At 37.8% G+C, this 144,179-nt stretch overlaps 8 protein-coding genes and 1 long non-coding RNA gene across 22 annotated transcripts in view; 2 read left to right on the forward strand and 7 right to left on the reverse strand.

Moving 5' to 3' along the window:
- Positions 1 to 2,795: 2,795 nt before the first annotated feature.
- On the reverse strand, positions 2,796 to 8,889 carry si:ch211-152f22.4 (E3 SUMO-protein ligase ZBED1). Of its 3 annotated transcripts, XM_053639772.1 has the most exons (5): positions 8,674 to 8,889; positions 8,507 to 8,574; positions 7,377 to 7,472; positions 6,014 to 6,873; positions 2,796 to 5,113 (listed from the first exon to the last, which is right to left on the reverse strand). In XM_053639772.1, exons 4-5 carry the CDS (start codon positions 6,120 to 6,122, stop codon positions 3,720 to 3,722), a joined length of 1,503 nt encoding a protein of 500 aa, XP_053495747.1. In that variant the 5' UTR covers positions 6,123 to 6,873; positions 7,377 to 7,472; positions 8,507 to 8,574; positions 8,674 to 8,889; the 3' UTR covers positions 2,796 to 3,719. The 3 variants fall into 3 exon arrangements, with proteins under 3 accessions (XP_053495747.1, XP_053495746.1, XP_053495745.1); XM_053639771.1 differs by lacking the exon at positions 6,014 to 6,873; XM_053639770.1 differs by lacking the exons at positions 6,014 to 6,873; positions 8,507 to 8,574; positions 8,674 to 8,889 and having other exon boundaries at positions 7,377 to 7,628.
- Positions 8,890 to 23,558: 14,669 nt separating this feature from the next.
- Positions 23,559 to 33,335, reverse strand: LOC128616912 (SLAM family member 5-like). 5 transcript variants are annotated; one of them, XM_053639785.1, is made up of 5 exons: positions 33,053 to 33,335; positions 31,455 to 31,733; positions 30,964 to 31,206; positions 30,742 to 30,888; positions 23,559 to 23,646 (listed from the first exon to the last, which is right to left on the reverse strand). In XM_053639785.1, exons 1-5 carry the CDS (start codon positions 33,114 to 33,116, stop codon positions 23,594 to 23,596), a joined length of 786 nt encoding a protein of 261 aa, XP_053495760.1. In that variant the 5' UTR covers positions 33,117 to 33,335; the 3' UTR covers positions 23,559 to 23,593. The 5 variants fall into 5 exon arrangements, with proteins under 5 accessions (XP_053495760.1, XP_053495759.1, XP_053495761.1 ...); XM_053639784.1 differs by lacking the exon at positions 23,559 to 23,646 and adding an exon at positions 25,146 to 27,187; XM_053639786.1 differs by lacking the exon at positions 23,559 to 23,646 and adding an exon at positions 29,518 to 30,007.
- A 3,462-nt stretch (positions 33,336 to 36,797) lies between these two features.
- Positions 36,798 to 43,828, reverse strand: LOC128616909 (T-cell surface antigen CD2-like). Its single transcript, XM_053639775.1, has 6 exons — positions 42,854 to 43,828; positions 42,278 to 42,556; positions 41,775 to 42,014; positions 41,503 to 41,646; positions 37,250 to 37,551; positions 36,798 to 36,929 (listed from the first exon to the last, which is right to left on the reverse strand). The coding sequence occupies exons 1-5, from the start codon at positions 42,915 to 42,917 to the stop codon at positions 37,274 to 37,276; spliced, it is 1,005 nt and encodes a 334-aa protein (XP_053495750.1). The 5' UTR covers positions 42,918 to 43,828; the 3' UTR covers positions 36,798 to 36,929; positions 37,250 to 37,273.
- A 2,440-nt stretch (positions 43,829 to 46,268) lies between these two features.
- Positions 46,269 to 51,750, reverse strand: LOC128616911 (T-cell surface antigen CD2-like). The gene is made up of 6 exons (XM_053639782.1): positions 51,089 to 51,750; positions 50,511 to 50,789; positions 50,020 to 50,262; positions 49,756 to 49,893; positions 46,800 to 47,092; positions 46,269 to 46,543 (listed from the first exon to the last, which is right to left on the reverse strand). The coding sequence occupies exons 1-5, from the start codon at positions 51,150 to 51,152 to the stop codon at positions 46,824 to 46,826; spliced, it is 993 nt and encodes a 330-aa protein (XP_053495757.1). The 5' UTR covers positions 51,153 to 51,750; the 3' UTR covers positions 46,269 to 46,543; positions 46,800 to 46,823.
- A 1,097-nt stretch (positions 51,751 to 52,847) lies between these two features.
- Positions 52,848 to 57,422, reverse strand: LOC128616577 (SLAM family member 7-like). The gene is made up of 5 exons (XM_053639183.1): positions 57,359 to 57,422; positions 55,253 to 55,531; positions 54,762 to 55,004; positions 54,577 to 54,621; positions 52,848 to 53,253 (listed from the first exon to the last, which is right to left on the reverse strand). Exons 1-5 carry the CDS (start codon positions 57,420 to 57,422, stop codon positions 53,246 to 53,248), a joined length of 639 nt encoding a protein of 212 aa, XP_053495158.1. The 3' UTR covers positions 52,848 to 53,245.
- A 2,425-nt stretch (positions 57,423 to 59,847) lies between these two features.
- LOC128616916 (uncharacterized) lies at positions 59,848 to 64,099 on the reverse strand. The gene is made up of 3 exons (XR_008387497.1): positions 62,845 to 64,099; positions 61,760 to 61,897; positions 59,848 to 60,740 (listed from the first exon to the last, which is right to left on the reverse strand). It is a non-coding gene; the product is annotated as an uncharacterized LOC128616916 (long non-coding RNA).
- A 3,000-nt stretch (positions 64,100 to 67,099) lies between these two features.
- LOC128616914 (SLAM family member 5-like) lies at positions 67,100 to 73,657 on the reverse strand. Of its 2 annotated transcripts, XM_053639789.1 has the most exons (5): positions 73,531 to 73,657; positions 72,833 to 73,111; positions 72,342 to 72,584; positions 72,064 to 72,213; positions 67,100 to 70,161 (listed from the first exon to the last, which is right to left on the reverse strand). In XM_053639789.1, exons 1-5 carry the CDS (start codon positions 73,595 to 73,597, stop codon positions 70,109 to 70,111), a joined length of 792 nt encoding a protein of 263 aa, XP_053495764.1. In that variant the 5' UTR covers positions 73,598 to 73,657; the 3' UTR covers positions 67,100 to 70,108. The 2 variants fall into 2 exon arrangements, with proteins under 2 accessions (XP_053495764.1, XP_053495763.1); XM_053639788.1 differs by having other exon boundaries at positions 67,100 to 72,213.
- Positions 73,658 to 76,671: 3,014 nt separating this feature from the next.
- On the forward strand, positions 76,672 to 98,731 carry LOC128616910 (T-cell surface antigen CD2-like). Of its 6 annotated transcripts, none has more exons than XM_053639781.1 (7): positions 76,672 to 77,079; positions 84,290 to 84,403; positions 84,769 to 85,047; positions 85,298 to 85,540; positions 85,694 to 85,837; positions 94,180 to 94,475; positions 96,564 to 98,731. In XM_053639781.1, exons 2-6 carry the CDS (start codon positions 84,340 to 84,342, stop codon positions 94,449 to 94,451), a joined length of 1,002 nt encoding a protein of 333 aa, XP_053495756.1. In that variant the 5' UTR covers positions 76,672 to 77,079; positions 84,290 to 84,339; the 3' UTR covers positions 94,452 to 94,475; positions 96,564 to 98,731. The 6 variants fall into 6 exon arrangements, with proteins under 6 accessions (XP_053495756.1, XP_053495755.1, XP_053495753.1 ...); XM_053639780.1 differs by lacking the exon at positions 96,564 to 98,731 and adding an exon at positions 94,983 to 96,181; XM_053639778.1 differs by lacking the exon at positions 96,564 to 98,731 and having other exon boundaries at positions 76,673 to 76,871; positions 76,943 to 77,079; positions 94,180 to 96,181.
- Positions 98,732 to 137,836: 39,105 nt separating this feature from the next.
- tekt3 (tektin 3) overlaps positions 137,837 to 144,179 on the forward strand; it is an 8,703-nt gene continuing 2,360 nt past the window's right edge. The window contains exons 1-6 of one of the 2 annotated variants that reach the window (XM_053639774.1): positions 137,837 to 138,017; positions 138,410 to 139,000; positions 141,311 to 141,394; positions 141,628 to 141,698; positions 141,815 to 141,958; positions 143,109 to 143,331. In XM_053639774.1, coding sequence (XP_053495749.1) covers positions 138,431 to 139,000; positions 141,311 to 141,394; positions 141,628 to 141,698; positions 141,815 to 141,958; positions 143,109 to 143,331 — 1,092 coding nt within the window. In that variant the 5' untranslated portion in view covers positions 137,837 to 138,017; positions 138,410 to 138,430. Of the gene's footprint in view, positions 139,001 to 141,310; positions 141,395 to 141,627; positions 141,699 to 141,814; positions 141,959 to 143,108; positions 143,332 to 144,179 lie in introns of both variants that reach the window. The other variant, XM_053639773.1, reaches the window with a different exon arrangement.

Raw genomic sequence — 144,179 nt, forward strand, 5'->3', positions numbered from 1 at the left:
TAATCTCAATACTTGTAATATACCTGTATATGGACACACTTTAGATATTTGGTAATATATTGTTGCATAATATAGAGTAGTCACTGTGAGTAGACCAAAGCATTGTCACATATTTGACGTGGTTGTTTTGCCGTTAATGTGGTGAAAGTGTCACAGAGTGTGAGTTCTATATACATAATAATTTTTTAAAACTATTACAGTATTTGTATGAAGCCATGATATTGTATTTTTTTCATGCTGTATATTTCTGACTGTTTTTAATAAAAAATAAAATATCTGGTAAATAAATGTTGCATTCTGGAGTCAATTTAACGATGATTATTTTTTCACTTTTAATGTAATGGGTTTCAAACAAAGAACAAATTCATGGTTATTATTTTAAACATTATTCCGCCATTCTTTATTGTGAATGATGAGTGGCACAGATATCTCATTTCTATATGTAATCCTGTCACCATTCGCACTGCTGAATTTTGTGCCAAGGATCATTCCTGGATTAATCCTAATATACACACACTTGCATCATGCACTTCATTCCTGTGTCTGCATGCTACAGCTCGAGCAAGGGCCAGTTCCAACCTAAATTTGCATCCTTCAATAAAGTCAACAAAAAAAAAAGCCTCTCCTTTTTTTCTTTTTTTCTCCTTGTCAGTTATTATGCCGCACTGTTAACCCTTGCTGTATTGATATAAGTGGTTAATGCCATCTTACAGTACAAAACTACAATACGTGTTGTAACATGGGAAATTTATATGATGAATTGACAGCATTACAGTAGAGCATTGTAGCATAATGGACCAAAATAAGGGTGAAATAGGCTATTAATAAATTACAGGTCTTGCATGAAGAGATCTCTGTGTTAAATTATTTTAGCTAGCAATAACATTGTTTTCTCTCCAGACTAAATTAAGATATTTAATTATATACAGCTTTATAAAGATATATACATTAGTAATCCTTACTCAGGGGACACTGCTCACTGAAATGCATGGTTTGTTATAGCTGGCTAGCTCTTTAATTTAAGCTAGTTACACCCAAGGTGGTTTTGCTAACATCTTTCCAGAAAATACTTAGCATGTAAACAATGATTGTGAATTAGCAAGCAGAGGAACAACATGCTGTTATTTAGTCTTTCTTTAATGATTGAACTGCTGATGAAGGAGACTTACCCCTGGAAAACTTATTTTCTATTTTCTCTTATAACGTAAACTTATAACCTATTTTCTCACTAGTTATCGCTGTCCTTAGCAAGCTAGCTTTGTAATGCTAAAATAATGGTTTTTATAAATGTTAAATGATTTTGGAGCTCTGTTCAGAAATTTGCAATATATAAACATGAAATCTTTACATTTAAAGAAATGATAAAGCACATTACAGCACAAATGATGTTATGGTGAAAATTAAAAGCTGGAATACTTTAAATATACATATTTACACTAATATACTTGAAGGGTTAATTACAGTAATCAGTGCAGTAGGGTGAATCCTTCTGTCATTTGTTTCACCAATGAAATATCCTTTTACATGAATCATCCCTTGTGAAAAATGTACATTTCAGTTCCACAGCACTCACACTTCCCTGTTACCTAATGTACTGTAACATAATGGAAGTGGATGCAAGTGCAGGCATTTATTTAAACAAAAGACAAACAAAACTAAAGATAGCAAAGTAAGATTAATAAAATGAGCAAACCAACTCAGTGTTCTTAAACACACAATAGACAAAAGAAGCTTAGTAAAGAAACAACTTTCAGAACTTAAATAGGGACACTAATCAAGGGGAAACACAAAACAGGTGAGAATGATCTTGAGGGCATGTGACAGGTGATGTGCTGTAGGCTGTGAGGGCTGATTGATGGGAGTTGAAGTCCAAGGGTGATCTGATGCCTGAACATATTTGTCACATGTTCAACAGGATGATGCATCATCTGAATTTCAGATCAAATTCTTTTTTCAGTGATATTTGAAAGTACAACTCTGTCACACAAATTATAGATTCAAAGAAAGTTATTTTGGGCGCACAGTGGCTTAGTGGTTAGCACGTTTGCCTCACACCTCCAGGGTCAGGGATTCGATTCCCACCATGGCCCTGTGTGTGCGGAGTTTGCATGTTCTCCCCGTGCTGCGGGGGTTTCCTCCGGGTACTCCGGTTTCCTACCCCAGTCCAAAGACATGCATGGTAGGCTGACTGGCATGTCTAAAGTGTCCGTAGTGTATGAATGGGTGTATGAATGTGTATGTGATTGTGCCCTGCGATGGATTGGCACCCTCTCCAGGGTATACCCCACCTTGTGCCCGATGCTCCCTGGGATAGGCTCCAGGTTCCCCGCGACCCGGAAAAGGATAAGCGGTATAGAAGATGGATGGATGGATGGATGGAGAAAATTATTCTATAAAAACATTATTAATAATATAATCATTTTAAGTAAATCTTTGAATGTCCTTAATGTCCTCATGCCATTTATTATGGATGCTGGTTAGCCACATGTTAACATTGTCCAACATTAAAGAGCAAAGTGCAAATTGAAACTGTCAGCCAGAAAACCTAGTAAAAATGAGATTGTTGCCTGAGATTGGTTAACATTTTTAACAGGTTTTAAATTTAAATTTAAACACCTAAGAACACTAACCATGTCAGTGTGAGGAAATGAGGTGGTCAGGTTGATATTTGTGGTTATGTCTCCATCATGTGGAGGTTCCTTACAGTAACTGCAGGTCCAAGCATTAGTGATTACATTCCCCAACCACAAACAAAGACAAATATGACTTAAAACAAACCCTTGAGCTTCAGAATTTCTATTTATTTAGTTGGAGGAACACAAGATACAACAATAGAAGTGTTATATATTGGTACATTGGTACGTTTAAATATTAATTTTAAATAACAGTGTTGTCACTAGATTACTTTTTATAGACAAATAACAAACAAACAAACAAACAAAAATGTCTCAAACTTTCCTACTGAAATCTCTCAATAGAATAATGTTTTTAAATAGTAATAGCTGAATAAAAGCTGGATTTCGATACAGTAAATCTGTTTATATGTACGCTATATGTCCAAAGTTTGTGGACGCCTGACCATAATAAATATCACTATATGATATAATAATCCATATATTATTTTTTAAGCATGAAAATGTGTAATTGCATTATACAGTTACATTTATATCCCTCTACACAATTCAGTTTTTTACATATATAAAAAGGTCATTATTTATTTATCTTTTTTAATTTTTGTATTCACCTCTAAATATTTACATTAAGAGGGCATAGTGATGCAGCAGAAATATTTCTTGCATTACTTAAATTGTTTGTGTACATGGTCACTGTGATGGACTGATTGTCCCATCCAGAGTCCCATCCTGCCTTGACTGTTCCCAGGATAGACTCTGGATCCTTTGCAACCCTGACCAGGATAACCTAGTTACTGAAGATGAAGACTAACAGAGAACATTGGAGATGATTGAGCAGATGATAATGAGGCTCATGTTTAAGTGCTGCAAATGAATTTTACCTGAGGTGATGAGATGTGGATGATGCTGGTAAACAAAGTTAGAGCGCAGAAAGTTTGAACTTTACTTGTGGCCAAGATTCATGCAAAAGAGGAAGATTTTTGAGAAGGTCTGTAGTTTTCTGTACAATATATAGTGTAGTAGAAAAATGTCAAAATCTGATCATCTAAAGGATTCTTCCATGATGCCGCACAGTTAAGAAATCTTTTAAAATGTTAAATTTTGGTGATTGCCATTCAGAAACAGCATCATGTTGATATCTTTGACCTCCAAGCATTTCCTCCTGTTGAAAATGATCTGTGATTTGTCCTGATGCTTCATCTGCTCTATTGGAATAGCGGTGGAGATCACACTGAGGTATTTGTGTGCAACCATGGCCAAGACCGTAGACTTGTTTTTCGCTGCCCAGTACTGAAGAGGTCTCTGAGTTTCTGAGATGTCTCTTTCTCTAACATATTGCAGAAATGAATCTTCATAACCCATCTCGCCTAAACCTTTTCTATTGTAACTGCTACTTGTTGCTTCACTCCCCAGTTTGGACATTTCTTCTCTGATCTTATCTTTAACTTTTTCTGCTTGCTTAGTCTTCAGTACACTACTTTTGAATCTTGGGTCCAGTGCTGTGCTAACAGTGAACCACATATTTTGGTTGATGCTTCCAAAGTGATATTGACATTTCTCACTGAGCTTCAAGGCTACCTTGTTTTCTTGTTTTATTAGACTTTGTAGACTCGACTGAAGCTTTTCAAGCAGAGGTATGATGTTGGAAACTGAAACATATCCGCGTGTCCCAATCGCCTCTGTGACGTCTTTGACAACTGTGAGCGCCTTTTTCATATTCTCCAGCAGCTTCCTTTCATTTTCATTGAGCCAAAGATGATCTGCATGCATGTATTTGGAGTCTTTGGAAAATCTTGGCCACTGTTCACAGATCTTTTTCACCATGTCTAGTGTCGGAAGCCAGTCAACACAAGAAGACTGGACCAACTGGTAACCCCTTGAAGCTCCATTTTCCTGGTGGAAAAACTGAACAATTTGGCGGCACTTCCGCAGCAGATATCTCCAATCGGTGCTTTGTATGACTTCTCGAATGACTTTGTTGAGGGTGTGGCTGAAGCAAGGTATGTACCTCCAGGTTAAGTTGAGCTTAATCTTTTTCATTCCATCAACATTGACAACCACCACCTTAATTTTCTCCATGATCTCCCATTCTGTTGAAATTCTCTGAAGTTGCTGATGAACATTTTCTGCCGTGTGGTTGTCGAGAAGCTGAGCCGTGTCTAGCGTGTAGGATTTTAGCTCCCACTTATCAATGAAGTGACATGTTACTGTCAGATAGGACTCTTCTTTGCTTGAGATCCACAGTTCAGCAGAGAGCACGGGGTCTCTGGCATTGCTTACTGCATTCTTCACCTCCCTCTTTGTGATATCATACATATTCACTAGTTCTTGTCGGATCGCAGAGGCACTTAGTGCGGCATCAGTACTGGGATTTAGGGCTTTCATGAAATGGTGGAATCCAACTTCTTCAACAAGTCGTGGTGTTTGTAGATCCGTAACAATTATCTTCAGAATGTGTGTCTTCAAATTAAATTCTCCCCCTAAAGAAAATCCACAATGCTATATGTAACCAAATCAACTGCAGTCAAATGAGCTTTATGTGTCATTGAAAACACGCACCTAAAATTATTTGATTGACTAAAACACTGTAATGATTATAAAACTCTTATATTTGAGTTGATATAAATTTATTTTCAAGCAGGACTTTGAGCATTATGGTGGTGAATATTAAAGATTGTAATCCCACAGCCAGTGATAGTTGCAATTCACCATTTTCATGTTACATCTCTCCATATCTGAGATAAATCAAGTACTATTACATCATCTATTGTATTTTACACTAAAAGTGCAGAGCACTGCCAAAGAGATAACAACAAACTATTTATGGAATAAACAACAATATTCACAAGTAGCATTACTCACTGGCAAGAAAGATAAAATGGAGACTATGAGTCATATTTAATGTTCAGCTATATGAATGTCGTGAGGATTTAAAAAGGATTTAAAGCTGTGCACATCTGTATCCAGAACTCATTCTTATTAGTTTTATATATATATATATATATATATATATATATATATATATATATATATATATATATATATATATATATATATATATATAAATAAAACCCTAACACTAGGTGAAATCAGAATTGCAAATTACATGCAGATGATTAATCTATATGGAGAGCTCAGTTTAAGCAGCTGTGTAACCCATCTCTGAATATGACTATATATAAATATTAATGCAACCTTTGGACTTGCTCTAAATATCTCTCTGAATTCACTCTTAATATAACAATATATTGCTGGTCTTCAAGGATGATTATCTAGGAAAACTGAGATCTATTAAGCTCTCGACTAATATTCCAGTCATTGATTTGGTTGTTATAGAATATGTTGGATTGCTTACGGTAGACTTTTAATGCATGTAGTACCTGGCTCGCGTAGTTGGAGGCTATGTGCTCTTTTTCTCAAACCAGGCTGATGAAGTTCTTTACTTGAAGTTGCAATTTCTGTCCAAAAACCTTTACCACACACTCCCATACAATTTCTTCAAACAAATATGATTATAACAAAATACGGTATAATAGTTCATTAATGCAGCAATGCCTCACATAATGTAAAGCAAATAATAAACAGATTTTTAAAAATGTGCTGTTATTTAGAAGAGGAGACATTGATTTCTTATATATATTGTATTTATGGAAAGAGTCTCCAGTGTCAGTGGTTTGTTACAGTTGAGGGCAGAAGTGTTTTGTTCCTTGTTTATTTAATTGCCATTTTTTTGTCTGCTTCCCGGATCTGCAACTCTTGCACAATATACAGTAAATTCTTTCAGTAATGAAAGAATGATATGGTGTAGAGTGGACAAAGTGATTTTAATGATTTTAATGAATGTTCATGTAGAGGGTTGCATTAAGATGACCATTGTTTTTATTTATTCTGTTTATGATAAGAGTATATATGGTATAAGTCAGGGAAATTGGGACCCTATTTTGAAAAGTCATCTGAAATTAATATTTATTAAAATAACTGTACAAAGAGCATGTCATGTCCTCAGTGTCACTGCCCAGTGCTCTGTTCACTGTATGTCATATTTTGTCCCATTTGCTCTCCACTTTCTTTATATGGTCAGTGTTGCCTGTGCTCGGTTTCCTGTTGCCATGGTAGTTCATTGGTTGTACCTGCTGCTTGTTCCACCTTTGTCTGCTTACTCTTTGAGTTTCACTTGAATGTTTTCTGCAGTGCTGAACCAAATCTCATTCCATAGTATGCTTTGATTCCTGATTGTCCACTTTAAAGAAAACATTTTTTTTTTAATGGTCAACTGTTGAAGGAATAAACTGTGATACAATGACATATACTGCATTCTCGTCATCACCAAACCTTTTGTAAATAACACTGTGTATTTAAGTTTCTGTAATGATTTTAACACTTTGATTACGGTAACTCATAGAATAGCCTGCTATCTTTTAGACAAATCATTCCTCTTGCTTCCACAGGTTTTCTGTGTGTATTTTGGTATTAACATGACAAATAGGGGTGATTTTCAAAAGGTGTTTTCAGTATTTTTTTAAATTTTATTTTAACTTCTTTTACTGATTGGCGATTCAATAGTAATGAAAACGACCTATTTGTTAAAATAGAATGTAAAAACTGATTTGCTTTCAACTGTGTGAGGTTTACAACTGCGTTTCAACTACCCACTGATGCATTTAAAAAATAAAATAAAATAAAATAAAATAAAACAAAAGGTTTCAATAGGAACATACTTATCTGAATGAGCTGATGTGTTACCTGTGTGGCTGAGGGTCTGTTGTCTGGACCCACGTGTATGGGACAGATCTTGGTTCCTATAAGGATGATGCCGACCTCTTTGGAAACGTTTTGGTGCTGAAAAATAAACAATATGATAATATAAATCCATGAATAGTATTTGATTAGAGCTTGATATTTTGAAAGATGATAACATCCATCAATTTTACATAACACCCCCCCCCCCACCCCCACCAAGGCAACGACATTCAACAACAATCTTAACTATCAGCAATTTCTAATACCAAGCAAATAGTTTCTCTCATTGCAGTGTTAGTTCCCCAAACCTAGGTTGCTTCTTCAAACAGTAGGAAGACATTGTAGCAAAATGACCATGATTTATTTTTGTAAAGCAAAATGAACATGCTATACAAATTAAAAAATGAAATCGAATTTACAAATTTAAATCATTGTCATGTTAGGTACGCTACAATGTCTTCCTACTTCTCGAAGAATTAACATAAGTTTGGGGAACTAACAAGACTATTATAATAAATTATATACACACACAATATAATCCCCAGTTACAAGGGATGAGTCAAATAAAAACCTTTCTTGCAGTGTTTACTGCATATACGTGTCAGAAAAATGCATAATTTTTTTTGACATAATCTCCATTTTGTTTATTTAATTTATTTAGTGTTCTAATGCTTATCCAACAAATTTATGTCGTACTTTAGGGACTGCATTAGACCCATCCTAATAAAAATTTGTTACATGAAGTTTACCAATGCAGCGTGATAACTACATAATGCTAGTAAATAATAGTTAAATCATTAGGATGCTATTAGATTAGGGAAACAGGCAGATAACTCTTAACTTTCAGCATTTTATGATGACATTCTGCTTTTTACCTTTTTATGCTGTTTCTTCAAAACTCTAGGAAGACTTACTTAAAGTGGCCATGATCTACATTTGGGCAGCAACATTTTCAGAAATGCAATTTTTACTAGCATTATAATGGATTTTCTTATCATATAGAAATGTGTTATATAATGTTCATGGATTTATTCTGGAACTTGAGCAATATGGCATGCATGTTTGAATCACACTATTTTAGATCTGTGGCTCACAACTTTTAAAAAGAAATGAACGAGGACAACAAAACTCACCAGAATAACCTCTCTTCTTATCCATGTTCCAAACTTTTTTTTTTTTTACAGGCTTTGTAGTCTCTACCCTGCAAAAACAATATCTGTATTAGTATCTTTATTGTTTTTAGGGCAACATAATTCGAAATAACTTATTAATATAAATACAAATGTTGTGGTCTACTTACTGGTTATACTCCTCTGATACGTGTGTGGCTTGGTTAGAGAAGTTGTGGAGCTTTCTGTGGTTTCAGTTTTGTCAAAGTGAATAACAAATCTTCTCATTTGACTTGTATTTACATGCTGGAGGTATGACTCTTGATGCCTCCTCACATGACTCATAAGCGATACCACATAATTCCACTTATGATTATATTAATCACCCTAAAAAAAAGTATTCCCAAATGATGAGCTATATTTATAAGTAAGTGTGTGTGTGTGTGTGTGTGTGTGTGTGAGAGAGAGAGAGAGAATGAGAGAGAGAGAGAGAGAGAGAGAGAGAGAGAGAGAGAGAGAGAAATAAAGCATGTAGATTTCTATGCACAGACAACACCTAAGGTTTTTGTTAATTTGTGATGCACATATTCTTTTCTGCTGCTGCCTTATTGGAACAAATTCTAATTTTTAATTTCAGCACTGAAATTTTCCTAGCTAATTTTCATGTGAGGCTCACTGCAGAGAGTATGCAAAAGCACAGTTGTGATTGTTTACTAAAATCCTTAGTTTCATTTTTTCCCCACATGGGAACACAAAAGCATTGGATGGAAGATTCTGATTTTATACACTCTATGGCCAAAGGTGTGGTTATTATATGTGGTTCTTCCCCAAATTGTCGCCACAAAGTTGGAAGCACAGCTGTATAGAGTGTCTGTGTATGCTGTAGAATTACAATTTCCCTTCACTGGAACTACACCTAAACCTGTTTCAGCTTGACAATGCCCCTGTGCACTGGGATGTATAATGTCACTTTGAAGTTTGGTAGCGATTGACTGATGTGTTAAATGTACCGACATTTACAGTCAGTGATGCACACACATACAGAACACTCATTGACAGGACAAATCATGTTAAACATTTTACAAGACAAAACATCTCACTATGTTTGATTTAAAGTAGCAGTGCAATATATCAGTGTCATTTATGGCTAAGTGTAACACAGGCCATTTTAATATCAGTTTTGACACTAAAAAACCAGTCATTCATAAATATCCCACCAATGCTTCAATGTGAAAATTCCTTGGCAGTAAAATTACAAAATTTTGAATTGCCTTGAGGGCCTGAAGATCACAGTCATGCAGTACTGATTTTCACCCTTGTCCCTAGCGCACAGAGATTTCTCCAGATTCTCGGAATCTTTTGATGATATTATGTACTGTAGATGATGAGATATTCATAGTCTTCACAATTTAACGTTGAGGAACATTGAGGAACACACGCAGTTTTTCGGAGATTGGTGAACCTCTGCCCATCTTTACTTCTGAAGGACTCTGCCTGTCTAAGATACACTTTTTATACCCAATCATGCTACTGACCTGTTCCCAATTAACCTCCAGCTGTTTCTTTTTACTAACACTTACTTTTCCAGCCTTTTGTTGCCTTTTGAGACGTGTTGTGGCCATCAAATTCAAAATTACCTTATTTTTTCTTAAAATGGTACATTTCCTCAGTTTAAACATTTGATATGTTTTCTACATTCTATTGTCAATAACACATGGGTTTATGAGATTTGAAAATCATTGCATTCTGTTTTTATTTACAATCTTACAAAGCGTCCCAACTTTTTTGGAATTGGGGTTGTAACATGTGATGTGTTATTTTTAACATATCTGTTTTAAGAGTGTAGAATCCTTTTATTATTTTCAGGCTTTGTAGTCTCTACACTGGAAGAACAATGTCTGTATTAATACACCCGGTGTCTTTAGGACAACACAATCAATTAAAATGGTTTATTTTTAGAAATAAAAATGTTGTGGTCTACTTACTGGCTACTCCTCTGATATGTGTGTGTGTCTTGGTTAGATTACTTGTGCAGCTTTATGTGATTTTAGTTTTGTCGAAATGAATGACAAATCTTCTCATTTGACTTGTATTTACATGCAGGAGGTGTGACTCTTGATGCCTCCTCACATGACTCTTAAAAGCAATAGCATATAATTTCACTTATGATTATATTAATCACATTAAAAAAGCATTCCCATCTGATGAGCCACACTATTTAATATAAAAAAATGGCATAACCATGTCCTACTTAATATGAAAAAGGCACAATTAGTTTAATATAAGTATTTTCATATGTCTGTGTGTGTGTAAACATGTAGATTTATGTGCACAGACAACAACTAAGGTTTTTGTTCATTTTTGATGTGTTTTTTTTTTTTTTTTTTTTTTTTTTCAACCCCTGCCTTCTTGGAACAAATTCCTTATTGGAAAATTTTTGTTTTCAACAATGAATTTGTCCTAGCCTAAGGCATAGCTAATTTTCACGTGATGTTCAGAGCATGCAAAACACTACCCGTGGCATGCAAAAGCACAGTTGTGGTTGCTTATTGAAATCCTTAGATTCATTTCCCCCCACATTTATGAATACACAGACTGTTCTGTTTTATTCAGTGTTGTTTCAGAAGGATGCAACTCCTTCTTTGTGTAAGCATGAATTAATAAATAATAATAATAATAATAATAATAATAATAATAATAATAATAGGAAATAATGCAAATTTGATTTTGAGTGTTTTTTATAGCTGGCATTTATTGTTGTACAAAATAGTACTTTAAATTTAACAAGATAGAGATTTAGTGTTACACAGTTAAACAGAATAGTTATCAATTCATAAAAACCTTGTTTCACTTACTGGAGGTTTTACAAGAAAAAAAATCATTGCTTATATCGCACTAAAATGGATGACATTTTCACTGTTAAAAGTGACCTAGAAGAGGACAATTTCAAACATTAAACAGATTCATCATCAATATTGGACCATATTTACAGTGTAATTATGTAATTTCTTTCACATTTGTGGTGTTGTAGATCCCCAGTTATGTCTCAGGTCAAACTGACCCAGTGAAGACCCCTAATGGGAGCAAAAAGTGAGGGCTGACAAAGAGATAAATGATGACAGGTTATGAGATTATACATATATACATATATACATATATATATACATATATACATATATATATATATATATATATATATATATATATATATATATATATATATATGGGGTTCTTCCCCAAACTGTTTCCACAACACTGTAAACATACAATTGTGTAGAATGTCTTTGTATGTTGTAGCGTTACAATTTCCCTTCACTAGAACTAAGAGGCCCAAACCTGTTCCAGCATGACAATGCCCCTGTGCACAATGACATGCTTTGCCAAGGTTGTAGTGGAAGAATTTCACTGTCCTGTAGAGAGCCTTGACCTCAACCCCATTGAACACCAACAGAACGGAACTCACTGAATGAATCAGAGACTATTTCTCCATCCATGTTACATGAACAGACATCAGTCCAGTGAAGAGATGACAGTGCAGCTCATGGTTAAATGCCATGAATGACCTTTACCTCAAGTGATGAGAGTTCAGATAGTACAGGAAAGTTTGCAGTTTTCAGAACTTTACATAGTAGAAAGGTTTTTCTCACACCACCACAATTCATATTTTTTGGTGATTGCCATTCAGAAACAGCATCATGTTGATATCTTTGACCTCCAAGCATTTCCTCCTGTTGAAAATGATCTGTGATTTGTCCTGATGCTTCATCTGCTCTACTGGAATAGCGGTGGAGATCACACTGAGGTATTTGTGTGCAACCATGGCCAAGACCGTAGACTTGTTTTTCGCTGCCCAGTACTGAAGAGGTCTCTGAGTTTCTGAGATGTCTCTTTCTCTAACATATTGCAGAAATGAATCTTCATAACCCATCTCGCCTAAACCTTTTCTATTGTAACTGCTACTTGTTGCTCCACTCCCCAGTTTGGACATTTCTTCTCTGATCTTATCTTTAACTTTTTCTGCTTGCTTAGTCTTCAGTACACTACTTTTGAATCTTGGGTCCAGTGCTGTGCTAACAGTGAACCACATATTTTGGTTGATGCTTCCAAAGTGATATTGACATTTCTCACTGAGCTTCAAGGCTACCTTGTTTTCTTGTTTTATTAGACTTTGTAGACTCGACTGAAGCTTTTCAAGCAGAGGTATGATGTTGGAGACTGAAACATATCCGCGTGTCCCAATCGCCTCTGTGACATCTTTGACAACTGTGAGCGCCTTTTTCATATTCTCCAGCAGCTTCCTTTCATTTTCATTGAGCCAAAGATGATCTGCATGCATGTATTTGGAGGCTTCAGAAAATCTCGGCCACTGTTCACAGATCTTTTTCACCATGTCTAGTGTCGGAAGCCAGTCAACACAAGAAGACTGGTCCAACTGGTAACACCTTGAAGCTCCATTTTCCTGGTGGAAAAACTGAACAATTTGGCGGCACTTCCGCAGCAGATATCTCCAATCGGTGCTTTGTATGACTTCTCGAATGACTTTGTTGAGGGTGTGGCTGAAGCAAGGTATGTACATCCAGGTTAAGTTGAGCTTAATCTTTTTCATTCCATCAACATTGACAACCACCAGCTTAATTTTCTCCATGATCTCCCATTCTGTTGAAATTCTCTGAAGTTGCTGATGAACATTTTCTGCCGTGTGGTCGTCGAGAAGCTGAGCCGTGTCTAGTGTGTAGGATTTTAGCTCCCACTTATCAATGAAGTGACATGTTACTGTCAGATAGGACTCTTCTTTGCTTGAGATCCACAGTTCAGCAGAGAGCACAGGGTCTTTGGCATTTCTTACTGCATTCTTCACTTTCCTCTTTGTGATACCATACATATTCACTAGTTCTTGTCGGATCGCAGAGGCACTTAGTGCGGCATCAGTACTGGGATTTAGGGCTTTCATGAAATGGTGGAATCCGACTTCTTCAACAAGTCGTGGTGTTTGTAGATCCGTAACAATCATCTTCAGAATGTGTGTCTTCAAATTATATTTGTCTCCTAAAAAACAAAACAAAAAAAAAAGAATGCTATATGTAGGTAAAGTATTTGCAGTCAAATGAGCCTGATGTGTCTCTTAACACATGTACCTAAATATTTTACTAAATATCCATCATATACTGTGAGTATATACTTCAGTTAGACACTCTAGTAAATGTCTGGGTTACGCATGTAACCCTGTTCCCTGAGAAGGGAACGAGACATTGCATTTAGCGTAACACTATGGGAGCTCCTCTCGCGCATGACCGGCATCTGAAGCTTGTGTAAAATCATGCCTATTTATAGGCTTATAGGCCTGCCATAATCAGGTGACGTGGCAATTAAGCGTGTCGCATGATATAAATATGGCACCTGTGAACCGCGCCATCAGCCTCTATTATCTGAAGTGTAGACGCAATTCACAGGCCTGCCCTGGTATGACAAAGCTACGCAACATCTCATTCCCTTCTCAGGGAAAAGGGTTACATGCGTAACCCAGACGTTCCCTTTCAAAGGGAACTCCATGTTGCGTTTAGCATAACACTATGGGAACGAGAATACCCACTCTGTCATACCGAGGGTACGGCCTGTTCAAAAAGACCCAAGCCCGAGGGTCACTGCAAGACACTCGAGCCCGGGGTGGAATGAATATCCAGGCTGTAATAACGAATGAATGTGTGTGGTGTAGACCACCCTGCAGCAGCACACACATCCTGTAAGGATACCCCTTTGGACAAAGCTTTCGCAGAGGCAACTGCCCTAGTGGAGTGCCTCATAAGCAATAAAGATTGCTTCCACTATCCAATTAGAAATGCGCTGCTTTGACACAGCATCACCTCTACTGTCGCCGCCAAAGCAGACCAGCAGCTGCTCTGACTTACGCCACTGGCCGGAGCGGTGGACGTAAGTACAGAGAGCCCTTACTGGACACAGCAGGTGCATCCTCTCTTGTTCAGGTGTGGGGAATGGAGGAGAGTGGAAAGCCTGCAACACCACAGGGTGGGCAGCCGATGTAGGCACTTTAGGAATATAATCCGGCATAGGATACAGGAAGGCCTTGGCTAATCCAGGGGCAAAGTCAAGGCAGGAAGGGGCAACAGAGAGAGCTTGTAGATCTCCTACTCGCTTGAGAGATGTCGGGGCCAGCAGAAGAGCTACCTTTAGAGTCAGAAGCTTCTCAGAGGCTGACTCTAAGGGCTCAAATGGGGTCCCTGACAGACCTTCCAGGACCACAGAAAGGTCCCAGGAAGGTATGCACGGCCTGCAGATGGGCCTCAGCTGCCTGACACCACGCATGAACCTCAAAGTTAGAGGATGTTGCCCCACAGAGGCTCCATCAACAGGTCATGGCTGGCCGAAATGGCGGCCACATAAACCCTGATTGTAGAAGGAGCCCACCCTGCTGAGAAACGTTCTTGTAAGAACTCCAGGACTGTAGCTATTGCGCAGTTCACTGTGTCTACAGTGGATCCCTGCTGATGGGAATCTCACAAGGAGTGCCATCTAGCAGGGATATTGTCTCTGAACCATATTCGAGCCGGCCAATAAGGTGCTACTTGCAGCAGACATAGACTGTCTTGGCGAACTCTCGCTAGAACTTGTGGGAGCAGAATGATAGGGGGAAAAGCATACAGATGTGACCTCGGCCACACGTGCACCATGGTGTCCAGCCCAAATTGTGTAGGAGGGGTGAGGGCGAACCACAGTGGGCCATGTGTTGTCTCCTCGCAGGCGAACACATGCAGTCCCACTTGGCCAAACCTCACCATATGGACTCCAATTCCTGGGCCTCAGCCCCTGCCTCAACAGGATGTCTGCCCCCATATTCCCAGAATGTACATTGCACTCACTGACAAACTTTCCTTCTGCCCAGAGAAGAATTAGTTGCGCCTGCCTAAACAGGGAGCATGGACATAATCCTCCCTGGTGGTCAATATATGAGAACACCACTGTGTTGTCTGTAAACACATAGTGACCTCTCAATTGAGGAAGAAGGAATTTCAGTGCTAGAAATATGGCCCACATTTCTAGACAATTTATATGCTGCTCCAGATGAGGGTCGCTCCAGAGACCATGAGCTGGACAGCTGTCTAAGAACGTGCTCCTGCCCATGAGGGAGGTGTCTGTCATTACCTTCTTGCACTAAGGAGACAACCCTAGAGTGTGACCCAAGGCTAGGAACCGGGGACACTCAAATTCTCAGAGCACGTAGGCATCGCCGCGTGACACTAATTACTCTCAGAGGTTTCGTCCTTGGACGAAACCCCCAACGTCTCAGCCACCACTGAACAGTCTCCTGTGCAATAGGCCCATAAGCTCCAGAAGTCTCCCAAGATCCAGCTTTATCTTGCTCAGTGTTGGTAGGATTGACCCTACGCATGTTGGGGGTAGAAATGCCCTCATCATAGTAAAATCCTTATAACCCCTAGAAACGTTGTCCACTGCACTGGGGAAAGCATACTTTTCTGAGGTTCAACCTGAGCCCCAAGCTCTTCATGTGGGCGAGAACAACCTCTTGATGTTGAACCGCCAGTTCCCTGGATCGTGCTAGAATTAAACAGTCATCCAGGTAGTTTAGTACAGAGATGCCCTGGAGTCACAATGGAGCCAGAGTGACATGCATGCACTTTGTGAAGGTGTGAGGGGATAAGGCTAGCGATATTTCTATGTGGAAATATGCACCTTTTAGATCTATCATCACAATCCAGTCCTCAAACTGAACCTGTGGAATGATAAGTTTGGGTGTCAGCATCTTGAACCTGTATGTCCACAGAGTACAGTTCAGATGACGCAGATCTAAAATTGGCCGCATACTCCTCTATTTTTTGCGGACCAGGAAATAACGGCTGTAAAAGCCTCCCTCCCTCAGGGAATGGGGTACATGTTCTATGGTCCCTTTGTCCAAGAGGGATCTTACTTCCTGCGCCAGTGTCAGGCTCTGGTCTGTGCTGACTACTGTGGTAGGCACACCTCTGAACCGGGGGGGTCGAGCTCTAAACTGGACCCGATAACCCTTTTCTATGGTAGACAGAACCCATGGAGACACATTTGGCAGAAGTTGCCAGACAGTCATTTAGTGACATTAACTATTCCACATTCTATTGGAGGGAAAGCATCAGATTTTCATTGCCCTGTGACAGCTCGCTGACCAGAGAACACTGAAAACTTGGGACAGCCTTGGCTAGGGGAGGCCCTACAGTGGCACTGGGGGCTAACTGCCCTAACAACCTCACGTCCCCTGATACGTCCCTCTACGTCCCCTCAGGACCACTCTTCTTTCTCTGCTTGGCCTTTATGACCATTCTCAGATCAGGCCTAGTAGCAGGCCACGGCTGTGGCCACCCAGTTCCCCTTGCTGTCTGCAGGGGTTGGCAGGCTGCCATACTTGCCTTCTGTGTCTCCCTTGCACTAATGCTGGCCCGGGCTCCACTCGTGGATGCCTGGGTGAACTCGACACAACAGGGAAGGAACTGGCTGAACGCCGCCACATGTCGAGCTCACTCAGCAGGTCTGCTTGGTAGGCCTGCAACACTGTCATTGTCTGCATTGACCCACAAGCAAGACTACTACCGCATAGGCCTTGCCCACCGATGCCACGGTGGCCTTACACAGTGGCTTGGATGGCAAAGCCGGCCCCCTTAAATTATCTTCCGTCGATGGAGAGAGGTAGCTCGCAAGAGCCTCCTCCACCCTCAGCATAGCTAAATAGCCATGCCGTTCATTCCCCACAGTGGCTGAATAATCCAACATAATGGGGTTATAAATACGGTTTATGCAGGGTTTTCCCCCAGAAGCCTGATATTTTGTCATGCACTTTTGGAAGAAAGGAGAGTTTCTGCAGTGTGAGGGATTAACTTTTACTGGGGAAAAAAAAGATCATCCAGCCTTAGTAATTACTTTTCAAAAGCTTTTTATGTGCTGCTCTTAGTTTTTAGTACAACATTATTAGTACAGAATTATTACTATTATTTGTATGTGTGCGTTTTTCTTTTTTTCCCCCCTTTTGGCTTTCCATAGCGGAAGGAGGAGTTGCGACGCGAGCTCCAAAATCCAACAGAGAGCCGAACCCGGAAGACAGAGCAAGAGATAGAGCAGCGCTCGTCTCCAGCTCCTCTTCCAGATCCATAACAGATCCCCCGAACCTGAGACGGCTAGCTGCCTCGGCAGCGGCCGGCCCAAATCCGCGAGGCTCTGAAACCCAACTCGCTTCGGCTTCCGTGAAGAGCACGAGTCGAGCTGCTTAATGTAGGCGTTACCATGCGCAGCCTATAGAGACTGCCATCGCATACTACACTCCTGAACACTTCACCCAGAAAGTGTGCGCTATTCCTCGTGATGAAACGGGAGCAAGCCGTAACACACTTCCTGAATTCTCTCACTCACATTTTTCTCTCTCGCTCATTCCTTTTTCTTCTTCTCTCATTTTTTTATTAAAGGGATGGAAAAGTCCAGAGATTTTGAGTAAAGATAGAGAGGAAATGAGCTGTCTTTTTGTTTCTTTACACAAACAACTGACATGCAGTCTTTCGCTGAAGATAATAAAGCTGATCGCGCGGTTCACAGGTGCCATATTTATATCACGTGACTAGGTGTATAAACTAGGTGTATATAGTGTGTATAGAATTTTTAGTGTGACATCCATGTGTACACTGTGAACACACTCCCATCTCTTCAAATCTTCTCATTGATGTTAGCCATTTTTCACTTTATGGATTATATGTTACATCATATTTCAGTTGACAGTAGAGGGAAAACTTGTTTCCTTCTTCACTCCATTTTTTTTCAGTCTTCATAAAGTGAAGTGCATGTGTAAATGCTATTGAAAAACCTTGTCTTCTGACAACATCGAAGACATGAATTTCTGAATATACCCCAGTAAGTGTCTCCCTCATAAATATTTCCCCAGATTTCTGGAGATTTATTTCTCCCAGTAAATATTTATGACCTTTGGACTACAGTCAACAACTCTATGTCTATGTCTCTATGGCTAGCAAATACTCACCTATGTGAGTGGATGGCTGTTCTTTAATATCTGGTTTGTGTAGCTGGACATCATTTCCTATTCCTTTTGAACCAGGATGATGAAGTTCTCTGTTTGAACTTGCACTTTCTGCACAAAAAAACAATTCTCTTCTCAGTTCCACACAAGTACCACACACATTTTATTATAAAATACCTTAGATAATTTACTACATTAATTCATTAATTAATACTCTTAATACATTTAATTAAATGTTACATACACACACAATATATTATATTATTATTATACTATAATAATAATAATAATAATATAATATTATATTATACACATACATATATATATATATATATATATATATATATATATATATATATATATATATATGTATGTGTATATTATATATATATATATATATATATATATATATATATATATATATATATATATATATATATATACACACATACACACACACACACACACACACACACACACACACAGTATCTCACAAAAGTGAGTACACCCCTCACATTTTTGTAAATATTTGATTATATCTTTTCATGTGACAACACTGAAGAAATGACACTTTGCTACAATGTAAAGTAGTGAGTGTACAGCTTGTGTAACGGTGTAAATTTACTTTTCCAGCACTGCCTTAACCTTCTTGGGCATGGAGTTCACCAGAGCTTCACAGGTTGCCACTGGAGTCCTCTTCCACTCCTCCATGACGACATCACTGAGCTGGTGGATGTTAGAGACCTTGTCCTCCTCCACTTTCCGTTTGAGGATGCCCCACAGATGCTCAATAGGGTTTAGTCCATCACCTTCACCCTCCGCTTCTTTAGCAAGGCACTGGTCATCTTGGAGGTGTGTTTGTGGTCGTTATCATGCTGGAATACTGAGCACTGACAGGCTGACCCCCCACCCCTTCAACCTCTGCAGCAATGCTGGAAGCACTCATACGTCTATTTCCGAAAGACAACCTCTGGATATGATGCTGAGCACATGCACTCAACTTTGGTCGACCATGGCGAGGCCTGTTCTGATTGGAACCTGTCCTGTTAAACCGCTGTATGGTCTTGGCCACCGTGCTGCAGCTCAGTGTTAAGGTCTTGGCAATCTTCTTATAGACTAGGCCATCTTTATGTAGAGCAACAATTCTTTTTTTCAGATCCTCAGAGAGTTCTTTGCCATGAGGTGCCATGTTGAACTTCCAGTGACCAGTATGAGGGAGTGTGAGAGCGATGACACCAAATTTAACACACCTGCTCCCTATTCACACCTGAGACCTTGTAACACTAACAAGTCACGTGACACCGGGGAGGGAAAATGGCTAATTGGCCCAATTTGGACATTTTCACTTAGGAGTGTACTCACTTTTGTTGCCAGCAGTTTAGACATTAATGTCTGTGTGTTGAGTTATTTTGAGGGGACAGCAAATTTACACTGTTATACAAGCTGTACACTCACTACTTTACATTGTAGCAAAGTGTGATTTCTTCAGTGTTGTCACATGAAAAGATATAATCAAATATTTACAAAAATGTGAGTGGTGTACTCACTTTTGTGAGATACTGTGTGTATATATATATATATATATATATATATATATATATATATATATATATATATATATATATATGTTTCAACTGCTCACAGAGGAAAAAAAAAAGGTTATTTTCTGGAGGCGATGAGTTACCTGCTTCGGTCTTTTGTTTGTACACATGTTTAAAGGGCAGATGTTGGTTCAGGTAAGGATGATGACGCCTCCATTTTTGGGAAGGATTTGTCTGTATTGGTGCTGGAAAGTAAACAATACAATTATGTTAAAATACAACTATCATGGTATCTGCTTACAAGTTAAAATTTTGAACTTTTTTTCCCAAACAGGAGGATAACTCTTAACTTTCAGCAATTTATTATAAGATGGAAATAGTTCTCTCTTATTGTATTGTTAGTTCCCCAAACCTATTTTGATTCTTCAAAAAGTATGAAGACATTGTTGCATATGTAAAGTGACAATGCTTTATATTTTTTAAATGAACATGCTATACAAATGGAAATAATGGTCATGTTAAATCACATGTTTGGGGAACTAATAAGACAACAATTATAAATATAGCTGCAAGCAGTAATTACAGGGCCAAGCCCTACAGAGGCGAAGTAAGGAGATAAGCAAGTATGATTTTAGCATGGTCATGATATTATGTCAAAGCATTCACAATTTATAAGCAAAAATGTGCTTTTTTTCATATCATGTAAACACTAGGTGGTGCTGTTCCAAAATTGTGCAGGTTCCCTCATGTTACCATGCCCATGACATATACTAAGTTTGGTTTGAATATGCTAAAGCACTACGAAGATATAGCACCACGTCCGTTTTGACGTGCTCGCTTTCAAATTCATTTTTGTGTCATTCGAGAACAGCTTGGCCAATCAACTTGAGTTCCACAAGTTTTTGTCCCCATCGTCAGAAGATGATCTGTTTTAAAATTGGTAAAAATCGGATGGACGGTGTAGTAAGAGTACAAAAAAGTCTTTCTTTTTTTTTTTAATTCAATATGGCAGACAGCAAGTTTGGCTGACCATGGCCTAGTTGGTATAATTTGTCTTGGCCTGAGCCAAGGAATTGAGATAGACCAGTCTTATGACAAAGGGCAAAAATAATCAAAAGCAATTTTATATATTTATATATTATATATTTATATGTGTATATATATATATTTTTTAAAATTAAATTATCATTTTTGACCACAAGCTAGCGCTGTTCCAAAACAATGCTGCTACTGTCAAGTCATGATGTCAATGACAAGTACTAAGTTTGGCCTGAATAAGCTAATGCATTTCAGAGATATAGCCTCACATCTGTTTTGGCATGATCACCATAAAATTCGCCCACAAGTTATTTGAAAACAGTTTGGTCTATCAAAAATCTTTTGATAACTTTATACTGGAATGGTTTGAAGATGATCTCTTACAAATTTCGTCAAAATCGGACAAATGATCTAGGATGAGTTAAAAAAACTAGGTTTTTTGGGGAAAAAAAAATGGAAAGTTTTTTTTTTGTATGTATTGTGCCATATTTTGTGTGCAGGTCTGAACTCCCTCCCAGAGTTTCCAGCCTTCCCTCACCTGCCTTGCTCCCCCTCCCATGATGACATCACTGAATGGGAGTTAGGGAAGTACATTTGTATTTTTGTTATTTTTCTTTTAGGTAAACTAACTCTCTAACAAAGAATTCTTTATTTATTATTTTGGCCTTGGCCCACCCTGAAGATTCACCTGGTATTGGTTCTGTGTACAGTTATAGATACATTTACCTGTTTCACAATCTGCCACAACTTTTGTTGAAACCTGTTGGTGTTTCTTATTCCTGGCTTCCCTTATTTAGACATCATTTCCTTTTAATTGCGAGCTGGTTACTCTGTGTGGCCTAACCTAGACTGGGTCGTAACACCACTTGCATCCAGATTCCACTCTTTTCATGCAGTGTCTGATTTATGTTGAGACAGATCTGTGTGTCAGATTTCATAACTTTCCCGCAAGCAGTTCTATGGGTTGCCACAAAAGCGGAAGAAAAAGAAGAACTAGAGCGGAAGAAAGAACACTAACGGAAACAATAAGTACCTACGTACATTTGGTGCTTTCAACTAATATACTATAATATGCTGTATAATCTCCAGCTACAAAGGCTTAGTCAAATCAAATAATTTTTTGCATTGTTCACTTCATATTTTCAATACATTCATTCTTTCATTCAGTGTTCAAGTGCTTATCTGAAATTTATTTGGTACTTTTAGGGAGTGAATTTGACCCTAATAGAAATTTGTTACATGAAGTTTACCAAATCAACTTGATTACTACCTGTAAATTATGCATTTTTAAATTACACTGTTTTAGGTCATTTGTCGACAAAAAGAAAAGTATAAATACCACATACTCTACTCACCAAAATGAACTCTCTTCTTATTCATGTTCCACAAAAATTTGCCTTTTTGTTATTTCCAGGCTTTGTTGTCTTTACTCAAAAGCAAGGATCTGTATGAGTATTCCGTGTGTTGTTTTCTGTGACACAATTAGAAATGATCTGTTATATTTGTTATATGATCTGTGTGTTCACATGCTACTCTGTGTGTTCACTGGCTACTCCACCTACTTTCGTTTTTGTTGAAACGAATGACTAACAGTCTCATTGGGTGTATAATTGCTTGTTCCCTCCTCAAATTTCACATCAATGTAATACCATGCAGTATCATTTATAATTCTATTAATACATTCCAAAAAGCATACTGAATAGTTTAAAAAGCTATACATAAATAAATAAATAAATAAATAAATAAATAAATACCACAGTCTAACCTGCCAAAAACATGTGAATTGCCTGTATGTGAGTTACCTGCTTTTTGTTGTTGTTGTTGTTGTTGTTGTTTTTTTTTAGTTGCTTCCTTATTGGAACAAATTCCAGTGGTGACCTCATCCTGTAATATCACAGCCCGATTCACATATAAGGTACAGCACATGCAAAACACTACTCTTACACTTACACTTTCATTTTCCTCTTACTGTACACACGTACTTTCATTTTGTTCCCAACCTGGGTGTACATCCCAATATTAGGTATCTAAGCACCCATATGTAGTGAGTGTAACACCCAATAAAATGTATGTAATAGAGGCAAAGCTTAAAGAAATTAAGTGCAACCTTATAGCATTAGCTGACCCAGTTTTCTGTCATGGTTATTATTATTATTATTATTATTATTTTTTTTTTTTTAAATGAACAGAGTGGAAAGAGAATACCTTTGTAATTAATTACGTCAATTATTGACATAAGAAAGGATGTTTGTAAAGCAATTACGCAAGTAGTTTTTCCATTACATGACTCATTCATGCTTACATGTGAATCTTACTCACTCTTATTGGTTGAAATGATATTTTAATGGGTGTACATTATATTGATTTGATTTGTTTTTCAAATGATTTGTGTTAGTAATTATGGAAAAAAATGCCCACAGGGGGGTGCTGAAGATATTTTACTACGAGAGAAGATGTATATTTAATGGACTTATTTAGTTTCATGGCTGTCTCAGACATTCCCAGTTGTTAGATCCTGGTAGATTGTGGTGGATCCGGAGCCCATGAGGGGGGGATACTTTCTAGGAGGAAAGCCTATCATTCACAGGGCATCATGCACACACATTCACACACTCATTCACATTTGGGGGCAATTTACATAATTTTCAGCCTTGCATTTTATTTATTTTTTGGTACATTTGGTGGAGTGTGAACGCTATTTTCACCTGATGGTCTGGGGCTTGCTTCACTGAACTGTGCCGTGGAAAGCACAGGTGTGGTGTGGAAGGCACTATCTGATTTTAGATTACCGATTATAAACTGCAAACTAACTGGTGTTTTTTTTTCTTTGACTTCATTTTTATCCCATAGCCATTGAATCCTATTATAACAACAACTTCTCCCACACATTACCATGCCTTTTTATATTTTGCTAATCCCAGACTATTCTTAATAAGCATCCATTTGCTAATCATAGCAAACCTTCACTCTTGTGAACCTTTCATAGTGACCTCAGAGCTAAATTTGAGTAGTTTCATTAAAAACAGCTATGCTTTGTTTCATAGTAGCACTTCATATTAGTGCTTTTGACTAGCAACCCAAACTAAACAGATGAGACACATCGGTTTTGAACTTGAAGTGGGAAGAATAAACACATAATTCGGTCACATCATCATTAAACATTAAACATTCTGCCTTCACTGTCAACTTTTATTTTATTCTTTCAACAAGACATGTAGTCAGTTCACTAATCAGCCCAGGGTAAAAAAGGGTGAATTATTATTTTTTAAAACTATATAAATACACTACATGTCCAAACGTATGTCATGTCACACCTATATGAGTCTGTTGGTCATCCCATTCCAAAACCCTGGACATTAGTATGGAGTTGTAGGTATCGTTCTCCTGGCATCCACGAAACCCAGATTCATCCATCAGACTACCAGATAGTAAAGTGTGATTCATCTCTCCAGAAAACATGTTTCCACTGCTCCAGTAATTAGGAGGGGTGTCCACATAATTTTGGCCATATAGTGTACCTATGTAGCTATAGACCTTATTTATGGGGGCTTCAGAAGTTCAGAAGATCCTGATGTTGAATTGCTGAAAGCACCCATTAAAATAAACTAACTACCCTAGCCAATCAAAGATAGAAAATGGAAAGAAAAATAAATTTCTTTCTTCCATTCCTTTGCATTATCCCAAAACCAGTAGGAAAACAGAAGAAACATAAATGGCATCGACTGCATATTATTCACTATTTACAATATCTTATTTACAAAAATGTGTATTTGTGTGTGTTATGTACATGACAAATATATATATAACAAATCACAACTACTAAATTCAAAAGGCTATGATGCAATCGAGATTATAAACAGACAGAGACTCATATGTGGTTCTTCCCCAAACTGTTGCCACAAAGCCTGAAAGCATAATTGTCTAGAATGTATTTGTAATGTAATGTATGCTATTGCTTTAAGATTTCCCTCAACCCCAATGAACATTTTTTGGATGAACTGTAATACTGTCTGCATGCCAGACCTTCTTGCCAGACATGACCACTCCCCAAAAATTCCCACAACCATATTTCAAAATCTAGTTAAAAATGGTGGGGGGGGATCTCTGGAAATCTTAAATATTTATCCATAGCCTGATTAATTTGGAAGCCTCCCTTGGCCCAGGGCCAAGATCTACAGCTGTAGCCCAGGCTAACCCATGTCCAAGTCCGGCTAAGAGTATCACATATCACCTACACACAAGAAATGAGCAGATGATAAGAAAAAGCTAGCTACAGTAGCTGTCATTTACTGATTTTTTTTTCATCTCACACATACTGTAGGTTCAAGGATAAGCAAGGAAACCAAAACTTCTCAGAATCAGAAAGAAATGTTATTACATAGATAAACCTATGTAATAAAGAACACTGAAGAGTTGACCATAGTGCATGATCTTAAGAACCCCAAGGACGGGACATATTTGCCTTCTCTAATTGGCTAATTCTAATTTATCTTACTCACTCGAACTCTCTTTACCATAACTAGATTTCTCAGCAGATGAAGTTGAAATGTCTAGAATAATTTTTCTTCAACTGATCCCTTTCTGTTTGAAGTATATTTTAAGCGTATCTGAGGATTACAAATGATCAACAAGAAGGACCAAACTTTTTGGTGGCAGACGAATCCTCTTCCACTTATTCAGATGTAGATTTGCATAATATAGCACATATATATCCATTAATAGTTTTATATTTTAATAGGGTTACATCCATCCACTGCATCTAGACCAGTGGTTTTCAAAGTGGTGGCCGCCAGGGGGCGCCCAGCGGGCCTTAACAATTTGATGTGAAAAATAAATAAATACATGATTCTCACTCTCAGACAACCACACACACACACACACACACACACACACACACACACACACACACACACAAAATCAATTCCTAATATAATGTAATGTAAAGATGAAAGAGGTAATTATTAATAAAAATGGGGGATATATTCAGAAGTCTGTATTTTTAATGTGTTTTAAAGACATCTTGCAAATGGGGGGCCTTGGTCAAATGTTAATGCCATTTGGGGGGCCTTGCCCTGGAAACGTTTGGGAACCCCTGATCTAGACAACTTTCTCTAGCCTATACTAAATGTGCACATCTGTTGTTGCTTTGCCAGCTCTTCAAAATAAACTTATATGGTAATTATTTTTGCTTTTCTGCTGTTTCAATTCTGTAAACAAAGCACTGGATTATGCTGTAGTCATGACAACTGTGAACTCAAAATCTTCTACTTCCCACATTAGAAAGATCAAATGAACTCAACAAAAAATATATGCCCAAGATAAGAAAGAGAAGTGAAGGAGAAGTGCATGAAATCAGAGTTTACTTTGTGTCATTTTGTCCTGCTAGTCCTGCTATATCAGTTTATTTTACAATATTGCTGTTTATGTAAATGCATATCAGAAGATTTATTAGGCTATAAGTAAATATATAAATAAATATGTGTGTGTGTATATATATATATAAAACAGCAACAACTGGGATTAAAGTGTTGTTTGGTTAGTTCACTATTAATGGCACTGGAAAGAGCAGTTTGATCAAAAAAAAAAAAAATCTTGCAGAAATTAACATTTTAATCATATAGTAGACCCAGAATTAAGCAATTTCAAATATAAACAGAAACTCAAACTTGGACCTTAAATCACACAGTAAATTTTGTGTTTCTTAATTTCTCACTATCAGCACCATCATGCCAACAAAATGATGTCACGGAATTGCAACTAGGAAAAGTCAGAGCTCTCGAAAAACTGAGAACTGTTTCTGAGTAGGAATTATGAGTTTAAGAGCCGTTCAATCTGATCTTTCCTACTGATAATTTGCAAGTTGGAAACTTCTAAGTTCCTACTTGGCCATGAAGCATGGGCCACTTTCTTACGACGTTGCAGGTACATTTCACCCGACTGGTGTATTCTCTCCTGGCAGAATCACAACGGTCCTTCATGCCTTTTAATCTGTGCCTTTCTCCTTGGGTTGGGGTAATGGTGGAAGCGGCCCTCTTGTGAGTTGATTTGATTTTTGACAACATGGAGGTGGAGAGGTATGGAAGTTGATCAGACTGTACAACGCTTTACATGGAAAAGGGCACAAGATTTATTAATACAAAATATATTCATCCTTCATGAATTAATACAGTCATGGAACTGTTTAAAACAGATGTTTAAAATACACCTACAGTTGCATCAGTTTTTTTTTCTTCTATAAATTACACAATAATCATTACCAAATAATTTTGTTGTCTCATTATGTTAAAACGTTTTCAAGAGTCAAAGGTGTATTTGTCACATGTGCATTCATAACTGGTACAAAGGTGCAGTGAAATGAGATGTGGCAGCTCCTAAAACAAATGATATCCATTTGGACAAGGTAAGAGGGAATGCAAGACAACACACAAAAGCATGCAAAAATACACATATGAAAAGGAATGTATGTACCTATGTAAATATGTACATTTTGGGCAAAATACGAATACAAATGGTTTTACTCGTAAATCACTGATAGGATTATTTACACAACAAATTTGGTATTTATGAAAAACTCATAATTTCAGAAGAATGTTCATATCTTATTTGTGCTCCGGAGTGTGTGGAAATTGACACAAAAGAATACTAACTTATATAAACCTCAAATGATTAGCTTCAAATCATACTGCTCTGTACATTTGTCTTTGTTGCCTATAGGTTGGACTACTGTAATACCTTTCTAGCTGGATGTTCCAGTAGGTATATAAAAAAGCTCCAAGGTCTTGGAGTGAATATTTGGTATTTTATGATCCGCCATGTCTGCTTTGAGCAAAAGAAGCAGGTTGTTCATTAGTACCTAGAATAATGATGACAACAACAGGGACTGAAGCCCCCCCCATTTCAGGCTGAAAACATGATTGTTTAGTTAAGCCTTTTCTTAATAGAGTTTCTCGTATGTAAAGACGCAGATCTGGGTTTTGGTAAAATGGGTTGTTCGGATGCTGTGAATCACCCAAATAATGCTGGTGCTTGTACTGAAGATCATTTCATTTCTCATTACTGTCTGGTTTTATAGTTTACGCTTGTGGAAGTGTACAGTAATGATTCATAATAACTTTATCCAGTGTAGCCAAGACTTCTCATGGATTTTTACTAATGGATCTAAATCTACTGTACATCAGTATCTGGATTTCTGTAAAGCTGCTTTCTCAGAATGTCCTTTCTTAAAAGTGCTACATAAATAAAATTGAATTGAATGCGTCAATGCATCTGCATCAAAATACTAATCTGAGGAAAAAACTGTTTGACAATTGGTCTAAAGCTACAAAAACAAATAATTTTCAGAAGATTTGTGAGCTAATATTGTTGGAGGCGTTTAACAACAGCCTCCTATAGAGACTTGTGTATCTAAATGACGAGTTCTATTTACAAATCAAGTCTTGCTTCCAAAGAGTTTCAAAATCCCGGTGCTTCTTCTTGGCCAACTGAGAAATGTTCATGGTTTTGATTGTCACAAAACTGGACAGAAGCAGTCATTTTGACTTCAGTCTCCTCCCTTGTCTGATGATTTCCTAGCAACCTGCTATGATTCGGGATTTAAGTGTTTGTGTCTGTGTCCAGTGACTTGAAAGATAAACAGACATTTATGTTGGAAAGTGTGCTCAATTTCTCTGATGGGACATACAGGTATTGTGGTTCTGATGTTGCGTTCGAGGTATAGAATTGCACTGTTGTTTGGTCCGATTTCATTCTGTTTAGATGCACTCTGAAATATTTCCTGGAAATGTAAAAGTCAGCACCTGTCCTGTGGTGATTTTGTTTTATTAATCAATCCTGTTAATAACGTTTAAAAACTACATCGTCAGTCTTTGTTTCTGTTATAAATAATGTGGGTATGAGTCAGAAAATGTTTCATGGGTCCTAATGATCCACTCTATGTGACTGTGTGGAAAGACGTAATAAAACAACTGTGCTTTGTTGTGCTTGTTGTGCAACACTTTAGGAATGATGCCAGATGTTTTGTGGCCAATTTTTCAGGGTGTTTGTGCAGCTGATCTAAAGGCCCTATCTTCAGAGCCTTCTATATATGTCTCTGTGTTGTATTTCTGCCATGACATTGTGCAACATCTAGTTGAGGGTGTGTCTTGGAATCTTCTCTAGCTGTGTCCGAGGATGATTTATACCAGCGGTTCCAATTGGTGTTTCCTGCCTGTACTGTTACACATGCTTCAGATGCTTCACATGCTTTAGAAAGCTCTTCTAGGTCAGGGTCTTTTTATCACAAAGTGGACTCCACCAAACACTCAACACTCACATGAATAGAGTGGAGCACCATTGATCAGATTAGGACTCCTACTGTATTTTGTAAATCAGTGTTAGCACTTGATACTGATCACTGTTTCACTGGACATTTAGGCATAAACAAAACATATCGCCACACACTCTGGCATTTCTGTTGGCGTGGTTTGATGTGAGATGTAGTCCAACATTGTAAGTCATTTCATATATTCTAGGTAGCTGGAAAACCTAATTAGGTGTTACCTCCTGCTCTTTTACATCCCGTACCCACTGTGAGAAAGCCATTTAAATTTGTACTTGTGGATTGTCTTGGTCCTGTGCCTAAATAAAAATCTGGTACTCTGTATCTGTTGACAATTATGTGTGCCACTACCAGATATCCAGAGGCTATTCCACTCTGCAGTCTTTGTGTGAAGCTCATCTTCCAAGCATTATTAAATTTATGTTCTACTTTTGGGTTTCCAAAGGTTGCACAAACAGGCAAAGGTTCTTCATAGCAAGATCTTCACCCAAGTTATGCAGCAACTCCATCCATCCATCCATCTTCTATACCGCTTATCCTTTTCCGGGTCACGGGGAAACCTGGAGCCTATCCCAGGAAGCATCGGGTACAAGGCGGGGTACACCCTGGACAGGGTGCCAATCGTTATGCAGCAACTTTGCATTAAAAATAATGTATTGAGTGCCACCCTGAATCCCAAGGAGCAATAGAATGATTTAATCAAACTCAGAAATATATGTTCTGAAAGTATTGCATTGATTCAAGAAAAGACGGGGATGAAAACATTACAAGCTTTATTTGCTGTTCATTTAGCCAGGCTGAGTTGGTATATAAACATTCAATACGTGGGACCCCTCAGCGTATAGGTTTTTATAAGAGAAACGGATGTCAGTTTGCAAGAAACTTGTTGCTTGGTTATGTCAGTTCGAAGAGTTCACTCAACCTTTTTTTTTTTTAATTTCTAAGTTCTTCCTGTCCTCTGCTCATTCCAAATGAAAACCAACTATAACAATCCTGCAAGGTCTGCAGTTTTAGTTTTGCTTCCTCTTCCTGGTTCATTTTTGCAAGCTGGACTTTCAGGACCATGTCAAATTCTTTCAACAAAGCTAACTAGCTAACACTGATTCTGACAGGAAGCTGAAAAGAGCAGAGAAAACTAATTGTAAAGAGAAATCTGGTTGGATGTTTTAAGTCTTCTTTTAGAATGCATGACCAAAGACAATAGATGGAAACTGCATTTTAGGTTTTACTTTAAGACGGTGTAAAATGTTTAAAATGGAAAATGTGGAAAATATCATTTGAAAAAAAAAATTATTATTGGAAATAGTAATCATTTCACAAATGCAAAGAGTATACCTACCATGCTGCTGTTTCTCTTTGCGTTTACAGGCACAGCAGGCAACAGTCACCAGCGCAATCATCAATAACAGTATGAAACCTCCTCCACCAGCTAAGATTCCCACCATGAACCAAAACTCAAAGCAAAATAGTGTAGTGGGCTTCAAACCTGAGCAGAAAAAGATCAATATTTAAGATCTGTATAAAAACTGCTAAAAAAGAAAATGCATGAAAAATGACTTACATGCTGCTTCCACTGGATCACTTGTATTTTTATGAACTGGATTCTGGGCAGTACATGTATACTCTGATTTATCCGCCTCTGCATTTATTGAGAAGTTTAATACGTTCTTCTTGATTTCTTTCCCATTTTTGTGCCAGCTGTAAGATATAGTTGATCTTTGATCTTCGTTACCTTCAACATCACATCTCAAGTCAACTGTCTCATCCTGACATGTAATATTCACTCTTGGCTTTGGGACTTTTGCTGGTAAATATGGAAGGACAGCATCATGAGTATATTCATGCAGTATTCTGTATTATAAATTATTTCATATTTATATATTTTAAATACCAAATATTACGCATTATGTTAAAATTAAATAATATTGTATTGGAGATATGGTGTAAGATATCTAAATTTGTCATGAGAATAAGTGTAAATTTTCATCACATCCATTAAAAGAGAGAAATATATTTGCAGTAAAATAGCATTTATAATTCCAAATATCTTACCATAAACACAGATGATTTCTGAGTATGATTTTATGTTGGTGCCATTCACATCAAATACCTCAACACCGTATGTCCCAGAATTGCTCAGGTTCACATGTTGGAGCTCCAGGGAATCATTTATCACGATCCCTGGTCCCTCTTGTTTCCTATTCCTTTTGCGGACTACCACTTTATTGTCTTTTTTTATAATGAATCGATCATCATCCTTAAGCGACCTGTCAGTCAGTTTAAAGGTGAGACTGTCCCCTTCTAATATATTTTTCTGACATGTGCTACAGTCTGTAGAGAAAATTGTACAGCGATTTTAAAGCCATAATGCAATTCACTTAAAAATTTATGTGACAGTCAGTCAAACACAATGTAATATTTAATATATGACACGCAACACACAGATATTTAAAACCATTAATCCTTGTGCGTACTTATGGACATGTGTTAATGCAAACAGCATAAATTTAGCAAAAGGTGCGTATTTTTATTGGAATTTTTAATATTTCACCCTCATTTGCTTTCATAAATCTATTTTACACTAGGTACACAAAATTGTTTGAAACCCATTCAAACGACAATATTTATTCGCCGTGACATTTAAGCATAAAATCATGCACTCTGTGTTAATAGGCTTTTATTTTGCTGACAATTCTGAAATGTTTATTATATTCTCAGGTTTAGCCTCTGGGGAAAATACATGCTTTTCCTTTTTTCTGATTCTGCTGTATTATAGAGCACTGCAGAACAACTGAATAAATGATGCAGCTATAATTGTGTGTGTGTGTGTGTGTGTGTGTGTGTGTGTGTGTGTGTGTATGGATAATAGAGTTGTGGTATTTGTGCACTGAAAATTTTATGTGTGAACAGAAAGAAATTATATTGTGCTGGAAATCACGAATCCCACCCCATGTATATGAGTCAAAGAAGGTTACTGAGCTTTGAAGATTTTTGCATGATATAAATAAACCGGCATTTAAAGAGTTAATATTCTGAAAATGAATGAATGTTTGGTAATTATGATCAGAACTGATGCTCGTAAAAAAAAAATCAAAAAGTCAGTGAAAGTGGAAAAAATATTAATATATAGTATTTCTATGACAGTTTTTTTTTACATGGACATTTTTGTCCTTTATCGACCTGAGTGGTAGTTTCTTTAATTTATTTTGTTTTGTTTGTTTGTTTTTATCTGACACTGCATACAAAATATGACTGCATCAAAATGAATGTTGTTGACGTTATTAACGTTAGTGAAAGTGGAGAAACATTAATATATAATATTGTTATGACAGTTTTTGGACATGGACATTTTTGTGTAACTTTTTTAAATTGATGCACAATGATTAATACAGTTTGGAAACAATCATACTCTTAATCACAACCTCATGGCACACTAACATGAAAAAATCAAAAACAAAAACAAAAACAAAGCATTCACTGGTGCTAAAAACTCAATGTCACAATACAATAAGCACACAAGAGCCAGACTTCCCTATTGAAAACTCACCAGGCATATCTACAATTCAAATAAAGACTAACTGAAGATCAATCTCAAATCATAATAACCTAAAACACTAAAATGATTATTTAAATAGAAAATCATGACCTACCTGTTAAGGTAAATAGAGTCAGGAAACTGAGGAATAAGACTATAACACTGCCGTTGGTGTTCATCGTTCTTTCACAAAACTTCTAGTGACAGATTTAGAAAATGGCTTCAGTTTTCTGTTTCGAGTTAGAGGTGTGTTAGTTATAACTTAAACTTAGATATGCCCTAAACCTGGCAGAATGTCTCCACCTTTAGGTCGGCTCAGTTCCCAGTACGAGCGTATGATGTAGAAACAATGAGAAAATGGAAAAACACTTCTGAATCTGAATGCAAAGTCCACTGTCACTTTTGTGAGTGTAGTACATCAGTTCTCTTTCAATGAGGAAATATGTAATGCTAGCTGGAAAATGCCAGTTGTGAGAGATTTGAAATGATTACCACTCCTCAAAACACAATCAAGTCAAACTTGCATTAAAGTTATTGTTTTGAAATGGCCAAGTCGAATTCCTGAGTGTGATTCCATGTGAGTGTGATCAAGACAGCAAGACAGGTGGGAGACTAAGGACATGTTTTTTTTTTTTAATGAGGCCTTTATATTGGCTGACAGGAGTGAAACCCAATGTGGTCTTCTGCTGTTATAGATCATCTGCCTCAAGATTTGGTGTGTTGTCCATTCTAGGATGCTTTTCTGCTTACCATGGATGTAAACAGTTTTTTATTTATTTATTTATTTATTTTAACCCTTCTATGTAAACTCTAGATATTTTTGTACATGAACATCCCAGGAGATCAGCAGCTTATCAAATACTCAAACCAGCCAGTCTGGCACCATCAATAATGCTACAGATTACATTTTCCCCTATTCCGATGTATAATGTGATAATTTTCTGAAGCTCTTGTCTTGTACTGGCATGATATTATGCATTGCACGACTGCCACATGATTATTTGATTGGATAATCATCACCCTCAAATCATCACTGACTCTGGAAACTTCACACTGGGCTCTTCCTCCAGACTCTGGGACCTTGATTTCCAAATTAAATACAAAATTTACTTTCATCTGAAAAGAGGAATTTGGACCACTGAGCAACAGTCCAGTTCTTTTTAAAGGCTTAGGACACCTTTGCATGTGTTTTGAGTTAATTAGCTTATGAGAGCTCTTCTCAGGTTGACATTTCTGTATTATAAATTCTTCTAATATTGTGAAATACTGGATTTTTGATCTCCATGGGCTGTACCCAAAAAATTCACAGCTAAAAGTGGTCCTGTGGTTGGAAAATGATTGTTGATGAAGGCAAATCGATTGTCTGTACCTGTAAAAATAATAGGTGACTAATAGTCATTTTTTTTTCTAATAAAGGTGATCCTATGCATACTTAGGACAGGACAAAATATTCAACCGGCTCGTGGCCCGTTCTTTTGGCCAAGCAATCATGGCGATATTCACAGGTGGTGTGCGGCATGTCACAAATGTCAACTGGTGAATCTGCCAACCACCCCAAAAGCGCCATTGCACCCCCTTCCAATAATGGAGGTCCCCTCCATTTTTTTTGTGTTGTTTTGTGTAGGTAGTTTTACCTGGAAGCAGTGCCTCTCTGTAACATCTCAGCATGCAGCGTTGTGGAGGCACTCTTCCGTTTCATCCCCCGAGTTGGGATCCTGAAAGAGATCTTAACTGATCAGGACACATCTTTCATGAAACAAACATCACACAAGCTGTACGGATTGTTGGGCATTAAATCTATTCGCACCAGCATTTGCAATCCAATGCTTAAAAACATGATTTGTAAATTCATTCAAGACAATGTGTGGAATTGGGATAAGTGGCTTGAGCCCTTGTTATTCACAATGCAAGAGGTCCCGCAAGTCTCCACAGGGTTTTCCCCCTTTGAGTTACTGTATGGGTGGAAGCCTCCGGGCATCATTGATGCCATTCAGGAAACTGTGAGGAGGAGCCTTCTATTATTAAAAATGAAATTCAACATGTTCTTGGCCTGAGAGCGAAACTCCACACCTTAATTTACATAGCACAGGAGAATTTGCATCATGTGCAAGAATGTCAATTCTGGCTATAAAAAAGGTGTACTCAGCTATGGGAGTTTACACTGGGAGATTTTGCTACCCATGTAGAGCTGTAAATTACTCGCCAAGTGTCCCCTTTGAGGTTACACGTGATCTTGACTATGAGGTAAGGCGAATAGCAGGTTCACCACCTTAACCTCCTCAAACCATGGAGGGAGGGAGTTTCTGTGGCTTTGCCGATAATTGTTCCAGAGAGGGAGGAGCTAGGACCGGAGGTGAATCTAAAAACGGCAGCTTAATTCACCCCAGTCCCTTATGGAGACTACCTCTCTCTGTCCCAAATCACAGACGTTGCCAAGTTGGTGCAGAATTTTCCAGCGTGTTCTCACCTCTACCCAGTCGCACTAATCCCATAGTGCCCCACATAGAGACACCCTAGGGGTGGTGGTATGCAGCCACCCCTATCGTGTACCCAAGCATAAAAAACAGGAGATTCAGGACGAGCTCAAAGCCATGCCTGAATTGGTGGTAATCAAGGAGTCCCACAGTGACTGGTCCAGCCCGGTGGTTTTGGTTCCCAAAATGGATGATTCAGTCAGGTTTTGTCAACATGGTGTCTAAATTTGATGCATACCCAATTCCTTGTATTGACAAACTGCTTGATCGGTTGGGTGTGGCTCCTTTTTATTCAACGCCGGATTTGACAAAGGGAAGGCAAAGGCAGATCCCCTTGACTCCAATATCTTTGGAAAAAAATGGCCTTTTGCACTCCGTTTGGGTTACACCAATTCAGGACCCTTCCTATAGGGTTGTTCAGGGCCCCTGCGATGTTTCAGAGACTCATGGACAGAATCATCTCACTATCCCATTATTATCTACAGCAATGATTGGCAGTGATAGGGCCAACAGAGTCGGCGGCAGGCCGGACAGCTGGGGGTATATGGAAGCATGCTTGAGTGCCCGATTGTTAATGGAGGGTGGGGCCGGAGAAGGTGATTGGTAAGTAATGCACACCTGCGGGGAATTGTACTAATGAATGTGCTGTGTTGCACTGAGTGGAGGTCGAGCATAAAAAGTAGAGAGACGAGCGCCTTGAGAGAGAGAAAGCCAACCCGCACAGAGTTGTGTGTGTGTTTGTGTGTGTGTGCGTGTTTGATTTAAAACACTCAAAAACAAATGCAAAGTTGCCAATAAAGTACTTTTTGAGTTATTTCAAGCCTGCCTCCCACTTCCTCAATCCCCAGTATATGTGGGACATTTATATATAGCATCTTTTACACAGTGAAACAATAACATAAGAACATGAAAGAAGACTAAGATTGCATATTTTTTCATAGATAGAAATATAAGAATATGCTAAGTAAGATATCATTTAAGCTGACACAGTTGTAACATTTTTCAGTTTGACTTAAATTACTTTGAGTGCATGCATCCATTCATTCATCCATTATAACCGATAACTTATTCTTTCTTAGTTTTTTAATCCATGTCATCAGTCACTTTTACACAGCTAGCCAACTTTCTCTTCATCGTCTATGTGTGTGTCTCTCTCTCTTTCTTGTTCACTCTCATACTTCCTTTCCCTCTCTCACTCTCTTCTTTCATTTGTCAACATGTTTTATACTGTCCACTTAAAATGACTTGAAATGGTTTTGCTAATGTTGACTTCCAAACATTCTCCCAACTCAGTGCAGAGATAACTGTAATCAAATGCACAGATTTAAGTTTGTCAAAAGTTCAGTTTTTTACAAAATGCATTTTTCACAAATATCACCACCATGAAAACTGGACCAATCCTGCTGTTTTTATTTTCCAAAGTGACACAGATAAGTGATGCACTTGTACACAGATGTAATAAACTTACACAGATGAATGTGTACATTTAAAGAAATCTTCAGTTGTGCTGGACCTCCCCTACATGGAAATAAATAAATGAAAAAAGTTTATAGGATTAAAGTATAAAGGAAAATAGAAATGGAAATGAACAATACTGTTTTACACAATACAATGATGTGTTTTATTAGCTGCCGGTTTTTTTTTATTAATGTAATGGTGGGCATCTGATGGATACTTATGTTATACACATATTTTATGCACAGTGGCAGAAAGCTGCATTGCACTGCAGCAGCATGGGCCAGTTCTTAGCATGCTGCAGTGTGAAGAGAGCTCTAACTCTTAGTTGTTGTGCAACTAGTATATAACATACAGTATATAATTGGATATGATCATTTCACCTGACTGGTGTGCTCTCTTGTCCATCACAACGGTCCTTCACACTTTTTGACAGGTGCATTTCTCCTCGGTTTGGGTAACGGTGGAGGTTGTTCCTCTTCATCATCAATTGGAGGTGGTGGAGGCCGAGAGCGTTTCGGCTTCCTGGGTCTAGATTCGGTCTGACATGGAACTTGAGCTACCTCCTGGGGAGAAACTTTATCATAGGTTTCTAGAAGTGTCAGTTGTCTTTCTGTTTGCTTTGATTTTTGTTGATCAGAAGTTGGAGAGATGTCGACGTATTTCAGTCTGAACTCTTCTTCACCTGGGAAAGAACACAGGATTTATCATTACAAAACATATTTATCCATCATGAACTAATACAGTAAAGGAAATGTAGATGTGGCTGTTAAACATTGTGTTACCATCATGACTACAATCAAGCAGTTAAACATCTAAGTGCATAAAGAAGATTGGGCAACTTTCCAACAAACTGGACTCTTTCATCTCCAAGCATTTTGAATATCCACTGGTTTAAGTACAACATTAGAAGCACTCTCCTTGTACAGCTGGTGAATGACTTTTGTTCTGTTCCACTGGAAACTTTGTGTACCATTCTGACATATGTATCATACCATTATGATATATATCCTTAAAACCACCTGCCTAATATTGTGTAGGTCCCCTTTGTGCCACCAAAGCAGCTCTGACCCATCAAGGCATGGACTCCACAAGACCTCTGAACATGTGTTATGGTATTTGACACCAAGACCTTAGCAGCAGATCATTTAAGTCCAGTAAGTTGTGAGCTGGGGCTTCCATGGATCGGACTTGCTTGTCCAGCACACCCCACAGATGCTCGATTGGATTGAGATCTGGGGAATTTGAAGGCCAAGTCAACACCTTGAACTCTGTCATGTTCTTCAAATCATTCTTGTACAATTTTTGCAGTGTGGCAGGGCGCATGATGTAAATGAAAATGTGATTCATCAGACTAGGTCACCATCCATTGCTCCATGGTCCAGTTCTGATGCTCACATGCCCATTGTTGTCATTTTGGGCAATGGACAGGGGTCAGCATGGGCACTCTGACCGGTCTGTGGCTATGCAACCCCATACGCATCCAGCTGCGATGCACTGTGTGTTCTAAAACCTTTTTATTATAGCCAGCATTAAATTTTTCAGCAGTTGGTGCTACAGTAGCTCTTCTGTGGCATCAGACCAGATGGGCTAGCCTTCGCTCCCCATTCGCATCTGTGAGCCTTGAGCACCCATGACCCTGTTGCCAGTTCACCGGTTGTCCTTCCTTGAACCACTTTTGGTACTAACCACTGCATTCCAGGAACACCCCAAAAGATCTGCCATTTTAGAGATGCTCTGATCATTGTCTTGCCATCACAATTTGGCCCTTGTCAAAGTCACTCAGATCCTTATATAACCTATATCCTTTATATATATATATATATATATATATATATTATATATATATATATATATATATATATATATATATATATATATATATATATATATATATATATATATATGTATATGTATATGTGTGTGTGTGTGTGTGTAAAATATAAAATATACACTTGTTCTGCAGGCCCCACCTTCAGGGCCTTCTTGCATATTCTTCATTATTGTATGAAACTGCTCTCCAGGATTGTGAAAATGGTCTTTTTCGCTTCCTGTGTCAACACATAAGCCTTCTCTAGCAGTGCTAGGGGATCATTTATATCAGCAGTTTCTGTCAGTAATCCCAGACTGTGCAGTTTTACTCGCTGAAGATGTCAGACACATTTTTATGTTGCAAGAGCCATAACACCACGTGTATGTTGAGTGCTTGTTTAACAGTGAATGTGCCCAAGCCTGGGTTAAATGTTCTAGATCTTGGCCTGCACATCAGGGAGGAACTTGTAGCTGTGCAGCACAAAGACCCATTCTTAGCTAAATGTAGAGCTACTGCAGTGACTCAAGAGAAAGTTAGTAACACCGTTTGAGTGTGGAACACTATTTATCAGGTTATGATTCCTACTCCATATCGCAAATCAGTGTTAGCAGTTGCTCATGATCATGGTTTGGCTGGACATTTGGGCATAAAACATATCACCACACACTCCAATGTTTTCTTTGGTCTGGTTTGATGACAAATGTTTTCCAGCATTGTAGGTTGTGACATATTTTCCACCTAGCTAGAAAACCTAATCAGTTGGTATCCCCTGCTCCTTTACATCCCATAACTGCTTTGGGAGATCCATTTATATTTGTACTTATACTGTAGATTGTGCTGGTCCCTTGCCTAAATAAAAATCTGGTCATCAGTATGTGTCGACAATTAGGCAATTATGTATCTATTCCACTCTCCAGTCTTCATGCTAAGATCATCATCTAAGCATTAGAAAGTTCTTTACTACTTTTAGGTTGCCAAATGTTATACAAACAGACCAAGGTTCAAACTTTATTTCAAATATCTTCACCCAAGTACTGCAGCAATTCTGCATTAAGTGTAGCGTAACAAATGCATACTATCATCAATCCTAATGAGTTGGAAAAAAAAAAAAATTTCTTCAAACTCTGAAATCTATGCTCCAAAAGTATTGCATTGAGTTCGGAAATGAGGGAAAAAAACAAGTAACCACCTAAACCAAGGGAAAAGCCTCTAAAAAGTGAGGGCTTGACACAATTAAAAAAAAAAATAAAATAAGTTCTTACTAGTACAATTAACTTGGAAAATATTCAGACCCCTTCAGTGTTTGTACACTTTATTTTGTTACAGATTTTATTCAAAATGGATTAAATTGACTTTTTGCTATTAATCTACACACAATAACCCAGAATGTCAAAAGGGGAAACATGTTTTTAGACAAATTTATCCAAATTTCTACATCAAAAACTAAAATATCTAATTTAGATAAGTATTCAGACCCTTGGTCCCTTGGCATTCCAAACTGATCTTAGGTACATCCTGTGTGAAGGTTCTCCTTTTAGCACAACAGTCACCCGGAGTTGCTTCAGGACAAGTTTCTGAATGTACTTGAGTGGCCACGCCCAAGCCCAGACTTGAAACCCATGGGAAAAGGACTAGATGAATCTAAAGATAGAAGTTCACCAATGCTCCCAACTTAATCTGATTGAGCTTTAGAGGATCTGCCAGGAGGAATGTGAGAAACTGTCCAGATCTGGCAGAGATAGTGAAAGTTACAGTCAGTGGCTTTATTTAGAGAACTGGAACAAACGGGTCCAAAACAGTAGGCAGTCACAAAGTCAGGCAATGAACAAACAGAATGTCAAAGAGCAATGCAAAATCCAAAAACCATGAGCAATCTCAAATAAAGGCTTGGTATGGCAATTGTATACACTGAGCTGAATGAATACTTTGTGGTGAGTGCTAGTGATGAGTGCGCTTATATATAGGGTGTGGTGGTAAGTGAGTCCAGGTGCGTGTAATCAGAAGTCGGGTTACAGTCAACCTAACAATAAGTCTGGTGTGTGGGTGTTGCAGTCTGATTTTGCCGTTGACATTACAAGATCAAGGTATGTAATGCTTGTAGAGACTTGTTCAAGAAGAATTAAAGCTGCAATTGCTCTCAAAGCAGTTTCTACAAAGTACTAAATAATGGTTCTGAATACTTATCTAAATGAGAGATTTCAGATTTAGACGTTTAATAAATTAGCAAAAAATTCTAAAAACGTGATTTCCATTTATCATCATGGGTTATTGTGTGTCCATTTAAAATGAAATCTATAGCACACCCCTTCGCTCCACCCCATGTCAGCCTGTTTCTTTCTCTCAGAGAAAAAAAAAAATATGATGGACAATTGTAATAAAGCTATGATTAAATATTAGTAGTGCTTTTCCACGGAGGTGGAATATATTACACATGAACAGGTTTGAAGGATTCTGGCAGCAATATAAGCTCAGTATAAATTGATGTGAGTTCAATATGACTTTTATGGCTGTCAATATTGGTGTATGACAGAGGGAGAAGAGTGAAAAAACAAACAACAACAACAACAACAACAACAACAACAAAAAAAAAAAACCACCACCAACAAAAGAAAATTGTTGAATGTTGAAAAAGAAATCCGATTTGATAATATAAGGCTTACGTTAGAATGCATGATCCAAAGAGAATAGCTGGAAATAGTATTTCATGTTTTATTTTAGGAAGGTGTACAGTTTAATCTTATATCACTTTAAAAAATTTAAGGAAAAAAAATACAAAATTTTAGGAAATAATAATAATTTTCCAAAATCTTAGACTGAACTTACCTTGTTGTTGTTTCTCTCTGAATTTACAGGAACGACAGGCAACAGTCACCAGCATTATTATCAATAACAGTACGAGACCTCCTCCACCAGCTAAGATGCCCACCATGAACCAAAAGTCAAGGCCAAAGAGTGTACGCTTGAAACCTGGGCAAAATCCCAAATAATTATATTCCATCAATAAGATAGTATAGCATTCTCACAGGCCATAATACATTCAAAACGAGAGGTAAATATTTAAGTTAAAAAATAAAAGTGCATGAAAAATTACTTACATGCTGCTTCTACTGGATCACTTGTGCTTTTATGAACTGGATTCTGGGCAGTACATGTATACACTGATTTATCCTCCTCAACATTTATTGAGAAGTTTAATACGTTCTTGAATTCTTTCCCATTTTTGTGCCAGCTGTAAGATATAGCTGATCTTTGATCTTTGTCACTTTCAACATCACATCTGAAGTCAACTTTCTCATCCTGACATGTAATATTCACTCTTGGCTTTGGGACTTTTGCTGGTAAATATGGAAGGACAGCATCATGAGTATATTCATGCAGTATTCTGTATTAGAAATTATTTCGGATTTACATATTTACATATTTACATATTTAAATAGCAAATATTATGCATTATGTTAAAATTAAATAATATTGCATTGGAGATATGGTGTAAGATATCTAAATTTGTCATGAGAATAAGTGTAAATTTTCACCACATCCATTAAAAGAGAGAAATATATTTGCAGTAAAATATCATTTATAATTCCAAATATCTTACCATAAACACAGACGACTTCTGAGTATGATTTTACACTGATGCCATTCACATCAAATACGTCAACACCGTATATCCCAGAATCACTCAGTTTCACATGTTGGAGCTCCAGGGAATCATTTATCATGATCCCTGGTCCCTCTTGTTTCCTATTCCTTTTGGGGACTACCACTTTATTGTCTTTTTTTATAGTGAATCGATCATCATCCTTAAGCAGCCTGTCAGTCAGTTTAAAGGTGAGACTGTCCCCTTCTAATATATTTTTCTGACATGTGCTACAGTCTGTGAATAAAAAAATGTACAGAGATTTAAAGCCATAATGAAATTTACGTTTGATGTATATGTGACACAATATAATACTTAATACAAGACACACAAACACTATATTTCAGATGAATTCTTACTAGAAACCATTAGTACAGTTTGAAACAATAATCACAATCTTAATCACAACTTTATGGCAAACGTTCATGTAAAAAACATTCACTGATGTCAAATAACTGATAAAAACTGGTTTCACTACAAAGAAAAACCTCTGCATTCATATCTACAATTCAAATCAAGAAAATCTTGACCTACCTGTTAAAGTAAACAGAGTCAGGAAACAGAGGAATAAGACTATAACACTGTTTTTGGTGTTCATCTTTATTTCAAAGAATTTCAGAGACAAATGGAGAAAACAGTTTCAGTTTTCTGTTTTCAGTTGGAGGTGTGTTCATGCAGAATGTAGCACAGGGTGTATTTCTGTCACTAAACAAGGCAGAATGTCTCCACCTTTAGGCCGGCTCGTGTACGATGAGGAAACCCTAAGAAAAGGGGAAACACTTCTACATTTGAATGCAATAGCCACCGTCACTTTTGTGAGTGTAGTACATCACCTCTCTTTCCATTAGGAAATATGTAACGTTAGTTGGAAAGTACCAGTTGTGAGAGATTTGAAATGATTACCACTCCTCAAAACACCAACCAAGTCAAACTACCAGCACAGACAATTAATTTTTACTATAAAAATAGGGGTCTGTATAGATTTTGAGATTAGTTCATGTAGGTGCCATTTAAAGAAGCTAAGAGTGTATCTTTTGCTGTTTCAGTTATTTTGTCTCAACTATTTTAACTACCCTATTTAACTTCCTGGTGCTTGGGCTTCCCTTTTCTGCTTGCAGCTTCAATTCATTTCATCTGCATCCAGTATTTAATCTCTGTGTTTATATTTTCAGTCTTACAACCTCTTTATGAAAGTATTAAAAAACAACAAATGTAGTTGGGGTTATGCCTGGGCCAAAGCCATTATCACATGGATATGAGATAATTGTGTTTGGGCCTGTGGTAGTGTAGACAGGGCATGGCCTAACCTACTTGTAAGTTCAATAGCTATGGTTTTGGCCCCGGGACCAAAGTATATTTAAGTTTTTAGAATATTCTCTAAGAAATATTGCTGCTGACTGGCCCAAGTTCAATATTTATTTTAATAAGGTGTTTTGATTTGTTTAGCTGTATGTTGCTCATATTTAGTTTTTGTTTAATTGTTTAGTTTTTGTGAGTGGAGGCGGACTAACCAAACTCATGCAGCTACTGTAAAGTCATGTGGCTTTTTTCATATTAGAGATATAATTATCATAATGTCAAATAACAGAAAACATGATAGTGGTGCACAAAAAAGAAAGAAAAAAAAATTCATAGGTTTGGACCTCTGAAATTTAAGGACCTACTATTGTATTTTATTGTAGTGATTTTATTAAGACTAGCTTCATCATGGCTTTTGTTTGAAAATCCTCGCTGCTGTTTGTTAACAATTTATAGCAGTGTGTGTTGTTTGGCTGCGTTTCATGCCATTGTGTCTCTTTTACTGTGTTAAAATTCATTCTGGTCTGAATTTGTGGTCAATATTGCATGAACAGCACACAAAACTATTGTAAGACTATCTGATTTGAACGGGAACCACCTACACCCAGAGTTAGTAAAACATTTTCTTCACTTTGTCACTGTTTCTGCATTGTTGAAATCTTAGGGACTGTCACAGAAAATAAAAATGCTAAAAGTTTGACATAATCAACAGCATAATTTCAGCTGCTGCACAGGCGCTATGAAACGCAATCCACTCCAACCAGCTACTTCTCATATGGACAAACTGATTAGTTGCATTTCTCAATTAGAACCTCTCATTAGTACAGTAGCTCCAAACATACTACTGACAGCAGTCAGAAATTGGTAAGGAGAATTCAAGTGCGGATGATTTATAAAATGAGCTGTCATGGCATCCTCTGCGGGGAAGAGGGACATCCTTAGCTGAGCATTGAGGCAGAGCGACGTCCTTAGTGGGGCAGGGAGGGTGGGATCCTGTCCCAGCCTGGTCTCTAGACATTCCAGCATGGCGTTGGTCCATTACCTCATCTCATGCTGTTCTCAAATCAGGCAGTACCTATCCAGGAGCCCCTGCTGGCACTCAAAAAAAAAAAAAAAATCGGCTGCATCCGTTGGTCAGTCAAACTTTCTGTCAGTAATTGTTAATGGAGGCAGGTGCAAGTGGAGATAACTTCTTAAACAAAGCGCAAACAAAGCAATCCAAAGGATGAGCATAAGAACCATAAACATGGACTATAGATACAAGGCAAGAATCATACAAACTAGAAGCACACACGGAACAATGGCAAAAGTTTGACAAAGGGTGCTACACAATACAGGACTTATTATACCACAACATGATTCAGGTGCACTTGATCTCTTGTAGGGTGTGCTGATGGGTATTTTAAGTCTTTTTGGCGCTACCCGGACAACTTCAAAAGAAATACAACATAAAACAAAGGGAACTTGAGTTACAGTAACACACAATACATTATTATTGAAGCAAAAAAAAAAGTTATCCAACACCTATCACCCATGGGAAAAACGAATTGCCACTTTAAACTGAAAATCTTGTTGTGCCACCTTTAGAAGCAATGATTGCGACCAAACACATCCGATAACTGGTGATCAATCTTTCACAGCACTGTGGTTGACTTCTGGCTCACTCTTCTTTGCAGAATTGCTTTAGTTCAGCCACATTGGCAGGTTTTCGAGCATGAACTGCCCATTTAGGATCCTGCCACAACATCTCAATTGGTTCAAGTGAGGATTTTGACTAGGCCACTCCAAAACATTCATTTTCCTTTTTTTTTTTTGCTTTTTTTTTTTTTTTTTTAACCATTCAGAGGTAGATTTACTCCTATGCTTTGGATCATTGTCTTGCTGTATAATCCAGTTGCACTCACACCATCACACTGCTACCACCATGCTTGACTGTAGGTATGATGTTTTTTTGTGGAATTCTGTGTTACAGAATTTACGCCAGATGTAACAGAACCCCTGTCTTCCAAACAGTTCAACAATTCATAAAGTTCTCCCACCATTCAATTTAGAATTGTGCATCAGGTTGAAAGCTTTCAACTGATGATGTGACCCACTTCTTCTCTCCTCAGCTGTAGCATATACAGGTTATTAAATGTGCGAGTGTATCTGTTGCTATGTTCCCTGAAACCCACAGACCAGCAACAACGTCCACAGGTCACAACAAAGCTTTCTCACTGTCGTGAAAACAGAATATGCACAAACTCTGAAAACAATGCTAACACTGAGTGCAAAGTGAAATGTAATCAACTGCGCAGGTTTATTTATTTTTTTTATAAAAATGAGAAATCTACTTCTTGTTTCATTTTTTACTTCATAAAATGTTCGCACAAATATCATCACCATGGAAGAGCAGATGAATCCTGCTGTGACACGGAAGTGATGCACTTGTGCATAGATGTAATAAACTTACACATAGATGCATGTGTGCATTTTAGAGAAAACCAGCAATTGTGCTGGGTCTCCCCTACATAGTAATAAAGAAATGAAAAAATGTATAAGATTAAACTATAAAGGAAAATAGAAATGAACAATACTGTTTTATACACCACAATGCCATGTTTTATTAGCATTTTTTTTTTTTTTTTTACATTATTAATGTAATGATAGGCATATGCTGGATACTGATGTTATGAACATCCTTCGTGCACAGTGACAGAAAGCTGTTTCCGCTGCGGCGGTTTTTTTTCTTTATTAATAGAAGATGAAACCAGCTAGTGCTTGACCATAAAAACCAAAGTGTAACAGAGTCATTTAGAGACATAGGCAGCCAGTGCAAAGATGCTCAGAAAGGTGTGACTTGTTCTTTCTTTCTTGTATGTGTTAATACTCTGTTAATACTGCAGCATCTTGGACGCAATCTGCTTATCCTGGGTTTTGATAATTCTGTAAACAAAGCATTGTGTTAGTCTGGAAATGTAATTTGAAGCCTTTTGTGTGTCTGTTAACTGAACTGTGGTCTAGTGTGTTCTGCACAAATAATACAGCCTAAAAACAGCAAAGTTCTGAAACAGGTTTTGTTTAACTATGGATAAGATGACTAGTCAGCTAATTTTTTGAAGTAGTGGTCACCTATTAATCGTCATGCAACTAGTATATAAAATACAGGATATAATTGGATAAAATAATTTGATCATTTCACCTGACTGGTGTGCTCTCTCCTCCATCACAACGGTCCTTCACACTTTTTAACCGGTGCGTTTTTCCTCGGTTTGGGTAATGGTGGAAGTTGTTCCTCTTCATCATCTATTGGAGCTGGTGGAGGCCGAGTGCGCTTCTTCTTCATGCTTCCTGCTTGAGCTACTTCTTGGGCAGAAACCTTGTCATAGGTGTCTGGAAGCACCAGCTGATGTCTTGCCTTTTGTTTTGCTGTTTGCTCTTGCTGTTTTTGTTGACCAGGAGATGAAGAGATGTTGACGTAGTTCAGTCTGAGCTCTTTTTCATTTGGGAAATGATAAAGGATATATCATTACGAAACATATTTATCCTTCATGAAATAATACAATAATGGAAATGTAGATGTGGCTCTTTACTAAACATCTGCTTAAATTACCTCTTTATTTGCACCAGAATGCTTATTTCTATAAATTACTCAATAATCATTAACAAATCATCTTGCCGTATCATTATGTTTTTACTGTGCTCTTTCAACATTTGTCTTTGGGTCCCATTTATCGAGTTGGATATGGGATGCATTTAATAACTGTATGAGCTGTATGCATGGATAAATAACTGTGTGAGCATTTCCACAAGACATTTAGTAGTCATGTAAATCATATATTGGCAGAAAAAAACAGATTCCAAAGTCTACCTAATGTAAATCAAAACAGCTTCAAATCACACAATTACCATGGATTACTGTTCATCTATATATGGATTATGCTGTCTAAATTAACTCTCTCTCTCTCTCTCTCTCTCTCTCTCTCAGAAGTGCTCTGCTTGCACAGCTGACTTTTGTCCTAAATGTTTGTCCCAATTTTTTTATCTAGCCTGAATATGTCTGAATGCTTTTTTAACAGAATTTTTAAACATACCTTTTTATGCGTATGAATATAGTGCTGTGAAAAAGTATTTGATTTCTTCTGTTTTTGTGTGTCTCATCTAAAATGTTTCAGAACTGAAAACAAAATCTAAGATGAAACAAAGGCAACCTGAGTAAACACAACATAAAGATTTTAAATGATCATGTTATTTATTGAAGCAAAAAAGTTATCCAATACCCACTGGGCCTGGGTGAAAATGTATTTGTCCCCATAGTTACTAATTCCCCAAATCTATGAAACTGCATTCATAATGGGGTTCAGCTGGACTAGACGCAACCAGGCCTGATTACTGCAAACCCTGTTCAATCAAATCAACACTTAAATAGAACTTTTTCAACAGTATGAAGTTGGTTAAAAGGTCTTACCGTAAAAGGTCATACCGTAAGGTCTTAGTAACACACTATGCCAAAGTTGAAAGAAATTCCAGAAATGATGAGGAAGAAGGTGACTGAAATACATCAATCTGGGAAGTGTTACAAAACTATTTCCAAATCCCTGGGGCTCCAACGAACCACAGTGAGAGTAATTATATCCAAATGGAAAAACTCGGCACAGTAGTGAATCTTCCCAGAAGTGCCTGACTTTATAAAATTCCCCCAAGAGCACAGCAACGACTCATCCAGAAAGTCACAAAAGAGCCAAGGACAACATCAAATGACCTACAGGCCTCTCTTGCATCAATAAAGGTCACTGTTCATGACTCCCTATCAGAAAGACGCTGGGCAAAAATGGCATCCATGGAAGAGTGGCGAGGTGAAAACCACTGCTAACCCAGAACAACATTAAGGCTCGTCTGAATTCTGTCAAAACACACCTTGATGATCCTCAACCCTTTTGGGAGAATGTTCTGTGAACTGGTGAGTTGAAAGTGGAATTGGCATAAACCAAACACAGATTTCCACAAAAATAAAATCATACCTATGGTCAAGCATGGTGGTGGAAGTGTGATGGTGTGGGGATGCTTAGCTGCTTCAGGGTCTGGGCAACTTGCAATAATTGAGGGAAACATTAATTCTGCTCTCTACCAGAAAATCCTAAAGGAGAATGTCCGGTCTTCAGTCTGTAAGTTGAAACTCAACTGCACTGGATTATGCAGCAAGACAATGATCCAAAGCATAGGAGTAAATCCTAGTCCTAGAAATAAGTGAAAGACTGATCTCAAGTTATCGGAAGCGTTTGGTTGCAGTTATTGCTGCTAAAGGTGGCACAACCAGATTTTAAGTTTAAGGTGGCAATTCGTTTTTTTACATGGTGATGGGTGTTGGATAACTTTTTTTCACTTCAATAAATGAATAAAAAAAAATAATAATAAAAAACTGCATTGTGTGTTTACTCAGGTTGCCTTTCTTTTATGTTGTATTTCGTTTGAAGATCTAAAACTATTTAGTAGGAGATATACAGAATAAATGAGGAAATACTTTTCCACAGCACAGTACATACAAGTACAAAGTGAAAAGACCTTGCGTGTAAGTTTGAAATGGATATATGCACTGGAAGAACAAGATAAAGGATGCTTAGTCGTGTCTTGAACAGTATATAATCTTGTTTTGAAGGATCCATCTTCAGGACCTTCCTACATGTGCTTCTTTAATGTATGAAACTGCTCTCCAGGATCCTGAAATTGTGACAATGGTCTTTTTCTCTTCCTGAAATAACATGTAAGCCTTCTCTACCTGTGTCACAGAATGATTTATATCAGCAGTTTCTGTTAGGATTTCCTGCCTGTGCAGTTATACTTTCTCAAGATTGATGAAGTAGAAATAGCACATTTTTATGTCCTGAGAACCATACAACAGCATATAAGTTGAGTTCCTGTTTAACAAAACCACAACCACAAACAACAACAACAACAACAGTACAGTATGTAAAAACTAATTGGTAAAGAGAAATCTGATTTGATATTTCAAGGCTTGTTTTAGAATGTATGACTCAAAGAGAATAGCTGGAAATTGTATTTTAAGTTTTAATTTAGAAGGTGTATCACTTTAATAATTTGAAAAAAAAAATCATTATAGGAAATAATAATCATTTCACAAAATCTAAGACTGAGCTCACCTCGCTGTTGTTTCTCTCTGCGTTTACATTGACGACAGGCAACAGTCACTAGCACAATCGTCAATAACAGTACGAGACCTCCACCAGCAAAGATGCTGATCATGGTCCAACGGTCTAAACCAAAGAGCGTATCGGAACCTGAGCAAAATTCCAGTCATTATTTTTGGTTAATAAGATTTTATAGCATATTCACAGATGATGAGATAATCAAATTAAGAGATAAATATTTAATTTCCAAAATTAAAGTGCATGAAAATTACTTACATGCTACTTCTACTGGATCACTTGTATTTTTATGAACTGGATTCTGGGCAGTACATGTATAATTTAATATATCCTCCTCAACATTTATTGAGAAGTTAAATACATTCTTCTTGAATTCTTTCCCATTTTTGTGCCAGCTGTAAGATATAGCTGATCTTTGATCTTTGTCAACTTCAACATCACATCTCAAGTCAACTGTCTCATCCTGACATGTAATATTCACTCTTGGCTTTGGGACTTTTGCTGGTAAATATGGAAGGACAGCATCATGAGTATATTCATGCAGTATTCAGCATTATAAATTATTTCATATTTATATATTTTAAATACCAAATGTTAAGCATTATGTTAAAATGAAATAATATTGTATTGGAGATATGGTGTAAGATATCTAAATTTGTCATGAGAATAAGTGTAAATTTTTACCACATCCATTAAAAGAGATAAATATATTTGCAGTAAAATAGCATTTATAATTCCAAATATCTTACCATAAACACAGACGATTTCTGAGTATGATTTTATGTTGGTGCCATTCACATCAAATACCTCAACACTGTATGTCCCAGAATAATTCAATTTCACATGTTGGAATTCCAGGGAATCATTTTTGACGATCCCTGGTCCCTCTTGTTTCCTATTCCTTTTGGGGACTACCACTTTATTGTCTTTTTTTATAGTGAATCGATCATCATCCTTAAGCTGCCTGTCAGTCAGTTTAAAAGTGAGACTGTCCCCTTCTAATATATTTTTCTGACATGTGCTACAGTCTGTGAATAAAAATTGTACAGACATTTTAAAGTCATAATGAAATTAACTTAAAATTGACTGTCTGAGACAAAGTAATGTTTAACACGAAACATGCAAACACACACAGAATTCTGATGAATTCTTACTACAAACCATTAGTTCTTGAAACAATAATCACAATCTTAATTAAAAAAAAAAACAACAAAAAAAAAACATCCCTCAATGACACAACAGCAGGCGTATATAAGAGCCAGATTTCACAAACTCTGTAGTCATATCTATAATTATACCGAATACCAACTGGAAAATCTTGACCTACCTGTTAAGGTAAACAGAATCAGGAAACAGAGGAATAAGACTATAACACTGCCTTTAGTGTTCATCTTCCTTCTTAAAAATTTTAGCGACAAATGGAGAAACAGTTTTGAGTTTTGGTTGTAGGTGTGGTCATGCAAAAGGAAGGACAAGGTGCATTTGTGTTCTTAAAAGCAGATGTGCACAAAACAAACCACAACTAAACATGACAGAATGTCTCCACCCTTAAGTGGGCTTGGCTCAAAGTATGAGTGTATGTTGTGGAAACCATGAGAAAAGAGAGACACTTCTGCATCTGAATGCAAAAGGGGACAGTCACTTGGGTGTGTGCAGTACATCACCTCTCTTTCCATTTGGAGTAATGTAATGTTAGCTGAAAAGGGGAGCTTGAACATACAACATGAGAGGTTTGAAATTGTTCCTCAATTACTGCTCCTGAAAACACAACCATGTACTGTGGCTATCAAACTGGCAAAGTAACAACACAGACTTAACTTAATTTCTACAGTGAAATAAGGGTCTAAATGGATCTTTAAGATTAGTTCACAAAGGTGCCAACTAAAAATACGATAGTGGATCGTAGTTCCACCTTAAATGATTGCAGATGCAACATTCCTCCTCTAGACAGTACTCATCGATCTCTTTAAAACCGTGTTGTAATTTAAAACAGCACTGAAATGGACAGTTTTAGCACTTGCTCAAATGAACGTATTCTTTACCTGAGTATGTTTTATTTGTTGGTATGAAGTGGTAACAGATACTTGGTATAGATTGCACCTGTAGAGGGCGCTCCTTAAAACCATGTTCTGTTTTGTAAAACAGCAACTGCACCAATAAATGTATTTTATTATTGGTTTAATTCTTGTCAGTATGAATTGGGATGTTGGTCATATTTAGCTTTTGTTTAATTGTTCAGTTATTGGCAGTGGACGGGTGACAAACTCATGCAGCTATAGTCATGTGGCCTTTTTATATTTGCTATCTAATTATCATAATGTCGAATAACAGAAAATAAGATAGTGGAGCACAAATAAATAAATAAATAAATAAATAAAAAAAACTCCAGAGGTTGGACTTCTTAAATTTAAGGACCTACCTTTGCATTTTATTGTCGTGATTTTATTAAGATTAGCTTCATCATGGCTTTTCTTTGAAGATCCTCACTGCTGTTGAGTGTGCTGTCTGGTTGCGTAGAGGGGTTTCCTGCCATTGTTTTTTGTTACTGCATTAAAGTTAGTTTCATATTCAGACATTCTGGTATTTGTGGTCAGTAGTGCATGAACAGAATATCCAACTATAAGAAGACTACATGTTTTGATTGTGAACCACCTACACCCATTTAATCAAGTAAGAATCACCGGATTCAGAGTTAGTAAAACATTTTCTTCACTTTATCCTCTGTTTCTGTAGTGCTGAAACGTTGGGCACCGTTGCTAAAATGGAGAGTGTGAAACATTTGCATTAACAGCCTAATTGCAGTAGCGTGTTGTTGCACAGGAGCTATGAAATGCAAACCACTCCAAGCGGCTACTGATCACACGGACAAACTGATTAGCTGAATTTCTCAGTTAGAACTTCTCATTAGTACAGTACAGTACAGTAGCTCCAAAACTAGTTGTACAACATCAAGCACCTTCTACAACAACAAATAGTTGGGCATTTTAACCTTATATTTATAATGAACATTTATATGAATATTAATGAACATGTACTTATACTGATAAAAAAATGTTTAATCAGATACAATGTATGCATGAGAGAGGCTGGGTAGTTACTGTTATATACAGTAAATTGTCTGATAATCCGATGTCATTATGGTCATTTTTGCAAGGTTGACAATGTTACTCCAAACCAAGCTTGACAATATGATGCACCTTTTCTAGATGAAACTTACTCTTAGTTTGGACACTAAATCTTTTGGTGATTATTAAATCTTTCAGTATGTTGCTACAATATAAGACAACTACAGTGTACACTATCAGTAAGATCAGTCACTGAGATTAGCCACATGATTTTCTGATTGGAATAACTGCTGCATGCTGGGTTGCCGGAGCTTTAACGACTGCATTGCTGGTTCCTGGGTCTAGAGTCCACGTGCAGGTTGATTTGATTTTTATTGACCAGGAGGCGGAGAGGTGTGGAGGTTGCCCAGTCTGAACTTCTATTCATCTAGGAAGGGAAACAATTTATTATAAAACATATTTATCCTTTAAATATACAGTCACAGAAATGAAATGATCATTTCTTACTAGTACAAATAACCAGGAAAATACAGTGAGTTTGGAAATAAAGTTTGGATGAACAACTTTCCTAGAAATATATCTAATGCTAGCCAAATCCCACAAGGCTAATGATGCTCTATATTTTAACTAGCTAACACCGATAGATTAAAAACCTCATGTTTTGCTCAAGCAAAACAGGCCAGTGAAGGCACTTTTGAGTATTCTCATAAATCATTATGAGCCAAATTTCTTGTGCAAATGACTTGGCTTTCAAGCAATTCAAGTTCTTGGCAGAAGCACAGGTCAGGCTAAAATGCTATCACCTTCAGCCAGACTGCACATGAGACAGGAGATTCTAAGGCCTGTCCTGTAACAAGAAGAGCATGGGGGTCAGGCTCAAGGAGTAAAATATCATACATTCGCCTACTTAACTGCGAGAGACTTAATTTTAACAAATATTTACCAATCTTCACTAATGCACCTTTAAAACAGATATGCACCTTCAAAAGTTTTACTCTCAAAACAGCTTGATTAAAGCTGTTTGAAAATTAATCCACTCAAAAAAAAAAAAAATAGTACGGCCTGTTGAGTTACACAAAAGAAAAGCCTCCGCCCTATCATTAAGAGATCACGAGATCATATTCTGATGATGCTTCAGACTCTACTGTGGCCAGACATCCAAGAGTGCTAAACTGTCTTTGCTCTGAAAGGTGGGAGGGCGGGGCATGGTCTCGCTTTCTCGTCAATCACACACTAGCCAATCGTGGGTGTCCGTAGCACAAGCATGCGGAAGAGTGCTGATAGGTGCTTTCTTCCAAGTGTATTACGCTGCCCTGTGATGAATCATGAGCAGTGGTTTATAGAGATGCTGTTGGTTGGCTTCACGTGTTGAGGAGGAAGTACATGTTAACCTTCATCCTCCCCAGTTGGTACCTGCATTATGATAGGGAAGAGTGAGCTGGTGGGTGGGACCTGGCCAGGACTAAATTAGGGAGAAAATGTGGAAATCCCCCACCCCCCAAAATAAAAACCAACAACAACAAAAAAGATTTGTTGTGGGGCTTTTTTTTTTTTTTTTTTTTTTTTTTTAATAAACAAAAATATTGGAATTTGGTTTGATATTTTAAGGTTATTTTAAGTTTGGAAAATGTGTTTCATGTTTAAATTTAGAAAGGTGTATAATATTTAAAAATGTTATTTATAATTTTGCAAAAGAAATTACCATAATAATAATAATTTCAGAAAAACTAAGATTGAACTAAGAACTTACTTTGCTGCAGACAGAAACTGCTAACGAACTCATCGGGCTTAAAACCTGGGCAAAATTTCAATAATTAAATTCCATCAATAAGACTGTATAGCATATTTACAGTCCATAATAAAAACATATAAAGAGATAAATATAAGTTTCTTGTAGAACCTGCTTGAAATCAAAATGCTTTTACAATGACTTACATGCTGCTTCCACTGGATCACTTGTGCTTTTATGAACTGGATTCTGGGCAGTACATGTATACACTGATTTATCCGCCTCTGCATTTATTGAGAAGTTTAATACGTTCTTCTTGAATTCTTTCCCATTTTGGTGCCAGCTGTAAGATATAGCTGATCTTTGATCTTTGTCACTTTCAACATCACATCTGAAGTCAATCTTCTCATCTTGACATGTAATAGTCACTCTTGGCTTTGGGACTTTTGCTGGTAAATATGGAAGGACAGCATCACGAGTATATTCATGCAGTATTCTGTATTATAAATCATTTCAGATTTATATATTTTAAATACAAAATATTAAGCATTATGTTAAAATGAAATAATATTGCATTGGAGATATGGTGTAAGATATCTAAATTTGTCATGAGAATAAGTGTAAATTTTCATCACATCCATTAAAAGAGAGAAATATATTTGCAGTAAAATAGCATTTATAATTCCAAACATCTTACCATAAACACAGATGATTTCTGAGTATGATTTTATGTTGGTGGCATTCACATCAAATACCTCAACACTGTATGTCCCAGAATCACTCAGTTTCACATGTTGGAATTCCAGGGAATCATTTTTCACGATCCCTGGTCCCGCTTGTTTCCTATTCCTTTTGGGGACTACCACTTTATTGTCCTTTTTTATAGTGAATCGATCATCATCCTTAAGCAGCCTGTCAGTCAGTTTAAAGATGAGACTGTCCCCTTCTAATATAGTTTTCTGACATGTGCTACAGTCTGTGAATAAAAAATTTACAGAGATTTAAAGCAATAATGAAATTTACGTTTGATGTATATGTGACAAAATATAATAGTTAATACAAGACACACAAACACTATAATATTTCAGATGAATTCTTACTAGAAACCATTAGTACAGTTTGAAACAATAATCCCAATCTTAATCACAACTTCATGGCAAACTTACATGAAAAAACATTCACTGATGCCGAATTACTGACAAAAAATAAGGATACAGTAAATAGATACAGTGCCCTCCACTAATATTGGCACCCTTGGTAAATAGAAGGCTGTGAAAAATTGTCTTTATTGTTTAACCTTTTGATCTTTTGTTAACAAAATTCACAAAAATACTCTGCTGTCATGGATATCAAAAAATTGCAAATACAACAGGTTTATCCAAAAAATATCTTGGTTAAATATAGGTGTGCAACAATTATTGGCACCCTTTTAGTCAATACTTTGTGCTAGCTCCCTTTGCCAAGATAACAGCTCTGAGTCTTCTCCTATAATGCCTGATGAGGTTGGAGAATACATGGCAAGGGATCTGAGACTGTTCCTCGGATCTCTCCAGATCCTTCACATTTTGAGGTGCACGCTGGTGGACGCTCCTCTTCAGTTCACCCTACAGGTTTTCTATGGGGTTAAAGTCAGGGGACTGGGATGGTCATGGCAGGACCTTGATTTTGTGGTCAGTAAACCATTTTTGTGTTGATTTTGATGTATGTTTTGGATCACTGTCCTGCTGGAAGATCCAACCACGGCCCATTTTAAGTTTTCTGGCAGAGGCAGTCAGGTTTTTATTCACTATCTGTTTATGTTTGATAGAGTCCATGATGCCATGTATCCTAACAAAATGTCCAGGTCCTCTGGCAGAAAAACAGCCCGAAAACATTAAAGAGCCGCCACCATATTTAACCGTGGGCATGAGGTACTTTTCCATATGGCTACCTCTCTGTGTGAAACAAAACCACCTCTGGTGTTTATTACCAAAAAGCTCTATTTTGGTTTCATCTGATCATAGACCCCGATCCCATTTGAAGTTCCAGTAGTGTCTGGCAAACTGAAGATGCTCGAGATTGTTTTTGGATGAGAGTAGACGCTTTTTTCTTGAAACCCTTCCAAACAACTTCCGATTGTAGTTTTGGAGACTTTCTGACCCTGAGACACAACTAACTTCTGCAATTCTCCAGCTGTGATCCTTGGAGATTTTTTGGCCACTCGAACCATCCTCTTTACAGTGCATTGAGATGATATAGACTGGAACTTCTTAATTATTGCCCTGATGGTGGAAATGGGCATTTTCAATGCTTGTGCGATTTTCTTATAGCCACTTCCCATTTTGTGAAGCTCAACAACCTTTTGCCACACATCACAGCTATATTCCTTGGTCTTACCTAACGTTATGAATGACTAATCACCCAGGTGTATGAAAAAATGTCAAATATCCATGGGAATAAAATAACAGAAGCAGAGAGTGCTACACAGGTGTCTTTACATAGCCACTGATGCTGATTGGATAAACTGGAGGTAAACATCAAATTATGAAGACAAAATACTCCAAGGCACTCACATGATGAAGTAAAAAGCCTGTAATTGACTGGGCTAAATCATTAAAAACAATTAAAAGTGTAGATCTACGTGTTTCGCCTACACAGCCTTCTTCAGGATGAAGAAGGCTGAAGAAGGCTTTGTAGCCGAAACGCGTAGATCTGTATTCATATGTATGATTCAAATGAAGAAAAGTACATCATAAGGTCCAGTCTGATTTGGTGATTAGTTAAAACATTAAAATGATTGTTGAAATAGAAAATCTTGACCTACCTGTTAAGGTAAATAGAGTCAGGAAACACAGGAATAAGACTATAACACTGCCTTTGGTGTTCATCGTTCTTGTAAAGAATTTCGGAGACAAATGGAGAAAACAGTTTAAGTTTTCTGTTTTGAGTTGGGGGTGTGTTCTTGCAAAAGGCAGGACAGGATGCATTTTTTTTGTCACTAAACACAGCAGAATGTCTCCACCTTTAGGTCAGCTCGGCTTCCGGTCAGAGTGTATGACGTGGAAGCAGTGAGAAAATAGAAACACTTCTGAATGCAGAAGGGGAAGTTCACTTGTGTGTGCAATGCATCACCTCTCTTTCCATTAACCACAACACAGACACTTCATTTCTACAGTGAAATAGGGGTTTAAATGGATTTCTAAGATTAGATTATGAGGGTGGCAACTAAAGATACTAAAACATAGAGTCTGCCTTTTGCTTTTTCAGTTATTTTGTCTCGACTGCTTTACCTACACTACTTTACTTACCTGGTGTTTGGGCTTCATTTCTCCCTCTGCAGCTTCAGTTAATTTCATTCTTATTTGTATCTGTTCCACCTCATATGATAACAGATGTGACATTGCTCCTCAGATGGTACTCATAAATCTCTTTAAAACCGTGTTGTATTGTAAAACAGCATTGGAATGGTCACTTGCTCAAATAAATGTATTCTTTACTTGATTATATTTTGTTTGTTGGTACAAATTTTTTGAGGACAAGTGCCTTCTACAACAGCAACTAGTCGTGCATTTTAACCTCATATTTGTAATGAATACTAATGAACATTAATGAACGTTTATTGAAGAATCCTATTCAGATACTAGACATGTTCACAAGTTCCTGTAATAAAGCCCACAAGGTTTTACTTAAATCATTTAATTTTTATGCACAATCAAAAATCTATTACATCTAATAAATATGCAAATATCTTTTCATATATTTGAAATATGGTAAAAAAAAAAAAAAACAATGAATAAAATTTTCATTTGAAATTTTCAGACATTTTCATTTAAAAGATAAATGAGGTCTGTGGTTGTAGACTGATCGTTGATGAAGGCAAACACAGACTGTCTATACCTGTCTATATAACAGGTGTTAAGGCCTGTTCACACCGGGAAGTTTTTTTCAGCATGTTAAACTGTTCGTTTTTCTCCATTTTTTTTTTTGTGTTCGCACACACGCGTTAAACACGAGCGATGCGCTGAATGAAAGTGCAAATTCAGTCCCTGACAGTAGATGGCGCTTATTGAAAAGCAGAAATACCCTGGGACAAGATAGCACTGCACAACTTTCCGTTTCTGACACCCGCTTATCACTGAGGAGAAGAGAGCCAGTATTTGTGTTTGCCGTTCACACACTTTTTTTTTTTTTTTGTGAACAGAAAATGGATTTTTCAAGCAGCAGCAGTAGTAGTTTTTTTTTTTTTTTTTTTTTTTTAAATAAGTAATTATTTCAAAGTCACAGCAATAGCATTGACATACTTATGGGAAGTCCCAAATTATACATTTTTTTAAATAAATTTTTTTGGGAGGGGGTGGGTGGGTATAAGGCAACTATTGTTGTGGCCAAAAATGTTAATGTTCCTGCAAATTGATGAAGTGTTGAAGTGTTGAATATGAATAGTCTTTTTTGTGGTCAATATGATAATACAACAATGCAATAATGGGGCACTTAGCTATTTGATTAATACATATATGCAAATATATGCCAGGTGCAAAATAAATACAATGGACTATCAAGCAACAGATTATCGTTGAACAGAGATGGGAAACATTTGCAGGGAAGAGACAAAGAATAACTCCGAGACGTAAAAAAAAATTTGACGCCACGCATGGGTCTGAACACACCTGTTGACAGCCATTGATTTAGACATGGACCATTTAACACGCTGAAAAAAAACGTCCCGGTGTGAACAAGCCTTTAGGATGAGCTTACTGAGTATTTCAGACTGGGTTGAATAAACCGAACTTTATTTAAGCTTTATTTATAAAGTTAAGGCTCTGGGTTACTGATCAGAAGGTCGGGGGTTCAGGCCCCAGCACTGCTAAGCTGCCACTGTTGGGCCGTTGAGCAAGACCCTTAACCCTCTCTGCTCCAGGGGTGCTGTGTCATGGCTGACCCTGCGCTCTGACCCCAACTTCCTGACATGCTCGGGTATGCGAAGAAAGCAATTTCACTGTGCTGTAATGTATACGTGATCAATAAAGACTCATTATATATAGCACCTTTCACACAGTGCTTAAATCTGTAAAACTGTACAGGAACAATAAAATAACATCATATTATAAGATAATACTATAATATCATATAGTAAAAAACTATAAATAAGATATAACATATAAGATAAACAGTCACCAACATATTCACCAACCTTCCCACTTGTGAGTCAGGGTGTTAAAAAAAAAAAAAAATCAACCTGTGAACTGTAGCTTACACTAAATGTGCGTGTCTGTTGTTAAGTTGCCAGGTATTTAACACTCTCATCAATATAAACAACAATTTTATTTATTTATTTATTTATTTTTGCTTTTCAGCTGTTTCATTTTTTTTTTTTTTTTATTACAGCCATGCTCAATTCTGAAAGTAGCCCGGAAACACCACTCGTGACCTTTTAAATTTCACCAGCGTCTGCATTTTCAAATGAGCCTATTTCGGCAGGAAAACCACAGACCCAACAAAACTAAGATCAGGTTTGTCACAAAGTTACAAACAAACAGAATTACCTCTAAAAACAACACTAAGATTTAGCACAGAGAAAGCTCTAATCAACTGCACAGACTTCAGTTTTTCAACATGTAAGACAAAAATATTAGAAAAATATTTCAGTTCCATTTTTGCAACTTTACAAAATGGGGTTTTCACAAATATCCTCAGCACAGAAGAGTGGACGACTTGTGGTTTGTTTTTTTTTTTTTTTGACATACTGTAGAGAAGTGATGCACTTATAAATGGATGTTATGACGTTACACGTGCATGTGTGTATTTAGAGAAAATTAGAATTGTGCTGGCTCTCCCCTATGAAGGAACAAAGAAATAAACAAAATATACAGGATTATAAATATAGAGGAAAAATAAACAATACTTGGTTAAGGATTAATGGTAGGCATCTGCTGGATACTGATGTTATTTTACACATTATACACATCACAGGTGGATTGGCTAAGATAAATTTTCCAGAGATGTGTGTGTGTGTGTGTGTGAACTGGTAGTCCCATCCAGGATGTGTTACTGCCTCATGCCCAGTTTTCCCAGGACAGTGTATGAATCCACCGTGACACTGACAAGGATAAAGCTGTTCCTGAACACGAGTGATCAAGAGGTGTGGGTTGGAAGTTATTGAGTGAAGCTGTGTAAATTGTTCATTCTTAACGCCTCGTCATCTGTAACTGGGAAAAAGACAGAATTTATTATTAGAAAAGCACATTTATCATATTAATTAATACAGTTACAGACATGCAGATGTGGCTGTTAACCAACATCTGCCTAAATGACCTCTATATTTGTGCCTGACTGATTACTGCATTAAATTACCCAATAATCTTGAATTAAAACAAATGATCTCTTTGTGTCTCTACAGCAGAATGGCTTTACTGTTTACATTCAATATCTGTCACGGGACCTCATTCATCAAGCTGGATATGAACAGATTTATTCATAAAGCATTCTTAGGATTATTTTCACAACAAATTTGGTATTCATGAAAATCCCATTATTCAAAAAACAAATAAAAACATTTATTAGCTGTACGGGAATTAGTTAATGATGCGAAATAGCTAACACAGATAGTGAGAGGCACCTGAAAAACTCATGAAGGCTTTACATTACAAAGAAAAACAGGACAGCAAAGACACTCTTGACCATTCACCTAAATTAGCATAAGCAAATTTTTGTGTGTTTATGGTGTTATAATTTTGCTTTCAAGCAGTTAAATTTCCGAGTGGGCAAAAGCACCTGCGCTATGACAAGAAGAGATATGGGGGTGAGTAGGGGGAAAAAGTAAAAATATTGTTACTCCATCCTCTTAACTGCTAGAGACTTAGTCTTGATGAATTTTGAGCATTAATCCACTTATACAATAGTGCATGGGTTCATGGGGCACAACAGAAAAGTGTTTGTCCTGTCATCTGTCTATTGAGTTCAAGTCCCGATGGTGCCACTGTCAGTAACCCGGGGTCTCACTTTCTCTCCCCTGTTAATTGCACACTATACAAGCATAGGCATCTGGGAGTTGGAGCATGCAGAAATCATCAGACCCAACGAGACTAATTAGGAAGTGTGTTTCCTGTTTTAATTTAGCAATGCACATAATATTTTATTTCATTTTTTTTTAAAATTGCAAAACAATAATAATAATAAAAAAAAATAGGAATAATAATCATTTTACAAAATCTAAGACTGAACTTACCTTGCTGTTGTTGTTCTTTGCATTTACAGACACAGCAGAAAACAGTCATCAAACACTTTATGAGAGTCCATCCCCTAGCTAAGCTCGAGATCTTAGCATTATAGTCAGAATTTCCAATCAGCATAACAGCAGTGAAACCTGGGCAAAATTACAATCTTTATGTTTCATCAATAAGACTATATATGCATTCTCACAGACCATGATATAAATCAAATCAAGCAAGAAATATTTAAGCTGATTGTAGAGCCTGCTTAAAATCAAAGTGAATGAAAACTATTTATTAAATGCTGTCCACTGGATCACTTGTGCTTTTATGGACTGGATTCTGGGCAGTACATGTATACTCTGATTTGTCTGTCTCAACATTTATTTAGATGTAAGATATATCCGAACGTTGATCTTTGTCACCTTCAACATCACATCTCAAGTCATCTGTCTCATCCTGACATGTAATAGTCACTCTTGGCTTTGGGACTTTTGCTGGTAAATATGGACGCACAGCATCATGCGTATATTCATGCAGTATTCAGCATTATAAATTATTTCAGATTTATGCATTTTCAATAGTAAATATTAAAGTATTATGTTAAAATTAAATAATACTGCATTGGAGATATGGTGTAAGATATCTAAATTTGTCATGAGAATAAGTGTAAATTTTCACCACATCCATTAAAAGAAAGAAATATATTTTCAGTAAAGTAGCATTTATAATTCCAAATATCTTACCATAAAGACAGACAATTTCTGAGTATGATTTTATTTCATTGCCTTTCCTATTAAATACGTCAATGTCCTATTCCTTTTGCGGACTACCACTTTATCATCTTTACTTATCGTGAATCGATCATCTTAATCGACAATCTTAATCACAACTTCATGTCCAAGAAAATCCCAAACAGTTTTAATTAACTAATTGAAACAGAAAAACTCACTCAATATCACAAAAACAGTAAGTACATAAGAGTCTTCACATGAGAGGTTTCAATATTAAAAAAACAAACTGGAAAACAAAGACCAGTCGGATATGGTGATTAACTAAAACATTAAATTGAATGATTGAAACACAGAAATTCCTGACCTACCTATTATGGTAAATAGAGTCAGGAAACAGAGGAATAAGACTATAGCACTGCCTTTGGTGTTCATCTTTCTTCTAAAGAATTTCAGTGACAAATGGAGAAAACAGTTTTCTGTTTTGAGTTGGACGTGTGTTCATGTAAAAATGTAGCACGTGATGCATTTCTATCAAAACAGGGCAGGATGTCTCCACCTTTTGGTTGGCTCGGCTCCCAGTAAGAATACTGAATATAATGTGGAAAATAGAAGCACTTCTGCAGTTGAATTCAATAGATCGAATACCTTTATTGTCATTGCACAAGTGTATAATGAAATTAAACAAAAGTATTAAAAATATAAATAGTCAATAAAAAATAAATAAAAATAAGATTAAAAAAAAATCGTAGTATTATTGCACAACCTGTAACTTATAATGTATAGTCTCCCTGTTAATTAGAGCTCAGTTCTTTGATGGCGCTCGGATGAAAACTGTTCAGGAGTCTGGAGGTGTGCATCTTAAGAGACTGATAGTGCTTTCCAGAGGGTAGCAGAGTGAAGAGGTGGTTGCTGGGGTGAGAAGAGTCCTTTATTATGTTTCTGGCCCGACTTAAACATCTGGTTCTGTAAATGTCCTCAAGTGAAGGCAACTGTGAGCTTGTGATTTTCTGTGCTGAGCTTTTTTCTCGGCAGTGCAACCAACATACCTCACCAGGATGCCGTAGGTTAGTATGTTTTCGACAGAGTAGTGGTAAAAGTTCACAAGCAGCTGCTCGGACAGATTGGTTTTCCTCAGTGTCCTCAAGAAGTACAGCCACTGCTGTGCCTTCTTCATTAGATTTGTGTTTACAGTCCATGTGAGGTCTTGGGAGATACGTATGTTGAGAATTTTAAAAGGTGGTCACCCTCTCCACCATTTCTCCCCTGACGTACAGAGGGAAAGGTTCATTCTTCCGTTTTCTGAAATTAATAACGAGCTCCTTTATCTTGGAGGTGTTAAGTTGTTATTGGTACACCGTCCAGAAAGCTCAGCAACCTCCTCCCTGTAGGTGGACTCATCCCCATTTAATATTCGCCCCACCACAGTGATGTCGTCTGAAAACGTACTTAATTATTGTGTTTGTGCTATGGGTTGGTGTGCAGTCGTAAGAGAAGAGTGAGTAAAAGAGAGGACTCAGCACGCAAACTTGTGGAGCTCCAGTGCTGAGTGTGGATGAGTAATGGTCCCCAGTCTGACAGTCTGTGTTTGGTTTGTTAAAAAATCCTTAATCTGTATGTATATGTGATCACTGACACCCAGGTTGAGCAGTTTGGTTTCCATTCTGCTGGGATGACTGTATTAAATGCAGAACTAAAGTCCACAAACAGTATCCTCACAGATGTTCCCGGGTGCTCCAGATGAGTCATCGCAGTGTAGAGAGGTGTGTTGATGGCATCATCTGTTGACCTATTGGCTCCATATGCAAACTGATGTTGATCCAGAGTGGGAGAAAGTGTCAATTTTATTTGTCTCAGAACTAGCCTCTCAAAACACTTCATCACAGTGGAGGTGAGAGCCACAGGTCTGTAAACATTAAGGCTGCTGATAGGCATTTTCTTTGGGACAGGCACGATAGTGGCCGACTTGAGGCAATTGTAGACAGTGCACATTGACAGTAAGAGATTAAAGATGTTGCGAAACACCTCCGCCAGCTCATCCACACAATCTCTGAGTTCCCTCCCAGGAATACCAGCCAAGTCTTTATGGTTCTCACAGATGGCTTTGTTTTCCTGATGAGAGGTTTATATGCAGGTGTAAGAAAAATGGATACATGGTCGGACTGACCCAGGTGGGAAAGAGTAGTGATTTTGTATCCATACCTTATTTTGTTGTAAACATGATCCAAACATTCCGCCCTCTCGTAGGGCATGTAACATGTTGGTAAAATTTAGGGAGGACAGTTTTCAGGTTGGCTTGATTAAAATCTCCAGCTAAAATCCACCGCCCAAGTGGAATGAGCTCTTATGCCCAGAGGCGTAGTGAGACCGCGTGCCTCATAAGCAATAGAGATTGATTCCACTATCCAATTAGAGATGTGCTGCTTTGACACAGCATCATCTCTACTGTCGCCGCCAAAGCAGACCAGCAGCTGCTCCGACTTACGCCACTGGCCGGAGCGTTGGACGTAAGTACAAAGAGCCCTTACTGGACACAGCAGGTGCATCCTCTCTTGTTCCGGTGTGAGGAATGGAGGTCAGAAAGCCTGCAACACCACAAGGTGGGCAGCCGATGTAGGCACTTTAGGAATATAATCCGGCCTAGGATACAGGAAGGCCTTGGCTAATCCAGGGGCAAAGGCAGGAAGGGGCAACAGAGCACTTGTAAATATCCTACTCGCTTGAGAGATGCCAGGGCCAGAAGAAGAGCTACCTTTAGAGTCAGAGGCTTCTCAGAGTCTGACTCTAAGGGCTCAAATGGGGTCCCTGACAGACCTTCCAGGACCACAGAAAGGTCCCAGGAAGGTATGTGAGGACTGCAAATGGGACTCAGCCGCCTGACACCACGCATGAACCTCGAAGTTAGAGGATGTTGCACCACAGAAGCTCTATCAACAGGGGTGTAGCTGGCTGAAATGGCGGCCACGTAAACCCTGATCGTAGAAGGAGCCAACCCCACTGAGAAACGTCCTTGTAAGAACTCCAGGACTGTAGCTATTGCACAGTTCACTGGGTCTACAGTGGATCATTGTGGATGGGAATCTCCTGAGGAGTGCCATCTAGCAGGAATATTATCTCTGAGAACCATATTCGAACTGGCCAATAAGGTGCTACTAGCAGCAGAAATAGACTGTCTTGGCAAACTCTCGCTAGAACTTGTAGGAGCAAAGCGATCAGGGGAAAAGTGTACAAATGTGACCTCGGCCACATGTGCACTAGCCCTAATTGTGCGGGAGGAGTGAGGGCGAACCACAGCGGGCCATGAATTGTGGCCATGGCGACTGTGGCCACCCAGTTCCCCTGGCTGTCTGCGGGGGTTGGCCGGCTGCCATACTCGATTCTGTTTCTCCCTTGCAATAATGCTGGCCCGGACTCCACTCGATGCCCCGGTGAACACGAGACAACAGGGAAGGAACTGGCTGAATGCCGCCATATGTCGAGCTTAGCAGGTCTGCTTGGTAGGCCTGCAACACTGTCATTGTCTGTAGTGACCCACAAGCAAGACTGCTACTGCATAGGCCTTGCCCACCAATGCCACGGTGGCCTTACAGGGTGGCTTGGATGGCAAAACCAGTCCTCCTAAATTACCTCTTATTGATGGAGAGAGGTAGCTCGCAAGCATAGCTAAGGGTGTAAGTACACCCTTGGCCTCAGAAGCTAGTATTGCCCCCTTCAGCAGAAATAACTTATTGTAGGCGTTTTGCATAATTGTCACCAGGCTTGATGGAATTTTTGACTACTCGTCCATGCAATATTCTTTCAGTTGCAAGATATTTGAGGGTTTTCTTGCATGTACTGGCCTTTTCAAATCCTCCCACAACATTTCAATGGGATTCAAATCCGGGCTTTGACTAGGTCATTCCATAACCCTCCATTTCTTCTTTTTGAGCCATTCTTTGGTGGATTTACTAGTGCGCTAAGGATCATTATACTGTTTTAAGATCAACTTTCAGTTCAACTTTAACTTTCAGACAAATGGCCTCACATTATTTTCAAGCACTCTTTGATATGATGCAGAATTCATAGTTCAGTCAGTGGATGCAAACTGTCCAGTCTCTGAGGCAGCGAAGCAACTCCAAACCGTAACATTTCCACCACAGTTGGTATGAGGTGCTTCTCCTGAAAAGCTGTCTTTGGTCTGCATCAAACACATCTGTGGCCAAACAACTCAATTTTTGATTTGTCTGTTCAGAGCACATTATTCCAAAAGACCTGGTCTTTGCCTATATGCTCATTGGCATCATCTTTTTAAATCCCTTACCAGACTCATAGGCATCCACAACCTTTTTCTGAAGGCCTTAAAGAATTCTTTAGATCTTGGCATGATGACAGCACACACCTCAATAACAAATGGAACACCGGACACTAGATATGAGAGGGGTATAAATAAAACCGGTCCCACCTGCACTCCCTAAGCAGGTTTTAATTACTGGCACCCAATCTTCAACACCTAATTTTAGAGATTTGAAGGTGTGATAAATATAGGGGTGTACTGACATTTTCCATGTGACTCATCTGTTTAGTTTTTTTTTTTTTTTGTTAATGTAAATTGTGAAAATTACTACAAAATGTCAATTTTATGTCATTTGATAGTGTATCAACTTTATTAATAGGCACTGTTTCAAAGAGGATCAAAGGTTTGCTTGTCCAAATATGTAAAAAAAAAAAAAAAAAAAAAAAAAAAGCCAACCATTTCCATGGGGTGTACTTATTTTTCACATGACTGTAAATACTATACTGAGATGAGTGTATGCTGTGCTGCTTGAACTTTTACACATCAATGATGGTTAAGTGGTCTGTGCTTAAAGGAAAAAAATACCCAGCTAAAAGTGATCCTGTGGTTGGAAAAGGATCTTTGCTGAAGGCAAAAACAAACTGTCTGTACCTGTCTAAACACATGTCAGGTTGAACTTGCTGAGTATTTCAGACTAGGTTGAATAAACCGAACTTTATTTAAACTTTATTTATATATAGCATATTTCACACAGTGCTTAAAACTTTAAAACTGTAAAGGAACATAAAATAATGTAAGAGCGGTTAAGGAGAACTTGCGAAGGTCCAATCTCTAAACGGGTTTGAATAATGCAGGCATACACACTTAGAAATAAAGCTTTTACTAACTTTATTGTCAGAGCTACATTTCCTCATTGAGTCACTGACATGAACTTTTTGGCACTCTCCTCTTGCGCATGTCCCCCGACCCCAACATGAACTCAGGGCATCACTCACACAAGCGCCACAGCACTACTTCTCATACTCAACACAATTCTATTGAAATATAAATGACTCATAACATAAATTAGCCTAATCGCACATAAACATTTAAAATAAAATAAATATAATATAAATCAGAGAAATAATTAATATAAAACAGAGAAATAAATCTCACAATAACATAAGATTGTAACAAGGTGCACGGTGGCTTAGTGGTTAGCACGTTCACCTCATGTTGACAGGGTTGGGGGTTGGGTATAAAACACCTTTCACACAGTGCTTAAAACTGTAAAGAAACATACAAGAACTTTTTAAGATTATAACACAAGATAAACCAAGCTGCACACATTCACCAACCTTCCAATTTACAGTAGAATTTTGAGTCAAGATTCATCAACCACTGTCAACTATTAACCAAACGTACTTTCATTCCTGTCCATCTCTCAGAGAGCTGTAGCTTATACTAAATGTGTGTCTTTAAGTTGCCAGATAATACCCACATCAATATAACACATAGTTGAAGTCAGAAGTTTACATACATCTTAGCCAAATACAGTTAAACTCAGTTTTTGCACAATTCCTGACATTTAATCATAGAAAACTTCCGCTGTCTTAGGTCAATTAGGATCACTAATTTATTTTAAGAATGTAAAATGTCAGAAGAATAGTTTGATGAAATGATTTGTTTCAGATTTTATTTCTTTCATAACATTCCCAGTGGATTTACTGTCTTTAAATTGGTTCACTTGGGTAAAATATTTCGACACAAGGTTCACTCAATAATTTGCTGGAATTTTGTCCCATTCCTGCAGGCAGAACTGAGTCAGGTTTGTAAGCCTCCTTGCTCACACGATTTTTCAGCTCTGCCCACAAATTTTCTGTCAGATTGAGGTCAAGGCTTTGTGTTGGCCACTCCAATACCTTGACCCTGTTGTCCTTAAGCCATTTTGCCACAACTATGGAGGTATGCTTGGGGTGATTGTCTGTTTGGAAGACCCATTTGTGACCAAGCTTTAACTTCCTGGCTGATGCCTTGAGATGTTGCTCCTCATGATTCCATCTGTTTTTTGAAGTGCACCAGTCCCTCCTGAAGCAATGCACCCCCACAACATGTTGCTTCACGGTGTTCTTCAGTTTGCAGGCCTCACCTTTTTCCTAGAAACATACCGATGGTCATTAAGGCCAAACAGTTACACATTTGTGTGATTAGACCAGAGGATATTTCTCCAAAAAGTAAAATCTTTGCCCCCATGTGCACATGCAAACTCGATAGGAATTTGTTTTACTGTGGACATAGATACTTGTCTAACTGTTTCATCCAGCATCTTCAGAAGGTCCTTTGATGTTGTTCTGGGATTGATTTGTACTTTTCTCACCAAAATATGTTCATCACTAGGAGACAGAATGCATCTCCTTCCAGAGCAGTATGATGGCTGCATGGTCCCATGATATTTATACTTGCATACACATGAATTTGGTATCTTTAGGCATTTGGAAATTGCTCCCAAGGATAAACCAGATTTTTTTTTATGAGGTCTGGGCTGATTTCTTTTGACTTTCCCATGATTTCAAGCAAAGAGGCACTGAGTTTGAAGGTAGCCCTTAAAATACAATCTATCAGAAGCTAATTGGCTATTTGCCTAAAGGTTTGGCATCATTTTGGGGAATTTTCCAGGCTGTTAAAAGGAACAGTTAACTTAGTGTATGTAAACCCATTCTGACCCCCTGGAATTGTGATATAGTCAAAGTAAAAGTGAAACAATCTGTAAACAATTGTTGTAAAAATTCCTTATGTCATGCACACACATGTCATGTCCTAAATGCCAAAACTTTAATTTGCTAGTATGAAATCTGTGGATTGGTTATAAAGAAAAAGAGTTTTAATGACTACAACCTAAGTGTATGTAAACTTCTGACTTCAACACATGACAATTATTTTTGCTTTTCAGCTGTTTAATGTTTTTTTTTTTAACAACAGCTGTGATCAATTCTGAAAGTAGCCCAAAAAATGCAACCGTGACCTTATACATTTCACCTGCGACTGGAAAACCACAGACCTACACGGATATAATGACATTACATGTGTATTTAGAGAAAATTAGAATTGTGCTGGCTCTACCCTACAAAGTAATAAAGAAATGAACAAAATATACAGGATTATAAATATAAAGTAAAAAAAAAAAAAAAATACTGTTAAATTTCTTATATTATCTGCTTTTTAAAAAAATGATTAATGGTAGGCATCTGCTGGATATTGATGTTATTTTAAACATGTTCCTACATCATGCCCAGTTTTCCCAGGACAGTGTATGGATCCACTGTGACACTGACAAGGATAAAGCTGTTACTGAACACGAGTGATCAAGAGGTGTGGGTTGGAAGTTATTGAGTGACGCTGTGTAGATTGTTCATTCTTAAATCCTCTTCATCTGTAACTGGGAAAAGGACAGCATTTATTAATAGAAAAGTGCATTTATTCTATTAAATAAGACAGTCTGCTTAATTCATCTGCTTAAATTACCTCTATATTTACGTCTGACTATTTATTTTAATAAATGACACAATAAACTTGAATTAAATCAAATCATTTGTTCGGTTATTTATCAGAAGAAATTTGGTATTCATGAAATTCCCATTGTTCAAAAAAAAAAACAACAAAATGTTAGCTGCACAGGAATTAGATAATGATGCTAACTAGCTAACAGTGATCGTGACAGGCACCTAAAAATCTCATGAGAGCTCATTACAAAGAAAAACAGGACAGCAAAGACACTCTTGACCATTCTCCTAAATCAGCATGAGCCAAACTTCTTATGCTTATGGTGTTATAATTTTGCTTTCAAGCAGTTACATTTTTGAGTGGGCAAAAGCATCTGCCTCTATGACAAGAAAAGAAATGGGGGTGAGGCTCAAGGAGTGAAAATATTCTTCCTCCATCCTCTTAAACGCTAGAGACTTAATTTTGACAAATTTTCAGCATTAATCCACTTCTACAATAGTACATGAGCTCATGCGTTCATGGGCTGTACAACAGAAAAGTGTTTGTCTTATCATCCGGATATTAAGTCCTAGTGGTACCAACATCGGACTTCAGTGGGAAGTCCACCCACCCAGCTATGGGTGGGAGTGGTGTCACTTTTTCTCCACTGTTAATCTCACACTATACAATCATGGGCATTTGGGAGTTCAAGCATGCAGAAGTCAGATAGCATTTTTCTCTAAATGTGTTACACTGCTCTGTGATGAAGCATGAACAGTATTAGGCTGGATTCACATGTCTCGGAAGAAACATACATTTCATTTACATTTATTCATTTAGCAGACGCTTTTATCCAAAGCGACTTACAAATGAGAAAATACAAGCAGACAAGAAACAATACATGACATAAAAAGACTAGTTAGGTGTGTTACCTGTTTAAGTTGTATAATGATTCCTAATTATATTTCATAAACATTGTTTCAACATTTTACAAAAAAAAATAAAAAAAAATAATAACAATTATTATATAACTAATCAATAACTAATTAATATATAACATAATTAGGTATAATAAGTTGTGGTCACAGTTAGACATGTTTAACACTGACTGTAAACTCTATATGCATTATATTCAAACTCAAGCCAACCCATATACACCAACCAGTCATTGTACAGTCAAAGTCTGAGATCAGATTTTTTCTCCATTCTGATGTGAACATTATCTCAATCTCATGGCCTGTATCTGCATTATTAGGCACATGATTGTCTAAGTAGATAATTGCATGAATGAGCAAGTGTATGTGTTCCTACTAAATTGGACAGTAAGTATATATCTAAATAACAAAGTAGGTCAATGCTCTTATTAAATCAAAAGCCAACACTATCATTGAAAGAGATGTCATGACAATCCTTGCTAATTCTAACTCTATCTGATGTCCACTGGCCACCCTAGTAACTTTGGGTACATTGATGTGAATGGTGTATGGCTTAAAGAGGGTTGTTGAATTTCACCTATGTAACCACTAGTGACCTAATTTTGACAAATTGTGGTGAAGCTTGTCTAATGCACCTTTGAAACAGGATGTTGGGATGAGACACAGATAACAATTTTACCATCAAAACAGCTGTTTGGAGCTTTACAAGAGTCAAGCTACCATAGTATTGTATGTGAAAACTAATTGCAAAGAGAAATCTGATTTGATGTTTTAAAGCTTGCTTTAGAATGCATGACTCAAAGAGAATAGCTGGAAATTATGTTTTCATAAGGTGTACAATCATTATTAATTTAAATATTTTCCAATTTAAAAATCATTAAAGGAAATAATTATCATTTCACAAAATCTAAGACTTAACTTACCTTGCTGTTGTTCCTCTTTGAGTCTACAGGCACAACAGGCAACAGTCACCACTACAATTATCAGCACAAATAACAATGCGAGACCTCCTGCACCTGCTATGATGCGGACCATGGGCCACTCGACAAGGTCAAAGACTGTACGCTTGGAACCTGGGCAAAATTCCAAATAATTATATTCCATCAATAAGCTTGTATAGCATTCTCACAGGCCATAACACAAACAAATCAAGCGAAAAATATTTAAGTTTCAAAACTAAAAGTGCATGAAAATTACTTACATGCTGCTTCTACTGAATCACTTGTATTTTTATGAACTGGATTCTGGGCAGTACATGTATAATTTGATATATCCTCCTCAACATTTATTGAGAAGTTAAATACATTCTTCTTGAATTCTTTCCCATTTTTGTGCCAGCTGTAAGATATAGCTGATCTTTGATCTTCGTCACCTTCAACATCACATCTCAAGTCAATTGTCTCATTCTGACATGTAATATTCACTCTTGGCTTTGGGACTTTTGCTGGTAAATATGGAAGGACAGCATCACGAGTATATTCATGCAGTATTCTGTATTATAAATCATTTCAGATTTATATATTTTAAATACAAAATATTAAGCATTATGTTAAAATGAAATAATATTGTATTGGAGATATGGTGTAAGATATCTAAATTTGTCATGAGAATAAGTGTAAATTTTCATCACATCCATTAAAAGAGAGAAATATATTTGCAGTAAAATAGCATTTATAATTCCAAACATCTTACCATAAACACAGACGATTTCTGAGTATGATTTTACGCTGATGCCATTCACATCAAATACCTCAACACTGTATGTCCCAGAATAATTCAGTTTCACATGTTGGAATTCCAGGGAATCATTTTTCACGATCCCTGGTCCCTCTTGTTTCCTATTCCTTTTGGGGACTACCACTTTATTGTCTTTTTTTATAGTGAATCGATCATCATCCTTAAGCAGCCTGTCAGTCAGTTTAAAGGTGAGACTGTCCCCTTCTAATATATTTTTCTGACATGTGCTACCGTCTGTGAATAAAAAATGTACAAAGATTTTAAAGCCATAATTAATTTTACGTGATGTATATGTGACAGTCAAACACAATATAATAGTTAATATATGAGTGTGTGTATATATATATATATATATATATATATATATATATATATATATATATATATATATATACACACACTATAATATTTCTGATGAATTCTTACTAGAAACCATTAGTACAGTTAGAAACTATAATCACAATCTTCAAAATAAAAAAACCCAAAACAAACAAACAAAAAATATAGTAAGAACATGAGAGCCAGATTTCACAACTAAAAAAAAAATCTGGATTCACATTTACAGTTCAAATCAAGACAAATTAGATCACAAGGACCAGTCTTATATAGTGATTAACTAAAACATTAAAATGAAACAGAAAATCTTGACCTACCTGTTAAGTCAGGAAACAGAGTCAGGAAACAGAGGAATAAGACTGTAACACTGCCTTTTGTGTTCATCTTTCTTCTAAAGAATTTCAGAGAGAAATGGAGAAAACAGTTTCAGTTTTCTGTTTTGAGTTGGAGGTGTGTTCATGCAGAATGTAGCACAGGGTGTATTTCTGTCACTAACCATAGGAGCATGTCTCCACCTTTAGGTCGGATCGGCTCCCACTGAGAGTGTACGATGTGAGAAACAGTGAGAAAATGGAAACGCTTCTGCGTCTGAATGCAAAATGGCACAGTCACTTACGTGTGTGTGCAGTACATCACCTCTCTTTATATTAGGAAATATGTAATGTTAGCTGAAATGGAAGTTTGAACATACAACATGTGAGAGGTGTGAAATGGTTAATCAGTTATCACTCCTAAAAAGACAATCACGCATGGTTGGAATCAAACTGGCAAAGTAACGACACAGACGATTGTGGCAAGCTTGGAGTTGGAGGTCTTTTCTTCATGGCTGCCAATAAGTGTCATTATCCATCTGCAGGTATGAGTAATTTCGCTTGTTCTTGCTATTTCACTGTCACTTTTAACAGAAATTACATTGTGGGTGCATTTTGTTTTGTATATTTTCAACAGTGTCAGTTTGACCAATCAGAAAAGAGATGTGGTGATGTCATCAATATCGTACACTCCCATTTCCTTTTTGAGCTCACAGGAGAAGTGGCATGTCTCTGTGAGCGACATTGTGGATTTTACGACCAAAAAACTGATTTTTATCAAGATTATTTTTTGTCTAGCGTTAATTGTATTGTATATACAATAGTTTGATTTACATAACCTATATAAACATTTTCTTATTTTAATTTGATGCTTTGCATTCATGGTAACTTCAAACCTTCAAAGGCTACTTTGGTGTGGATAGTTATAACAGATCATTAAAAATGTTACAACCACCCCCTTATGACCTTCCTGTGTGATGGACCACAAGGTAGTGTTGGGTGTGGTCATGGCTCTGGATGGTAGCCGGACGAGGATCTCCTCATCTTCCTGAAACACTTCTTCAAGCATACAAAGGTCACTAATGAGTAAGACGTCTTTCTTACTCCAAAGAAAATGGGTAAGTGCTCCTTTCTTTCCCACCCCACTCTTCTCATAAGCTACAGCCCCTTGATCGTATCGTCTATGGTCCATTTAAGAATATGATAAACACAGCCAGTGATGCATGGATGAGAATGAATCTTCCAAAAACAATGACAATATATGACATCCCAAGTCTGGTCAGGACCACATTCCCCAATGCTGCAACCTGAAGCAATGTACAAGCCGTTTTGAGATGTACAGGCATCTGACATTTCAATCCAGACATTTTCCAAGAGTGTATCAGACCGGCCTGAGCCATCTGCCTATCTGGCCTCCTGCCCAGCTGATCAGCCAGCCCAGCCCTCCATCTCAGCTAACTCAACAGCCCAACCCTCATCCCCAGCTAACCAGCCAGCCCAACCTTCCACCTCAGCTAACCAGCCAGCCTCAGTCTCCTTTCCAGTTGACCAGGCAGACCAAGCCTTTTCTTGGTCCATCAGGAGAAGTATCAGCAGGACCCCTCAACTGTGCCTCAGTGCTGGAAAGGGAGAGAAGCGAGCATGCAGATGGAGGCAGGACACAAATACGTGTACACACACACACATACACACACACACACACACAAACACTCACTCTCTCTCTACACACACTTTCTCTTGTGCTCTGTTTAATAGTCTGTTCTTTTGTTCCCTGTTCTCTTGTTTAAATGCAGATGCTGACAAGCTTGTGTTGTTAACATGTCGTGAAAATAAAGACAGTCAACTGTTGGGAAAATGTTTGTTTTTTGCGGTGCGTGTGTGAGATTTTGTGTTGAGAATGGCAGGTTGTGTGTTATTGTACCCATCACAGGACTGGGATATACTGCTACATCTTGATCCCAGGTTTTATATTATATAAACAGAACAGACTTTCAAGAAGAGGTAGGGATTTACAGTTCTCTATGTAGTCTGAGATTCAGGATTTTCCCTTCATTTCAATCAGATCTGAGGTAACTAGTAACTTGCTACTCTAGTAATCTTCTCATTGGATACTTTATTAATTATTATTATTAACATTATTACTTTTACTGTTACTTGAGTAAATATTTCTATAAGTAATTTTAGTTGTACTGGAGTAAAAGAAAAATGAGCTACTCTACCCACTTCTGCAAGTGATCAAGAGGATTCTGACACCTCTGATCATGAGAATTTCTGTATTGTTTACATGGAACACTTTGCAAACTCAAGGTCAAAAGAATTGTGTATGTTGTCAGTTCTGGGCAGGGGCATTGCTAGGATTGGAAGAGATAACGGGCTAAGCCCCCTGAGAAAGCCAACTTGGCCCCCCACCTCATCGACCCAGAGATTAATTTTCAAAACAGTAAAATTATTTTATGAATCGATTAGCGGATATCTCACCAGTACCTATGGATTCTGCATTTATTGCATTTTGAACACACTGCATAAACAAAAAAGACTAGTTGTCTTTACTGGTTATTACCCTCTCTCTTCTTCTTGTCTCCCTAATTTGTCTGCTCTCTTGTTGTTCCTCCCATGCATGATGCCTGTTCTCTTGTCTCGCCTTTCTACTGTATTTTTTTCTCTTCTTTCATGTAGCTTTATATGTTTTTTGTCTCTCTTTTCTGTTTTTTTTGTCTCAGTTTTGTTTCTCATTGTCTGCATTTATTTGTCTCTCATCTTCTTGTTTGTCAACAAACATATTCATTTGGATAAAGTCATCAATTAACATCAATTTACTCCAAGTAAGTTTTATTTGTTGCACACAAATATGGGTACACGAACAACCACTGAGTTACTGATGCTCAAACAAAAAGTGTTACTACCATCCCCGGTCTCCCCTATTTGTCTGGACTGGACTGGACGAGTCTTGTGCTTGCCCTCCGTACTGGTTTTGTGGTTAGATATTATGGTTTTCCAAAAAAGAGGACACCTTTTTTTTATTGAAAAAAGACACACTATTAGCATCATGTAAATATATATAAACATAATTGGTTTCACTCTGCCAATGGCTAATCGTTGAAAGGCAGGAATTCAGCCAATAGTTGCTGCAAGCCTTTTATAATCGACCAATCGGTGTGTGAGTAGGCGGGACTTACAGAGAGGGGTTAAAGCAATGCACGTATGTGCACACATGATGCAGTATTAGAGCATCAACACATCATAACGAAACTAAAGCCGAATCCCGAAAAAGAGGACATGTCAGGGGGAAAGATGACATATGGTCCCCTTATGTGCGTGTGTTTCTCTCTTGGACTCGTGCATTTCCGGTAGGTACAATGATTTATGCGTCTTTAGATGTCAGTGGAGTTTTGTGTAAATGGTATTGTGTTTGTTTTAGACGGACTGGACATGTATTGTCATCAGGATTAATGGGAAATGCGTTTATCCAGAGACACTGCTGCGTTTGAGCTTTGTTTTGAGTTGTTCTGTGGATTCCAGTCGTCTTTCCATATATTATAATCCTGTACGGACATGGTATGGTGTTATTGTCATATTTGTTAATTCCTCTTCTTCTTATTATTTATTTATTTATTTTATTTATTTTATTTTTTTAAGTTCTATTCTATTGTTTCTGTGTATTTTAGTTTATTATTATTATTATTATTATTATTATTATTATTATTATTATTATTATGCTCGTTGTTCTTATTATTATTTTATTATTATTATTATGCTTATTATTATACTTATTATTATAATAATTATTTTATTATTATTATTATGCTTATTATTATGCTTCTTCTTCTTCTTCTTCTTCTTCTTCTTCTTCTAATTTTCTTTTGGGAAATGATTATATGTATGGAAGTGACCTCGATGCAGTCTGTGTTGGTTATGTACTGTATGTTGCCCTTGATTCTGTTGGCATTGTGTAACATTTCAGAACACATTGCATAAGCTTGTTTTCCAGGAGCGGAGCGGCCAATAAGGCAGGGGCTGGATCCTTTGGTGGTGGTTTCCTATTCACGTGTACCGTGTTATGATTTCAGTATCCAGCTGGTGTGTGTGCACGTTTGAGTGGGGCTGATTCCTTATGTGCTTCTCATTTCTTATTTGTTCATCCTCCTTTCATTGCATCTTAGCGCCGCCTCTTCAGGATGTGAGGGAAGTATGCAAGGATGAGATGTGAGGAGAGTGAGAGAAATTGAAGCAAGTCAAAAGGTGCTTCTCATTTCTTATTTGTGCACCCTCGTTTCCTTTCCTTGCATCTTAGCTTTACCCGCTTAGGATGTGAGAGAAGGATGCAAGGATGAGATGTGAGCGTTATTTCAAAGCGAAGTCAATTAATGTTGACTGTGCTCAGCTGGATTACCGGACTGCGCTTCAGGGATCTGCCGTAATGCTTATTTTTTTGATGTGTAGTTATGTTGTCGGAGCTTGGGTAATAACAGCGTTCTTAATAAAGCAAAATGCACCGATAGTATGTGAAATGTCTGGGTTATTCAACAATGAATTAATAACCGATACATCAATGATCACATCTTTTGTGCAGCTTTGCATATCCAAACATCCAAGGATCAATTAATTACAATGCTCACTGTAAGCATATTATTATTTAATTATATTTCACACAAAATTCCATCACATCATCAAAGGACTTTTTGGTTGAGATTGTGGCACGTGTAAAGGAGGAGGGGAATTAATATGTGCGTCAGGTTTTTCAACAGGAAACACTTCCTTATAGGATACACCTGTGTATCCTCGCTCCTAGCTTCTCTGGAAGCTTCCTCACTCCTCGTTCCTCGCCTCCTCACGGTGCAATTAAAGTGATATGTCCTTCAAAATGGTTGAAGTCAATCGATTTCCGGGTCACGGGCTGGAGGACGGAGGAGCAAGGAAACGAGGAAGCATCCATTTGAGTATCGAGAAGAACCCAGACTGAATATCCGCTCTTTCTCAATTGTCGCTTCAAAGCGACACCAATTAATGATGACTGTGCTCAGCTGGATTACCTGGCAGTATGTGATGGGAAGGGCAGATTCCTTAACATCTTTGGTATCATGGACAGAACCTGGATATCCCATAGAGTCCTGAAGAACAGCAGGATCTACAGAGAGGCTCTGTATCCTCTACCAGGATACTTCACTGTGGCTGTTAGCTACCACTGCATCATCCATCCTGTGGCCATCATTACTCCTTACCAGGAGCCAGTCCAATCGAGGGTACACATCTGCTTCAACCACCACCATGCCAAGGACTTTGGTATGATGAAGGCACACTGGAGGTGCCTGCTGTTCAAGTCTCTTGAGGTAGACCACAACTTTGCCCCAACAGTCATCATGGCTTGTGACGTTCTCCACAATATCTGCCTGACAACAGGAGAAATCGTTGAAGCCACTGAAGCTGTTCATGACAATGCTTTGCCTCCACCCTGTCCAGTGAGAGGGAACCGAAGTAGGAATGCCTGGTGAGACAGACTTGCAGGCAAACTCTCAGCTCTGCAGGTTTATCCTGTGGAGTTACCCGACCATGATTATTTGTAATTTCATCCAGATATTTGTTTTTCCCCATAATGCGATTATGTTTAGAATACGGAGATTAAATGATCTTCTTCTCCATGCCTCTAGCTCCATGCTTTACACTATTTGCTGTACCCACATTTTCAACACATAAGTATGTGTAAATATGTTCATTCTGTTAGAATAATGTAGCCGAATTCATGTAGTCACATTTCAGTTTCAATGCAGACTTACGTTAAAATACGTGTTATACATGGATACATCTACATAGTGTTATAAGAACTGAAACGGTTCTAATTTTAAACTGTTGATCAGTGTAAAAATGTTTCTAGTGTGGCTTAAGATGGTAATCTGTTTCTAGGCACAATGTTGTAGGTTTTTACAATTGCTAAATATTTTGTTCTATAATATATTCCAAACTCTTCCCACAGTAGCACTGTGTGTAGTTTAAATAATGAATATTATTTTAAATGTTTTGACTGCATACATTACATGAATCCCGATCCAAAATAATTTCAAATTTAAGACTCAACAGCAGTAAAATCATGTATGTCGTGTATGTGACCGGATCTGTAAATGTTTGCTATACTGAGAACACTCAAATCAAACCCCTACATACTTCTGGGCATCCTTTTGGGAGTAGTTTAACCAGTTTGATAATAAATATAACATCTTATTAACTTCCTCCACTGTCCTGAATTGTACACATGTGACAAGTGTGTTTGGCATAAAAACATCTAATAAGGAATATCAAGTCACACCAAACAATTTCAGAGCAAAAAGGACGCTTCAGGATCATGTTTAAATCTTTTTAATCAGTTGTAAAAAGAGGTCATGGAACATGTTGCTGGTAGCAGTCATTAGTTCGTGCGTGGCACAAAATCGTTCCTCATCTTTCTCTGCCTCAGTCTCCAGAAAATCCAGCACCCTGCTGCTTCTTCTCCTCTTAGGAGGTGGGGGACAAGATGAAGAGGATGGCTCGTCCTCCTGCATGAGGCTGTTTGTGCCAGACAGACGAGCCCTCCCCCTCTTCCTCCACACTCGCCTGGCTAACAGCTGCAGGGCGTGATAAGCTCGTGTCTACGGCCACAGCTGCACATGTCGTGACTTCTGCGTCACACAGTCTATCAGGGTGGGAGGCTCAAAATCCCCCTAATAGCCTCATGCACGGCAGAAAACCATGGCCACGTGTCTGCTGTGTCCTCTCCACTGTCTGTCCCTGTTCCTGCAGGAGGACTGCAGAGCTCCTAAAATAAAAGAATAGATGATTAAGCCTCTTGAACAGCCAGAAACAGGTTTCAAACAGTAAAAGCACCTAAAATATGCACCAAATGAAATGAATACATGACTTAATTTTTATTTACCTTTCAGATTGTCCCATTTCTTAGCAATCTGACTTGGTGTCAGAATTCTCTTCAGATCCATCTTCTCAAGTAGATCACTGTACAATACAAAACAACTCATGACTTATATAGACACAAAAACACAAACCAAGACATATTAACGATATTAATATGCACGTGTAAATTCCCCTCCTCCTTTACATCTGCCATAATCTCAAACAAAAAGTCCTTTGATGATGTGATGGAATTTTGTGTGAAATATAATTAAATAATTATATGCTTACGATGAGTATTGTAATTAATTGATCCTTGCATGTTTGGATATGCAAAGCTTAACAAAACGTGCCAAACTATGTATTGGTTATTAATTCATTGTTGAATAACCCAGACATTTCACATAATATCAGTGCATTTTGCTTTAGTAAGAATGTTGTTCTTAACCAAGCTCCAACAACATAACGGTAGATCCCTGAAGCACAGTGAGGTCATCCAGCTGAGCACAGTCTTCATTAATTAATGTCGCTTTGAAGTGACGCTTGAGTGAGTGAGGATATTCCATTTAACTTGCTTCAATTCCTCTCTCCTCGTATCTCATCCTTGCATCCTTCCCTCACATCCTAAGGGGGTGGAGCTAAGATGCAAGGAAAGGAAACGAGGATGCACAAATAAGAAATGAGAATCACCCATAGTGCGACCGCCCGTGACTTGTTTTCATGGTTGGTGTCTTGGATAAATGAATTGTTATCTTGTTGGTTGTAAATGAATAAAAATGTATATTTTCCTACTGTATGTCTACGTCTACTGTCTTTCTCTAGTGAAACAAACCACTTTTGAAATGTTGGGATGCTATTCAGATTTAGAAAATATTCCCTGGGTAAATTTCCCAGCGTGGCGTAGTCGTTGTTTTCTATTTAGCACTTTCTCTTTGCCCGCAACACCACACAATGAATTTCTACAGTGAAATAGGGATTTACATGGATTTTTAAGATTAGTACATGAAAATATGTTAAGGTGTTTACATGGAACTGATTTGAGTTTTAATTCAGTTGTGTGAATAATTGTGAGAAAAACGACCACTAGAGGGCACTGGCGATATGACCAGAGAGGTTTATTTATAAAGTACTATCATGTGTTATTAGACACTGGCAGGAAATGTCTTTAAAACAAACAAACAAACAAAAAAACTCACACAAAGCGAATCAGCTCTGCAGAGCTATGTATGTCTATCAAAAATACACAAATAGGATATAAATATAGAAACTGAGTAAGTAAAATGCAAAATTCAGGGGGCAGCATACTCTGTGCAAGGAATACTGATCACATGATCATGTGTGTATGCATCTCTATGAAAATGTTAAAAATGGTAAATGGTATCTGACAGGAGTGGAATCCGATGTGGTCTTCTGCTGTTGTAGCCCATCCGCCTCAAGGGTTAGCATGTTGTGCATTCTGGCATGCTTTTCTGCTCACCACGGTTGTAACGAGTGGTTATTTGTGTTACTGTAGACTCCCTGTCAGCTCTGGTCATTCTGGCCATCCTCTCTCATCACCATGACAGTTTCCATCTGCAGAACTGCTGCTCACTGACTGTTTTTTGTTTTTCCATTTCATTTCATTTATTCTGTGTGAACCCTGGCACTGCTCCATGTGAAAATCACAAGAGATCAGCAGTTTCTGTAATACTCAAACCAGCCTGCATGGCACTGTAAGTCACTGAGATTACATTTTCCCTCCTGGGGATGTTTGCGGTGAACATTAACTGAAGCTGTATCTGCATGATTTTGTGCACCGTGCCACTGCCACCTAAATGATTGAGTGGATAATTGCAAGAATGAGCGGGTGTTCCTAATAAAGTGGATGGTAAGTGTATTACTGAAATACTGTAAATTGCACTGAGATGAGCGCATGCTGTGTTGCCTGATATTTTACATCGTAATGAGGGTTAGGTGGTCTGTGGTAGGAAACGACAGCAAATACAGATTGCCTGTACCCTTACAAATAAAGTGTTTCTAACAGTGCATTATTCTAATTAAAAGAGCGATGAGTTAAATCGAATGCATTATAATTTATTATTGATCATGCGTTGATGATGACCGATATATTGATGACTAACATCATGGATTTAACAGCAATCAAGCCAAATTTGAGAGGGGAATATTTGGGATGCCAACCCAAACTATTTGTCTGGTTACCCAGCTATAAAATGCCTGCATTTAGGACTAAAATAAGTCATGTGTGTAAGTTTCATGGATGTAATCACAAACTAGAGAGTACTTTAAGAGTGGTAGAAAACACTACCAATAAAACACTGACACTGAGATGGTTTAGCTCACTGAATATGTGAGAGTAGCTTGAATAAACCAATCCATATACATTATTATGTTCACTGCAGACAAAACAACATTGCTCACAATTGGATAGAAAACATGATGGTGAAAAGATACATTTCCGTTTTAAACTGATTCAGAACCATGATTGCTTTTGCAACCTTGTGTTGATGTAGTGATATAAGCGTGTGCTCCCAAGAGGGGGAGGCATTTCACCTAAGGGTGATGCAAAATACCTGATAAGCAACTAACATGGCTGAATGACAACAGTTAGCCATTACAAATCAGCATGAGCAAACTGTTTATATATACATGTGTATATATAATATACATATAACAAAGTGTAACTTTATTTACAACACATCCTCTACATGATTGGCATTTCTTTGTAAACATGATAATGAACTTGTATTAACACTTGTGGTGATATGCCACAGCTTCCTGAGCCAGCCATGAGAATGATTTCAATACTTTTTTTTTTTTTTGTTAGAGGCATGCTTAAACGTTATCTGGAAAAATATATATAAATTCCTCTATGCATGGAGACTTTTGGGACGCCCTGTATATTCATCATCTTTTTTGTTTTCCATCCATTGTATCAGCAATTTCTCCCATACGTTATCTTCCCTGCATCCCTGAATGGCTTTTTATGTTTAGCTAAATCCATGCTAACCTTAACAAGCATTCATTTGCATGCTCTTTTTAGCTGTGAGAGAACAGACTAGCACTCTGGGGGTCTGTTTGTTTTATTTGCCCCCAGAACTGAATTTGGGTAGGTTAATTCGAAGAGTTTCATAGTGGTGCTTCACATTAGCACTCTTGACTAGCGACACAGACTCTGAAGATGAGATCCGTTGATTTTGAACTTTAAGCAACGAGAAAAAATGTTCATACTTCTGTCCATGCATCTTTAACCATTTGGTGTTCATCTTCATCTTTTCTTTTTGATTATTATTATTTTTTTTTTTAACAAGCCATGTTGGCAATTTACTAGTCAGACCAGAAAGGTTAAATGAAATAAATAAAACATCTAGAAAGTCTGTATCATTCAACCTTTCTGATTATAATATATGGAATAATTTGCTGGGTCCCTTTAGACCCCTATTTCATTGTAGAAATGCATTGTCTTTGCTGTTGGTTTGTCAGTTTGGTAGCAACCACATGTGGTTGTGCTTTGAAGAGCAGTAATTGATTAATCATTTCAAACCTCTCACATCTGCTATTTTAAAGCCTTGATAACGTTACATATTTCCTAATGAAAAGTGCCAGGACGGTGCCATTTTGCATTCAGATGCGGAAGTATTTCTATTTTCTCGTTGTAAACTTTTATTGTAAGCTGAGTCCACCTTAATGGTTAAAAATAGAATCACTGTTGCAACACACTATCATTTTTTTTTTTTTTTTGCCTGATTGTTATATATAGTAAGGCAAGTTTGTTGGAGACATTCTGGAATGTTTTTTGCTTTTTTTTGTGTGTCAGCATTGTGCACATCTGCTTTTAGAACATAAAATGCAACTGTGCTGCTCTTTGCATTAACACACCTCCAATTCAACACAGGAAACTGAAACCATTTCCTCCATTTGTCAGTGGAACATTTTAGAAGAACAATGAACACCAAGGGCAGTGTTATAGTCTTATTCCTCTGTTTCCTGACTCTATTTACCTTAACAGGTAGGTCAAGGTTTTCTGATTAAAGAATCATTTTAATGTTTTAGTTAATCACCATACCTGATTAGTCTTTCTGCACCAGTTTGTTTTTAATTTGAATTAGATATGACTACAACATTTTCCGTATGCAAATTTGTATTGTGACGCAGAGAGATTTTTTTTTTAAATAGTTAGTTAGCATCATGTTTTTTTTCATGTTATTTTTAGGCTGTAATTAAGATTGTGATGATTGTTTCCAGACAGTACTAATTGTTTCTAGTTTCTAGAAGTCATAAGAAATATTTTTGTGTGTCTGTGTGGCATATATTAAACATTACATTGGGAATTTCATTATGGCTTTAAAATGTCTGTACAATTTTTATTCACAGACTGTAGCACATGTCAGAAAAATATATTAGAAGGGGACAGTCTCACCTTTAAACTGACTGACAGGCTGCTTAAGGATGATGATCGATTCACTATAAAAAAAGACAATAAAGTGGTAGTCCCCAAAAGGAATAGGAAACAAGAGGGACCAGGGATCGTCAAAAAGGATTCCCTGGAGTTCCAACATGTGAAACTGAGTGATTCTGGGACATACGGTGTTGAGGTATTTGATGTGAATGGCACCAACATAAAATCATACTCAGAAATCGTCTGTGTTTATGGTAAGATATTTGGAATTATAAATGCTATTTTACTGCAAATATATTTCTCTCTTTTAATGGATGTGATGAAAATTTACACTTATTCTCATGACAAATTTAGATATCTTACACCATATCTCCAAAACAATATTCTTTAATTTTAACATAATGCTTAATATTTTGTATTTAAAATATGAATAAATCTGAAATAATTCATAATGCTGAATACTGCATGAATATACTCATGATGCTGTCCTTCCATATTTACCAGCAAAAGTCCCAAAGCCAAGAGTGAATATTACATGTCAGGATGAGAAAGTTGACTTGAGATGTGATGTTGAAGTTGACAAAGATCAAAGATCAGCTATATCTTACAGCTGGCACAAAAATGGGAAAGAATTAAATAAGAATGTATTTAACTTCTCAATAAATGCAGAGAAGGATAACTCAAAGTATACATGTACTGTCCAGAATCCAGTTCATAAAAACACAAGTGATACAGTAGAAGCAGCATGTAAGTATTTTTGGTGCACTTTAATTTTGAAACTTAAATATTTATCTCTTGATTTGATTATATTATAATCTGTAAGTATGCTTTACAATCTTATTAATGTATAATTCTTATTTAATTATTTAATAAAAGATAATTATTTGGAACTTTGCCCAGGTTTCAAGCGTACACTCTTTGGCTTTGACTTTTGGTTCATGGTGGGCCTCTTAGCTGGTGGAGGAGGTCTTGTTCTGTTATTGATAATTGTGCTGGTGACCCTTGCCTGTCGTTCCTGTAGACGCAAAGATAAACAACAACGAGGTAAGTTCCGTCTTAGATTTTGTGAAATGATTATTATTTCCTATAATGATTTTTATTGGAACATGTTTCAAATGAAAGATTATACACCTTCCTAAATGAAAACATAAAACAAAATTTCCAGGTATTCTCTTTGGGTCATGCAGTCTAAAGCAAGCCTTAAAACATCAAATCAGGTGTCTCGTCCAAACATCCCATTTTAAAAGTGCATTAGACATGCTCCATCCAAATTTGTCAAAATTAGTTCTGTAGCAGTCAAACAGGTGAAAATCAACAACATTAGAACAATATTTCTACTCTTTGAAATCCCACCATTCTAAACACAAATACACAAAAGTCCACTCCCATTTACTAGAGTGGTCAGTAGGGTTAGCCTTAGCAAGGATTGTCATGACATCTCTTTCAACAATCGTGTAGGCTTTTTATTTAATTTGGACATTATCTTTACTTTGTTATTTAGATATATGCTCACTATACAATTTAGTAGGAAGACCTATACACCTGCTCATTCATGCAGCTATCCATTTAGACAATCATGTGGCAAATCATGCAGACACAAGCCAAGAGATTCAGTTATGTTCACATCAAACATCAGACTGGGGAAATATTTTAAGGTGACTTTGACTGTGCCATGGTTGTTGGTGTGAGTTGGTGTGAATATGCATATAAAGTTTACACAGAATGCATGAAACAGAAAAAACTTCCACTGAGAGGCAGTTCTTCAGGTGAAAACAGCTTGTTGATGATTGAGGTCAACAAACGTTGCCTTGTCTTTCTTTTCAAAATCACTCTTCTGCGGTTGTAGTCCATCCTCCTTAAGAGTTGCAGTGTTTTTTGTTCCGAGTTGCTTTTCTGCACAGCACCTTTTGAACCGTACATCCAAAATGTAAAAGCCAGGCACCCCTGGATTTTCACAACAAGTTCAATGCACCACATGGCATAAATGTTTGCCTAATTCGATTTTCTGCCATCTTGAATTTTTCAAAAACTTTGCTAGTCTTCCTACAAATTTTGTCCAATAATCACCAAATTTGGCATACCTCATCTTCAGAGCAAGCCTCAAATTAGCTGTAAATACGCCAAACTGTTTGTCCTTAATGGGCCATCGATTCTGACAGCGAAGCCGACAAATGGGAGTGAGGCTGTATCAAAGCAATAACTTTGTGCACTGACACAAAACTTGGTATTTATCTTCAGGACCATGACCTGAGCCTATGCAGAAAATTTCGTGACAGCAGCAACTACTGGTCAAAGGTTATAATAACATGCTAAAAATGCTTACTGTACATCTAACTGCCATTTTTGCTACTCCTCCTATACATTTTGACCAATTTTCACCAAATTTGGCGCACATCATCTTGAGAACTGTCCTGAAACAAAAACTTATCAAAATAAGTATGATATTCAAAACTGTTCGCCTGTAACGTGCCGGCAAATGCAAAAAAACAGGAAGTGAGGGTATATCTCAGTAATGCATCTATGTATCATCACGAAACTTGATCCGTATCTTCAGGACCATGTCCTTAATGCACTTCAGGAGTTTCGTGACTGTGCATCCTTGTGGTCAAGAACTGTAACAACTTACGTTTTTTCCTTATATCATTTGAAGAATTTGTGCTAAATTCACAGTTCATTTTCCCTATAATTCTCTGGGGTATGCTGAAGTGAACCCACACCAACATCTGAAATTCAAGTGTACTTCCTGTTGACCATCTTGGATTTTGTTTAAAATGAACTTTTTTTCACTACTCCCCTCTCAAATTTGGTCAAATTTGATATTTAAAACTGCTCCCTTGTTACAGACTGGCAAAGGCGTAAAACTACTATTCATTCTTACATCCCTTTGCCTATAGTTATAACTTATATAACACACTGTTGATGTACATCAATAACCACAGGCTGTGAACATATAATTGGACATTTCTAGGAAAAAGAATAGCTAATAGAAACTATAAATGGATGTTCTTTTAAGTTATAACATTTATTATATTTATTAGGTTTTAGTTATGAATGCATTCCTTTGTTTAATCACATTGCATTAGCAATCAGCTGCTATGATGAGAAAGAGGATTAACCATTTGGGATCATACTTGTTTTCTATTTCTGTTTGAAAGCTACTTCTCAGATAGTACAGTTGTGCTCGTAAATCTACATACCCCTTGCAGAATCTGCAAAATGTTAATCATTTAAGAATATAGGGGTCAAATATGCAGAAGATGCTGGAAAAGCAAAGAATGTGAAGGACCTTGAGAAATTTTCTGTAGAACAGTGGGTAGTTTAACTGCTCAGGACAAACAAGGAACTCATGAACAACTCTCACAAACAGTCGTTTGTAAGGTCCACTCACTAGTCCAACGACGGTATCCAATAATGTTGTAGAAGGATTCCTGCGTGTTTCTGTATTTTCGAATCGATGTGGATACATTTGGATTATTACATTTGTTATTCCACTTCTGTTTGAGTCTCTCTTAAATTAATTGTACTCCAATTGTAAAAACCTCAATGTTGTATTTATTTTCTAGTTCTTTATAGATCACGGGTTTGTAAATACCTTTCATCTTTTACATTTGATTAATTCTAGTTAATTCCATACTTTAGATTGTGCTCGTTCATTCAGATTCCATCGCTAGCCGCGTACACAGATCTCACGGTCACAAACTTGCCAGTCTTGGTCGTTAGACAGAGGTAGTACTAATTACCTAATACTTATGACTAATACTATTTAGATGGCCTCCCATACTCGCCCTTTTCTAAAAAGTACACACTGTACACACTTAATTAGAATAACATCATCTTTAGTCAGCGGTCATGACCACTACTATCTGAACAAGTTGACCGATTTTACTTCTCTATAATAGTAGCTTTGTATAATCATGCCATGGTTTACCATGTACACTTAACTAGAATAATATTACAATAATCAGAGGTTAAGGGTCACCCAATTTCGACTGGCAGATCAACACTATAATGTTCTAAACATAAATTCCCTTTTAGCCTCTACTGTCTAAGTACACTTAACTAATGCCAAGTTGTTGGCCTGGACTCTAAATTCTCAGTTGGCGTGCCCCAATGCTCCACCTAAACCTGGATTTTAGCCTGTACTAACCTGGTCGCACATTTGCTGTATCAAGGACTTAACGTAATCTACTAGAGACAATAATTTCAGAATAATTCAGAATATAATCAAGTGTAATTATTCATTTAACTAGGTAGGAACATATCCAAATCCAATACTACTACTAATAATAATAATAAGAAGAAATAATCATATTCAACATTGCTAATCAAGTTCAATCTTGCATACCTGGTAGAGTTTGCTTGGATTTCCTCATTTGTAAGTCTCTTTGGATAAAAGTGTCTGCTAAATGAATAAATGTAATGTAATGGTAGAGAAACTACACACAGCAACTGTGAGGGAGATCTGTCTACAGATGCCCTGAATCTTTGGACAGCTCTTCCCTAAATAGCCAGATACTCTGGAAGTCCACCAAATGGTGTTGTTTGTGATTAGAATTGGAATTTGGGCCCACTATTCAGGAGGCCAGTTGGCATTTGTGATTGCTTTGATGTCTGTGGAAGGATGTACCTTAATATAATAATATAATATAATATAATATAATAATACCTGCAATATTTTTATGTAGATCTTTTCAATTGTGATTTGAACTACTGCTGAGGGAATGAAACCATATTTTCCAGACGCTTTGAGACCTTTTGAATGGTAGTAAACATGTATAGTTAACTTCATGACAACATTAAACATTTTACATAATGCATATAGACCTTGGGTAAGTTTTAGGTGATCTCAACATAGAGAGAAAGAAGGGTGTGGAGAGAGAGGAAGAAGAAAACAGTGAATGTAGTGACGTGTGATCGTCCAGTTTTCACTCAGCATGATTTGCTATCTCAGATGGAGACGCTAATACTGTGGGTGAGAAATTGAGTGTTAATTCTCGTAGGAGTCCTTAGTTCTCAGAGAGCAGTTCTCTGCGGGTTCAGACATCTTGGCCCCAGCCTTACACTCTGGGGCTAAACTTTCAAGCTGGTTCATTTGTGTTAATTCAGATATTATTCTGCCTTATGGACTATATGTAAACATCTGTTATGTGAAATTGTTTATTTAGGGCAGTAATAAATAAATAAATAAATAAATAAATAAATACATAAATAAAAACTAAATGCAATTTTAATGATCGTTCTTGTTTGTTTTTTTTATTATGAACATTTTGCAGATTCTGTAAGGCGTATGTAAACTTATGAGCACAACTGTATCTCTAGATCAGAGAGGAAAAACGAAGTAGATCAGGATTGATAGGATATGCTTTAAGTTTCCCAGTTACTAAGATTGAATCATTTTCAGTGCAACTGTCATAATTCTATTTCATAGGAACATTATTAATATGGCAAGATTGGTTCATGATTGAGTGTGCCTTAAATGAATAAATAACTAATTCATAAATATCACTGTACAGATTGAAAAACAGTCATTTTATTTTGTATTCTTTCTGATCCTGTTTACGCCACTGACAACAACTTACATGTTTGTGAATCGCTTTTAGATGCGAGTGTGAGTTACATCAAACACAGTACACAGGCGATGATTTTATCCAGCATTTCAGCAGTCTTAGATGTGAACCCATTCTCATGTGCTACAGATCTGATATTCTAGACTGTGTAAAAATGTTGAGTAGATACTATAGGTCAACTCTAGTCTGTGGTCTTTTTTCCCAGTCTATAGTCTGTATTTTCTATAGTTTTTTTTTTTTTTTTTTTTTCTTTTCCACAGGCCAAATTAAATGATGAAGTGGGTTATATTTGGCATGCGGGCCTTGAATTATGGACACATGGTACAGTGCCCACCACTAATATTAGACACATGGTACAGTGCCCACCACTAATATTAGACACATGGTACAGTGCCCTCCACACTTGGTAAATATGAGAAAAGAAGGCTGTGAAAAATTGTCTTTATTGTTTAAACTTTTAATCTTTTGTTCAAAAAATGCACAAACATACGCTGCTCTCGTGGAAATCAAACGATTGCAAACACAACATAGGTTTATCCCCGAAAAACACCTTTGTTAAATATAGGTGTGCAACAATTATTTGCACCCCTATGCATTCATATGAGAAAAATATATTTGAAGTACAGGTGCATCTAAAAAAAAATCGAATATTGTGGAAAAAAAGTTTTTTTTTTTTTTTTTTTTTTTTTTTTAATCGCCATAATTTAATTCAAAAAGTAGAACTTTCATATATTCTAGATTCATTACACATAAAGTGAAATATTTCAAGCCTTTTTTTATTTTAATCTCGATGATTGTGGCTTACAGCTCATGGAAATAAAAAATCCAGTCTCTCAAAATATTAGAATAAAGTATTTATAATACAGAAATGTCGACCTGAGAAGAGCTCTAATCAGATAATTAACTCAAAGCACCTGCAAAGGTTTCCTGAGGCTTTAATCTCTCGGTCTGGTTCAGCACACACAACCACAATCACGGGGAAGATGAAAGTAAATGTTGCATTTCATTTGGAAATCAAGGTCCCAGAGTCTGGAGGAAGAGTGGAGAGGAACAGAATCCAAGTTGCTTGAAGTCCAGTGTGAAGTTTCCACAGTCAGTGATGATTTGGGTTGCCATGTCATCTGCTGGTGTTGGTCCACTGTGTTTTCTCAAGTCGAGAGTCGATGCAGCGTCTACCAGGAGATTTTAGAGAACTTCATGCTTCCATCTGCTGACAAGCTTTATGGAGATGCTGATTTACTTTTCCCACAGTGCCAAAACTATTAGTAACTGGTTTACAGACCATGGTATTACTGTGCTTTATTGGCCAGACAACTCACCTGACCTGAACCCCATAGAGAATCTATGAGAGACACCAGAGCCGACAATTCAGACGAGCTGAAGGCCGCTATCAAAGCAACCTGGGCTTCCAGAACACCTCAGCAGTGCCACAGGCTGATCGCCTCCATGCCACGCCGCATTGATGCAGTAATACATGCAAAAGGATTAAAACCACGACCAAGTATTGACTGCATAAATGAACATACTGTTCAGAAGGTCAACATTTCTGTATTATAAATTCTCTATTCAAATATTTCGAGATACTGGACTTTTTATTTCCATAAGCTGTAAGCCGTAATCATCAAGATTAAAACAAAAAAGCCTTTAAATATTTCACTTTATGTGTAATGAATCTAGAATATATGAAAGTTCCACTTTTTGAATTAAATTACGGGAAAAAATGAACTTTTCCATGATATTCAAATTTTTTGAGATGCCCCTGTATATTCCCATTGATATTTATCATTTAGCATTTTTTCACCTGGGTGACTGGGAACAGGAAATTGTTCAACCATGACTTAAAGTTTCACAGGGGTATAAATATGAGGTAACACAAGGCCAAATTCCCTTAGTCATTCATAACAATGGGTAAAAATAAGGAATATAGCTGTGATGTGCGGAAAAAGGTTGTTGAGCTTCACAAAATGGTTAGTGGCTAATGGTTAGAAAATCACACAAGCATTGAAAATGAACATTTCCACCATCAGCGCAATAATTAAGAAGTTCCAGTCAACTGGAAATGTTATGAATCAACCTGGAATTGGACGTGTGTCTATATCGTCTCAACACACTGTGAAAAGGATGGTTCGAGTGGCCAAAAAATCTCCAAGGATCACAGCTGGAGGACAATGATCCAAAACGTACATCAAAATCAACACACAAACGATTTACTGACCACAAAATCAAGGTTCTGCCATGGCCATCCCAGTCCCCTGACTTTAACCCCATAGAAAACCTGTGGGTGAATTGAAAAGGAGAGTCCATCAAGCATGGACCTCGATATTTGAAGGATCTGTAGAGATTCTGTACGGAGGAATGGCAATTTTCAACAAAAGATCAAAAGGTTAAACAATAAAGACAAATTTTCACAGCCTTCTGTGCTCATATTTACCAAGGGTGCCAATATTAGTGGATTACACTGTACATAAAATGACTGACAGGAGGCCAATGCAAACTCATAACTGTAACACAATTTTTAGCCACATAATACACTTGCAGAGGTTATGGCTTAAACATTCAAAGGTCATGGCATAATATTCATAATATTAGTTTTTTTTTTTTTATCAGGTTCAACTAAATTTTCAGGTTATTTGAACAAGTAAGAGATCAAATAAAATAATAATAAAAAAAACTATTGCACATATAACTTGTAACGTATGTCATAAAAATAAAGGTTACTGGCCTACTTTAAGCCAAGCCTTCTGAACTACTTTTTAGAAGCTCTTCCTTTAAAAAAAGAAGCTTGCTTTCTTTTTTCTTTTTTCTTTTTTTTAAATATCAACTCAGCAGGTGTTTAAAGTAGGTGAAGTGTGCCAAAACACTGTTTTTATTTTTGATGTGAAAAGTGTGCTAGATTTCTTTGAAATGAACCCTTTCATGCAAAAATAATAATAATAAAAAAAAACATCCAGATTTTTATTACTCAATACCTGCAAATTCATATGGACCCTTTTCAAAAAAAAAAAAAAAAAAAAAATCACTAAAATCAACTGAATTTAACAGCCATCAAAGTATATCAGAGAAGTAAAATAGAAAAAAAAATACAACTTAGAAGTACTTGCAACATTTCAGGTATAAAATATTATATTCAATATTTTTTAATAAAACAGTTTGATTTCCAAAAGTAAATACACATTTTAAACATGGCTCTTGACCTGTTTATGTAGAAATTTTAGATAGAAATGCCTGAGACATGCTGTATCTGACACAATCACCATATTGGACTGGGAGGAACACCCCTTAATGAAGTAATAAAAATTAGGATAATGCTGTATATAACATTGGGGTGGTTCATCTTATGGTATAGTTATATCATCTTATATATTTTACACGTGTGGACACTATAAGTGGAAGAGTTAGGTCATCTGGTCATTGTGATACCAGTGCTCTGATCATTATCATGAAAATAGCAAACCCAAGGTAGTTATGTAATCTTGTTCACACACACACACACACACACACACACACACACACACACACACACACACACACACACACACACACACACATCTATATATATATATATAAGACATACATGTATATATGACAAATGTTGAAATTGTACAGAAAACACTAACATAAAGATACAAGATCATTTATAAATTAGTATTGAGTAATTTATAGAAATAAACAGACTGATGCAAATATAAATGCATCATCAGATTTTAACTGCCATATCTGAATTTCCATGACTTAATTCATGAATGATCTATATGTTTTGTAATAATAATAATAATAATAATAATAATGATAATAATAAATCATATCTCCTTTTTCCAGATGAAGAAGAGTTCAGACTGAACTATGTCAACGCCTCTCAGTCTTCTGGTCAACAAAAATCAAAGCAGACAGCAAGAGGTCAGCCAGCACCTCCAGAACCCTATGATGATGTTTCTGCCCAGGACGTCCCGTGTCAGACCGAACCTAAACCCAGGAGCCAGCAACGCGGTCGACCTCCTCCACCTCCAATAGATGACGAGGAGGAAAACCCTCCACCATTACCCCAACCTAGGAAAAAGGCACAAGTCAAAAAGCGTGAAGCACCGTTGTGATAGAGGAGCGAGTACACCAGTCAGGTGAAATGATCGAATTATTTTCATATCTGTATGTATGAATATATATGAAGGAAATAAGAGTTATAATTAATATACAAACAATAATCATAACATTTCTGCACTTTTCTTGCACATGTTTGCTTCACATATATGCATACATACATGTACTTTATATAATATTCATCGTCATTAAACATTATACAATAAAGACAGTTGAGTCAGCTGTCATAGTTATACAGATGATACACAGATTTATATATGTATATATTTATATTAGAGACAGACACAAGCAGTGCCTTACAACCTGTTTATCTGGTAATATTAACTGAATGAAAAGAATTTTATAAAACTAAATGAAGAAGAAAAAAAACAAACAAACAAACAAAAAAAAAACCAACAGAAATCCAGAAGTAGGATAGGGAATTTGGCTCTAGTAGGAAAAGTTGTACATTTGGGTCTAAATTTGATAAAATTGACCCCAAAAAATATAACAAAATCAAATTTAAAAAATGTTTTATTTTATTTTAGAAACCACAGACTTTACCGCTCTCAGACTGCAGCATCCAGCAACTCATGGTGTTGTTTTTTTCACGTCTCGACTAAACCATTGCTTTGTTTATTGAGTGCCAAAAGCCACAACAGAGTATCAACACACAGAATAAGAAAGAGAGCAAGAACGAAACTTGCACCTCTTTTAGCATCATTGCAACGGAGATCTATTTCTTTTAAAATTGATTTTAACATTGTCTTACTGGCTTAAAAAGCTCTCAGTAGATTAACATATCCATTCATTTCTAGATAACTCTGTGCCAATTTGGATTTTAAGGTCACATGTTGGCTTGTTATGTATGCTATGCAACAAAGAGGTGTATAACTTACACGATCAATATCCAGCAGATGCATATTATTAATCATTTAAAAGTCCAGCTAATATCATTAGAGTTTTAATGGCATTGCTCATTATTTTCCCCTGCTATATTTATAACCATTTGTTAATTTCTTTCTATTATCTGTTTTTTACAGTTTGTTATGCTGTTTTTTTTGTTTTTTGTTTTTTTTTTATTTATGGATTATTAGTATTATTTTATTTGATAAACCCTCACATTTTACAGAGATCATATAATTTGCCTGGATTTACATATCTTACCTTTTACAACTCAACTGACCACTGATTCAGTCATTTATTCCATTATGGACAGTATGACTAATACGGAATTGACAGGTCGTACATAAATATTCTTACTTGGCCTTTACATGGCTCCCACACCACACGGTTTTAAGAGTACCAATGAATGGCAACTAGTCAGCTCTTATCATCTGCTCATTTCCTGTGTGGAGGAGCTATACAAAGCTGCAACAGGTCTTTTTTTTTTTTTCACAAGCATACACCATTTTGAATGCAAATACTATTTTGAGGTTTTTTTTTAGTAACAGTAGTGATTTGTCAGTAAAGCCATTTTAATTCCAATTTGTACACATTGTATTTGTGCATTCGTAGATTTTCTACTTATATTGAGTCTGTTTTGTTGTAATTTGTGCATATGTCGTCTATAATATATAACTTTGTTTCCCTGAATTCATTGTGAATTGGTTAAATGTGAGACTATGATCTACTGCGTTTGCCATCATGGCCCTAAAACTGGAAATTAGACAAGGTTGTTGGATAAGACATTGTGAAATCAATAGGCTTTATTATATAAATAAATTCATGAAACAAGTGGGACCCATATTGTGGCATGTCTGTAATTTAATTGAATTTAAATTGATTTCAATTTCAATTATTGTAATGTGTTGTGGGCTGGATGCCCTGCTGCCTTTCTTTTTACCAGAGGCAAAATTTGCAGCTTTTTTAGGGGTGCCTGTGTTCAGCACTGAATTTATTTGTGATGATGCTCCACAAAGTCCTGCTCACGACATTTATATCTCTGACTGATTTAGCTGCGATATATCTCTGGAAATGTTATCACCCATCCTGAGCACTTCGCTCATAGTCCTGAGTATCACTCATCTTCCTAGCTCACACGGTGGAAGATCACCCCCTAAACTCCATCTTAATATAATCCTTGATTAACTTTGTTAACTTATTTGTAATAATTCTCATATATACAGATGGGTGAGAAATTGAGAGAAAAAAACAACATAAAAAAGTGTCTTAGTACGGTGATGGGCCAGCAAGAAACACCACAACCACATCCATGCGCCTCTGTGAAGAGTCTACAAGTCACTGGAAATGTACTGCAGCAATAAACACCATTATTCTAAAATATACTCTGTCAGTTGGTGTTTTCATGATGGTGTCCAAAACATTGCTCCAAAACCTTTCATAAGGTGTTTAATGTGGTCAAAGTCTGGTGTCTGTGAAAGCCATAGCATATGATTTCACATGGTATCATTTTCAGATGAACTTTGTATTGAGTGGCAGTGATACTTGACTCTAAGGGTGCTAATAAACCCAAATCATACCACCAAACCCCCCCTCCACAGCATATGGTTGGTTTTTTCCATTAATGTGTCATCAATCTATAGTTAATTCATTACTGATTTATAAAGTATTTATTGTGCATTATCACAAATGTTTTTTATTTTTTTATTTAAAGATTGAATCTTTTTATGTGAAGATTTTGAGTCCAAAATGAAAAGTGTTATATATATTATATATAAATAGATAATAATAAGATTATTATTCATGTATTTCTTAATATTTAGATTACGAGGCTATGCTCTGATGGTTTGGTTGTATGGTAACGGTCGATGACCTTTCATAATTAGAAGACACGTTGTCATCCTTTCTAGATTTTATGGGCTCTTTATGGATTTTCATTTGATTTGAAACATGTAAGAAAAATCACATTTATCATTTCTGTCGTGGCTGTATCAGGTTCATTCAAAGCATCAGCAAACCATATTCAAATAGAGCATATGTATTTGAAGATACTTTTTGAAGACAAGGAACTTCCTGTGGCCACCCACACAGGATGTGTAACATACTAACAAGAAACAAGGGATGTGCTAAGCAGGTTTTTTTTCCATTACTTCAGCATGTCCTTGGTGTCTATATTGCTATACAGCTCCATCAGAAAGAAATCTGAATTGCTTCATATAAACAATAATACGTAGGATTAATTGTTATTTCTCAAATGTAAGCACTGGTCTATATCAGTTTTTTCTTGTCCGGCACTAAAGAGTATATGAGCTGGTATTGAAATATTAAAATTTGTGAAGGTCCAGTTATATAAAATCCCTTCCTTATAAAGATCTGGATACGAAACAAACATGAATGAATGATGACAACAGTTTACGTTACCTTAATGCCATTAATGATATAAAATTAGATTCATCAAACATATTTTGAGCTGTTTTATTTTGTGTATGAACAAACAAGCATTTCAAATTGTGTTTACAAAATTCTTCATTAAAATAACATGGAAAGAAATGTATGGTCAAAAGTATGTGGACATCTGATTATTAAACCCAATATGTGCTTGCCGAGCATCCCATTCCAAAACCATGGGCATTAAGATGGAATTAACGTAAACGTAAAGCGTAAACGTCTCCCGTGCCAGGAAAATGTGAGACTCCTTCCATCATTGACACGTTTACGTTGTAGCGTGGTACCTTACGTATTGGTCTAAATAACCGTCACCTATAATTTATAATTTGGACGTCACTCAGCGGAAAAAAAAAAAAAAAACAAAAAAACAGTAGGCTACTCAAAATTCTCATAAAGGAACATTATTATTTCCAGTTCATGCAATAAACGTAAGATAATACAGATCTATTTTTCTTATTCATAGCAAATGAAATAACCAAAATAAAAAGTTCCCATATGTGGGACTAATATGCGAAACATATTAATAAGGAAATAAGCCTCTATTCATAAAGGAAAAATTGCACACACACACACACACACGCACACACACACACACACACAAAAGGTAGTGAAAAAAAAAGTTAACCCCAAAATAATTCTTCACAAAAACAAAAACAGTTCACTTTAATAGCAGTACTTCAGTGGCGGTGATGTAGACATACTGATGTAGACATACCTTGGCAAAATATTCCCGAAGTGTTCGCCAGCCTCCTGAGTCAACATACACAAGGTTATAATCCACAGTAAGAGCATTCACATGGTCCCTGGCAAACGAACACCCTCAGTTCTGCCATTCTCACCTGGCACTCATTTCCACGTCCTGCTTCTTCTCACCTAGTCACCTGTTCTTTTTATTGCTTCTGAAAACCACACCCTTCCCTTCATCTTTTTTTCTTCTCTTCCGTTAAGCTAGAAAACTCAGCATAATTCTTCTGAATTCTTTTTTCATTAATTGAAACACCACAGAATGGAACGGACACTCCCCCCCCCCCCCCCCCCCCTTGAGAAGTCAGCCCTTGGTTGACATCCTCTTGAAAGCCAAGGAAATCATCGTTGTCCCAGGAGACTAGAAAGATTTCCAGAATTTTTTTTGTTTTTCTTTATTTTTCTTCCGCTGTAGGGTAGCAAGGTTTTAAATTGCACACAGGAATATTCCAAACATCTTCCCCGGTGCTTTCCAAAACAACTTGATAGTTCACAGGTCCCAGTTTTCCTACTACTCTGTAAGGATCCTTCCATTGTTTAGTCAGCTTGGCAGTAAAGTGATGTAGTGCACTTGACCAGGGAAAACTTCTTACCCAGGCTTGATCTTGAAATTTGAAAGAAACGTCCCTTCGGTTCTTGTTGTAATTCCTAAGTTGCTGAAGACTTGCTTTCCATATTGGCTTGAAACTGTTTCAGTCAGTGGATAGTCTCAAAGGGGAGAGTATCTGGAGACACCGGAATATCCACCTGAAGGAGTTTGTCCATAGGACTCCGAAATTTCCTTCCCAAATATTGCTCTGTAGGGGTCAGACCGGTGGTTTCCTGTACTGCAGAGTTCACCTCAAACCTGAATTCTGGAAGATACACATCCCATTTTTGGCGATTATCCTCCACATAAGACGCAGTCATACATTTTAAGGTACAATTAACGCATTCTTCAAAGTAAGTGAAGCTAGAATGTAAATACTGTAGTGAATTTGTTGATCAGTCACCTAGGTTTATACTTATCTTTCAGAAACATGTATTTCTCCATAGCCTCTTTATCTCCTAATGCTATTGCTTTAATCACGTTTTCAATCTCAGGGTCTTTGTGGTGTTCTTCCCAAATGAGATCGGCAGTGAACAGGAGGTCATCAATCTCTTTTTGTGAAGAAACTAGAGCACAGCCAGCAGTGGTTGGAAGGTAAGACCCACTGTAAGGCTGAGTGATCAGTGACCACAGTGAACCATTTTTGTTCGAAGTAATATTGCCATTTTTTCTAGGACCCACACCACAGCAAGGCACTCCTTTTCTGTTGTAAAAAGTTTACTTCAGCTTTATTTAGTGTTCGGCTGGCATAGGCTATTACCTTGTCAGAGTCTGGCCCCATTTTCTGTGCAAGAACAGCTCCAAGGCCAGTATCACTCACATCAGTGTAGACCATGAATGGAAAATTTTGGTTGGGATGGCCTAGAGCTGGAGGTGAAGTTAAACATGCTTTAAGCTGATCAAAAGCATGCTGGCACTTAAGAGACCAGAGGAAAGGACACCCCTTCTTCTTCAAATCATTCAAGTGTTCTGTGATCTTGGAGAATCCAGACAGAAAGCGGTGCTACCACCCAGACAGGCCGAGGAACCTTTGCACTTCCTTGAGGTTTTTAGGGACTGGATAGGGCTGTATGGACTGCACCTTTTTCTGGCTTTTTGAAGGTCCAAGAAATGTTGAGACACTGATGATGAATAGATGATAATATCATCCAAGTAAACCGGACAGCACTGACCACATAGACCCCCTAAGACCATCTCCATTAGCCTCTGGAATGTGGCTGGGGCATTTTTAAGCCCAAAAGGCATCACATTAAAATGATAGAGGCCTGCAGAGGCAGTAAAGGCAGTTTTGAGTTTGCTCTCTAAAGACATTGCTACTTCAAGTATCCACTGTTTAAATCAGTGGTAGAAAAAATTACAGACCCAGCAAGGGAGTCTAGAATCTCTGCAATGGAAGGGAGCGGATAGGCATCACTTTCTGTGACTGAGTAAGCTTCTGGTAATCCACACAGAATCTATGTCCACCATTTTTTTAGGAACTAGTACTAGAAGACTGGGTGGCTGTGGCTCAGGTAGTAGAGCAGGTCCGCTAATCGTAGGGTTGGCGGTTCGATTCCCGACCTACATGACTCCACATGCCGAAGTGTCCTTGGGCAAGACACTGAACCTCAAGTTGCTCCCGATGGCAAGTTTGCGCCTTGCGTGACAGCTCTGCTACCATTGGTGTGTGAATGTGTGTGTGAATGGGTGAATGAGACACAGTATAAAGCGCTTTGGATAAAAGCGCTATATAAGTGAAGACCATTTAGAAGACCAACCAGAACGTGATGGTTCGATGATACCAGAGGATTACATCTCTTCATGGTTTTCCTTGACAATGGTCTGCTTCTCTGAAGACTGTAGGGTTTTTGTTTAATGAGAATGGTAGCTGTGGAATATATGTGATGCTGTACTACATTGGTTCTACCAGGTTTATGTCTACACACATGAGGATTTGATTGAAGAATGTTCTTCAGTTGTTACTTTTCAGCCACATTCAGCTGAGCAGATGATACCGCCTGATCAGTGTATCTTCCATATTCAATCGAATCACTTCCGAAGAACACATAGGTGGGGGCGTGGAGCTAAAGAGCCCAAGCTGATGTTTCTGTTCATACCTTTCTTGCTTTTCTTGCTTTCCGGACCTTTCCATCCAGACACACAAGCATTGCCAGGTTGGAAGGAATATACAACAGAAGGTATAAGTTTAAACCCATATACCCGATCTGCCACATTTACTTTATTAAAGTCAAGGCCAAGGACAATCCCATATGCAAGAGCTTTGTCTGGAAGCACAGTTGCAGACCTTTCCATGAAACCCAATGTCGAAAACAACCCAACCAAGAGGTGACTCTGCTTCCCCTTTGGCTAAATACAAAGGACCGTGGCTCCACTGTCTTAGGTTTTCCTTTGAACTATTCAGTTCAACCCAGAGATGTTCATGTAGGAGAGTATAGCTGGCCCCTGTGTCAACAATAGCTTTTCCATACCAAGACTTAATCTCTATGGGTACCACCAACTGTGATGTAATAACCACTTAATAAAAAGGAGAACTTGGTGAAGAAATCAAAGTCTCTCTTCTATGAGGTCGCTTGGAGGTTACTGTTGATGCAGGAGTTGCTGGAGGAGGGTTATAAGATTTTCGCTTATTTTGGAGAGGAAAATGAGAAGAGAATGTAGACGTGTTAATTAAAACACCACGGAATGGAACGGACTCCGCCTCTGCGTCACTGTGCAGCTATCCATTACAACGTTATCACGTATAATCCTGTATAGCCTTGTGAGGTTTCTGCTAGCTAGACTTCCATTCATTATTAAACATTACCCAGTTGATAATTGAATGCTGGAGTTGCCTAAAACATTCAAATCAGACGTTGCTTTTGTTCTTTCTGCTAATAGAGAAATGCAGCAGAAATGTGCTGGACTGCAAGACGCGACACTTAAGTAAAGTATCCGGTGTGAATTCAGGATGAGGTGCTGTGCGAGTGCAGACAAAGATGTGGGGCAGAGAAGCACACATGCAGAGAAACTTCCTTTCATGTCTCTCACCACCACGTCACTCAAAAGTCAGGTGTTATGTTTTAAATAAAAAGTCAAAGAAACTGAAAATGTGTGAACTAAGGCTGTTTCTCTGCATGCTTATGACACTGCTACACACTTGGGAAAAGTCTGTGTGCATGCCCTTGGCACCTTGGCTCATTTTTAATGGCCATTCCCACTCTCTATAATACACACATCTGGTTCGATTCTGAGCTCGGGTTACCGTCTGTGTGGGGTTCTGCACGTGCACGCCGTGTCTGTTCAGGTTTTCTCTGGGTTTTCCAGTATCCTCCCACCTCTCAAAAACCTGTCAGTAGGAAGATTGGCTTCACCTAATTGCCCCTAGGTGTGAATGAGTGTATGAATGTGTGTGCGCATGGTGCCCTACATGGGCAAACCACTTTAACTCACTACTGCCCGCAAACACACACTGATAAGCTAGACAAGTAGCTCCAAAATAAGCTGTACAACCAAAAATCAGCTTTTAAAACTCACCACTAATTATATACATTTAACCTCATACTTGTAATGAACATATAAGTATTCTTATTACAAAAATCAGTTACAAGCATTCAACACATTAGACTTTAAGTTAAGATTATAATGAATTCTGAAATGACTCTGATGCTCATATTCGTAAATTGCTCATAAGCTCCTGTTTAGAATGATTTATAATTACACTATTCGGTGTCACTCAGATGAGGATGGGTTCCCTACTGAGTCTGGTTCCTCTCATGGTTTCTTCCTCATATCGTCTCAGGGAGTTTTCCCTTGCCACCGTCACCTCTGGCTTGCTCAATAGAGATACATTTATCGATTTAAAAGGTATATACGAAATGTATATATTTCTGTATAACTGCCTCATGACAAGGTCCATTGTTAAAAGCGCTATACAAATAAAATTGAATCGGATTGAATCATTTCTTCAAGGTTGAAAAAAAAAGTTGTACAATATGATGCACATTATATTACACCTCTCAGTCTGGACACTTCTATGCTTTCTGAATCTCTTTTGTCTTGCGGTTACTTTGTCAAAGTAGCTGCAGTCGTAACCGTGGTCTTTCAGTGTTTAAACTTGTTTTTCCATTGCACATGTCTCTTTCTGTTTCTAATCTGCAATTCTGTGCTTTAGTTTCTTTCCATATGAGTCGACATTATCCCTCTGTCTCTTTCTGTTTTGTCACTACTTGCTGTATTGTATTAGAGTGGCTTTGCTTTTTCTGGAAGATGTAGATTCAGTGCATGGTGTAGGTATAGGGCCGCACGTACGGTTCAAGTCCACCCCTGATTTGTATTACCACTTAGTTACCTCTTTGCATCCCTCTATTTCATAGCTTACAGTACATACAAAACAGATTTCTATGTTCAGTTACTTCTTACTTAAACCTCATTACAACATTAAGATTAGGTTCACTGGAAATCAGAAAAAAAAACAAAAAACAAAAAAAACAACAGCAACTCTAATATCTATAAGAGAAAATATAGACCTTTTACAGAGCCAGATGAAAATGTGTAAAAACATATCGCTGTTTAGTGAAGCCATTAGCAAGAATGATGGGAGAAACATAAACAAACAAATATACGACCAAAGTGGAACAAAAAAATAATAATATAAAACTGAGATACGTCCAAAAATCCACAATTATATACCATAAAGAAATGGAATTTTGATCAGATTATTGTTCATATCTTAACATATTCCTTTGATTATTTATTTATTTATTTATTTGTTCTCCCCCCCCCCCCATTGTTGTTCCTTGTGCTAATGGCATTTGTGAAACATAACTCACACCCAATGTCTTGTCATCACTTTAAATTACGGGGTGTGCAAACTTTTGCACTTGACTGTAGCAGCCATGAGATCAGGCTTGTCAGATTGTCAGGACTCTAACTGTAACACCGCCCCCTGGTGGAAACAACCTGTAGTTTTGGTATAATTAAATATTTCACTGTAAGCATTCATTTTCTAAATCTAAACACTTATGCTTATGTACTTTTATATTGTGTAACCATAATGACAAATACAATAAACACCCCAGGCAGCACATAAAGCACTTTAAATTGACCTGAGGAGTTTAATTAGGTCATAGGAAAATATTAAATTCTTCAAATCTGGGAGTGAGAACCACTCATGCATCTTCTAGATGGATTTGTGGATGAGTGAACTGTAACTCCTAGCACAGAGCTTTTAGTATGTATTGTAATGAAGGTATTCATCTGTTAAGAGGTGTGTTTAGTCACCCACACAACAGCATGCCGCACCTTTTAATCTGTCAAGTTTAGATTTGAAGCTTACTCTAGAGATTATAAAGTGAAGTAGGAACTCACGTAAACATGTGTACAAAAATCAGATTCTTAATGTAAGCAGATGGTTTTGGGATATAGTTAGTGATGTGGTGGTGTTTTAGCAGAGCATGGACATGGATTTATTTATTTATTTTTTAAAGAAAAGAGGCCAACAGCTTCTTGCTTTCAGTCCTCCTCGTGCTGCACATCTGTTTAATTATCCTCCGTCACATATTTGTCCAGCATTCCTCATGGTGCCTTCAAAAAAATTTAAGACACCTCTCGTACCTACTTCCCTCAAATTCAAATTCACAAATTCAAGTAAGACAAACTGTCAGGTCAACCAGTCACCTATACTAAACATATTTAGTTATAACTGATGTAATAACATTTCTAGACATGCAATTGTCCCTACAGTATATACTGTAGGTTTATGTGATGTCTGATGTTAACTATAATAGTTTCCATGGTAGAGAGTCAATAATTTAGGCTTTAGGCTAGAGAGGCTTGTATTTTGTTTGTAAATATGAGCCATAGTCAGGTGAAAGTCTTAATTATTTTGATTTTGTAATGTTTATTGCAAATAGGTGTCGCAAATGTATCAGGTTTAAGGTATCAGTAAAACTGGCTATTGACAACAATTGATCGGTAGTACATTTTGACTTTTGCAACTACAAATTGAATATATACTCTTTCTAACGTATGCTGCACTTTTAAGTGTCTAGAGACCAACCCCTCTTCGAGTCCTACCTTCCTGCAGAACCAAAATGTCTAAAATCTTAATCAGTTTTAGTTGATCAAGAACTTCTTCTTAAGGCAATGATTAGATGGTCAGGTGGGCAGGTTTATGGTTGGAGCTGATGTCTTCAGGAAGGTAGATCTCCAGGAACAGGGTTGGTCACCACTGGTCTAGACCCATGCTCCCCTGCAGTACCTTGACAAACCCCTAGAGTTCATCAGACCTCCCAAATAGAAACTTGGATGGATATGGTGAATGAAACAGCAAATGAGGACAGCATTCTATAATTAACTTATTAATTTATTTATTTATAAAATAGTTTTGCTTATCCCTGATTTACACGTTTGCTTATTTAAGCCATTTATATTTGATGCGTTTGTGTATCTTACACCCAAAATCGAATCACCATTTGAATTGCACTGCCATTTTTCGACTTTTAAACCGTTCATTTATTTCACACCAGTTCACTTTTAAACAAAACTACAATCCCAATTCCAAAAAAGTTGGGACGCTGGGAACATTGTGCAACTAATTAGTTTAACTGGCAACATTTTGGTAACATGATTGTGTATAAAAAGAGTATCATAGAGAGGCAGAGTCTCTCAGAAGTAAAGATGGGATGGAATCTGGATGGAAGCAGATGTTGCTCTAAAACCTGTATATACCTTTCAGCATGTGCAAGCACTAATGCACCTCCATACCATAGGCACTAATGCACTTCCATACCATCAAAGATGCAGACCTTTGACCTGAGCGCTGATAAAAAGTCGGATGGTCCCGCTCCTCTTTGGTCCTCTTTAGTTTAGACGACGCGGCATCCATGGTTTCCAAAAAGAATTTAAAATTTCTATTCATCTGACCACAGAACAGTTTTCCAGTTTGCCTCGGTCCATTTTAAATGAGCTTTGGCCCTGAGAAGACGGCAGCGTTTCTGGATCATGTTCACATATGGCTTCTTCTTTGCATGATAGAGCTTTAACCAGCATTTGTGGATGGCACGGAGAACTGTGTTCACAGACAATGAGTTCTGGAGGTGTTTCTGAGCCCATGCAGTGATTTCCATTATAGAATCATGCCTGTTTTTAATGCAGTGCTGCATGCATGCAGTAGATTTTCACCCTTGTCCCTTTCGCACAGAGATTCCTCCAGATTCTCTGAACCTTTTGATGATATTATGTACTGTAGACGATGAGATATTCACAGTCTTCACAATTTTACATTGAGGAACGTTATTCTGAAATTGTTCCACAAATTGTAGATGCAGTTTTTCGGTGATTGTTGAACCTCTACCCAGCTTTACTTCTGAAAGACTCTGCCTCTCTAAGATACTCTTTTTTTTTTTTTTATACCTAATCATGTTATGACCTGTTCCCAATTAACCTCCAGCTCTTTCTTTTTATTAACACTTACTTTTCCAGCCTTTTGTTGCCCTTGTCCCAACTTTTTTGAGACGTCTTGCGGCCATCAAATTCAAAAGTACCTTATTTTTTTCCTAAAAATGGTACATTTCCTCAGTTTGAACATTTAATATGTTTTCTACGTTCTATTGTGAATAACAGATGGGTTCATGACCTTTGCAAATCAATGCATTCTGTTTTTATTTACATGTTACACAGCGTCCCAACTTTTTTGGAATTGGGGTTGTACGCGTGTGGTTTTTTTTTTTGTGCTGAAAGCTCTGCATATTTACTTGTTGCTTCACAGTGCCAGGTGAACTGTGCACTAAACGTGTCTAAACTTCTTCACACACTGCACTCTCTCACTTGGAATGCATTGTATAATATTCATGGGTGAGTTTATAAACCTGTGGTTTCGATCCTATTCCGCAGACACAGCACATGTTTTGTGTGTTTCGGCTCCAACATCTGTTTCAACTCATCAGGTAATTGTCACACATTTTATGAGCTGAATCAGTAGTGAGAGGTGTGTGGGATTCCTCAAGGAGCGCAGTAAGAACCACATGCTTTCTGTAAAAAGTTTGTTTTTGTTTGTTTACAATCTCACTTTGGCTATATCCATGAACTGCCTCTGATATTTGCACAGCAAAAGCCACTGGTTCACTGTAGCCCATGGCTATCTACTATACATTCGGGACAGTGATACTCTCGGACCTCATTAGAAGCTGATGAGACACCACACTTTCTTTTGTTAATAGCACAGGAAAGTCTTCAGGACGAAGGAGTTTATGGTGTCCGGTTTCTTAATAAAATGACAGACACCCCAATCATGGAATCACTTGGAGATACACAGTTTCTATAATAACAGGCACAAATACAACAGGGAGTATTTTGATCATAAACTCAAATCTTACTAGTAGCAAAAAAAGGAATAAAACTCTTTCTATAAAATGTTACTTAAATAAAACTTTAATACATCATTGTTAATAAATGAAATATGCTATATTACCACAGAACGGACAAAAAAAAGTTTCTTTCTCTGTGCTCCATGATATCAGGAGCTGATCCGTGATCAGCACCACCGCCGACCCTGACCCAAACGGGGAGGAGAACATAACCTTCCTTCCTGAGGGGACACATAGACAGAGCCGGGGAATGTGAGTGATGGTGTGTTCGTTCAAAGGGGAAAGAGTGTTTACAGAAATCAGAGGTGTGGTAGTGATTTTCCTTCCATCCTTCCTCAGAAATAAGTGAGATAACAAGGAGGATATAGAATCACATGGAACGTCATCATCCTCATACACCCTTCACACACATTCCTACAAACTGGGAATGAGATACACAAGTAGAAACTGCACTATTATCGTTACCATGAGTGGACACTGCAGGCCATGGATAAATGCAAATGAGGAAGATAAACAGTTATATGTATTTATTTAATATTTAATGAGCTAAATAAATGAGTTGAGTTCACAGAGAAGAAAATGAGCAAGGAGTGAATGCAGGTATTTCAACACTGATAAACACCTACACTGAGGTCAATGTGTTCCAGTGCCAAAACAATACTGTGAGAGCAAATGCCTTTATTTGTGTATATGTGAATGACTTGTTGCTAAGCAACAATGCTTGTTTTCTGCTTTGCTATAATAGTGTTGGATGTTAAACAGGTGCAGACAGCACTACTGGCCATAACAGGACTCCCAGGTTACTGTCTGTTTATGAAATATTAAGGGTGTGGGAGTATACACATGTAAATTCTTTATTTGGAAAGGCAATGTGAGTAGGTCTCAGATGTAATTTTTACACAAGGGGATATTGTGACGAAAAACCAGCACTGATCAGGATGTTGGGGTTGGGGGGGGGGGGCAGGTGACAGTAGTAATCCTTCGTTTATGGGCACGACAGTCATGATGTGTCCTGCTTAACGCTGTATGGTTCAAAGGTAATCCTGGTAAGTCTGGGGTTAAGACAACACAAACCCAGGGACAGTGATGAGGTTGTATTCACTTTTTATTTTACATTGGTGCCAGTTATAGAAGGTAAATGGTAAATGGTCTGCACTTATATAGCGCTTTTATCCAAAGCGCTTTACACTGTGTCTCATTCACCCATTCACACACACACACTCACACACCAATGGTAGCAGAGCTGCCATGCAAGGCACTAACTTGCCATCGGGAGCAACTTGGGGTTCAGTGTCTTGCCCAAGGACAATTCGGTACGTGGAGTCACGTGGGCCGGGAATCGAACCACCAACCCTACAATTAGTGGACAACCCGCTCTACCAGCTGATCCACAGCCGCCCAGGTGGAATAAAGAAGGAATAAAATACACCAGGCAGTGCTGTTATAGGAAAATAAATCAATGACAGGATGATGACTCTGTATGTTACCGCCGCAAAGTTGATTATTTTCCAGTAATAGCAAGTTTATTATTATTAATATTACAGTTTTTTTTTCCTCTGAAACCACGGCAATTTCCTAACAGTTACAATTTGTATTAATTGAAAATGGAATCGTACTTTCTATCCGTTTAATATTGTGGTATATCCATGAATCAAGTTAGTTCCTGTTATCACTTACATTATAACAGCTATAAACTTTTGTTCCCTGAAGTTAATAAAATGGAAAAAATATAAATAATAATAATAATAATAATATTTTTCAAAACACCAAGAAAACTCTACCTTGAAGAATGTTAAAGTTACATATTGCAATGTTAAAATTAATTTTAAAGGTACAGCTTTACCTTTGAATGCTGACACTGGAGACTCCTTCCATAAATGGTCAGTAAACATCTCATCACAGCAAATGTTACCATATCGATTGCACACATTTTTCTTAAATCCATTTTTGTGAAGCGGCCACCAAATTAGTCACTCTGTATGTGTGTTTCTACTATATAGACAATAATGTATTACAAGGAGTGCATTAATACAAGCCTGGCGGCCAGAACTACTTTCAGAAGTGCTTTTTAGAAACCTAATCAACAAAAATGTTTCAAAGCTGCATGCTGAAATAAACTGAAATAGAATTAAACTGAAAGCCAGACAAGTCTTTTCTTGTGGTTGATGGTATTTGAATCGGGCTTGCTACCTTCCAACCTGCAATGCTACAGCTGTGAGAGTGGCTCAGCACATAAACCTGTGATTTCAGCCCTTGTGTATCCTTTACCCGCAGCAGATTGGTGACTTCTATTTTTCATGGCTGATTCATGGCAGATGTTCAAGGGAGAAAATGATGGACCACACAGAACAACCGCATGTGCTACAGTTGGGCTTTAGTGTGCACTTTATGTAACAGGACAGCTTAAGCATGTGTTTCATGTAGCACAGATTCTTGTAGGAATGTGATTCTTTCGCATGCTACGTCTATGAAAGAGGGTGGTATGAGTGTACTTTTTGCATTGGTGACAATATTGTTGTTACCAATGGAATATATTAAAACCTTACTTTTGAAAGTTCTTGGAACAGTACATGTAGTCTAAAAGCAGTTTTACAGAGATCAGTGCCTTAACCTATGGTTAATCCTGGGGAAACTGGGATGGTTCTATAGTATGGACACTGGAGAAGGTCAATCAAGGAGGGAGCACGGTGGTCTAAACATTGTTTAGAGTGAACAGATAACAAATATGAAACCCACCCCACCCCACTCCACCCCCAGTGTTTCCAGGGGCAAAGTGGTAGGGTAGGGCAGTGGTAGAGGAAAGAAAGAATAAATGAAATGCATTCCAGTTTAGACCACACCCATGAGTTTAAATTCAAATATAAAGAGACAGACATTTGAAGCAGGCAGATATAGTTACAGATACAGATACAGATTCATACATAGGTACAGATACAGGTACACATAAGATGGAGGTACAGATGCAGGTACAGATACATATCCAGATAAATACAGGTACAGATACATATCCAGATAAATACAGGTACAGATACATATCCAGATACAAATAAAGGTACAGACACACATCCAGATACAAATACAGGTACAGATACATATACAGATGCAAATACAGGTACAGATTCATATATAAATACAATACATATACAATATATGCATTATTTCTGCAGCCCTCTTATGTGGCATGGTGCTGCAGCAGGGAGTGTGGAGCATAGCCACCTCACAGCTACATGGTTTGATCCTATGCTCAAGTTACTACGTGCAGAGTTTCAAATGTTTTACTCGGCTTCTGCAGTTTCTTCCCATCTTCCATAAACTTGCTGTTCAAATTACCACTCATCGCCACCCACCTCATGGCCGCTGTGTACCACAGAATCATTGCATTGATCGTACATTGATCTTGCCTCATATAACCCTGAGCTCTTGGAGTGAAAGCTCTGTGATTAAGTAATGAGCTGTGGCTTGTGAGACACTTTTTAAATAGTATACAGTAACAATCATAGAGGATTGTTTTTTCAATTTATCCATTAATTCACACACACACACACACACACACACACACACACACACTGGTGAGAGTGTGAATTCAGGCCATGTCTAGTGGGTGTATTTATAAGTGATGAAGGCCGCCTAGCCTTGCGTGCCACAGATGCTTCGGTATTGACCAAAGGCCAAGCGCATTCCTAAATCCCTCCATATCACAATCTCTCTCTCTCTCTCACACACACTCATACTGAAACACACAGGTTTGTCGTACTATCCTTGTGAGGACCTCCCATTATCATAATTTACATTCTACACTGAAATCTAACCCTAAGCTTAACTTCAGTAAAGTTTTTTCTTCTGTTTCCTCCAAATAAAAGTTACAGTCTTTGTTTAAAAAAAAAACACACAGTTTTCCTCATGGAAATGTCTCCACAAGGTCACAAACGTCAGATATTCCTATTCTTGTAAAGATATTCGGTCCCCACCAAGACATAAAAACATGCCTACACACTCACACACTGGACTCACTATCAACATTTCTGTGATGTCCAATTGCCTATTTGTCTTTGTCTTTCTCACACACACTCTTGCACACACATTCCCTCACAGTATTTTTGACTTTCCAGTCTTCTCTGTGTCTAAAATAAAACCCGATCCATTGTAGTTATTCTTAGAGGTGGCATAAACTGTGAAATATCCGTCTTTCATGAGTTTCAGCAGAGACAGGAACTTCCTGGAAATACGAATTGTGGAAAACCTGAGAGCACTTTTGTAAAGGCAATGGGAAGGAGGTAAGGAGCGAGCGCCAAGCCAAAGACCGTGTTACAAGGCGAGACTTCCTCTTGTAGTATCGAGAGCAGTTAAACTTCCAGCCTCACACTGTACTCCCGCTTAGCCAGCAGGATGTCACTGACGAGGTCGGGTATTGGGTAAGTCTTCACACCTTAGTCTAAAAAAAAAATGTATAAATAAATGCTAAACCAAAACTCAATTCAAATGAATGCACATTGTTACATTAAAAACATAATAATAAGCTCCCAGTCAGGATCATAGGATTATTAGGCTAGTAGTAGCTTATTACTTAATAAAGTCACTCCATATTAAATGAATTCATGATTAAAAAGCAATTAATAAATAACAATATGGTTACATTATGTAAAAACAATCACTTTTAATAATTTTCCACAGATGTAGTTGTTGTGTAAGCAGTTAAACACTTGGGGGCATGATGTTGTAGGAAAATAATCAATGACGAGGGGTGTGATGCAGCCGACGCTAAGCAAAGTTACTGTCATCACCAGAAGTTGAATATTTTCTAATATTTTCTAAGGGATTATTCTTTTTATACCCCAACAATTTGCCAACACTAACATTAAAGAAAAAAAAACATGTTATAGAACTACATAACACTTTTTAAAAGTTACATTCATACCATTACAGTTACTTTTAATGTTGTGAAAAAGCCACAAAACAAGTTAGGTCCTGTTATTACTTACCTTATAGCAGCTATAAACAGCTACTCCTCTCTTTTTTATTCTGTCTTGAGAAAAAAAGTGTCAAGCATCTTGTTATGCTACCAAGAAACGACAAAGCGCAAAGTCTTCAATCCTGAAGACATTCCTGCATGAAATTACAGCTTTACCTGTGACTGTTACAAAGCATTGACACTGGACACTTCCTCCAAAACTGCTAAATAAACACGTCTTCTTTTAACCTGTTTATGTGAAGTACCCAAGTCACTGTGAATGACATTAAAATGTATAAATTATATATTAAATTGAATGCATTGATATAAACATGTGATTTGTTTTACTGTCACAGCTGCTGTTAGAGAAAATTAACAATCAACACCTTCTGACAATCAGGTTTCAGAATCAGATTCAACAGTACTGTGGTATAATGGTTACAGGTTTTACATCATCTCCTATACAGCATGGTTAGACACTTCCTACAATTGAGTCGATTCAGAGTCGAATCACTTTCTCACCGAATCCTATTCAGTGAGTTTGTTTGGAACCTAACCAAGACCAGCTCTCTCAGACAGAGAGAGGACTCGATTCAGAGTCAAATCACTTTCTCACTGAATCCTTTTCACTGAGTTTGTTTGGAACCTAACCAAGACCACCTCTCTCAGACAGAGAGAGGACTCGATTCAGAGTCAAATCACTTTCTCACCGAATCCTTTTCAGTGAGTTTGTTTGGAACCTAACCAAGACCAGCACTCTCAGACAGAGAGAGGACTCGATTCAGAGTCTAATCACTTTCTCACTGAATCCTTTTCAGTGACTTTGTTTGGAACCTAACCAAGACCACCTCTCTCAGACACAGTTTCAGAGTGGTTGTTTTGGTCTTAACCCGAGTGTGATCATTGTGTTCTCAAACAAACCACACTGAGGGGAAATACACAACAGGGTTTGATTCAAAGTGATAAACACTGCGTATGTGAAAGCACCATTTTAGAACATTGAGAAGAGCCGAGTAATTAAACCTTGGGTTTGGCACATGATGAACATTCTCATTCATTCACTAAGTTTCTCATCTGAGCTTGACTTTTTGCAGTGTAACACAAGTAATATCCCCATCATATGTCTTGCCTTGTCCCTTTTCTCATGTTTAAATACAATTTAACAAGACACGTCATATTTACTTGCTTTCTTTAATCTCACTGTGAACTATCCATGAACTGTCAATTAAATGCTGAAAGTCCCATCATTGAGACTTATTATGTAATATTTAATAATTTGTGGCAACCATCCTCTTTCCGTTTCAGTCTTACACACAAAAACACACTCATTTAAAAAAAAAAAAAAAAATTTATATGCGACGATGGTATGATGTCAATGCAAGTAGGAGGAGAAACAGGGATATCGCGTTGCATCCCTTTCCATCAAATGACTGGAGCAGGAAAGTGATCCGGAGTGTTACAGACAGCAGGCGGAGGTGAATAAATCAGAGACATGTGAGATGCAAAGGAGATTCAAGCCACTAAAATGAAGAAGAAATGAAGTGGATGAAATTCCCTGACATATAAACATACAGTACACTTTCCATGTACAACAACAGCTTACTGCAACGTGTTAATATGCTAGATCACTGGAATATCTCAAACTAATGTATCTGTGGGCATGTCCATGTCCATTCAACCATCTATTTTTGATACAGCTTATCCTACAGAGGGTCGTGTGGGAGCCTGGAACGTATCCCAGGGAATATGGGGTACAAGGCAGGGGACACCCTGGATGGGGTACCAACCCATTGAAGGGATCAATCTCATACGTATATTCACACAACCCATTCATACACTACGGACAATTTGGAAATGCCAGTCAGCCTACATTGCATGTCTTTGGACCGGGAGAGGAAACCGGAGTACCCAGAGGGAACCCCCGAAGCACAGGGAGAACATGCAAACTCCACACACAGGAAGGATTCGAACCAGGATTCGAGGCAAAAGTGCAAACCGCTAATCTAGACAAATCTACACAATGCATTGACAATTCATTAAGCTCAGCATTTATTTGACACAAGATATTAGTATTAAAAAGTTGAAAAAAAATGGTTTACTAAACCCATTACTAAACCCGATTTAAGAGCAACAACAACAAATAAAATCCCATTTAACGGTTCTGTTTTGTCATAGTTTCATTTTGAAATAAAAGTTGTTTTGAAAGTGAGTTTGGGAGAAGCACAACTCTTGAAGCTCCACCTTCTTCCTAGTTAACGTCTTAAACATTCCCATCTTTCTTCCTTTCTGACTCGTGACGAACTTTCTACACCTCCTTATTTCCCCCGTACTATTCAACTCCTATACAAGACTCATCAGTGAGATTAGGTGGTGCCTATCACAAAGCAGCATCCACCAAGACCCTGAGTTCACTCCCCAATGACAGGTCCACAATCACTCTTTGAACCATTTAGTTGAAGGTGTGGTGTGAACTCTGAAACAGGTCATTTGTGACTTGTGGCTGAAAGCATTTTAACAATTAGATACCGAGATATCTATTATTAAATCACCACAAAGCACATCCCATGCTGCGGGGCTTTCCTCTGGGTGCTCCGGTTTCCTCCCCCAGTCCAAAGACATGCATGGTAGGCTGATTGGCATGTCCAAAGTGTCCGTAGTGTATGAATGGGTGTGTGAATGTGTATGTGATCGTGCCCTGCGATGGATTGGCACCCTGTCCAGAGTGTACCCCACCTTGTGCCCCATGCTCCCTGAGATAGGCTCCAGGTTCCCCATGACCCTGAAGAAAAGGATAAGCGGTATAGAAGATGGATGGATGGACAAAGCACATTTAAAAACAGAGCCAAATTGTATCTTATCTATAGTCTTATATGTTTTGTGATAAGACCACTTGCTTATGAAATATTGTTATAATTCCTGGTTTTTAGACAATGGCAGGTCATGATGGTGCGTGTCTGAATTCAGTTGGCCTATGAGTTCTATACAGAATAGTCTATACTGTATATATGAACGTATTCACAGTTGACTTAGATATACTGTGTGTAGCGAGGCTTTCATTCTGAAATTCATTGGTATTCAGATCTTGGTCGTTACTACAGACTTTAGTGCTACTCAGAGAGTTGCACAGGATTTGCACGCACAGGGTGGGGTTTGTAAAACAGAGGCATGGCTCAACTATGCTCCATTCTGAACTTGAAGCCAAGTCCATATTCATTGCAGGATTTAGGATTGAACATGAAGCATTATTACATGAGCACTATTGTCTGACAGTTTGATGTAATTACAATATATCATGCAAAAACGCATGTTTTGAGCTCAAAAAAAACATTGAATGTCATTCAAGGCCAATATTAAACATATAAAGACATTAGTAATTATCTAATAGTATAGTATCTAATAGTATTGTTCTATCAAAGTATAACCTTTAATTGAAGTGAGCATAAACAGTGTCATAAATTTTAGACTTACGTTACTGACTTGGCTCATGGGTATGATTGCAGACAGAGCCCTGTTTACAAAGATTTTCTAACCATATTCTACAACCTCAGTGGGGGAACTCGCATTCCATCAGGATCTTGCAGTGTATTTTAGGCCCTCCTACTCATCTTGACTACGGTATGCTAATCACTGTTTTTGTTCAGACGAGTGCTATTTAAGATCTGCTGTTTTTAACTACTCTCAGCTTTACACCACTACACTCATCAGTGTTATGATATTCTATACCGAGCAGCTGTTAGACCCGTTATTAATGTTATTAATGAGATGAAAGGCTTGCAATGACATAGTATGAACATCACAGTATGGTATACAGGACCATAAAGGGGCAAATCATGGCTGCACCTGAGGGATCCGGGTCCTCTCGGACAGCTCTTACCTCTGTGCATAATTACAAATGTTCTGAGGTCAAGAGTGGAGGATGTGATATTTCTCCTGTGTGGTCATGTATGCTTAGCGTCAAGGGATTAAGTGCATTTAGTTTTTGAGCAGTTGTGGTTAATTCTGTATTTACATTAAAGGCATTTGGCAGACGCCCTTATCTATCAACTTAATGATTGTATGAGCGTGTGTGTGACTGGGTGAATGAGAAGCGCTAAGGTTAAAAGGCACTATATAAGTGCAGAACATTTCCCATTCTTTAATTACTGTGCCCTTGAGCTCCAATAATGAAATAACACGTAATTAAAGTCTGACAAAAAACATGATGCAATAAATACATACAGAAAATAACAAAATTAAATGGAAAAAATAATGACATTTTCAGTACATTTTTATATTTTGAAAAACAACAGTATTAACTGCTTTTTTATTCATGTGGGGGGTTGTAGGGTTGGGGGTGGGGTGAATCTATCTCGTTCAGATGATATGTAGCACACTGATTGTAGTATATGATATGTAGTATATGATGTAGTATTGATTGGAGTATATGAATAGTGTTAAGCAAGTAATGATACAATACACTTCAATTTTTGACTCTTTCTACACGATTCAGTTCAGCACTTATATGGCCCGATATGATTCATCTTTTTATCATGGTCAGTGTCGTGCTGAATCTGGAGCCTTTCCTGGGAACCATGTGAGTGAAGGGGTACCAGTCCATCATAGCCAATATGATTCAGTTCAGTTACATTTTCCACCACGGGAAATTTTTTTGGATAAAGGACTTTCCTGCTTCCTTGTAACATGACAAGCTGCATTTTTTTTTTTTTCTATTACAAGTCTGTCTTCCAGCTTTATGAGGAAAAGCTTGGAGGGTTGGGGTGGAAAATGCAGATTTGCAAGTACAGACCACACCTTCAACTAAAAGAGATTGTGTAACTGTAAAAACGGGGAGAATTCTGAGAACTTGGTTGGATACTGCATTGTGCTAGACATTCCAGCCCCCAAATAAGAATCTTCAGTAGGAGTTGCTGTTTAGCAGACATGAGATAGGGAGGTTGGTTGGTACGGAGACTGCGTCACTAGTAGAAATCGAGAGAGATGAAAACCATTGAAAGTTAACTTGGAAAATTGTGAAGCTGCAGGCACAGTCTTTATCATACTATGCCATTTTGGCACCAATGAAAGAAGCGATTCTGGTTGTTCAAGATGTCCACCATGATATTACAGTGTTCAGCTACAGTAGATAGAGAAGATTTGTACATGTTTGTAGATTACAGTAACTCAAACTGTGTCCAAAAACACATTAGCAAGTCCGTGTCATATTTATTGAAGCAAAAAAAGTTATCCAATACCAACTGGGCCTGTGTGAAAATGTATTTGCCCCCGTAGTTACTAATTCCCCAAATCTATGAAAGTGCATTCATAATGGGGTTCAGCTGGACAAGACACATCCAGGCCCGATTACTGCAAACCCTGTTCAATCAAATCAACACTTAAATAGAACTTTTTCAACAGTATGAAGTTGGTTAAAATGTTGTACCCAGTAACACACTTATCCGAAGTTGAAAGATATTCCAGAAATGATGAGGAAGAAGGTGATTGTAACCCTTCCCAGACTGATGTGATGGCCTCTCTTGCATCAATAAAGATCACTGCTCATGACTCCACTATCAGAAAGACACTAGTCAAAAATGGCATCCAGGGAAGAGTGGAGAGGTGAAAACCACTGCTAACCCAGAAGAACATTCTGTGTACTGATGAGTTGAAAGTGGAACTGTTTGGAAGACAGGGATCCCATTATATGTGGTGTAAACCAAACACAGAATTCCACAAAAAGAACATCATACCTACAGTCAAGCATGGTGGTGGAAGTGTGATGGTGTGGGGATGCTTTGCTGTTTCAGAGCCTGGGCAACTTGCAATAATTGAGGGAAACATGAATTCTGCTTGATACCAGATACCAGAAAATCCTAAAGGAGAATGTCTGGTCTTCAGTCCTTAAGTTGAAACTCAAATGCAAGACAATGATCCAAAGTAAAGTTCTAGTTCTAGAAGTAAGTGAAGTACTGATCTCCAGTTATCGGAAGTATGTGGTTGCAGTTATTGCTGCTAAAGGTTCACAACCAGATTTTATGTTTAAGGGGGCAATTAGTTTTTCACATGGGTGATAGGTGGTGGAAAACTTTTTTGTTTTGCTTCAATAAAAAAAAAAAAAAAAACTGTGCCTTTGTGTTGCATTTCGTTTGCAGATATTAAACTATTTAGTATGAGATACACAAACAGAAGAAATCAGATATTTTTTCACAGCACTGTACATTAGCTTCATTGCTTTAAATGACAGCTAGAGTTTCACTTCTTGAGCTCAACTTAGTGAAAGAAAAAGATACAACATGGGTAAAAAATCTGAAAAGGTACTGTACATGGGATGCCAGTTAAATGCTCAGCATGCCTCTGACTGCCAGACTTATTATGGCATAAAAAGGAAATACATCTTATGCCACATGAGTATAATTCCATTGATCCCAGAATAAAATTAACATCAGGAGTTGTTTAGATTTCAGCTCAGCATAAAATTGCAAGGAATAAAGTCCTATGCAGAAACTAGATACAGATCTCTGTTCTAAATGAATGAAAATTGACTATTTGGTCAGCCTGGTGGTGTAGCAGGTACTGTTGCCACCTCACAGCTGCAGAGGCCCTGGTTCAATCCTGAGGATGTGTTACTGTCTGTGTGGAGTTGTTCATGTTCTCCCCATGCCCTTTCTCTGGTTTCCATCCACATCCCAAAAAAATACATGTACATGGATTTCACTATGCTAAATTCCACTAGGTGTGAATGAGTGTGTGAATGCATGTGCATGGTGCCATGTGATGAACCAGTGTCTCAAACAGGGTGTCTTACACCTGCTATTCATAGGATAGATTCCAGACTAATTGCAACTCTGACCAGGATAAAGTGCTTACTGAAGATGAAGTCAAAGAGAACAAGTGAAATGCTACTTAGATTTATAGCATTAACTGGGAAAAACATTGCTCAGAGCATCACACTGCCTCTGCCGGCTTGTCTTCTTCCCCTGGTGCATCCTGGTGCCATCTCTTCCCCAGGTAAACTATGAACACGCACCCGACCATAAATATGATGTAATAAAAAATGTTATTCATCAGACTAGGCCCCATTCTTCCATTATTCCATGGTCCAGTCCTGATGCTTACATGCCCACTGTTTGTGCTTTAGGCAGTGGGAAGAGCTCAGCATGGGACCACTCTGTGTGTTCTGTGTGTTCTGACACCTTTCTATCATAGCCGGCATTAATTTTTCTTTTTCTCTGTGGGATCAGACCAGCCTCCACTCCCCACATGCATCAGTGAGCCTTGGGCTCCCATAACCCTGATGGTGGTTCGTGGCTTGTCCTTCTTTGGACTACTTTTGGTAGGTAGGTACTAACCACTGCATACCGGGAACACTATACAAGACCTGCTGTTTTGGAGATGCTCTGACCCAGTCATCTAGCCATCAGAATTTGGCCCTTGTTAAAGTCACTCAAGAACTATCTCACCTCTTGACAGGTGGCACTGTGACAAGATAATCAATGTCACAATCAAGATAATCAATATAATCAATGACAGTTCACCTGTCAGTGGATCGATTATATGTAATAATGTTCTTAGTCTTTGAACTTATTCAGTTAAATTTTCCTGCAGACACAATTTTTCTCTGATGTGAATATTGTTTTATTTGGCATATACAGTACAATGAATTCCAATCCCTATATTGTGTACATTTACTGTATGGTGAAAAAGATGCCATTTTAGAAGCCATTTATACAGCCATCAGATTGGGAGGCTTACATTTAAAAAAAAAAAAAAAAAAAAAAAAAAAAAAAAGCCTGGATGAAGATAAGATCTTGATCATTCCTTCTTGTGATTTTGTTTACTTGAAAAAGTGACATGCTTAAAAGTGATTTACTTTTTAAAGGAATTTGGCAGCATTGATACAAACAAAATAAAAGCAGTAACAGACAGAAACACAATACATGTTAGCGGTCATGTGGCTATACTACATGCCTGGAGTCTAAAAGAGGAGCCTAATGGCAGGGTCTCACAGGGAGGTGCGGTGGGGGGGGGGGGGTGTTTTCTGTTTTCTCCTTAACTCTACACACATAGCTGAGCTCACATTCCCAGCTGTTGCGGCTCTGCCCTTCTTCCCGAAGGAACGATGCCATAAAGGCCAAGGTGGTCATTCTCACGACTCAAACGGACCCTCCGCTCTTGACATATTGCCATTTTAGAACTGTATGGACAAAAATAATCATATTAGCTGGAAATAAAATGGACGTTTTGCTAGAATCACCATGAGGTGCTGAAACTTTACCACAGCTTTCTTAAAAAAACAAAAAAACAAAAAAACACTAGTTGCAAAAAGAGCTGGAGGCTCTTTTATTCTGGTTAATAAAAATTCAAACTCCATGGTAACATCTGTAGCTGGCTTCAAAATCTGTAGCTGGGGAATTTATTACCCAATCTCCTGACAAGGCAGGTAAAATCTGTACCTGGGCCTCACTACAAGATTTATGCCGTCTTATTCGAGGTTTAAAATGGGAGAGACCCCAGATCTAATTCACAGATGTTTGTCCTGGATAGTTCTTCAGTCGTCAAATCGCCCACGTTACAAGATTTCCACAACACAACAACCTGACCAAAATCATGACTCTCAGAACATGGCTTATGTAGAATTTCCCTTGAACAAATGTGACTAGATGATAGTTCAGCTCGGCTGTCACTGGATCTATGTCTTTCATCCATGACATCAGCGTTCCCTCCAGACTGCACTGATACTGAATTGTAAATAAATGCTGAATAAATGTTTAATATTTTGATTTTAAAGCAGGGGAAGCGGTGACTGGATTGGGAGTAGGTCGGAGAGGTTAAGATGGGATTTGAGAAGATCAATTTTAACCCTAAGATCAATCTAGAATCCGAACACCTTTTGTGATTGTAGGGAGGGATGAATAAGCCTCTAATTCAGCCTGACTATCCTCTTGTGTGGCCCAGGCCTAAAACAAACAAGATCCTACGTGTCCTAACAAGAAACAGAAACAATGTTTATTCTGTACACTACATGATTTATACTGAAATCACAACTACTACATTCTGTTTATACTCAAATACATCTGTTTATGATTTCTCCTAGCACTCTGACTGACTGTTGCCTCTATCAGTTCTCCAATCACACTAGGAAACTCTGAGGAAAAAAAAAATTATATATATATGACTTTGCTTTTTATGCCACAAAACACTTTCCTGGAAATTTCAAAAAAAAAAAAGAGACAAACAAGCCAGAATCTCATTAACCATAGATGCTGATAAATGGATAGCAGATATATAGCAGATAGATAACAAATATAACATAATGGCAAACTTTCACTGTACAATTCTTCAAAACCTGAATTACTGTTTCATCAGCAAGCATTGGATAAGCAGAGTGAGTGGAGTCGCTATGCTGAATTTTCAGTAGTAATTATTTGGTGAGCACGTGGTAACATGGAATAATGTTCACAACACCAGTGACTAAAGTGTGTCTTTATGCGTCACTCCAAGATTGATGTGTAAAGTGTAATATCATCTCCATGTTTAGGTTCCTGTGACCACAATGATCGATTTCTATTGATTTCCGTCTCACTCATTATAAAATACAATAGTTGCGAATAAATAAGTACTTTGTGGTCACAGAATAGATTGAAAGAAACTCATGGTCTTAATATGTTCATCTGTATCTAACCACCATGTCATGTCAGATTCTCCGTAAGATCCTGGATATCTGAATCCTCATTTTTAGTCTGTCTAGTTCAAGAAAAGTTCAAAATCATTAACGCTGTAGTCAGTTTCTCTGACTGTCCCAAGTGTCTCCTAAAGAGAAAATAAAGAAACAGAACAGGATGGTAGTGTGACAAACAGCTGTTTCACTAAACCCATGCTCACTCCTTCATTCTGTCCTTCATTGCTCAGAATGAACAGCTCTATTCTTTGCAGAGGAACATCATTTGGGGATGAATGAGCAAGAACAGGCAGGCCCGGGTAATATTTCAGGACAGGAGACAAAGTGAGGAAGGCATAAGAAAAAAAAAAAGTCAGTGCATTACAGAGAGAGCCTCTGATCGTGATGGAGACGTGGATATTTCCAGTCTTTTTGTCTTCTTGTCCCGGTTACAAGCATAACTGTGGAATGTGATGGAGGGAGGGTGAAATGCTCCCATGCTCCTCACAACAGTGACTTTTTCACAGACAATCACTCCCAGTGTTCAGGCATGGAGAAAGCACGGACATTACACTGTGCGGCATCTTAATTAGCTGCTTCACAGAGGAAAACGCACTTCTGGGAATTCACAGAGACTACATCTATTCATATATCAGTCAATGAAAAGACTATTTTCCAGACTTGATTTATTTCAGTTCAGATGAATAATGCTCACTTGTATTGAATTATATTATATTAACTCAATGTAGCTGCTATAAAATTTATATTCACAGCCACTAAACTATAAACAAATATACTGCAACCGCCATGTCGCTGTTTTTCGTCTTCGTCGTCATCATCTTCTTCTTCTTCTTAGTATACATGCAAATACCCACTACTGAAATATGACCATTTCTCACACTCAGTACGTTTACATGGACAACAATAATCCGATATTAACCCGATTAAGACGATACTCTGATTAAGAAACTAGCATGTAAACAGCGATTTTTAATTACCTTATCCGATTAAAGTCATACTCGAAGTAAACACAAATGGAATTAAGGCGTGTGGAGTTTTCCTGTTTTAGTCGCATTATCGACGTGCGTTACAGACATGTACGCACCTTAATCACACTATTAACGTCATGTGGGAGTTTTCACTGCATTTTTCTACAGGACACGTACACACACGGCAGTGCTCAACCGTTTGACGGCAAACAAGAGAGCACGGCTGCGTCTGAAACCACGTACTTGCCTACTATATAGTAGGTGAAATACATGTATTTCGGCTACTATATAGTAGGTGAGTGCGCAGTTTGGAACGCAGCCCACGACTTCAAGCAGTCGCCTATTAGCACGTATAGCTTTCGTAAAAATTTTAAATAAAAACACCCAAAACTGTATACGGTACCATAACGAAGACCAACTGTATGTCGATAGGTGAAATTCTGGAGGGAATGTCGGACGGCGTGATGTGGGGACGTAATGACATGTACCGTTAATCGAACTATGTTCTATAAGATGTAAAACAGGAACATGAAAGGAGTATTCTAAAAGCGACTCATGTAAACATCTTAATCACAATATTGTCTTATTCAGAATAAGGTCAATAATTAGATTACTGCTGTCCATGTAAACGTAGTCACTGTTCACATGGGTGCCACGGTTAATGTAGTGCATGTAGAAACTTTACACACTGTACAGTTTTACACACTGTAGAGTCTCACTTCTAATTTTCGACCTAAACAAGGCTTGTTTTAGTGCCATCATCCCAGATACATCAAATCATAGAAAGCATCTCCGTAGAAAAACTGCTATTTCTGTTTGGATTAATGTTGTTTAAAATCAGAATATAAGTACAAAAATAAGGAATACAAGCTCAGCATTGGTGCAAATATATGTTCTTGTTGTAAATGGTGAAAATGATAAAAAGGCAAATGATTCCAGTTAGATTATTACAACTTTTATAGGGCAAAAAATGCCCAATAGGTCGTAATGTTAGCACAGTTCCCACAGCATGAAAATCACACAGCAGTGAGAGATTTTAAATGCCAACTGTTGCACAACTCCATCCCCATCAGTTCACACATTTATGTAGACGCACAAAAATATCAACTGAAGGAAAAAATTGTCCAAGTAAAGCAGCAATATCCTGACATTTTACCATTTAATTGCTTTGGCATCTGATTTATTTATTTATTTATTTGCTGCAATCTTTGTCAGCGTTTAATATTTCAGATTTTCAGTTTAATTGTAGGCACAACTACAAAGTACGGTTTTCTAGGACTAACAGAATCTGCTTTTCCACTATACAGTATATGGTAAAGACAATAGCGGAATAGTTTACTCTTTACTCACAGTAAACCTGCTTGTATATGACTAACTCTAAACTTCATTGATGAGAAAAAGCTGAGAGAGATGGCATCTTTCCTTTTGCTCACCCCTTTTATTAGTCAGAGACATACTGTACTGATTACAAAAATAACTGCTGAGGTTAGGTTCCCCTCGACATACTGACTCACACATCCACACACACTCACATGCACTGGATACATACACTTCCCATCTGTCAGCGGCTGTGCACATCTGGATGAACAGGATCTGGATGAAGTGGGTGTGTCCATGCAGTCACACCAAACAGCCTATAGCTCTTAGCAGGCATGGCCCATATACACACCCACCCATAAACACACTCATTTCACCTTTATCATCAAAAGCTGTTACAGAGTCACAAGGACATTTAGTTATCTGTCAGAAACACACAATTGCTGCTGACTTCAATGAGAGTATTCACAATATAAACTCCTGGCAATGCTTGAAATTACAGAATGTACTATTGTATAATGCTTGAAATTACAGAATGTCCTCTTGTATAAAGCTTGAAATTATAGAATGTACTATTATGTCACCACGAGTCAACCAATAGGAGGCAGTGTACTGTAGGTGGGGCTTAAGGCATAGATGCCAATGTCAAAGCTTGGATCAGTGATTTATTTATATAAATATTTGTAATATTAGGCAAAGTTAACTTAATATCCCAGCAATATCTGCTCAAAAGATAAAGTCCATCCATCTTCTACCGCTTACAGGGAACCTGGAGCCTATCCCAGGGAGCATCAGGAACAAGGCGGGGTACACCCTGGACAGGGTGCCAATCCATCACAGGGCACAATCGCATACACACTCACACACCCATTTATACACTACGGACACTTTAGACATGCCAATCAGCCTACCATGCATGTCTTTGGACTGAGGAGGAAACCGGAGTACCCGGAGGAAACCTCCGCAGCACGGGGAGAACATGCAAACTCTGCACACACATGGCCACGGTGGGAATCGAACCCCCGACCCTGGAGGTGTGAGGCGAACGTGATAACCACTAAGCCACTGTGCACCCAAGATAAAGTCTAGCTCCTTAAATAAAAATAACCAAATGTAATAAATACAAAATATAAGTAATAACATGCCTAGTGTTGCACCGTGACATGGATTAATGTTGCAACGCAAGGCTTTAGAAACAGAAATCTCTACATGTTTCCGATTTTAAGGCAGCTAATTGTACATAAAGCACCTTTAGTTTTAACTGTGATTTAAAAACTGAGTTTTAAAATGTCTTCTTCTTCTGCAGGATAATTAAAACATCTCACTCTGCGTGCTTTGCGTGTTTCTTCCCTACGTCACTGACTGTCGCACATCAGAGCACTTCATTTCTGCAAGCACTGAGCGCTGAAACACTCGTGATTCGAACCCACACTTTGCTCTTGAGTCAAGGTGCAGTTCATAGCATTTTTCATGATCGTGCTTGCTGATACTGCTCTGTCTGCTCAGGTCAGCTGTTCTCTCACGCTTTAAAAAAATAAATAAAAATACTGCTTACACCAATTAGCATATCTTAAACATAGAACTCAGCACGAGGAGTTTATGACAGCAGCATACTGTACAAGAGCGACTAACATAAACAGAGCTAAAGTAAATGTTCCATGATGCCTCTGATTACTTAATACTAGTTGTCAATCATTTTGGTATCAATATCATTAGTGGTACCAAGTAGAAGTACTAAACAAAAAATGCTTGATCTTTCATGATCTATGCATTAATAAATAAATTATTTTAAAAAATGATAAATTATTTTATTATTTTATTATAGCATGCATGTAGTGATATTATTATATGTTTATTTTAAAGTAACAAGTGTGCACAGTATTTAACTACGTCTGCACCATGAGCGCAGGGTTATTCAACCTCTTAAGACACATATCATGGTGCTCATGCAATACACACCTGTTTTTAGATGCAACCATGTAACTGAATAGTCACATCAGTTTTACTATATGTGAAACGTGATATCATGACATTTTACAGTCTCATAGCTTTGAATTCCAATTTGAGTGTCCCTGCTGGACAGTTCTCGTGTGTGTGTGTGCGTGTGTGTGTGTTTATGTGTGTGGACTATTCTGCTGGATGACTCATTCTTTCCATTGCTAATGATGTTCCAGAAGGAATTAAAACATGGAGCATGCCACTTTGTGCTGCCGATCACATGGCTCAGGCAACCTGCAGTGACACGGACCGACCTACAAGGGGCGCTACCACAAATCCTGAGTGCCAGATAAGTGTGCAAGAGAAAACAAAAATGCAATGTGTGCTTCAATTATACATTTTATCTTTTTTTTTTTTTTTTTAAGTGTATCCTATAACGTCCTATAATGAATCCTACAACGAGCCAAAACTTAACAGACTCTCCAGATCTTATTTGAAAAAGGACATGTGACATACAACAGATTTACTACAAATATGTCAAAAAGCCTGGCACCCTGTCCAGGGTGTACCCCGCCTTGTGCCTGATGCTCCCTGGGATAGGCTCCAGGTTCCCCGTGACCCTAAAAAGGAGTAAGTGGGAGAGCATGGATGGATGGATGGATATGTCAAAAAGCAAACTACATTGGGAAGATTAAAAAGCAGCTATAAAAGCAAGGGATGGGTACTCAAGACTATTTCTATGACATTCCAAAAGGGAGATGCAAACTTTCTGACTTATGTCCATCCATGCATGTTCTGTACTGGGGGAGCTTGGAGCCTATCCCAGGGGACTTGGGGCACAAGGCGGGGGACACCCTGGATGGGTGCCAATCCATCGCATGGCACAATCACACACACTCACACACTTTAGAAATGCCAATCAGCTTACAATGCATGTCTTTGGAGGGACTGGGGGAGGAAACCGGAGTACCCAGAGAAAACACCCTCCGGGAGAACATGCAAACTCCACGCATGCTGGGCAGAAATGCGAGGCAAATGTGCTAACCACTAAACCACTGTGCCCCCTACTTTCTAAATCCTGTGATTTTATTATTTCACTATTAACATCTTAGCATACACTGACTGTTTTTTTTGTTTGTTTGTTTTTTGTTTTTTTGTAGTACAATATGCAACATCAGTATAACTTAAGGGTGTGCAAATATTTGCACTTGCACTGAATTTATTAAAAAAGAAAAAAATATATACATTTTAGGAAGTTGCTGTATATTTTTCTTTTTGTGGAAAATTAATTACTTATAAAGATTAATATGTAAATAGTTCGGGGGGGGGGGGGTCTTTATCTGCAGTTTGTCTGCACGACTGGAACTAAGGAACCGAACAAAAACCTCCTCTATAAGGCATAACTTCCTAATAAACATTTCCATTTGTAAATGCAATGCAAGGTTTCACACCTTTGTTCTGGTATTCCGGGTTGAGTGTGGCACAGGAAATCCTGTACGTGTGGCAGGAAGTGCTTTCATCAAACTCTGTATAACCTGAAGGTGAAGAGATGAAACCCAGAGAGAAAGGGTGTGTTTGAATTATCTTTGAAATAAACAATACCATTAGTGCTCAGTGAGGTGAGCTCAGTGTGGTGCACTTGCTTGTGTGGGTTAAACATGAACAAAACTGTATCCGAACACTGTAAGATCAACCAGAATCACTTCTTTTTGTTCTCACTGTACATCATGCATTGTTAAATCTTTTGAACATTGCATTTATTCATCCACTGTGCTTTTAATAGCATTGTTCATTTAATCGCTTTATGTTCTGTTGCTAGGTTTAAAAACATAACTCAGCCAGTCATGCTCACGGAGTTGCCAGCACACCTACATCAGAGAATACCAGCAGACAATGGCCGCCATCATTGTGCGGCTCTAGTGTGTGTGTTGTTATGGGGCAGTTCAGCAGTCTGCTGTATTGTGAGGGGGCGACATGCCAGGCTTGGTGGCCGCTGCCCCGTTGCCCCCGCTCGGCCGTGCCTCGGCAGGAATGTGATGACTGGCGCAGTGAACAGAGCCGTGTATTCATTCTGAGCAGGACTGGGCTTTGGCTCGCTCTTTACTGACACACACACGCTTGCTAGACATGCGCTCTCTGAAGGGTCTGTACTGAGCCTCCTTGCTGCTGATAGTCCTGAATTAACCTTCACGTCTATACTCCATTGACACAAGCAACCAGTTCAGATTTGACTGAAATACAGTTGTAAAATTCAAAGTAAAGCATACTTCTTGTTTAACAACAGAAACAGTATTTAAAGTAAACAAATCACCTTCACATGCTTGCAGAACAACGTTCTGACAGCTCATCTAGATTATCATAGCCGTTGTAGATCTGTTAAAATGATTTTAGATTCGCATTTTACCTTAGCATGTGACGAGACTGAATATCTCAACCTGTCACAAATTATGAAACAGTGTTCCTAAAGGCTGGAAACCAGAAACCCTTAGCTACAGAACTTATGTGATTAACTCACCTACATCCTAAGTTACTAACATAGGATTTGAATGTTGTAATTAAAAATAAAATAATATATTCCAGCAGGTGGGAGCAAGGTGGCTTAGTGGTTAGCACGTTCACCTCACACCTCCAGGGTTGGGGGTTCGATTCCCACCGTGGTCCTGTGTATGCGGAGTTTGCATTTTCTCCTCGTGCTGCGGGGGTTTCCTCCGGGTACTCCGGTTTCCTCCCCCAGTCCAAAGACATGCATGGTAGGCTGATTGGCATGTCCAAAGTATCCGTAGTGTATGAATGGGTGTGTGAGTGTGTATGTGATTGTGTGCCCTGCGATGGATTGGCACCCTGTCCAGGGTGTACCCCGCCTTGTGCCCGATGCTCCCTGGGATAGGCTCCAGGTTCCCTGTGACCCTGAAGGAAGGATAAACGGTATAGAAGATGGATGGATGGATTTTGGCAGTTTGACAGATTTTCAGTTGGATGAACTTTTTTCAATCGGATTTATTTGACACACACCAGTGAGCAACTTGCACTTTATTTTTTTGTAATATTTGCCAACAATACAACAACACTGGTAAGTGCATATGTGGAAAAAGGGCAAGTGGATGAATGGAAAAAGTGATCATCAGGAGCAAAAGTGATGTTCCATTGTTCCTCTGTCCATCGTTACAAATCACCTTAGACCAATAACAAAGCCTCCCTCGTGTACACAGGATGTTATTGAGTAGGTTTTTCTTCCTGAACAGGAAGTGGGTTGAGAACTGCCAGTGATTCCTGGAGGCACAATCAGAACTCGATTCACACATCCAAAACAACCTCAGCACCACTGAGGAGGGCGTTATTTAAGTTTTTTCTTTTTTTTGCTATTTTAGAAATCATATCTTTACAGTTGAATCAAGGTGCAGTGACTATCCAATTCAGTCAGTAAACACTACAGTGCACTAGAGGAGGTTAGTATGTGAATAATTGAGCCTGAGGGATCTCTCATAATACACATAATACGGCACTATTTTTTCCAACACATTTCATTCACCGGTCACTTCCTGCAGGTTGAATCAGGGTTCATTCGTGTTGTCGAGCCCCGCTCGGAATTCACTCGGAAATGACCTGAAACCGGGTATTTTTCATCTGTTTGACTGCACTTGTAGACAATTGCTGTGTTTATACCTGACCGAATGAGCCTCAGTTTAAAAGAGAGCTGCTTTCTGACACACTAGTCCAGGGCTCGTCAACTGGTGGACAGTAATCTGGATGCGGATTCAAAGTATTTCAGAGGAATGATACCATAGCTTGAAAAAAATATTGTAGCCGATAATCGAATGAAAATAACAAACTGGCCGTAGTCCACTGTGTCCACCTTTCTATACATAAACCAGCTCGGCTTCCGTAGCAGATTCTCCGTTTACACAATCGCGTGCATTTATGTAAAATATTTAACAGAAGGCAGCTCATAGAACCTAGCTAGATCAATCTATCTATAATTATATATATATATATATATATATATATATATATATATATATATATGGTCAGTTTTAAACAAGTGTTTTTTCTTCAAACATGGTTTTAAACAAACCAAATCTGAATATTCTGTATATCGAATTTCCATACGAATACCCTATACATACAAATCTATCTATCTATCTATCTATAGGGAGAGAGTTGCTTCCAGTCCCATTAAAAATCTTCAACAATTTATCCATACCTTACCCAGTTGTGTTGTGTGCAAATGTGAATATCTACTAACACCAGACTTGCATGTCTTGTCAAAAGACCACACATTTAGGAATATATTTAGGAGATTTATTAAAGTTTGGAATGTAACAGGCATGCGTTTAGATGACGCGGCTGCATAACTGTGAGATTCCTTATCCCAATAAGAACAGCACTCACTCAATGCTCACACTGCAAGCTGTTGAATCTGACAAGCTTGGATCTTGACGGTTATTAAAAGGTTGTTAACCCTAAGCAAATTATTTATCATAACTCCGCCATGCTGTGCAACATCAGTTAGCGTATGAGACGTTAGGAAAAGTCTAGTACTTGTGAAATATGTGAATTAAACTACCCTACAAGAAGTAAACAAAATGTTTACTCAGGTAAAAGGAGTGTTACTTAAAACCAGTCCAAATTACTGTACATGAGAAAGAACGAGATCAAGTTCAGGACAAGGTGTGTTGATGATGAAGAAAATGTTATCAGTGATGCACTTTCTCTGATAGTTTTAGTATTTACAAAAATATTTGAAATTCCTGGTAATGAATCTTGTAGCAAGAACAGCACTTGAGCAACAGCCAATGAGAGAAAACGCTCATGAGAGGAGGTGGGAACAAAATGTACGCACAATAATATTGATTCTATAAGAAATTATTTGGTGTGTCATAACCGCATGCTTATTAGGAATCTCACAAAATAATAATAATAAAAAAAAACATAGCATGATTCCTCAAATATAACTCTGATTGCTTTACAACTATACAAAATAGCGCAGAAACATCCACCACAGCGTCCGTGTTAACAAATTCACATGAGAAACAGCTGTCTCGTTTATTTTCATGAAAAAAATTTAAAAAATCTAATTTCTCTCTAATCTTTCCAGGTGAAATGATAAAAATATAGTGTGAGCCAAAAAAAAAATTGATTCGGAGAGTCTGAAAGTCATGTAATGTCCACTTGAGAAGATGTTGCCTCATTGAGATGTTTAATAGGTAGTGAAAATGTACTAGAAGGAACAGGACTGTCCTATGTGTATAGCAAGTACTAATAATAAGTAAAATGTCTGACCACAAAGCCGGTGCGAGTACGAGTGAAATGTACCACGCATTGAGTCAACTCAAGTTACCTGGATCATTTATTCATGAAGTAAAGTATACAGAGCTAATGCAAGCTTTACTAGCATTACCTGCATTACTGAAATTGCATAAGAAGCTGTGATTTGGTCTCAGCAGGGGGTAGCACTCTGTTCCTCAGGTTTAATGCTTTGGTTATCCCTCAGCTCAGGTGTGATAGAGCAATGACAGAAAGAACAAACAAAGTCTTAATGAATACAGATTACATTACTCTGAATTTTATTTATTTTTTAATCTGATGAAGCACAGATGGGAGTTGGTTTATAGATGCAGAGTGTTCAGTCTTGCATGATGGTCATCATGAGTGAGTTAAAGACAGAGGTAAACAAGAGATTCTGTGGACAGTACTGTTTAAACAGTGTTTCTTATTCTCAGACATGTTTTTCGAACACGTTTTCCGTCATAAAGTAACAGATTTGGGAAGCAAGTATGAGAGGTATGGCTAAGCAATTCATCTGCTCTCCGCTTAGGTAACTGCCACACCCATGGCATGACTGAAATCCAAACCTAGCTATGCTGCTGTCAGTACGCAAGAGCCAGAGTCTCTCTCTCTCTCTCTCTCTCTCTCACTGTTTCTCTCTCTCTCCTAGTCTCTGCTCAGCTGAAACCCATCCTGCAGAGTCCTGAGATGCCTTTAGTGGCATGCCGAATCGATTCGCTCTCCCACCCACATCATATGACGGCCCTCTGTACACTCAATCTCCAATTTGCGTATGTTGTTCTCAATTCTTTCGTTTGCTGTAAGTGCATACATTAGATTTCGCCTATCTGAGGCAAGTGTCAAAAATGATCAACTTATTTTTAGCAGAACCTTAAAAGTTCCAGCGCACCCTGCTCTAGTTCCCAAATAGAAAAACATTTTTCCTTTCTTTTTTTTCTTTTTGAAGCATACAAACATAGGGAATGCTGTGATCTCAAGGGTGCTGCAAGGTCCGATTGCGTTAATGCTTACGAACATGCTAAATAGGTTCAGCTCTGCAAGCTGAGTGCTATTGATGCTAGACGCTCAGTTTAGGCCCCTCACACATGCGTGGCATGCAGCCATGCAGCCCAGCCAGCTGAAAGACGCAAGCCTGCAACATATATAGATTGCTATAAGGTTTCACTCACGTTCTAGGTTAAAGTCTTTGGAACGGAGGACAAACTTCACCAGTTGGATCGGCATGAAAAATGCAAAGAAAAAGCTTTATACGTCTATGTTATGTCTGAACAATTTGATCTAATCAGTACTCACTCACAGTATCATTTTTACACCACGTATGTACCAGTGTGCAGTCTAGCAACCTGGTATCAGTCCCTGGAGAAATGACACACAACATAACCCAGTGTTTTAAGCTTATTGGAAATTAAAGCACCTCATCTGCCACACATCCCCACCTCCCATCCAAATAACTCCTGGCTATTGGCTTGATTGACTCGAGCTGGCAGCAGAGTCATGCTGTGTTATTTTACCTTCTCCAGGAAGCCATAGCGAGGTAAGTGCTCAGGGATCTTGGCTGACGAAACTAATACGAGTCAGGAAAAAAAAAAAAAGCTATTTAAAGGAAACACCTAAAACCTGATTGATAGTTAGACAATTTAGAAATGTCTTCTTACACAGTGTTGTGGGGAGCCTAACCCAGGGATCTCGGAGCACAAGGCAGGGGACACCCTGGACAGGGTGGCAACCCATCGCAGGGCATAACTGCACACACATTCACACACTACGGGCAATTTAGAGATGCCAATCAGCCGTCAACACATGTCTTAGGACTGGGGTAGGAAAGCAGAGTACCTGGAGGAAACCCCTGAAGCACTGGGAGAACATGCAAGCTCTGCGCACACAGGGCGGAGGTGGGAAACGAACCTCCAACTCTGGAGATCTGAGGCAAACATGCCTCCCCCACACACTCCCTAACACCCACCCCCTCGCCCCCACAATGCAAATTCACAATTGTTACAACAATAAAGTTGTTTTAAAATGATACAGATATGAGAAAGTCTTGTTTATGCTTATGGAGTCTTAAAACATAAATTCATCCCTCTGAAAAAGTAGTCCATTCGTAAAGAATCTCTTAAACAGTTTGTAATGAAGATTCCCCCCTTTAGTGTTCAAGCAGAAATAACGATTTGCATAAATATTTGACATCCCAACTACCCTTAGACTTGCCCTTGAATTAAAAAAATAAATAAATAAAGTTTTGAATGAACAGTCTTTCTGTTCTTTTCTTAGTATAGGAAGAGGTGTCGAAGTTCTTGCCTGCAGTAATACAGTACAAAAGTGTTCGAAAGAGATTAGGTTTAAAACGCTGGAGTATTCCTTTAATGACCAGCACATTATATGGAATTAGCACAATCATCTATTTGATTCCTGCAAATTTATTTGACTGATATAAGCAAAGAATTGCGGAATATTGTATAATTGTATAGATGTGACAGTCAGTACCCTACTGTAGTTTAAAATAGGAATCTAATGTGAACTTGGCTTGAGAGGTCGTCGCTTCGACCTCGGACAAGAATCTAATGTTAAAATGCAGCAAGTGACCCAAATAAACTACAGAAACATTCATGCCCTTGAATCTTTACTAAAGACTGAGCACAATAAGTCTCCGAAGGCTGAAAATGCCATGCCATTAGTCTCTTCGAGACCGAAACGCACCGCCCCAAATCTCTCGTCCTGCCCCTTCGTGATCAGTGTGAAAACTAAGTCGATACATTGACTGTAACAGGACCTGTGTCTGATTGTGGTGTGTTAAATTGCCTTGCGTGCTCTTTTCCTGTTGAGATGAATGATTCATAAGTGCTGTGTAACTCAGCTGAAGCACTGAACAGTGGTGACCCACCTGACTCACTGATTCACAGCTCAGATTTCCCTCCACTAGAGACATAATTATCAACAGCAACTACAGTAGCCACGGCAACTAATACTGCTCAGTCATCGCCTGCTGCGGTAATAATGCTATTTTAATAGAGCTGATTTGTGCAAAAAAAATGGATGAATGAGTCATTCGGGTTCTTTAAATCAACAGCATGCAACACAAATGATGAAACCTGTCAGCTGGAACGCGTTAAGAAGTATCAGTTGAAGTGTAAATGTAAAAATACTTGATGGAGAGGCCAAGGATCACTCAGCGATCTGGAGCGATCCATTATTCAGAGCAAGACCATGTTTAGATGGCTTGTTCAGTCTCTGTTTTTAGGAAGTTAAGTTCAGGGGCAGTAGTGTTTTTTGGACCCTGACAAGTTAATACAGTGGGGGGGGGGGGATATATATATATATATATATATATATATATATATATATATATATATATATATATATACATACTAAGTATGAACAACTTTTGCTAAAAAGTATTCATTTCCCCTGTGTATGGAGACTTATGGGACACCCTGTGTATTTAAAAATTTGAATTCCAAGCAACAAGACAACAATAAAAAAAATCATGAGGCCAAATCAACAGAAAAATTGCTTGAAAAGAGGTTTTGTCACGACCCTCTCAGTCTTCTGACCTGACTTGAAGGCAGCATATGACATCTGGCAGGAGAGAAATGTCAAGAAGAATGTGTGGGGGTTGGGATACGAGGCGGCCGAATATTACAACCGAGAGAATCCAAAAGATGTCCAGATGATACAAAAGTGTTTGAGAGGCAGTTATTCAGGCAAAGTATTGGCATACAGATTATAAGAGGATATTTATATCAGATAAAAAAAAAAAAACAACTGAACATAAAACCTTTTGAACAATAGCAGTTTGTCTTCTTCTTTTTGTCTATTAATATTATAGTACCGATGTATATAAACCGATGAAAACATTTTATTTAACAAAGAAAAATATATGTCTTCAATATGGTTCAGTTTTCTGTAAGGAGACATTTATTTAGCATTTATGGAAGGAGTCTCCAGTGTCAGCACTTTTTAACAGTCGGTAAGTTTTTTTAACACAGGAAAGTCTTCAGGACAGAGGAGTTAAGCTTTTGAAAAGAAAAAAATAGAAAGGCTGGTGTGGGAACAGCTGTTTATAGACATGAGTGCTGTGACATAAGTGATAAGATAAGTGATACATAAGAAAATTTGGTTTATTGGAAACGTCAGTGACGCACATGAATTGAGAATGACATTTGACTATATGAGACCCATATTTGAACATTCAGTATATATCAGAAACAGGATATTCATTCAAATCCTGCCTTTTCCTCTGCACATTCCTAAAGGGTGTGTGTCCAATCTGTCCAAGATCCTGCTAAAGATCCAGATAAAAAATTCCAGTATGGATAATATAAATGCATGCAGCTATGAACCGTCACACATTATTACAATTTTAAAATCTTTATGCACAACTTATGTCCAAAAAAAAACCCCACACAAACTTATGTCCACATCTGGCTCGATGGAGAGTACCTTTCAGATTGTTTAAAACTACTGAGAGTGTTGATCTTCAAGAGAGTTAGGAACATGATGCCAGTCTCATATGGTGATAAGATTTGCTACATGTGTAGATATTAATTAAAAAAAAATTACAGTTTGGAAAATGAAAAATGTTTGCATATATAGCTAGGGATGGAAACGTGAAAAAATTAAAAATTACATAACCAAAAATTTTGTGGAAATAAGTCCAGCTATTAATTAAGGAGCTAACATAATATTCACAAACTGGCATGCTATTTGTGACTAGCTTCCTGTGACTCCTCTGTGGTGTGTGAAAACAGTCAGTGTGAGAGCAGTGTAAACACAACATAACTGCAGAGAACCTGTTGCCTCAGCTTTCTTCCGCTTTCATGGCTGGTTAATTTAACGTGACTGGATTGTGGGATGGCTAATTCATTGGTTGTGGATGGGTGCTAGCTAAAAGAGACTCATGCGATGATGCCCAGAGGAAGGGTTGGAGTGAGCGTGCCTGCAAATCTCCTGTGTCAGCACTGCATCGAAAATCAAACCCGCTGAAAATATTCTGTTTTTGAAAGAAATTGAATGTTTTGAATCCAGCTGTAGGAGTTCATTTAACACTGGAGGTGTCACTTCAGTTTTTGCATGTACGAGTTAAAGGAAATTGTACAGTACACGTTAAGTGTAAATCGTATTATTTGTGCTTATTCAAGGAATAGTACAGTGCTTTTCAACCTAATATCTATTCACCAATCCTGTAGTGCACATGTGATTATCACAGACATCATCATATGACCATGTCAGTCACAAATACCCAGGTTCCTAGGACAAGAGGCCTATTTGTCATGAATTCATAGCCATTTGAGAAATATTTTTTTTCCTCTGAACAAACATTTTCCCCTAGGACTTGTGCACTATCTAGGGTGTAATAAAAATAGAAGGGCTTCATATAGAACAAACAGTCAAGCCAATTATTTTAAAGCTTTGTATGTATTACGGATCAGAATTCTGTTGTATTTATAATATATATCTTGACAACTATGTCTCACATGTAGCAGATTGGTCGATCGCTTGAGGTGAAGTTCTAAATAAATAACTGTGGCTTTGAGACTAAAGTAATGGAGGCATTTCCTGAGTGTGAGAACATGACAGACAGCCTATTAACTGAAAACTCATAAACAACTGTCTATATGAGACAACGAACAAGACTAGAACAATAGATAAGATTTTACTCAAGATGTTCTTATGTAGTTTTATCTAACGTCCCATCACTGGAGGCAAACAGTACTTACACAGTTTATCAAAGATTATGAGGTGTCCATGTGACAGGTGACATGCTAATTTGGTGATGCATAAGAATAAATTCATATATTTGTGTGAAAAAAAGTATCTTTGGATGGAAAAAATTAGAGCTTCATTTACAAAAATATTTGATTTAAGAATTAATGGAAACATTCTTCTTTTTTTTATGGATTTCAGCAAGACCTCAATTATAAGTAAATTTGAAGTAAATTATCCCCCATTTCTTTCTTAATGCAAACATATTTAATAACCCTTGTCCATGGTAATAGTACACACTACAAGACCATGCTAGAAAAATGCTGGAGTATAACACAATTGTATTTAATTGACCTTCTCTAATTTCTGTACCAAAATGTCATGCTTTCCTAGCAACCTCCCAGTGTTGAATTTAAATCAAACTGGACACAAATCAACATGTCACCAGTTAATACAACACTGATTGAGTCCATATACATTTACTACTTTAACAATGAATTTCAAACACTAAGAGTTTATTCACCATGGTATCTCCAGTGGCAACTGCCCGTGTGGCAGCGCTGTGAATAATCAGGTTTATTCAGTCTTTAGCCATTGAGATTTGAGCCGACGGAAAGCTCACCTGTGTATTAATAATGCATTACAGCAGTCCTATCTGTCAGATCCAGTCAGTCATCCACGGTGTGCACAGGCATGGTGGGATCTGGGTTACTCTGAAGATACTGCAAGATTGTGACTGGTGAGGTTATTAATTGTTTTGATATTTTCTGTTACATTTTTTTTCTGTGTATATTTCAGATGTTTTTTGGACTTTTTTTTTTTTTAATTCATTGCAGTGCAGAACAATGTCCTTGATTATGTGCTTGACTATATGTTTTAATGTAGAGAGTACACAGTGGGGACTTGAACTTGACAGTAACTAGATGACCTGACTATTAGCAATTGGGACATTTTGTAACACCAACAGTTACTGAAATGGAGTTCTTCAAATTTATAATGAATGGAAGGGTGTAAATTTGTGATAAAAAAAAAAAAAAAGAAATTCCAACCAACAATGGAATTTGTAGACTGGCCATTACAACTGTTATTTAAATATATTCCTTTTTCTGGCTCATTTCACATGAAAACTAGATTTGTTTTTGCCTGACAAACATGGAGCTTATCGGTTCAACACAACTGGCCACATACACACGGCCCAAGACCAGTAACTTCCTGCCAGCCATCTCCATAACAGCATCCAGCTACAAAAACCTCCAGCCGACCCTCACCACCAACCAGAACTCTAACTGGAGGACTAACATGTACTTCAGGAGTGGGAGTGCTATTCCATCCATCCTGCCCATATCTCAAAGAGAAAACCTGGATCTGGTTCGGGCTAAGACTATGTTCTACCCATCCAACAGGACTTCACTAATGACACGCTATACACCAGATGACTGGTACAAATCCAACCAGAACAACTACCGAGATTCAGAATCCAACAGGAAGAGTGCAGAGCGGCTGAGGAAGGACACGATCCGCTTGATCCAGGATCGGGATCAGTGCACACGCAGGAGTCAGGAGAACACCAGCAGGAACCTGGGGGAGAGGTTAAACGATATCAGCTTCTGGAGGTCTGAGCTGGGCCACGAGATTGACAATATGGTGACGGAGATAGCAGCACTGATGGAGGTGAAAAGAAGACTGGAGAGAGCGCTTGCTGAGACCGAGGGGCCACTGCAGGTGCACTCTTGTTTGTTTTTTTACCAAATAATAATCTCGTAAACAGTGGTCATGTGGTTGTTTTAACATTATAGATGGTGCAGAATCCTTGAGTGTAGACAAGGAATCTAAATTAGCCTCTTTCTGAGATTTGTTTAGTTCATATTCTGGCACCTCTGAGGGCAAGGGTGAAGTTGTGATAATAAAACAAAGCAAACATGCTAGCAAACAAAAAGAATACAGATCACAAGACAACAACCAGGTCAGCAGCCATGAAAAGAGAGTCCCAACACATTCATAAAATGCAAACCTGCAATGGGCCTGTGCAGCACTATGCTCTGTCGGGGTCACTGTGAGGAGGGTCACATTTTGTGCATAACTGTGGATGGGCTACAATGAATACCTTTACACTAAAAACATTATCTATATTATAGATAACTTTTATTAACTGGTAACTCATCGTATATGTGCTTGGACATATAAGTTTCCAGGAAGTTGTTACTAGGTAAACATGAAACTAAAGGACACAGCCTATGAGGGCATTCTTAAGCCTCATCGTGTCACAGTGATCTGGATAAAGATTAGCAAGACAGGGTTAGTGTCAAGGGGTCAGGTTACATTCTTACAGACTCTGTAAGGAACAGACACTTAAGGAGACTAGTGTCATCCTGAAGTATTTAGATGATGTTGAATATGTATCTTCACAAAGATACCTCGTCCACAATAAAGAAAGAGGGGTAACTAGCTGCTTCTTAAATATCCTGAAATCCTCATAGGATTTCCATTCCCAGTGTCACCGAGACACTTTGCATGCTTTCTGTATTGCTGCTCGATCACTTTATGCAAAATAAGGTGTAGTGAAATACTTTCTCTTTTTTTTTTTTTTTTTACTGTCTCTCTTTCTCTACTTATGTACATTGGGCCTCAATGGGCGCTTTTCTGCCATTTGTCTCCAGCCTTTACTTGCTGTTATGCTACACAGTTTTTGTGCGGATGCAAGTCAAAATAACTTCTGCCTCTGAAAAATTTCTTTTATTTCACCTGTTTTATCTCTATTTCATGCTTTCAGCTCTCTGTGAGCTTTACCTTTTATGGAGTTTTGTGGGCGTCACTGAATGCAAATGAGCTCTATGCACATGCTTTGCACATTTACGTCTTTTTGGCATTCACCAACACTGGCATGTGAGTATAAAGTACTGTACATTGGTGTTTCCGAAACCTTTGTAAATCTGGCAGAAAGTTTGAGTTCAGTTTGGCCCGCGCAAACATTTACACAAAACTTAACTAAAGGATAGGTCAAATGAGGCCCATTGTATATAATATTTCCTTCATTGTATTCTTATTGTACTTAATTTATTCAATTTTGATCATTTATTTAAGCTCCTGTGTGTGTTCGTGCACACGTGGCTGTTTTGTATATTCTGTTACATGTAAACAAATGACCTGAGCCTTACCCTTAATAGCGCATTACAAAAAAGTAATCATGATAATGAGTTTTTATTGGTCATGTATACATTACAGCACAGTGAAATTATTTTCTTCGCATACCCCAGCATGTCAGGAAGCTGGGGTCAGAGCGCAGGGTCAGCCATGATACAGCGCCCCTTGAGCAGAGAGGGTTAAGGGCCTTGCTCAAGGGCCCAACAGTGGCAGCTTGGCAGTGCTGGGGCTTGAAACCCCTGACCTTCTGATCAGTAACCCAAAGCCTTAACCACTAAGACCCAAAAATACATCTAATTTCCAAAACTTAAATTCTGACACTCCAAAATCAGGAATACTACTGTCAAATATAATGCAATATTTACAAAGTGATATCAAAGCACGTATATTTTTAATGAAGCAGTATAAAAAAACATTTGGTTTTCCTTAACATTTATTTCATAATTGTAAAATTCTAAAATAGTCTCATACTGACACAGTATACTGTAAATCATAAATGAGATTATCTAGGAGAATAAGTAAACCACTTCACTCATGCGCAACAAGCACATTTATTCAGTAAAATATTCTATTTTTTATTTGATATGCATGTGTTGTAGCTGCGGTGCCAGGTTTTAACTTGTACACCGTTTCACAATGCTCATAAGCACAGCATTATACATTTCTCATTTGTATTAAATTACCCAATTGTCTTGCAAATCATTTAAATAGCTAATTAATCTAATGTGTGCAAAAGGTTTGACTCCCTATCCACAGACCAAAATAAATAAATAAATAAATAAATCACTCTAATATATCTATATGAAAATCTATAATTGTCATTAGTACAGCTAATATAGTATTAGTATAATGATGGAGGACCAGTGAACAGTTTTTTTTGTTTGTTTTTAGGTGTCTCAGGAATGCTTGTTTCATCGAGAGAAGAGGATGTCCATCGACTTGGTACATGATGATGTTGAAAAAGACCTGATCAAGGTGCAGTATTCTCCCCATCATTTAAACGTAAAAATGCTAATGAAGGTTGTACGGTATAATTAATACTCAAAGGATGTCAAGTGAGCTATACTGATTTAAGACTTTGGACTATAATGCTAATTGTTCAGTTCTCAAACAGTGATTAGAATTTCTGTAATATGTTTTTAAGAAACTTTTTTTTTTTTTTTTTTTTAGAAATTAATATTGCATTATTATATTCATCCCTTGTTCAGGAAGTGGAGGTGATAAAGTCGTGTCAGGAGAGAATGAGGAGGAACTTGGACAAAGCCTTTGCACAGCTGGCGTGAGTTTTTTCAGCGAGTAGTTTTTAATCGTCACACTGTAAAAATTCAAGCGGTGCAGAAATTGCAAATAGTGAATTGAGTGTGTGTGTACGTGCTTTTTTTTTTTTTTTTTTAGATCAAATCGATCAGCACAGCATGAACTGGAAAGAGATTTAAACGATAAGGTCACAGCTCAGCGTATAGACGACAGGTGTCATCAGATGCGAAACACCTCGGACGGCATCAGCTACTACCGAGGCATCGAGCGCCTTGATCCCTCGTGAGGTTCACAGACATCTCATCCTCATGGGGAGGAAATGCAACACTGAATCATTCATTTTAGGAAAAGAAACATGATAGGATGATCACTTATCCCAAGGATTATCATTTAAACTTTTAAGTTTTGTTTTATTACATTTATGAGATAGGCTATCACTTAAGAGATATAATACACTTCTTCTTCTTTTTTTCATTGTTTATTTACCTATAACATCATGCCCAATCGTGTTTTATTCCTCTTACACCGCAGCAATTTGCCATAGTTACATTTCTATTCCTCTCTTGAAGTTAAGAAGACAAAAAATATAGTTTGTCATGTTTCTGGGAACCCGAAAATCCCCCCATCCTGAAGACTTTCCCTTTGTCGGAAGTGTTAAAGTTTAGTCTCTAGCAGTTACAAACTGCTGACACTGGAGACTCCTTCCAAATAAACATCTCCTCACAGAAACCATTTTTAAAACCTTTTATTGGAGCATATAAGTCCCAATACAGAACAAAAAAAAAAACTAGCATATAAATATAAACCTGTGATTTGACTCACAGCCAGAATTACTCTTAGAGCTGCTGTTCTAGCAAATTAATCAACACCTACAGACCAATCAGAATCGAGAATTTTACAGCACTGCGGTATAAGGAAGCAAATAAAGCATAGGACTATATTTAGGACACAGTGGAGGACAGGACTATCACTTTACGGAAGGATTCAAGACAGGAAGCGCAAAGTGAAGGCCTTAATACAAACTTTTTTTCAGCAGCCAGTGGGCGTGGCCATCTACTAAGAATTTGCACAGAAAGGTTCACACCGCATAAACACGTTATGGCCAGCGCAATAAAAATGTATCTCTCCTGAACAGCATCGGAAAGTTCCAATTATTAGAACAGGTAGAATAATCTTTTTCATAAATACGATGCGTTTTATTGGCTGAGAGAAAGACCAACTCAGCCATGAACGTTTAAGAAGTGTATAGAAGAGAAGAATAACTGAATAGAAGGTGAACATTCAACGCTTGTTTAATGGAAAGCCACAGGAGACCTAATCTACTGTAGAGCTCTATTTGGGTCTAGATCTCAACCATTAATAGAATAAAAGTATGTTTCTATGCTTCGGTGGTAAGTTACTAATATTTATTTTATTTTATTTTTATATGCAGTCTGAGCTTGCCTGACTCGTGGTCAAAGTTCACAGATGAAAACATCCTGCACTCTCAGAGTCAGCGTGCGGCGTCACACAAGCTCCGCGACGAGATCGAGGTTCTGCTCAACATCACCTCCAACGAGATGTGGAACCAGTTCAACACTGTCAACGTCTCCTTCACCAACCGCATCTCTGAAATGGCGGATACCAAGAACAGCCTACAGGCTCACTTGGCCAAGGTGAGGACCATGACACGTCTCTCATATCTCTGCCTTGTTTAGACATGTGCATGATTAAAAAAGACCCTAAACCATGGAGTGGTTGCCAGATTGTAACCACAGCCTTTTGTTGTGAAATGTGGTCCTTTTTGAAATGTTTGCACGTGTTAGTTCTCGACCATTCCTTTGGTTAAAACTCCTGTATGATTTGTGACATTGTTATTCCTTTTCAGAAGCAAATCTTTAATCATCCAGGAACGGTCTAAATGACGATAATGGAAACCAGACGCAGTGTTGATAAATTTCATGTGCAACTGTTTTAAGTGGTGCTAACACAGCTGTAACAAGGGAATTCCTTCCATATCTTATTTTGATATTAGGATGATTTACAGACGAGAACCAAGCCCTTTACATGAATGTATTCATCATTGCAGGTTTCTCAATTCTCCAAATTCCTCAAGTCCATTTCATAACTGTATCAGTGTGTACCAGACAAAATCATATTACACAGACCAGCATTCAAATGGACTTAATTGTATTTTAGGCTAAATAGAGAATCTGCTGCGTGTGTGTGTGTGTGTGTGTGTGTGTGTGTGTGTGTGTATGGATTGCACCACGTGTGTGTGATAAGCCCAGGGAAGAAAAAGGACTAAACACTGTGTACTATTGTGTAGAAGGGTAACTGCTAAGGTCACAGTAAATATATTGACAGCTCTTATCAGAAGCTCAAGGTAGCTAATAAAGTGTCATCACCTACAGTGTGAGCAGTAGACTAAATTGGATGTTTAACGGGACCTGTGTGTAGAACCTTTGAGTGTAATCGAAAATATCCTCTTTCCGAGAGTTTTCCTACTTCATAATGTGCGTCA

This window comes from Ictalurus furcatus, chromosome 13 (assembly GCF_023375685.1).
Source record: "Ictalurus furcatus strain D&B chromosome 13, Billie_1.0, whole genome shotgun sequence".
Classification (NCBI taxonomy): domain Eukaryota; kingdom Metazoa; phylum Chordata; class Actinopteri; order Siluriformes; family Ictaluridae; genus Ictalurus; species Ictalurus furcatus.

Bases quoted from the DNA above. Each gene is read 5' to 3' on its own strand.
- LOC128616910 (XM_053639781.1), top strand. From the start codon at position 84,340: ATGAACACCAAGGGCAGTGTTATAGTCTTATTCCTCTGTTTCCTGACT. The intron at 84,404-84,768 runs GTAGGTCAAGGT...TTTTATTCACAG, and splicing joins GACTCTATTTACCTTAACAG to ACTGTAGCACATGTCAGAAA. The intron at 85,541-85,693 runs GTAAGTATTTTT...AACTTTGCCCAG, and splicing joins TGATACAGTAGAAGCAGCAT to GTTTCAAGCGTACACTCTTT.
- LOC128616914 (XM_053639788.1), bottom strand. From the start codon at position 73,597: ATGAACACAAAAGGCAGTGTTACAGTCTTATTCCTCTGTTTCCTGACT. The intron at 73,112-73,530 runs GTAGGTCAAGAT...TTTTATTCACAG, and splicing joins TCTGTTTCCTGACTTAACAG to ACGGTAGCACATGTCAGAAA. The intron at 72,214-72,341 runs GTAAGTAATTTT...AATTTTGCCCAG, and splicing joins TGATTCAGTAGAAGCAGCAT to GTTCCAAGCGTACAGTCTTT.
- si:ch211-152f22.4 (XM_053639770.1), bottom strand. From the start codon at position 7,551: ATGTTATCATCTTTCAAAATATCAAGCTCTAATCAAATACTATTCATG. The intron at 5,114-7,376 runs GTAACACATCAG...GATTTTCTTTAG, and splicing joins ACAGACCCTCAGCCACACAG to GGGGAGAATTTAATTTGAAG.
- LOC128616912 (XM_053639783.1), bottom strand. From the start codon at position 33,116: ATGAACACCAACGGCAGTGTTATAGTCTTATTCCTCAGTTTCCTGACT. The intron at 31,734-33,052 runs GTAGGTCATGAT...TTTTCTCTACAG, and splicing joins GACTCTATTTACCTTAACAG to ACTGTAGCACATGTCAGAAA. The intron at 30,889-30,963 runs GTAAGTCATTTT...TTTTCTGCTCAG, and splicing joins TGATCCAGTGGAAGCAGCAT to GTTTGAAGCCCACTACACTA.
- LOC128616909 (XM_053639775.1), bottom strand. From the start codon at position 42,917: ATGAACACCAAAAACAGTGTTATAGTCTTATTCCTCTGTTTCCTGACT. The intron at 42,015-42,277 runs GTAAGATATTTG...CATATTTACCAG, and splicing joins AGAAGTCGTCTGTGTTTATG to CAAAAGTCCCAAAGCCAAGA. The intron at 37,552-41,502 runs GTAAGTTCAGTC...GTTCTTTCCCAG, and splicing joins CAGAGAGAAACAACAACAAG to GTGAAGAAGAGTTCAGACTG.
- LOC128616911 (XM_053639782.1), bottom strand. From the start codon at position 51,152: ATGAACACTAAAGGCAGTGTTATAGTCTTATTCCTCTGTTTCCTGATT. The intron at 50,790-51,088 runs GTAGGTCAAGAT...TTTTATTCACAG, and splicing joins GATTCTGTTTACCTTAACAG to ACTGTAGCACATGTCAGAAA. The intron at 49,894-50,019 runs GTAAGTAATTTT...AATTTTGCTCAG, and splicing joins TGATCCAGTAGAAGTAGCAT to GTTCCGATACGCTCTTTGGT.
- LOC128616577 (XM_053639183.1), bottom strand. From the start codon at position 57,422: ATGAACACCAAAGGCAGTGTTATAGTCTTATTCCTGTGTTTCCTGACT. The intron at 55,532-57,358 runs GTAGGTCAAGAT...TTTTATTCACAG, and splicing joins GACTCTATTTACCTTAACAG to ACTGTAGCACATGTCAGAAA. The intron at 54,622-54,761 runs GTAAGTCATTGT...AATTTTGCCCAG, and splicing joins TGATCCAGTGGAAGCAGCAT to GTTTTAAGCCCGATGAGTTC.